Raw genomic sequence first — 105222 nt, 5'->3', positions numbered from 1 at the left:
ACCTATTTTTCCAGGGAACCCAAGCTGCCATTGTGTTATCTGACCGAGAGTCACAGCTGGGGCTTATGGAGGACAACCTGGCAATTACGCTGTGTTTCTAGATTCAACGTACATTCATAAATCCTCTGGGGCATGAAGTCTAAAACCTCGTGACTTGCTAAGGCAAAAACATTGTACGAGCCATAGTGGAATATGAAGCATACAATGTATTGAAGATACAATTCCACTTAAATACCTATTATAGACCCATCCTTACTTATTACTGAATTTACTCATGAGTTGAACATGATTATTTGTCAGTAACCTCCAAGTATTTAAATCATGACTTTCTCTCAGCAGCCAAATATTTCTACCCGGGGCTAGAGGGCTTATCTTTCAATCCTCTTAGATGCGCAGAACTGATCTTGGGAACAACAGACCAAGTTTGCTCCTCATGTGAATGAAATGTTCAGTGAGGCTCTGGACTGCTTTGTCTTTAAAGAAAAGGTAGAAAGCAAATCCTGCTTGTTCTCCAAATGTCAAAGGGCACGAAGAGTATGAACTCCCGGGAAGTCTTTGCCTCACTGGCACTTCCTTGGTTCGCATTCCAGGCCCTTCTCCCACTTCTCATTTCTGCTCTGCCTCTACTTAGGGTAATTATGGCATTTGTATGCTCAGGCTGAATTCCTCTGAAGTTGCTCAGAGGCTAGCTTTTGGCCTGAACCTTGAGGTTTTATGTGTATGGAAGGCTAATTTCTTTTACATATTTATTCCTTTAGTTGTACTTTCAATAATAAAAACATTAATTTTGGATGAAATATCATGCTTTCATTCATTAGCACTTAATACCTGTATCTTTCCCACAGTTACAGTTGAAATCGTATTATTTGGAAATGCAGTCCAGGGAAACAAAATGAGTAATAAATAGCAATAATATCTACCATTTATTGAGCACTTAATTCTGTGACAGCAATTGTGCTAATCAATTCGCAAACATAATTCAATTATTATTTTTTTACCTTTTATAGGTAAAGAAAACTAAGCTTTGTGAGTACCTTTCCTAAAGGTCACACTGCTAGAGAAAAGCAAAGCCAGAACGTACACCTGGGTCTTTCTGGCTTCAAAGACTGTGCATGTGGGGTGCCTGGGTGGCTCAGCCAGTTAAGCACCTGCCTTTGGCTCAGGTCATGATTTTAGGGTCCTGGGATCGAGCCCTGTGTCAAGCTCCCTACTCAGCAGGCAGTCTGCTTCTCCCTCTCCTCTGACACCCTGCCTCTCTACCCCTGCTCATGTTCTCTCTCTAATACACAAAATCTTTTTTTTAAAAAGGCATATCTTTAAAAAAAAAAAAAAAAAAAGGCTGTGCATGTAACTATTGAGCTATACAACAAATAGCAAGTCAGAGCAATGCCCACTCAGCCCCAAATATCAAGCATCTAAATTTTTACGTATGCTATGTCTTCCAGTCCACTCAGCCTAGTTTTAACTGCTTTTAGCTGGAAGTGGATTGAAAAACAAGTTTTTAAAACACTCGAATAAATGAAAATTCTCATTTACTCAGCAAGTATCTGCTGAGTTCCTATGAATGAGGCAATGTGCTTGGTGGGGAAATCTAAAGATACCAGCGTTTGCTTTTTGAGAAGGAGAGCCGCAGCGGCAGGGGCAGAATTGCAATTGTATTGCTGTCTGTGTTGGACCAGAGACTTGCAGGGAACGAATGGAAGTGAATGATTTCATCCCGGGTGGTCAGGGAGGGCACCTTTGAAAAGGCAACCTGTAGGGCGCCTGGCTGGCTCAGTCTGTGGAGCGTGTGACTCTTGATCATGGGGTCATGGGGTCGAGCCCCATGTTGGGTATGGAGATTGCTTAGGAATACATTTTTTTTTAAAGATTTTATTATTTCTTTGAAAGAGAGAGCGAGCGAGCACACAACCGGGGGGAAGCGGCAGAGGGAGAGGGAGAAGCAGGCTCCCCACTGAGCAGGGAGCCAGATGTGGGATCCCAGGACCCTGGGATCATGACCTGAGCCGAAGGCAGATGTTTAACCGACTGAGCCACCCAGACGCCCCAAGAGTAGACTCTTGTAAAAAAAAAAAAAAAAAAAAGCTGTCTTTGAAAAGGCAACCTGTGAGCAGGGCTGGAATGTTAGGAGGGCTGGGGACAGAGAGTTCCAGTCGGAGGGAATGGCAAGTACAAAAAGCCCTCAGGCGGGAGCTATTTTGCTTCTTCAAAGGAAGGCAAAGAGGCTACTAAGGCCTACGGCCAAAGGGCAATGAGTGAGAGCAACCCAAGGCAGGGGGGAGAGGTCCACCAGGAGGGGGTAGGGGTCCCATTACTACTGTCAAGGTTTGAGCTTTTAGGCTGATGAGTGCGATGGGAGGCCCTGGAAGGGTTGGAGAAGAGCCACCCGTGTAAACTCGCTTTTCAGTGAGCACTCTGGCCTACTATGCCAGGCCAGCAGGCGGGCCAGCAGGGAGGCCAATGTGGTCAGGAAGGGACGATGGCAGCTCGGGCCCGGGCAGGTGACCAAGGTAGTGGAAGTGATCGCGTGTTTCATCCGCTCTGACAAAATCCGCTGGAGGAATGGAATGTGAGGTGTGAGAGAAAGGAGGCGAGCCTAACTCTGAGGTCATCAGCCTGAGCACCTGCCGGGAGACGCAGGAGGGGAGCTGGCGGGTGGCACCGGAGCGGGGAGCTCGGTTTCGGACATATTCAGAGAGGCCTACTAGTCTTCCAGAGTGGAGATGTAGATGAGGCAGTTGAATATGCAGGTTAGGACAGATGAGAGGCTGGAAAGCAGAGGAAGACCAAAGAGAATCCACGAAAGCTTAAAAAAAGAGGGGGGAGGGGTTATAAAATGACCCTCTTGAAAAAGTTTCAAGGCATTTTAATTTCTATCACCACTGTTTTTAGATCCCTTATAAAGGTTTGTGAGGCCTATAAAAACGTGGCAACACCATGTTGTAAGAAGTGGCTATAGCTCCGTCATGGGTTTCTAGAGTGTGGGCCGTAGGCCGGCAAGCATCTACAGCACCTGCGAGCTTCTTAAGAGATGCAGATGATGGGCCCCACCCGACCCGGTGATCCTACAAACCGGGTAAGGCCCAGGAAACTTGGACAAATGCCCCAGGAGATTGTTATGCACAATGAAAGGTGACTGAGCTGCATAGGAAGTTTAGTATTTCAAGGTTTTAACCACTTAAAAAGAAAGGAACAACTTTTTTAAAGGTAAAATGTTTTTATTGTTTGAAGCTTAAGAGATGGTAAACAAAAATCAGTATGACATTTCATATCTTAGTCTTTTGAATGAGGTTATAAAAATACAATGCCACTTAGTCTTTACAAAACTTTTGAAAATGTCTACAAGTTCACACTTAGTATAATATAAAAAGGCACTTAAAACACACAATGAGGTGATTTTTAAAAAAAACCACCTTATAGATATGATTGAAATTGCTTGGGAAAAATTTATAAACACAGACTCCTACATAAATAGGACTTGACTTTTTCTTCTTTTTCAAAACATAGATAGCATTTTCCCCATGTTACCTACAGACAGCGTAAATACAGACTGCCCTCACCCACCTCTTGATTTAGGTTAACAGAAAAGCAAGCAAAAATTAATTTGTTTTTCTTCAATTTAATCTCATTTTTTTTTAGATAAAACAAAATTCTAATTTGTAACCAAATCACCCTGAGCATTTTTTGGAATGCCAGGCTCATTTTTATTTCGTTTTAAATCACATTCGTTAAAAAAAAAATAGGAAGACAATGATGTGAATATTATACATACTTATTACTCAGCCACCCAAATCACCCTAAGCGACAACTTTTCTGAAGCATGTGGACATACATGTGTGTGTGTATTTGTAAATGTCACTGTTGCGTCATTCAAGCATCAGAGCATACTGAAACCCCACTGGCGCCATCTTTGTACCCTGGGGTCATAGGTCTGGACACAACCCAAATCCTTCCGTGCGCCCATCAACGAGAGCAAAGACGTGCGCTTCATGCGTTTCTAGTTCTTCATTTTCTTTCAGGCTGGGCAAAGGATAAGCCATGTTCACCATAAATGAAGTAAAAACCCACTGCCCTGTGTCATGTATATAAGTGTATTCTTGCTGTGGAAATTCTGTGCTTTGGGAATTTTATAAGATCATCATTTCAGGACATTGTTAAGAAAGAATAAAAAAAATTTTTTTTTTTTTTGAGCTGACAGAAACAGGAGTCAGACCACTAATTCATTCTCCGCATACAGGATGCAGTTTTAGAGGTAACTGCATTACTTCACCCCAAGGGTGTTGTTCACGAAGGAAACACATCCATTGCTTTAAGGAATCACCTGAGTGTGATCAGTTGAAATGATTTAACAATGAAATTCGATGTGGTTACTCTCCTGGCAGGATTTGGACTATAAACGAAAACCGGCATTTACAATAATATGGGGGAAAATACAGAGCCACTTGAATACTTACCACTTTATTACTGCAATCATAAATGGTAATGATTTGAATTAGTCCTTGACATTGATTTGTGTGTTTAAATTAGTCATTATGCCTTTTCTGCCTTTTGTTCTGTTGTTCACCCTTTGAAGACATGCCATGATAGTGAGTACATGAGTGTGTTGTGTGAAGCATCTTGTACTACCCTCCTGAGCACATGTACACGTGGCCATTTATCAAGCCTCTGCTCATATTTTTCTATTTAACTTTTCTGCTGGATAACATTGAAAAGCCTTTGCTGATTTTCAAGGCAGTCTTTCAGCTTATCCTCTGTCAAGGTCAGTCTCTGCTCCAAGATTGAAACAGTCTGCAAAAGGAGGACAAAATAATCAATACCTAGTGACCTGGCGGTGAGGACAATGACGGTCATCTCTGCAACGGAGATCCTTTCAGGAACTGGAATGTCCACCCCTTTGCTGGGAAGGGGCTCCTAAATCAGCCCCAGAGTGTGTTCTGCTTCTGGGCCCTTCCACTGGCAAAAAGCATTATGAAGCAATTTGAGGAAAAGATAAAAACTGATGCCTTTGGTGAGAAAAGAGTAAAAGATGAGGCCTCTGTAGACCATTCTTGTCTGGCCTCCTGAAGCACCAAAGTCAGGGCGGAGGCCACAGGTGGCCTGTGTGCAGTCCCGCAGGCTACATGGCGGTGTGAGGGGGAAAGGACGGGGGGGCAGGGCACCGCAAGCCCAGCCCAGGGCCTACTTCTATGTCACCACTCGTCACTCTGTCATGACCAATCCATGATGGATCCTAACTATACCAGCTGGATCCTTCGTTTACTTTAAATTGTTAGAATAACCAGCATCAGTTCTCACACCTTGAAAATGACCGCGTCTCCCAGGGTTGTTAGGAAGACCGAATGAAGTAAGGCACATAAAATGCTTACACGGGTGCCTGGTACATAGGACTTGATGAATCTTAGCTCTTTTAACTCCTGTGGCTAATAAATGAGCAAATGACCTCCCCCCCACCCCCCCCCCACACACAAATGGCTACTTCTACATTTGGCAAATCTAATTTGATATTGACTACTTCATCTTCAATCTTTTAGATTTCTTTTAAACTTTTTATTATAAAATAAAATGGATTCAGGAAGCTACACAAAAAAAAACGTGTCCCTGAATGAATCCTCATGAGAAAAACACCCTGATAACGAGCACCCAGGTCCAGAACTCTTACTTTGCCAGCCACCCCAGCGTTCTTTCCATGGGCCTCTCAGAATCCCCACTCCTGCCCTCCCCCCGACAACAGCCACTCTCCTGACCATTATAGTCATTGCTTTCTTACATTCTTTATGGTTTTATCGTTCAGGTGTACATTCCTAGACACTGTAATTTTGTCTTACCCATTTTCAAAGTTTGAGATGCCATTTAAAGTTCCTTTGAATCTACAGCTTCTCATCCTCACCCCCCACTTTTTTTTTTTTTTTTTAAACAATTTGTCTGTTGACAGATTCTGGCCATTTAGAATAGAGTTTATCTGCAGAGCTTCCACCATTCTGAATTTTAAGGATAGTGTGCTAAGGGTGCAGGTCAGTCTGTTCTGTTCTCTATATTTTCTATAAATTGGCAGCTGGATTCAAAGGCTGGATTAGATTCAGATTAGATCTGCAAGACTATGGATCTAATAAGACCTATAGTTAAGACTATAGGTAGTGGTCTATTTCATTAGAAGGCATGTTAATAAGGTTTGATCATTTCTTTTCTCATAATGTTGGACCTGCTCAATGCCTAGATCTATTCATTCTTGAGCATTGTAAATGATATTCTAATTCCATCATTTAAAAAAACTATTAGCTGGGATAATTTATAAATAAGAAACACTTTCCTCATCTACTACTTGGTTATCCAGTGGTAGAGTTCATATAGGAAAGGCAGGATAAATGCTTGATTATTTTAGTCAACAAGTTTTAAGATAATGAACTGATTCCCTATCATCCTCCAAAAGTAAACATTTTAAAAATAACATTATTTAATAGTTTTTGCTTTCATATTCCATACTATAGATTATGGCTAATTAAAAGTGATGCTGATAGGGGTGACTGGGTGGCTCAGTCATTAAGCGTCTGCCTTCAGCTTGGGTCGTGATCCCAGGGCTCCCTGCTCAGTGGGAAGCCTGCTTCTACCTCTCCCACTCCCCCTGCTTGTGTTCCCTCTCTTGCTGTGTCTCGCTCTGTCAAATGAATAAAATCTTTAAAAAAATGATGCTGATAAAATTTTCTACCATTTCTTGAGTACCTATATGGGCCAAGCATTTTGCTATATACTTTACATATATTACCACAATTCCACATGCTAAAGCTGTTGATATGTATATTAGCAACACCTTTAACACTGGTTAATTCCATTTATCAGTGCAGATGAGATATAAACACTGTGAGTGAGTTAGGAGATGCTCAGTCATCTGTAATTAAAGTGAATCAGAACATGTTTATTTTACTTGCTACTTGCCCACAGATTCACTGTTTCTATTTTGCAAGTGTGTTGTGCTTGCTTTAACCTCCTTAACTATAAAAGAAAGCCAGCCTTTCAAAATTAAAAATCATAGAGACATTCAGTAAATCTTAAATGATTCATTTAACCTTGAATCAGGTAAGAAGGAAAGATGGGTCATGAGGCTGAAAGAATAGAGAATGGAAAGATTCCCTTGGGAGAGGCTCTAAGAAGGACCTGACATTGAATATGACAGTGTAGGTGAAGAAGTTGTGGCAATATGGGAAATAAGCCAACCAAAACTAAATCTGGCATGAGGCCGAAAGGGAAGCTGCCTTTAAAGGGAAGAAGTGTATGATAAATACAGAGAAGGTCACCTCCAGTACAATACTGCAAAGTGAAAGTTAGTGATTTTAATAGGATTTTCATTGAACAAATCTTGTGATGACTCCAAGTACTCACACGGCTCTTTCCCACAATCTGTCAGGACCCCAAATCCACATATATGGCTCTTGCTTCAAAAGGCCCTGAGATGTGATCTACAGGTTTTTAGTATTCATTTAATTAGTGGCTCTAAACCCTAGCTGTGAAACAGAATCGTATGGGGTACTTAAAAAGACAGATGTCAGGGCCTTACCCCAGCCCAGTCGCAATGGATTGTCTGGAGATGAGAACTGGCCGTCTGCATATGTATGCTTTATAACTGCCCAGGTGACTACAATGTACAGCCAGTGTTGAGAACAGAATGAGATGATTTCTATGCAAGAGCTATTTCAACTTGAAATATGTATTCTGGAAAAGTAATTGCCATCTCTCTAGCTCACATGATAGCCTCTCTTTCTGTATAACTTGTAGCAAGGTCTGCTCTGACAAATATTGGCAACCTCATTCTACAGATCAGAGCAACAATAAGACTTCTTCAGAGGAAACACTGAATCAGCAGGGCTGGAGGAGAAACCTTTGATGTATCCATTTCAACACACCACCTCCTTTTTTTTTTTTTTTTTTTAAAGATTTTATTTATTTATTTGACAGAGAGAGAGAGACAGCTAGTAGGGAACACAAGCAGGGGGAGTGGGAGAGAGAGAAGCAGACTCCTGGCTGAGCAGAGAGCCTGATGCGGGACTAGATCCCAGGACCCTGGGATCATGACCTGAGCTGAAGGCAGACGCTTAACGACTGAGCCACCCAGGCGCCCCAACACACCACCTCCTTTAAATGACACCTCTGTCTTCTGACCAAGAGTTGGAAGACCTTTGGTACATAAAGATCCACAGTATACCTTCTTTGCAAAGGTAAAAAGGCATCAAAGGACGAGGTAATATTCTAAAACAGGTATGCAAAACCCATCCCCTCCAGAAGCACACAGCATCAACGTAATTAGCTTTGGAATGAGGAAAGTTATATCTTGGACAATGAGAAGTTCTTCACAGTGAAGAACTATAAACATTGTCAAAATTTCATTCTAACCAGAAATTGTTAATCATTTCTCTCATGGCCCCAAATATTTCTTTGATAATGTCCTAATCTGAACACAATACATCAAAAATCTTCAGGTAAAACCTTACTGAGCAGAATCATATACATTTATAGCATGGGGCACCACGCTATTCTTCCCGGTCTCCACTGTTCCTTCTGGCCTCCAGATGACAGACAGAGCACAAGGGCAGCTGTGCGTGTGTGTGCGTGCGTGCGTGTGTGTAAATGCACACATGCATGTGTACACGTGGGCTCTGATCTTACCTCTAAAAGATCTTACTATAGCAGCTCAGCAGAGCATGCCTTGCTATATTGCTTGCCACCTTGAGCTAGCCTTTCTTTTCTTTTTTTTTTTTTTGTTTTGAGCTAGGCTTTCTAGGAAATTTCCCCACGGCTTTGCTAGGTCTGCAACCTGCTGTAACCAGCATTGTTTTGTATAACCTAAGTACAAAGCATGCTAGCCCACCTGGGTCAGAACATTGAGTTGTTCCATAATATGCTCTAAAGCGTCAGTCACAGCGAGTGGTATGCTTCTTTGGCTCTCAGAAGGGAGGTCACTCATGTCTTCTGTCCTCGTTTTCAAGGATGTTGGTGAACATTCCGATGGCAATAAAGAAGGGTTCAAGAAATATCCGCTGATCTCTTCGCTCTTGTCTGCTAAGCTTCTAACAGTGGTGGTATTTGTCTTTGACATCACAGAAAAGAGGAAGAGTTACCTTTTCCAAATCTCAACATGATATACATGTAAGTTTTTAATATTCTCCCTCTAAATACCCAGCTTATGTTTAATTGTTTATCCTCAACTACAGTTTATAAAAATTACAACTGCAGGGAGAAAATAAAGCTAACAACGAATAGATCAAATTCACAATTTTCCTGGATTTTTTACATGAAATACACTTTGTATGTATCTGTCTGCTAGATGAGGTGTTCTACCACTAAAAGGACTGTTTAGATGCAGTCTAATTCTTAAGCAAAAAACAAACACCACATCAAGATGACTATTATTTTTTTAAAAAATGGAAAACAACAAGAGTGGGTGAGGACGTGGAGGAACTGGAGCCCTGATGCGCTGCTGGGGGGCTACCAAATGGTGCAGCTGCTATAGCAAACTCCACAAGAAGTTAAACCCAGAATAAACCATATGACATAGCAATTCCACTCCTAGGTAGATGTCCAAACGAATTTAGAGCAGAGACTTGAACAGATACTTGTACACCGTTGTTCGCAGCAGCTTTACTCACAATAGTCAAAAGGTGGAAACAACACAAATACCTACCAACAGATAACCGTGGAAACAAAATGTGGTACGTAGATACAGTAGAGGACTTAGCAGGAACTTGGATACTTTTGAATATGTTAACCACCTGTATACAGATTTTATTACTGTTCTCACAGATAGAAACCAAACGCTCCAGATAACCAAGACAGTCTTTTTCACACGGGTCACGACATACCTCCGTATGTACATGCAAATATCACTAGTGATGCTGTAGAATGGTTCCGGCCATCCATGGGAAAAGGCCTCAAGCTAATTAAACAACCATCTTTGAACTCCAGGGCTTTGCAGTCAGGGTAGTTAGTGAAGAAAGGGTAACAGGAAATGGACAAAGGAAAGATTTAAGACCCTTAGTCTAAGCCATAAAAGATCTCAATACAGCCTTAATAATGGTCTTCTTGTTTGGGACCAGCAACAAACAAATGACTATCATATGACATGTGGAGGTGAATGAAAAACAGCCCAGGGTATGGGCAGAGAGAGGGGAAAAGTACGAGGTCTCCATCCCACATCCCACAACATTAGCCAACTGACGTTGGCTCTTCCTGTTTCTCAGAAGTATTGGAATCTAGAAATTAGCAGATTCTTTCCCACCAACCAACTCTGAGTTTGCATCCTGCTTGTATAGGAAAAGGGAGAGCTGCATGGCTTGGGGAAGCTTCAACGCACTCATTTATGAAATTTAAAAAAAAGTTGAGAAGGGAAAAAATACGTTTAAGATTCTGGGCTATCGGAAGTCCAGCAAGTGAGGCTGCCATCCACACCGCTCCCAGTGCACCCGGGCCCTCTCCTACCTCCAAGCTGCTACTGCTCTCCCTGGTAAATGCCTACCAAACACCAACAACACACCAAGCATCTACCGATGTTAAATATGAGCATGGGGCAAGGCCTGCTCTCGAAGATTCTGCAGTGGCCAGAGAATTAAGACAGAGCAAGGCCCAGAACCGCCGCGGTGCTCGGCTCGTCACTGGCAGTGCAGAACGCAAGAGAACCAGGAGCACACCCAGGACTGTAAGACTGCAAAACAGCGATGCTTTGGTGCTCCATAAAAGGAAGCAATCACACCACGTTCCCTTAGCTCCTACTTGACTTGCCGACACTTGAAGTACAGTGAGGTAAGAATAATTCATTCATTCACTGATTTAGCAAACGAAGGCCTCCTATGCTGGGCATGAAAGCTACAGCAAAGAGCAAGAGGAAGTGGTAACTTCCTTTGTGGAGCTTATAGTTCTCTGAGAAACCACTTCATCCAGAAGGATGGTAGGGCAATCGCCACCCCTAAGTTTTCCTTGGCTAGGCCCCTGGTTGGCCATCTCAAAGATGGGAAATGCAGCCTCACCAAGGGCATGAATAAATCTGAGTGGCTGAGAAACCCTATGTCTACAGCTACAGGTTAAAAGGCTTGACTCTCCCTTTGAACATACAAAATAAAATAAGAGATAAAGAGTTGACTGATGCCAACAACTTTGATAGTCCTGAGAGCTAGATATAAAACCTCTGACATTCTGGGGACAATGGACTCTTTTTTTTTTTTTAAGATTTTTTTTTTAAATTTTTTTGACAGAGAGAGAGACAAAGAGAACACAAGCAGGGGGAGAGGCAGAGGGAGAAGCAGGCTTCCCACTGAGCAGGGAGCCTGATGTGGGACTCAATCCCAGGATCGTGGGATCATGACCTGAGCTGAAGGCAGACGCTTAACCGACTGAGCCACCCAGGCGCACCAGGACAACTGACTCTTAACAGATTGTTTAGATGCCATGGAAAAATTAATGCGTAATTTTTCATTTGTCACTTACATTAGAGAATGAATTTCTTCGATTTTTTAAAAGATTTTACCTATTCATTTGACAGAGAGAGAGAGAGAGAGCGAGCATGCATGAGCAGGGGCAGAGGGAGAGGGAGAAGCAGACTCCCCGCTGAGGAGGGAGCCTGACACGGGGCTCAATCCCAGGACCCCGAGATCACAACCTGAGCAAAGGCAGACGCTCAACTGACTGAGCCACCCAGGTGCCCTGAGAATGAATTTTTTAAATACATTAATAGAAAGTGAAAATCGTGGCATTTGCAAGCAAATTTTTATCAGGAAATTAACCATTCAACAATGCAATCAAGGTCCACACATTTAAACTATTACTATTTATATAATTAACAATGGAACATTCAAGATACTGTGCTGCTCTATTACCCATAGAAGTTCATGCATTATCTTTATTCCCTTCCTTCCTCTCCCCTTCTTTCCTGCTCCTCCTCCCCTCCCACCCACTCCCTGTCTGGGCCAGCAAGCCAGAACTAATCACCGGTGCCCCTCTGTGCTCGTCAGCCATCATGCTTGCCAACAGTAGAGCACTGTCATTTCCTGTTATATTTGTGTTTACATGTCTATATTCCCAACTAGTTTGTGAGAGAGTCTCCTGAGGGCAGGAGCCATCACTTTACCATCTTTTTTCCTCAGGCGTCCAGCACAGTGCATGAGACACTGATAGGGCTCACCAGTTATTGAGCTGAGTTCACGGATTCTAATTCACTGAATTCACTGTCCTGTATCAGTTGAGCCATCAACAAAATGGAAATATTAATAATTTGACAGTATTTGGAGACAAGTTAAAGCCCAAAGTTAAGCCAATACCATTCTCTACTAAAAATTACTGTCTGAAGTCCCTCCTATGAGAGAGCAATGGAAGCATTTACCACATAACTGCAAATCTGCAGATCACTTCTTGATTTTTATTCACCATTCCCCCTCCAGCATATTTGATGGTTTCTGATGGCCGAGCATAAAGACTTTCTGCAATAGTAGGCATTTCACATGTAAAGATAATCAAAGACTTGGACTTCAGATGTATCTTTAATAAATGGGTTAAAATAAGTCAGTTTTGGCTTATAACTAATGTTTTTAGTCTTGGTTTAATTCTGTAAGTAGAGAACAAAACAGGCAAAAGTCAGAAAAATCTATCCAAAAGTGGTTTTGACCCCTCCAGCTAAAGTGAGTTTCCCATCACTGAAAATTCTAAAATAGACATGGGATGGTCACTTGTTGGGGATATTATGAAAAATATACAAACATCAGGTCAGGAAATTCAACTGAATGCCCTTCAAAGTCCTTTCCATTCCGGATATTCTGAGATTTTCAAATCACTACACACACACACACACACACACACTTATGAAATGCCTCCTTGAAATAGACTAGGATAACAAAGAATATCTTTTGCCTGGATAAAAATAAAGGTAAATATTTTTCAAATAAAGAATGGATTATTTATTTTCAATAACATTTAGAATATGAATTTGAAACTTCAATAATCTCTATATGGAATCTAAAATAATGAAGACATAACACTCATTCAAACGACTTCTTTTAGTTTAGCACCTACATGTCAGAAAAATTCCAAACATCAGAGATACAGAACTGTATTCGTTTCCTACTGCTGCCATAACAAATTACAAGTTTAGTTGCTTAAAACAACACACACTTATGAACTTAAAGCTCGGGAGGTCAGAAGTCCAAGACAGGTTTTACAGAGCTAAAACCACAGCCAGCAGAGCTGTGTTCCTCCTGGAGATTCTCAGGGAGAGTGTGTTCCTTGCCTTTTCCAGCTTCTAGAAGCCCCCGCCTTCCTTGGCTCATGACCCCATCACTTTAATCTCTGCTTCCATTGTCATACGCCTTCTCTAATTCCCGGGGCCTGCCTCCTTCCCTTACAGGGACCCTAGTGATTCTACTGCATCCACCCCGATAATCCAGGATAATCTCCCCAACACAAGATCCTTAACTTTATCACATTTGCAAAGTCCCTTTTGCCATGCAAGAAAACATGTTCACACATTCTGGGAATGGGGACATGGACATCTTTAAAGGACCATTAGGCTGCCTACTACAAGGAATGAATAAATAAGAGAGATCCTGTGGACACGGCGTTATACTCAAGTGGGTGAAACAGGAAAATAAATATACAGATATGTGATGTAATGTCAGGTAATGACGAGTTATGAAGAAAAATAAAGCTGGGTAACATGTTATATTATGATATAGCTTCGTTGATGATGTATTTTTTTTTTAAATGGGGAAGGTAGAAAATAAATTTTAAGCACGTTAAGTTTGAGATACCCATTAGACTTCCAAAGGGAAATGTCATGAATGCCATTGGAAGTATATGACTCTAGACTTCTGTAGAGAAGTTGTGGAGAGTTATCTGAATATATATATATATATATATATATATATATATATATATATATATATATATTCACCAGTTTTTATAAAGGATACAAATGAACAGCCAGATGAAGAGATACATAGAACAAGGTCTGGAAAAGTCCCAAATACAGGAACTTCTGTTGCCTTGCAGTTGGGGAGCTTGGCATGTAAATATTACAGCCATGGGCCTATGATCACTTGGGGGGAGTCAAACAAGAAAAGAGTTGCAAAGACTTCAAAATGCAGGGCACAGCTGTAATAATGGACCACAGAATCTAAGGTAGAAGAGAGGGACACAGACACAGGAGGTGGGCAGTGAAAAGGCAGGCGGCTCAATGGATTGGTGACCCTTCTGGGGTTGATGAATTATCAAAATTGGAGGACTGGAGGAAGTGGTGGCCAAAGGGCAGGAGGCTTTACACTGAGTTTACCATCAGCACAAAGGATTCAGTCACTGAGTTCATCTGAGAATCCTGCTAGAGAGACTATGGCTGTCTTTCAGAAGTGACTCAGTGTGGCTCTATCTTTAGCTCTCTCCTTGAGGCCAAAATCCTGTGTTAACCAAGGAGTGGATGAACCAATCAGGAAAACAGAGAAAGGAGCTATAGACTCACCCGTGTGGGACTGTCAGAGGACCACATCACAAGATTCATTCCCAATTTCTATAATCTTTAGGAAGAAAATCCTGAAGAAGAAAACCACAAGTCTTCTATTTCATCTATCTGCATAGTGTACTGTGTATCCTTGTAAAAACATACCCACCTGCTCAAGTCTTATTGATTTAAAAGGATCTCTGGGATAAAATCAGAGAATGTCATGTGAAATTTGTGTCTCTCACACTACATTGGCTGAGTTGAAAAAGACTTCTGTTTGTCCCTTGGGAGAAATCATACATCTTTTTCTCAAAGAAAGAGCCTTCAGGCTTTAGGGATAAGGTTTTACAGAGGGCTTTGATTTTTCTTCTTCAAACCAAATTGGAAATTTCATTTTTGTCAGAAGACTTGAAAAACACACCCCTATGTAGCTATCAACTATAACATCTGAATGCTTAATCCAGTCCCCTTGGACAAGGCAGATGCCACAACAAATCAACTGTCTTTGTCTTTAATCTTTATTCTCATCTCTAGAGAAGCTTATTAATTTTGAAGCCATGAACAGGTAGGATACAAGTAGGACAAATAAAATCTGTACAAAAATTTCCTTCTGTGTTTCACTTCTTACACGATTAGGCAAAAACAAACTATGACGCTTCACTCTTTGTTCAAAAAAGGTGCACGCATGTATGTATCTAAATTTTGAGGCTTATATTATACAATGATGTATTTCTGAAAGATATTTTATATTCAAGTAAGTATTACATCTTGGAAAAAATGGAAGTTTGACGTGGAAAGCCATATTTGGTTTAGTTTCACCCACATGTCTCAAAAGAGCCATCTGTTCACCTTTCAGAAAGCTGCCCCCTTCTGTGGGCACAACAGCATCACGGGAAATTAATACATGAGTGAATAAGAAATGCAACCTCACTGCAATACTAACGTTTTTGAATGAATCAGGAATCCCTCTCTTTTTATCTAGTAACTTTTTTTAATAAGTTCCAACTATGCTTTAAAACTTTCAATTAAAAGGTATAAGGAATAATAATGCAGCCCTCTCCGCTACCTTAAGAAATAAAGTGTATCCTTTTTTTTTTTTTTAAAGATTTTTTGTTTATTTATTTGGCAGAGAAAGATACACAGCGAGAGAGAGAATCCAAGCAGGGGGAGTGGGAGAGGGAGAAGCAGGCTTCCCGCAGAGCAGGGAGCCCGATGTGGGGCTCGATCCCAGGACCCTGGGATCATGACCTGAGCCAAAGGCAGACGCTTAACGACTGAGCCACCCAGGCGCCACCAAGTGTATCTTTTTCTGATCTATCTTCTTTCCTTTGCCTCTTAAAGAACACCATCATTTTGAATGTGGTATCTATCATCCCAATTCACATCCCTTTGCTTTTATCACATCTGTAGATATCCCTAAACAACAGTATTGTTTTTGTGTGTATTAGAACTGCACATAAAATCGTCTTGTAGTATATCCTTGTAGAACTTTTTGTTAATCATCATTTTTAGATTTGTCTATGAGGATGCAGCTATGTCTAGTTCACTTATTTTCACAGCCAAATAGTACTCCATTGATTGACTATTCTACAATTTATATATTCTCTCTACTGTTAACTTGCATTAAATGCTACAATGAGCAGTCTTATAAATGTCTCCTGCATAGAAGTGTGAGAGTTTCTCTAGAATGGAAAAGTTAAGTCAAAGTTTTACCAGATATTGTCCAAAATATTGTCCAGACGTTGTCCAAACTTACTCTTATATGAGCAGAAGGCAATTTCCCCTTTTTCTACAAAATCAGTAATATTTCATTGTGCATTTCAATGATTACTGCTAACTTGGGCATATTTTATGTGTATATTATCATTCTTCTGTAGATTGCCTGTTCAAATCCTTTGTCCACTTTTTAATTGGTCTACCTCTTTTTTCTAATTTATATTTAAGAGTTCTTTATATATTCTAGATACCAGTACTTTGTTGTTTGTCTTCATTTCTATTTTATGGGATTTTCTTTATTCATACAAGTTTTTGTCATAAATGTAGTCAAATTGATCAAACCTTCTTTTGTAATTTATGCATTTCGCATCTTGTTTAAGCAATTCTTGCCTACCAGGAGTGTATAAATATATTCTTCTGTTTTCTTTTAGAGGTTCTGAAGTATTTTCACATTTAAGCCTTTAACTCCCCTGGTATTGATTTTGTTTGTGGCTAAAAGTAAGAAAATAATTATATATTTTTTCCAATTAGCCGGTTGCCCCAGCAACATTTATTGCACAGTCTATTCAGTGACTAATCCATCTTCGTGGGACTGCAAAGCCAGGACTTTCATATACCAGTCATCTATATCTGTGTGGGTCTATGTGCTCCCCACTGTGGACTCTGTCTCTCCCTGTAACAGCACCACATTTAGAGTTTAATGAAACTCCAACCTTCATATTTCTTTAAAATTGTCCTGTTAAGGGGTGCCTGGGTGGCTCAGTCGTTAAGCATCTGCCTTCGGCTCAGGTCATGGTCTCAGGGTCCTGGGATCGAGCCCCACATCGGGCTCCTTGCTCTGTGGGAAGCGTGCTTCTCCCTCTCCCACTCCCCCTGCTTGTGTTCCTGCTCTCGCTCTCTCTCTCTGTCAAATAAATAAATAAAAATCTATAAAAAATATATAAAAAAATAAATAAATAAAATTGCCCTGTTTCTAAAACTGTCTATTTTTGGCCCTTTGCTTTTCCACATGAGCTTTAAAATCAACTTTTTTGGTTTCACTAAAAATCGTACTGGGATGTTTACTGGAATTGCCTTGAATTTATAGATTTATTCAGGAGAACTAACATCTTTATGACATTGAACCACCCTATCTACAAACATGGCATTCTAAAAAACATGGAATATTGTCTAAATTTCATGTTATCCTTACATGAAGGCCTTACCCTCTGTACTTTCTGTATCATTTCAATTTTAGTCAATTGCTTCAAAAGCAAACACATTGCCACCATGTTAGCATTATAATAGTTATGCAGAGCCCAACTTACCCTGATGTTTCAAATTACAATTTTTTCAACTTTATCATGGTGCAAAAGCAATACACATTCAGTAGAAATCATACTTCAAATTTTAAATTCTGATCTTTTCCTGAGCTAGCAATATGCATGGGGTAGGATACTGTCTGGTGACGCTGGGCAGCTCCCAGTCGGCCACACGACCTCAAGGGGAAATCCAATCGATACCCTTTCAACCATGCTGCTTCTCACTTTCAGTATTCAGTAACTCACATGAGATATTCAACAGTTTATTACAAAATAGGCTTTGTGTGGGATGATTTTTGCCTGAATGTAGGCTAATGTGCCCTTAGCACACTTAAGGTAGACAAGGCTAAGCTATGATGTTTGGTAGGTTAGGTGTATTAAATGCAGTATATTGGGATGTAACCTCATTGTAAGTTGTACACAGATAGCCAACCAAATCAACAAGTCAAAGTATATCCTCAAATAACTATCTTCAGTATTTTTGTGAAACACAAAGTTATCATAGAATCAGGGACATTATTTAGAATATATTTTTGGAAAAATTATTTCCTGAGCTTGCTTATTCTCTCAGATAAATAATGCCATTTCTTGGCCTTTCCTACAGGCCCTATTTTCTGTTCCTCGAAACTCTTCAAGTGCCAGATTCAAAAGAAGTGAACTGTGTGTTAAAAATCATGAGATAATTCTTTTAAATTGTACACACAAAGTACATCATGCTTTACTCAACTGAATAAGACTTTAGCTCCCTTGCTGTATTTGTTTTAGTGCTATGAAGAGGCAATTTTAAGACAAGAATTTATCCAATCATTTAACAAAAGCTACATTCAGAAAACTGGCAAGCTTTACAGAACATCTTTCGGAGAGCAAATATTGTATTTATTTATTGTTCTATTCATCATGTAGCATAATGTGAATATTATAGTACAATTAATAATAACTGTGATTGTAACAGTAATATATGTATATATTCACAGCTGGGTTTGAGAACCACCCTTCTATTTATTATTCATTAAATCATTCAAAAAACAGAGAATGAAAGCTTTCTATGAGAATTCAATATACCCAGTGTACATTGTATTAGTTGACTTGAATTTGCATTTGCTAAATAATGAAGTCTTTCCTTATCTTCCCCAAACAGATGAAATTTGCCCCTCATCTAAATCTCTACAAAAATTCAATTTTGCTTAAGGCAATTATCAATTTTTCCTTGCATTTCTGCTATTTGTGACACCATATAATTTTTCTATCCTCTCATATAATATGGTGGCTATATGAATGGGACGTCAAGTCACACAGACCTTTAACCCTGTATCTTTTATGCATTAACTATGTGTCCATGGACAAATTACTTGACCTGTCTAGGCCTTAGAGACGATGGACTCTGAAAAGCAAACTGAGGATTCTAGAGGGGAGGGGGGTGGGAGGATGGGTTAGCCTGGGTGATGGGTATTAAAGAGGGCACGTTATGCAGGGAGCACTGGGTGTTATGCACAAACAATGAATCATGGAACACTACATCAAAAACTAATGATGTAATGTATGGTGATTAACAATAAAAATTAAAAAGAAAAGAACATCAAGCTACATTATAAGGTTGTTGTGAGAATGTACGTAAAGAGTTTAATGTATAGTTTGTATTTACTCACCTATCATCATCAGTATCATCATATTATATCCTCCCCCCAATTCCTCTAAAATCTAATTTGCAAGTTTCTAGAAGAGCAGAAGCCACAGCTTACCTTCCTTCACACAGTTGACAACTTGATGAGTAACTCCTATGCATAAGGCACACAAAGTAATTAATAAAATTTGTTGAATTAAAGATATTTCTCTATGCAGTATACTCCAAGTTTTGGTGTTGTTTTTTTTTTTAAATTCTCCTCTTTATATGTCTGGTTTCTCAAATTAGATAATAAACCATATAAGGGCAGGTGGCAGTTCAGCAAATAAATGAATGAACCTTAATAAATAAATGCTAATAGTAAATGAGTAAGTAAATACTGAATATACGTTTAAAATAAAAATCACTGACAAATCCAAAATAAAATATTAAGACATTTTCAGATGTAATTAAAAAAAACACACAAAAAACAAGGTTTCCATTTTCAGGCAGCTGCCTGAAAAATGTATATACTTTTAAAAGACATTTAGTAGACAAAGATCCAACATCTATTAAAAAATTTTGGTCTTGTCATTTTCATAGATAAAAAATGGTTTCCTAATAATAATACAGGAAGCCAATCTAACATCAAGCATTTAAATCTATGAATCCTATGTAAAATATTTAACCCCTTGATGAAGATTATATAACTAGACATAGTTGAAAATTATGGCATAAAGCCTCCAGGAAGAATAGCTTATGAGTAGAATTTCAGTAACAGATATTTCATTATAAATAACTGAAAATATGATGCTATGATAACAGTATACTGTTTGATAGAGATACTATATTTTCCTTTCCAACATTTCTGTGTGTAGAAAGGTGTGTTTCTCCCTTTCTTATTCTGCTGGTGGAAGAAACCCAGAAACCAAAGACAATAAAAATAATGACTGCATTTATAAAGAAAGATTTTTTCTTTTTAACCAATTACCATGGGGAAAAATGGTCCAGGAGAAATAACTTACAAATACTGCCACAAAACTCACTTTCTACCCACTGATGTCACTGAGTAAGCATTATTAAGGTCTCCCCTCCTGCCACCATCATGTCTAAGTCAGTCTCCAGAGCCCCAACAGCTGTGGAAGCTCTTCATTGGAGGTTTGAGCTTTGAAACAAAAGATGAGAGTCTGAGGAGCCATTCTGAGCAATGGGGAACACTTATGGACTGTATGGTCATGATAAATCCAAACACCAAGCACTCCAGAGGCTTTGGGTTTGTCACATTATGTCACTGTGGAGGAAGTGGATGCAGCCATGAATGCAAGGCCATACAAGGTGGATGGAAGAGTTGTGGAACCAAAGACGGCTGTCTCAAGAGAAGATTCTCAAAAACATGGTGCCCACTTAACTGTGAAGAAGATTTTTGTCGGTGGCATGAAAGAAGACACTGAAGAACATCATCTAAGAGATTAATTTTTAACAGTATGGGAAAATTGAAGTGACTGACTGTGGCAGTGCAAGAAGAGAGGCTTTGCTTTTGTAACCTTTGATGACCATGACTCTGTAGACAACACTGTCATTCAGAAAGTCCTACTGTGAATGAATGGTCAAAACTGTGAAGTAAGAAAAGCCCTATCTAAGGGAGAGATGGCTAGTGTTTCACCCAGCCAAAGAGGTCGAAGTGGTTTTAGAAACATTGGTGGTGGGGCGCCTGGGTGGCTCAGTCGTTAAGCGTCTGCCTTCGGCTCGGGTCATGATCCCACGATCCTGGGATCGAGCCCCGCATCAGGCTCCCCGCTCAGCGGGAGGCCTGCTTCCCTCTCTCCCACTCCCCCCTGCTTGTGTTCCCTCTCTCACTGTCTCTCTCTCTCTGTCAAATAAATAAATAAAATCTTTAAAAAAAAAAAAAAAGAAACATTGGTGGTGATCACGGAGGTGGTTTTGGTGGGAATGACAACTTTGGTCATGGAGGAAACTTCAGTAGGTGAGGGGGCTTTGGGGGCAGTCAAGGTGATGGTGGTGGTTATGGTGGCAGGGGGGATGGCTTTAATGCATTTGATAATGATGGAAGCAGTTTTGGAGGTGGCACGAGCTACAGTGATTTGGGCATCTACAACAATCAATCTTTAAAATCTGGACCCATGAAAGGAAGATATTTTGGAGGCTGAAGCTCTGGCCCCTATGGTGGTGGAGGCCAATACTTTGCCAAACCATGAAACCAAGGTGGCTACGGTGGTTCCAGCAGCAACAGTAGCTACGGCAGTGGCAGAAAGTTTTAATTACTTCCAGGAAACAAGGCTTAGCAGGAGAGGAGAGCCAGAGAAGTGACAGGGAAGCTACAGGCTACAACAGATTTGTGACCTCAGCCAAGCACAGTGGTGGCAGGGCCTAGCTACTACAAAGAAATGTTTTAGACAATACTCATGTGTATGGGCAAAACACTCATGATTTAATTGTATAACAGGTTATTTTAGTTTCTGTTCTGTGGAAGATGTAAAGCATTCCAAGAAAGGTTTTAATGTAGATTTTCTTTTCTTTTTCTTTTTTTTTTTTTTTGGCACCCATGCTGCCAATTGCTAAATGTAATAGTCTGATCATGGCACTGAATAAATGCGTCTTTTTTAAAATGTGCTGTGTAAAGTTAGTCTACTCTGAAGCTATCTTGGTAAACTACCTTAACAGTGTGAAGTTAGAAATCCTTCAAGGTGATACCAGGTTCCATGTGAAATGTATTTGCAACTTGCTTGGGCACTGAAGCCACAGTCTCCAGAAACCTTGGTATAGTTGAACTGACAGTTAATGTGTTGTGACCTGGAGTTCATGGTTAAAAGAACTTTATTTGGTATTTGGTTATTAATATGATTGCTGGCACATCCTATGCAATATATCTAAACTGAATTACAGTATCAGATAAAATTATAGATGGCACTGAAGCTTGTGCATCATCCATTATCATGTGTAATTAATAAACGATTTAATATCCTCTTGGAAAAAAACAAATACTACATAAAATTCAAACATACTTTTCACAGATGCCATGAGTCAAAGAGAATATGAACTAGATTCTCTAATTCTGTAAAAGAGTGGTTAGCAATCATGATAACTTGCGTGCACACACGCGTGAACACACACACGTGCACACACAAAGGAAGAGGCAGGCAGTTCTTAAAGAGGAAGCCGTGCCACCACTAAAACATGTCTGATATTTCCTGCCATCACACATAACCAATTTTATCTGCTTCATATTTCAGTCATAGTATTTACCAGATAACCAGCATTTCTCAAATAAACAGCCTTCTAATGATCCCTCCTGATGAATGGGATGAGATTAATGCTGATCATTGGTTCACCATAATCGCTACAGTATTTACTACGGAGCACAGTTTGGGATCATCCTGTGCAACCTTATGGCTTGGTCAATCAATTAAAGATTCTCAAGTCTCTATGTGGACTGGATGCTCTATCCCAGACTCTATGTCCTATCTTGGGAAACTCTGTACTCAGTAGTTCCAAATTCAAGATCAGTCACCTCCTCTCCATACCCTATGTTACTGCTCTCCATCAAGCACTCCCAGCTTTGTATCTGGATTACTATTGCAAGTGCCCCCTACTTTTCTATGCCTCCAGTCTCACCTCCCTCACCCGTCCTTTATCATATTTTCAGAGTACCTATCTGAAATTCAAATTTGCTTGTCACTCTCCTGCTTAAAATCCTTCACTGGTCGGGGCGCCTGGGTGGCTCAGTTGGTTAAGCAACTGCCTTTAGCTCAGGTCATGATCCCAGGGTCCTGGGATCGAGTCCTGCATCGGGCTCCCTGCTCTGCGGGGAGCCTGCTTCTCCCTCTCCCACTCCCCCTGCTTGTGTTCCCTCTCTCGCTGTGTCTCTCTCTGTCAAATAAATAAATAAAATCTTTAAAAAAAAAAAAAATCCTTCACTGGTCCTCCTGAAATTCTCACGGTGAATTCAAACACCTTCAAATGGCATTCAAGGTCATGCATGATCCAGTTTCATCTCTTCTCTCCTGACTCATCTCTTGCTATCCCTCAACCCTCCCCCCGCCCCCGCAAATGCTGCAGCCAATCAAGAATGCCCACAGTATTCTGAATTCACCATGCCCTCTTAAGCCTTCTTGACTATGCAGAAACTGAACTCTGTCCTTGCTTCCCATATAATCAGGCAAATTCTTGAAGAATCTGCTCAGGTATCAACCCGTCTGGGAGGTTATTTCTGATTAACTTTCTGTTCCCCACCGTATTTTTCTAGTCTGCACACGTGTATGTGTACACACACATGCACATTCCTTATTTAGCCACTCTGCTCCTGTCCTCCCATAGCAACTTAGGCATATATCCCTATTTCTGGACTTAGTCCCTCATCTGTACATTCTCACCGCTTGCTATATAACAACATTTGGCAAATATATTGAATAAAAGAAAGAATGGTCTATTCTAGCTGTATCTTTTGCTCACCCTTTCCCCCTATACTCACTGTTCAACTCATTTCAAACTGGCTTGCACCTGTATTACTCCATCAAAAAAAGCCCTCAAAATGGTAACCAAAAATCTCTGCCAAATTCATCAAACATTTTTCAGTCCTTCTCTCGGCTTTCAGCCATGTTGCTATACACATGCCCTTGAAACACTCCTCTCTTGGCTGCCAGGACGCGACGTGCTCCTATCCATCCCTGGCCTCCAGCCCTCTTTTTCAGTGCCTAGGGCACCCCAACTCCCCTGCAAGATGGTCTTTGCATACAATGTTCTTTCTGTCTAGCACACTCCAGTACTCCTAACTCTCTCATCTCAACTACTGCTGAAGCTTAGGTCACATTTCTCAAACTTCAATGTACATGTAAACCACTGTGGATCTTATTAAAATGCAGAGTCTAATTCAGTAGGTCTAGGATGGGACTGGAGAATCCGCATTTCTAATAAGGTCCCAGATGATGCTCAAGCAAACTATTCATGGACCACATTTTGAAAAGTAAGGTTTTATTTTTTTATTTTGTGAAGAATTTATTTATTTATTTGAGAGAGAGAGAGAGTCTGAGAGACCACAAGCAGGGGGAGTGGCAGAGGGAGAGGGAGAAGCAGGCTCCCTGCTGAGCAGGGGGCCCACTGCGGGTCTCAATCCCAGGGCCTCGGGCTCACGACCTGAGCTGAAGGCAGATGCTTAACCCACTGAGCCACCCAGGTGACCCTGAATAGCAAGGGGTTTTTATGTTTTTTGGTTTTTTTATTATGTTAATCACCATACATTACATCATTAGTTTTCAATGTAGTGTTCCATGATTCATTGTTTGCGTATAACACCCAGTGCTCCATTCAGTATGTGCCCTCTTTAATACCCATCACCAGGCTAATCCATCCCCCCACCCGCCTCCCCTCTGCTGAGTGAAATAAGTCAATCAGAGAAAGACATGTATCATATGATCTCACTGATATGACAAATTCTTAATCTCAGGAAACAAACTGAGGGTTGCTGAATAGCAAGGTTTTATGTGCCAGTTCAAATGTCCTTCCAGGAGAACTTTCTCTGATTCTACCTTACCCACACACCTAATGAAGTCAAATGTCCCCAATTCTTACTCTCACTGTACCATGTAACTCTCCATGATAGCTTTTGCTTAGATTTATAATCTACGTTCATCCTTCTCCCCAGCCCCCAGTTCCCACCTAAGACCTGGCACATTCCTTTCTGAGAAATGAATGAACAGTGTCCATTGAGCCTTCTCCTAACAGGCCAAATCACACTAACACAACAAGGTTCACCACCCCGAGCTCAGCTCCTACAAAAATCCAGCTGTCTGTGGTTAGTTCTCAGAGGGATGTTCTATTCCTTCCCAAGATTTGCTCATCTGGGGTCTGCTGAGCTATGGACAGAGAGTAAATGATTCCACATGCACTGGCCTTTTTGTTCATTATAACAAGCGTGGTTGGACATAGTCTCCATGTACCATCTACTAGGTACTCCAGATTCTCTTGGGCCGGGTATATAAGAAACAGAGTTTAGGGCGCCTGGGTGGCTCAGTTGGTTGAGCGACTGCCTTCGGTTCAGGTCATGATCCTGGAGTCCCGGGATCGAGTCCCACATCGGGCTCCCTGCTCAGCAGGGAGTCTGCTTCTCCCTCTGACCCTCCCCCCTCTCATGTGCTCTCTCTCTCTCTCTCATTCTCTCTCTCAAATAAATAAATAAAATCTTTAAAAAAAAAAAAAAAGAAACAGAGTTTAACAAGTAAATTCTACTTATTGTGGCCAGATCCAAATCTTCTACCCCGGTGTGAGAAATATTTTGGCACCAGGAGGGAATGAGGCAAGAGGAAAAGACAAGGGCGCCTGGGTGGCTCAGTTGGTTAAGCAACTGCCTTCGGCTCAGGTCATGATCCTGGAGTCCCGGGATCGAGTCCCGCATCGGGCTCCCTGCTCAGCAGGGAGTCTGCTTCTCCCTCTGACCCTCCTCCCTCTCATGCTCTCTGTCTCTCATTCTCTCTCTCGCAAATAAATAAAATCTTAAAAAAAAAAAAAAAAAAAGAGGAAAAGACAAAAACTTTTAGTACACTCTGATTTTTTTCCATTTAAAATTCATTGCCTAGATTCTCATAAAATCTATTCTTTCTTGTGTTTAGGGAAAAAATTGACTAAAAATACTATAGGAAAAATTATATAAGTTAATGGCTGGATACAACAGCTAGAACATTTACATGATGGGGAATATAATGGAAGAGCTTAATTGTGTAAGACCCACGACAGGCAGAAGCAACACCTCTGTTGCCAAGAGAGCTGCCTGGCAGGAGGGCCGAAGTGAACACTAAAAATAAACAAAACATAGTTTGAGATATGAACTCCATGAATGTCATTTCCCTTGACTGATAAATACATAAAAAATAGTCATAAGCACATAGCACAAATAAAAAGATATTAACACTTGATTAAAATACTAACATATCTTTGAGAAAATTGTTGCTCTCTGAATACAAGTTTTAAGTGTGCTTAAGGGAAGAGATCATTTATTTCGAAATTAAAACAATTTTTTCCCCTCAATTCTGTTTGGTAAACCTCATAGTATACTCAACTTGAAAAATGGTGATGTATTTTTTTTAATAATAATCTTATTTGTGTGCAATTGTTGATGTCATTTAGTTGTATACCAGAAAGTAACTGTTTTTCCCAGAGGTGAGAGAAAAGGATGTGACCCTCTGATACATTACTGCTCAAAATGTAAACAGCCATAGTTTTATGCATTCATAATTCACAGAACACTTATGTATATAAATGATTTCTTGAAAAAGAAAGAGCCTTTAAAATAGCACTAACATCTTGAATTTTTTTCAGAAATTTTACTGTGTACAGAATTATACAGAAAGTACACAGAATTTTCTAAAAGTACAAATCTGGGAGAGTACAGTGCTTAGTCAAATTTTTCAAATTTTCAACTGATTTTCCAAAGCATACAATTGTCTTCACTTTATCTTAATAATGATTTTCCAGTTTTGTTTAAGATAAGAAATTATTTTAGTTATTTATCATCCCCAAATTTCATTGTTATTCTTGTCCTCAAAATGCATATTTCAGAATTTGGAATAACATTCCTCAGCATGGTAATTTGCCTGATGCTAGATGTCATTTAGAATTAATTCATTTTACATAGTATTAATTTTGTAGAGAATGGACAAAGTAGGGCACAGATCCATTTTACTGAACCTGCAGTTTCAAACAGAAGTTGTCCAAGTGAACTAGGAAATGTCTTTGAAAGTTCCCACCTATGGGGACAAGGTATAACGTGGAAACACAGCTGTTACATAATGGCTCCCAAAGAGGCGATACCAGCAGAGCCTGAGGAGCAATGAACATGGAAGGACCGGGTCCCTGGGAACTGTAAGTACTCAGAATCTGAGGAATAATAACAGCAATAGAAAAGAAAGGTTGGAGGAGACCACCTGGATTCTGCAAATGGGTATATAGCCTCAAATCAAGAGAAACAAACAAAATATGAGTTTGGGTACACATTCCAGCCTTGTCCACAAGATTTCTAGCCCAGCAAACAGGATATTTACGAAGAAAACATATTTCTGTTTAAAAATAAAAGTCAGTGGATAATAGGATTCACTTTATAAAAATCGCACATAACCAAATCTGATGGAAACTGGTTATCACCTATTCTACAAAGGAAATAAAACCTGCACACACCAGAACTGATAGCAATAACAGCACCAAAGAAACTTTACGCACTCACAATTCTTGCCACAAAGAACATCCTTTCTTCAAAAGCAATGAACAAACAAAAAATGAAAATCCGTAGTAGGATGAGGTTGGGGACCTTGGGGGAGCAGTAAAAGAAAAGTAACCAAAAAGCCCTATCAAGGAGGTAGAGCCATTCTATTATTGTGAAAGAGATTTAAAGATATAATAGCTCAATAACTAGTCTTACCAGGAAGCTATACCCACACAATTAGGCTTGAACAACCTATGATGGGCACACTATATGGCATGCTTCCTGAATAATCAATAAGAGACAGTGTGTCTTAAACACAATTCTTTTTGGTGAGGATTCTAATACTAAGTTAAGGATTTGTGCTTGTTAAAGTCTGGTATATGCCGAGGATTTAAGTACTTGGCAAGTAGGAATGGGTAATGTATAAAATCCCAAAGTAGGCTCCACAACCAATTACTTATAAGCACTGACATTAGGGCCTATTTCTCCATATGCTCCCAACCAAGTATTGAGGTCCTCAAAACTTGTCCCCCCATTTCTCCCCAAATGAATATTCATCAGGCTTTTTTGGCTACTATGTTATACTACAGTGAAGAAATATTTACTTAGGATAAGCCCTATTGATAATAAGGAAGCTAAAATTAGGATTCAGAATGACAAGTCATGTGGTGTGGGTAGCTTAACTATTTCGGGAGTGATAGAGTGCAGGGGGGTCAGAGTTTGGGCTCTGAACTTAGTCCCATCTGGGCCCTAGCTCGCCTCAATCACTTCACAGTTGGTGTGACTTTGGGCAAGTTACCTTAACCTCTTTTTTTTTTAAGAATTATTTATTTGAGGTGTGCCTGGGTGGCTCAGTCGTTAAGCGTCTGCCTTCAGCTCAGGTCATGATCCCAGGGTCCTGGGATCGAGCCCCCCATCGGGCTGCCCCCTCAGCAGGAGCCTGCTTCTCCCTCTCCCACTCCCCCTGCTTGTGTTCCCTCTCTCGCTGTGTCTCTCTCTATCAAATAAATAAATAAAATCTTTAAAAAAAAAAAGAATTATTTATTTGAAAGAGTGAGAGAGCACGTGTGCACGCAGGAGCTTGTGAGCAGGGGGAGGGCAGAGGGAGAGGGAGAGAGAGAAAATCTCACGCAGACTCCCTGCTGAGCATAGAACCTGACTTAGGGCTTGATCTGAAGACCCTAAAGTCATGAACTGAACCAAAATCAAGAGTCAGATGCTTGGGCGCCTGGGTGGCTCAGTTGGTTAAGCGACTGCCTTTGGCTCAGGTCATGATCCTGGAGTCCCTGGATCGAGTCCCGCATCGGGCTCCCTGCTCAGCGGGGAGTCTGCTTCTCCCTCTGACCCTTCCCCCTCTCATGTGCTCTCTCTCTCTCATTCTCTCTGTCTCAAATAAATAAATAAAATCTTTAAAAAAAAAAAAAAAAAAAGAGTCAGATGCTTAACTGACTGAGCCACCCAGGCGCCCCTGGGCAAGCTACCTTAACCTCTTTAGAGCTAAATTTGTGGAGAGAGTCTATGTGCATCCCTAGTAAGGAGACAAAATGCTTAGTTGTACATAAAAAATGGTGACTATTTTTGTGGAAACCACAGACATGTAAGGAGAATGCTCCTAAACGTGATTCAGTGAAACTTTAAAATACATGTCTATAATACTATATTCCCAGATGAGCAAATACAAGATGGTAAAGTTGGCAATCCTCCTCAAATTATTTTATAAATAAAATGCAACTCCCATCAACATTCCAAAGGAAAGTTTTTGGAGAACTAACAAAATAATTCTAAAGTTCATATGGATATCCAAGAAACATTTGAAGGGAAAATTTGTGCACTATATTTTAATGAAATATTCTGAAGTTACAGTAATTAAAAAGGTATGAAAATAGATCAAGAACAAATAGATCAATAAGACAGAAGATCAAGTCCCCAAACAGATAAAATACATAAGGATTTAGTTTTAAGAAGGTTCAAATCAGTGAGGAAAGAAACAATACAAATGGAGGATAACTTTGTTAACTATAAATATGTAACTTATAACCAAAATTAATTCATCTAGAATTTCAGGTTTAATTGTCAAAAATAAAATTTAAGGGGTGCCTGGGTGGCTCAATCGGTTCAGCATCTGACTCTTGGTTTCAGCTCAGGTCATGATCTCAGGGTCCTGGGATAGAGCCCAGTGCATCAGGCTCCATGCTCAGTGGGGAGTCTGCTTACCTCCCTCCCTCTGCCCTTCCCCCTCCCCCCCAGCTCCTGCATACACTTTCTCTTTCTCCCTCTGCTTCTCCCCACTTCTCTCTCACATAAATAAATTAAAAAAAAAAAAAAAAAAACTTAAGAAGAGTAGCTAGAGATATATTTGGGGAGTAGGGAAGGACTTTCTTTGCATAAACTCCAAAGAAATCATAAAATTAAAATAATGATACTTTTCAAGAAGTTAATGCAACTAAACCTATCAAAAATCAGAAAGAGAATTCAAGGGGAAATAGCAAAGAAAACTTTGCAGCACATGGCAAAGACCATCATCAACCTTATTAATTAAAATGACTTAAGGATCAATTTTAAAAGGAACAAAATAGAAAAAAATGGGCAAAACACACAAATAGGCAATTTTGAGAAATACAAATGAGCAGAAATTATGAAAACAGTTCAAAGCGCACAACCCCCCCACACACACACCACACACACACACACACACACACAAGGTAACTATGGGCGATAATAGATATGTTAATTATTTCAACTGTGGTACTCATTTCACAATGTATTCATATATCAAAACATCACACTGTACACCTTATATACGATGTATCCAATTTTCATTTGTCAAAAATAAACATTTTTAAAGAGCTCACAAGTCACTAAAAAATAAAAACACCTCTTGCTTATTACATTTTGAAAGGCTTTCTAAATTAAACATAATAATTAAATAAGTGTAACACCTGACATATGTTTTAAAATATAGGAAATGGGCACTCTAATTTAGCACTAGTGGGAATCCAAATTCACACGTTATAGACTGAATTTGCCTTACAGTTTTTGGGTTTTTTTTTTTTTAAAGTTCCTATCCTTTAATTCGGTGATTCCTCTTATAGAATGTTTCTTGGTTCCAAATCCACCCTTCAAAACTCTGTTCTGTGATGCTGAGATCGGGCCTCTGCAAACTATAGCTTTCTCTTGCCAGTGGGTTCCCTTACAGGTTCTGCCAAAAGGAGCCACGATGGGGAGGCCAGAGGTCAGAAGCGACAGAAGAGACTCCTCCCCCTGTTTGATGGCTGCTCTGGTCAGCCTCTTCCCAGCAACAGCCTTGACCCCACAGACACACTAGCACCAGGTGACCAGTGCCCCTTCTCCAAGCCCCTAGCATCTAACAGCAGCAACCTCTTCCTGGAAGACTATATTTTAAATGTTAACAACAGTTGCCTCCTGGTAATTTTTTTTTCGTGTGTTTTCTCTCCTTATTTTTCTTTCTTCATATAATTAGGAAAGTTGCTGCTTTAAAAACATACACACATTCACACTATACAGTGGTTAAAAGCACGCTCTCTAAAGCTAGATAGAGTTCAAAATCCAGCTTTGTTACTTACTGGCTGGATGACCTTGGGTAAATTTCAAGTGCCCAGGTTAGTATCCAATACATACAAGATGCTCAGAAAGAATTCCACTGAATGGATACACATATTTGTTTCCCTTGATAAAATTAGAAATGTATTGCTTACGATATCCTTTTTTTTCACTTAATAAAAAGATAAACAAAAACTGTATTTAAAAAATAAAAATCATACTTCCCTATGAAGATCTGTAAGTGATTTTTAACTTTCACTTTAAAATAATTTCAAGCCTGTAGAAAAGTTGCAAGAATAATGAAAAGGACTCTCATACACCCTTCATGCAGATTCATGTATTGACATTTTGCCACAACTTCTCTATCATTATCTATTTATCTAATTTTTTTCTGAATCTTTTGAGAGAAGCTATAGACATTATGCCCCTTTACCTCAATTACTATCGTGGGTATTTACTAAGGACAAGACCATTCTCCCATATAACCACAGTATCATTATCAAAATAAGGAAATTCATCATTGATACTACCATCTAATATTCAGCCCATATTACATTTTTGCCAATTGTCTTAATCGTGTCCTGTATAGCAATTTTCCCACTGACCCAGGATCAAATCTGGAATCACACACACTGTACTTAGTTGTTGTTAAATATGGTATGGCTACATAAAATTCCATCCATGGATATACTATACTTCTATTTAACCAATACTCTCGTATAGGACATTTGATTTGTGTCCACCTTTTATTTTAAATCATGCTGGAATAAACATACTTGAATAGAAGTCTTTGTCAGTACATCTTATTATTTTTTTAAGATGACTTAGACTCTTTAGAATGATGATTCAGGATCCAACAGGAAAACAGAAACCACAACAGTTATTTTAACAGAGAGAATCTAATATAGGGAGCTGGTGAAACAGATTTGGAAGTCTGTAAAGGCTGAAAGGGAGCACGGAGGTAAGAAGAAATAGTAAATGCATGAAACAACTACCTCAGTAGCACTGGAGGACCAAAGGAAGTATGTTGGATTACTGGACACCAGGCACTTAGAGGCCCCTAGCTGACTTGAGATGGTTTGTTCAGAGGAGAGAAGAGGAATGTTCATTAAAAAGACATTCTGAAAAGGAAGAGGAAATGCCTGGCATTCCTTCTCCATCCCCCCTTCAACTTAGAACAAACAAGTTAACTTGTATGTGCTTTAGTAAAATAATCCAAACAAACAGGCGAAAAGTAAAAGAATTTTGCCACCATAAGCACTGAAACCCAGCAAAATTCTGTAATGATTTGGAAAGCAATTTGAAATGTATTTGTAATATAAAAACCGGGCTTTGTAGTGGCCATAATTATCTCATGCAAAGAGAAAACGCTATAGGAATTAGTTTTTTAAAAAGTCAAGTTACACCAAAACATTCTTCAACTGTAAAAATCCATTTGAAATGTAAATAATAGGAGTTGGTTGGTTGGTTCAAAGCAACAGAGTTTTATCTACGTTTGAGAATGTATGATTGTGCACACAGTATGGTACCTTCTACTGATGCCTACTTCAGAAAGCAAAAGAAAGGAAACGGAAAGACACAGTAGGAACTAGACAAGGACCAGCACTGGCCTTAATAGCCAGGTCACTGATTATAGGGGTTTTGATCTCTCTGAAGCCCTAACATATTTTACAAATCCTGATTTCATGAAGTGCAAAGAAATGACTGAAAATTCCTATTAGCAGGTTGTTGACTACTTCCACCAAATAATTAACTGTCACGTGGCTAAAGAGAGGAGCAAAGCCAACTAGCTTTACCGTGTATGCAGCACCAAATAACTCAAAACCAGACGGGTAGAGACAGACAGAACAGCTGAAAGCTGAGTTCCCGGTTTTCCACGAAACTGACAGACCCACATGCGGTGTTTAGCTCCACAGTGAACCACTCTCTGGGTCAGCAGCAGGAAGCTCATTCCCGACTGACAGTCCAAGAGATAGGCACTTTTCAGAGTGCTACTGGAGTAATTTCCTGTGTGAAAAGCTCACTGCTGTTCTTGCATTCCTCAGGGTGCATTTCTTCTCATCTCGGAGGATGTTGCTCTTCCACAGGAAGAGGAAGGAACCAGTTGTTACTGGATGTGTGGGCGGAGAGAGTGGTGGGGCATTTTCGGCATGCCTCAAGCTCAGCTGTGGGAACCCGGGGTGCAGCTGAGATTCCCAGGCCTGGGACCCTGGGTAGTACTGCAGCAGTTAGGGGTCACGGCTTATAAAGACAGTATCTCAGGAAGCTGGAAGGCAGAAATAATACCTGGAACTCCAACACCTCCAGTTCCCAGAAATGTGCTAATTTTCTAAAGGAAATTCTAAAAAAGTACTCTGTTGGGCTCCCAAATAGCGTATTTTATAAAATCTTTTTGTAAAGAGTCTCCTTTTTTTTTTCTTTTGTACATTTCATAAAGAAGAGTTTAAGTCCTAAATCATTTTTGTTGAAATGTCATTTGTATAACATTTTTTGGTAAAAGGAAACACTCATTTACGTAAGCTTTTTTTCTCTGTGACCTTGAAACTGCGAATGAAACTCAAATTAGTACATTTTTCAGTATAGCTAAGTCAAACACTTGGAATTTATGATCATTATTTTTATTAAAAAGTACATTTTATTTGAAGGAAAAAAAGAAAGCCTCTGACCCACACTATTAATCTTTTTCTAGTTGTACTATCTTAGTAAATTTTACAGATTACCAGAACTGTGTCTTCTAAAAAAAAAAAAAGGAAGACAGATAGAAAGAAAGAGAGAAAGAAAGAAAGATAGGAAAAGAAAGAAAGAAAGAAAGAAAGAAAGAAAGAAAGAAAGAAAGAAAGAAAGAAAGAAAAAAAGAAAGAAAGAAAGAAAGAAAGAAAGTCATGTTCCTTTAACAGACTAAAAAGTTTTAGTTGGATTTTTTTTCTTTTTACAATCCAAAAACACATTTTTTAAAAGGTGAGCTCCATATTCACAACTGTTGGTAGTTTTTATAACATATGGGTCACAATATACTTCAAAAGCAAAGATACAACTAATTTGGAAATAGTCTCTTTCCATCTCTAATATTTTCTCTCCGATCTCTAGAATAACTTGTATCTGAAAAAAATGTGCTGTTTGCTTCTAAATGGTAAAAGATCTGTGAAAACATTTTTCTTCATTAGTTCTGTTGATTATCATGTATATCTTCTTTTTAAAATGTCTCTGACAATTTAATTACTTCATTTCTTACAATTTCAAAGGACAGTGTTTTAAAATTATTTCTCAACCCAAATGAGAATTCCTCTTTTATTCCTACTAAGCATCTCAGAGTTACATTTAACTTTTTGAGTTCTGGATAAAAAAAATTACTGTATCCTACTTGACATGATCATTATTGTTTGAAATGAAGACTAAAAGTCTTTTAATAAAAGGTGGACAAATTGTGGATGGTACCAGCCAGTGAGTCTGGATACAGATTCTACAAACATCTATGTTCATTTCCTTTCAAACGCTTAGAGCAAGGGTCAGGAGAAAGATACCACAGGGCCATTGAACCAATGTCTAAAGATACCGTTAAATTGTCTGTTTCCTAAAGCTTAGTAAGCAGCAACAAAGTTACAAACATACCTAGTTTCAGAAATCATATGGACTAAACTTACAAACTAAATGCCACCTTATACAATACTGCAAAGTTTAAAAACTTAAAAAAGAATCTCCCCTACCTCCAAATTTGGAGGTGGTTTATATATGTAAATCCAGCAATGTTAGCTTACAGGGAAATAGTGAAAGCGGAGGATTGTGCAACCTGATTTATGCTTATTTTCCTGGAAAAGTAAATGGGGAACCTGAGGACAATAAATTACGTATTACCATTTTACACTTTTAAAGTTATAAATTTTAGTTTTGAGACATTTAGGTTTGCATACACCATGTTCTTTTGAGTAAGTCTTTCCAAATCTTTGCTTACATAAGCAGTTAGGAACTGGAATAACTCTGAACTAGTTATGCAATGTTGTTTAGTAACCAGGACAAACTGTTGCCACAACATCCATGGAAATAGTTTCTCTGTATCTGCAAGTTTCCTCTTTGTAGGTCCATATATTTTATCAATGCATTAATATTTTTCAGACAGCATATACCATATGACCATCTCCATGAAAGCATGTAACACTTTTCTTCCTAAAAATACGCTGAGACAAAAGAGTGTGCTTTGCTGAAAACACCAATCTCCATGACATCTAGGAGGGAGAAGTGTGTTTTACCACTGTGCTTCCCTAAGTCACAGCAACAGCAGAGTATCTCCTGCACTAATTCAACTGATCTGATCGCTTTCCTGAGCCTAAAAAGGACGTGGTAAAACCACAGCTCTTTTTCTCTCAGCAATCCCTCTGGCCAAGTGATGCAGAGCCAGGAGATAATCTCAGCTATCCTGAGGTTCCTCAAGGCTACACTTTACTGTCCCTGGGGAAAGGAGAGAGGGAATCCCACAGCTGATTGGCTCTGCCTTCAAAACACATCCAGAATCGGATCACTTACCCACCTCTTCTACCACTGTGGGTCAAGGCACTCTTGACTATTCATTAGCTTCCTAATTAGCCAGTCGGCTTGCTTCTCTCCACCACCACCCCGGGGCCGATTCTCAACACAGGCATAGCCACAGTGAACCTATTAAAACCTAAGTCAAACAAGCTCCACCTCTGAAGGAAACCCTCCGGTGGCCCCTATCTCACTCTCAATCTGCCCTTCTGGCACTGCTCCCACTTGCCTGGAGCGCCTGTCCAGATATCCTCACGGCTTGTTCACTTCATTCCTCACATGCCCCCTCCCGCATGACTTGTCCTGGCCATACTACCTAACGCACACCCTTGCTCCTGCCTGCCTTCAGTGCTTTCTACGCCTTTGCATTTTGGCGGGGGTCTATATACGCTATGCTCTACCATACTACACAGTCTACCCTTTTAATCTGTGAATTGCCTGTCTTCCCCACTAGAAAGTAGAAAGCAGGCTTCTCCGGGACAGGTATTTTTGTTTTGTTCACTTTTTCTAAAGTCAAGAACAGTGAAGGACACAGAATAGTTACCTAAAATACAAGTATGGATTAAGAGACATATATGTTGTGAGTAGGCATGTTGCTGGCATTCTACCACATCTGGTACCCACTGAGTCAAGCAACTTAAAGATACCAAACTAGACCGATGAACTTTTATTATTGGGGTATATATTTTCAATTATTTCTGAGACATCTACTTATACCTTGCTTTCCTCAACTGTAATGTCCTACTCAAAATCCTACCCAACTCTGGTCAGGTCAGGAACCGCTCAAAAGTTTCCTTCTAGAGAAATTCTCTAGTTTTCTCCACCCCATTAATGATCTTTTCTGAGTACTTCCATCAATAAGCTTTCATGACAGTCACATACACTTGGCATCTAGTATGCTGAAATTGCCACTTATTTCTTAAACTCTTATTTCTATTGGGCTAGGTTGTAAGTTTCTTGAAGTCAGCTCACTGAGCATCTCATGTAATGTCTTCGTGTACTATAATTTTAAATATTTTGACTGATGGAGCAACAAAAGACTGTAAACCCTTGATTTTTTTCTATAATATAATTGCAAATTCTCATTTATTGTAAAGAATTAATTTGACCTGAAATACTGTCCCCAATTCTAAATAAAGGTACCCACATTAAGCTCGTATTCTACACAGTTGCCAGAATGAAGATGAGAACACTGTTTTGTTTCTCAGTGAAGAGTCCAGTGTTTTGATAATCAGTCAGAGGAACACTAGCAAGATTATCAATTTCATTTTGTTCATTTGTAGGACAAATAACAGTAAAATTAGGACATCAAAACTTAGGAATATAGTTGACCTAGAATAAAATATTTTAATAATCCTAGAATATTTTAAATAAATTTTGTTTACAGTCAATATTGCTTTTAAGAAAGACTTTATGTTAGGATACAGAAGAGAAATTCCTATCTTGCCACCTTTTACAGGAGAGAGGTGAGAGTAGGGGAGGGTCTGGAACATCCCATATAGCCACATCCCATGTCAGGGCTAATGCTAAATGATGCTGTACAATGGTGATGACAGAATCTTGGTCTAGTTCTAACTGAATAAATGAAAATATTAAAAAGACTCAATGGAATCTTGGAAAACCCTCAGAAAATCAGTACATAATAAGTAACAATGTAATCAGAATAAAGATTTAGGAATTTGAGATCAACATTTTAAAATTGTATCTATTTGACAGCCAGTATATCCCTTTACAAACTGCCCCCCCATTCTGTTTTTATTTGTTTGTTTGTTTGTTTGTTTGTTTTTAACAGCAATGGTTTAAAAATGCAGATTGGTGGGATGCCTGGGTGGCTCAGTCGGTTCAGGGTCTACCTTCGGCTCAGGTCATGATCCCAGGGTCCTGGGATTGAGCCCCGCATCGGGCTCCTTGCTCAGTGGGGAGCCTGCTTCTCCCTCTGCCTCTGCTCTGCCCCCTATGCTCCTGCTCTTCTACTTTCTCTCTCTCAAATAAATCTTAAAAAAAAACTGCATTTTGGTAACAGCTTATCTTGATCCCGAAATACTGTATCAGCTGTCCTGCCTGCCATCGAGGCACAAGCACAAGCCACAGAGATAGCAGCCGTTACACTGTATGCATGACTTGTGCTAAGAAAGCATCAGAGCCCAGGTATCAGCACTCGCAGATCTCCAGGTCAGTCCGAATGTAATACTAAATCAAGTCAAAGCAGAGCTAGAAGCCAACTGTTTCTTATATCATAACAAACCTGGCTTTTATCCTACTAGGAAATTTGACAAATTCAGGCTTAAAGAGTAATCTTTTTTTTTTTTTTGAAGATTTTATTTATTTATTTGACAGAGAGACAGAGCAAGAGAGGGAACACAAGCAGGGGGAGTGGGAGAGGGAGAAACAGGCTTCCCGCCGAGCAGGGAGCCCGATGTGGGGCTTGATCCCAGGACCCTGGGACCATGACCTGAGCGGAAGGCAGACGCTTAACGACTGAGCCACCCAGGCGCCCCTATGTCCCATTCTTGATAGAATGAATTCTAAGGAAAATTTCTTCCAGTCTTCTATGAAAACCAGATAAATCCCCCAGATAAGGAGTAACCACCACAACAAAAATCAAATCCACCTTTAAGTACTGTTTTTTGGCTTCTAGTATTTCTCTGGATTTTAGAATTATAATCACATGCAAAGTTCACATCACAAATACTTAATGCAGTTGTGCTTCATGCCAGAGCAGAAATGAATCTCCTTTACAATTATGCCTGATCTGATATGCAGAAGCAAGAGAAAAGCAGCCAGTGTTCAGGGACTACAGATTAAGAATTACTTACCAGTAGATTAATGAGAAGATGGACATTTAAAGTGATTTCACTTTAGTTTTCTACCCAATTATCTATCAGTGAGCTAAAAGGAAGATATAGATATAGATACAGATATAGATATAGATATAGATATTGAAAATTTAAAGGGAGAAGTTTTAGAGACACTATTTATAAAAAAGATGCCTTATGAGCATATATTTATGTCTTCAGAGAATGTCCTAGTAAAATAAATAAAATCAGGAGTCTTTATACCTTGCCTGGAGGCAACCAGCTATCTTCCAGATTATAAAAAAATGTACCTGGGGCGTCTGGGTGGCTCAGTTGGTTAAACTACTGCCTTCGGCTCAGGTCATGATCCTGGAGTCCCGGGATCGAGTCCCGCATCGGGCTCCCTGCTCAGCAGGGAGTCTGCTTCTCCCTCTGACCCTCCCCCCTCTTGTGCTCTCTCTCTCTCTCTCTCTCATTCTCTCTCTCAAATAAATAAATAAAATCTTAAAAAAAAAAAAAATCTACCTGGACAGGACTTCATTAGCTTAATCCTAAACTGATTTATAGCATGTAGGTTTCTGTTTTCCTGTGTTTTCTTCTCTGTTTTATTTTTATGAAGCATCAAGCACACAACTCTAAGTAACAGTAGAGAGTCTTCTTTGTAATACTTCTATACTGGGTTGAACCATGGGAAATCACTGACATTAGACCATTTTTGCCTATAAAATAGCAATTTCATATAATCCAACCCAGTATTATCCTTATGTGGACAATATCTGTACTCTTCAGTCTTATTAAAGGTTTTATGGGCATAGCTGCAAACTTGTCATGTGTTTATCATACAGAATTGTCCTCTTAAAGTCCCACATACATTGTAGTCCCTGAGTCAGGGTCCTATAACATGGACTAGCTGACTTGGGCACCTTTGGATCACCATCCAGGGATAGATACCCTGCTAGCACTTGCTAGGTGGTAATTATGCCACTTGCATAGCATACTGTAAAAAAAACATCTGGGTTCTTCAGGTCATGAGGCTTTGCAAAACTGCAAAGTTACCAGCAGGGAGAGTGAGTCTCAAAATGTAGACCAAAGACTTTTGATGATCTGTGATAACTTCTAAGCCAGGAATACCCAAATTCCATAGACTAACAGCTTCATAAGAAGGCATCACATCTCAAAAACCACCTCTCTTTTGCTCTTCTTACTACAGGGGCAATAACCCATCTTATTGGAATTTATGCTTGTTGAGTAAGTCATTGAACATAAATGTATTAAGTACCTATTATAAGCCACCAATCAATGTGGCAAGAATTAGATGTCCAGTTAATTTTTAATGTCATAAGTAAGTTATTAATGCAGAAGTGCTAAGAGGGATATTTTATAAACATGAATACTATAAGAGACAGGACCACAGACCTGCTTGAGGTTCTGCGACAATTCTGCATGACAATCAGCCTGTTGGTTACCGCCCCTCCCCCCAACCCAGGGTGATTTCTTGTCGCTGGAACTTCTCATGAGTGATCTATGAGTCTTCTCTGCCTGGGATTAGCAGTGAAAGAACCCTTAATAAGTACAGTTCTTTCTAGTACAGGATAGATTCAACATGGAGTAGTCCCTCTACAGAATTCCTCTACCAAAAATACCATTCTTGAGATCTGCTGGAAAGGGTGTAATGTCATAATGTCAAGTGTTTTTATTTGTTTTCTTTCTTGGCCACACATTAATAATTCTCCAAAATATTTAACTACACTGACACCATCACAGTAGTGTGACCAAAGACCATGCATGCCGTTCTTCCTACTCATTCTTATGACTAGTTTTGCCCTGACTAGCAGGAATTGATGACAGCGATGAGCTGCCTTGCAAAGGCTAACAGACTCAGATTGAAAGGCTGAAACTCTCAATCTCTGACTTTACACTGAGTAAATAAATTATATGTATATAGTTTTTATAAATAAAATTGCAAATACTAGAAATACTTAATCTCTGGATAATCCATCAAGAGGGATGAACGAAGAGAAATGACTGCTTTTTTTTACAGCTTCTCAGGAGAAAACTAGAAGTGAGTTTAGCATCTCTGAAAGGTAATTAACAGAGAAGAAAATCTGTTCTGTGACAACAAAGTGAAATGTCACTTGGATGGCACCTTAATAGGGAATGAGACAGTGAGGACGGGTTAGACTGAGTTTAAGGTCATCAAAGTAAAAGCTTTTCTGAAAATTGGTGCTGCTCCCCCTTGTGGCTATTTAGACACATTGTAAATATGACTTTTTATACAAGTTTTCTTAATGATAAAATGTTAGGCTATTTAGCCCACTTTTTATCTCCTCTCCCACACACTTTTTAAGGAAAATGGATTTTGCCAAATAATTAAATGCCACTTAAATGTCAAAGAAAACTTACTGTGGTAGAATCAAAAGAAAGGACGTCCACAACAGGGGGAGAAGAAGTCTGCAAATCAATTACCTCAAGCTTTGGATTAATCTGTGTGTATACATAAGAAAAGTGAACATTAGTTTTTTTCTACCATAAGAAACTGGATGCTATTTGTAACAACCTAGAGGGTATTTCCTAATACATTCTAAAATTAAAATATATTGCTATATTTATAAACATGGATGCAAAAATTTTAAACATAATATTAGCCTATCAAATCTATCAATGTATAAGAAAAGATCATTATGACCAAGCTGAATTTATCCCAGGAATAAAAAGTTGATTTTACATTAGAAAATCAATATAATTCACCTTTATAAAGGGATTTTTAAAATAAAATAAAATAATAAAATAAAATGACCCACCTCAAAAGATGCAGAAAAAAGTCCTAGCCAGTTCATTAAAACAAGAAAAGGAAATAAAAGGTGTAAGATGTAAGAATTGGAACAGAAGAAATAAAACTGTCATTCATATGTAATTATCTATGGAGAAATTCCAAGAGAATCTATTGCTAAGTCATTAGAACTAATAAGAGGATTCATGAGATCCAAAATCCATACACAAAATCAAATGCATGTCTGTACTTCAACACACAGAAAATGTAAATTTTAAAAAGACATCATTTATAGGGCGCCTTGCTGGCTCAGTCAGTAGAGTATGCGACTCTTGATCTCGGGGTGGTGAGTTCAAGCCCCATGTTGGGCGTAGAGCTTACATTGAAAACAATAATAAAAAATTTTTTTAAAAGAATAAAAAGACATCATTTACAATACCATAAAAAATTTAAATACATCACAATAAAAATACAAAGATGTATAAGATCTCATGGGAAAAATAATAAAACTAATGTAAAAGATATTTAAAAAGACTTAACTAAATAGAAAGCTATACCATAAAGAGCTCAGAAACAGCGCCCTACATACATGGAAAATAAATACAAAAGAAAAATAGCACCACAAATCAATAGAGGAAGGATGATTATAGTTGAGAAAATTGGCTCACTATATGACATACAAAAGTGGACAGTAGATAGGCTATAAAACCTAAATGTTACGTTAAAACTAGGAAGTTACAGGGGCGCCTGGGTGGTTCAGTCAGTTAAGCATCTGCCTTCACTGGAGGTCATGATCCCAGGATCCTGGGATCGATGCCCACATTGGGCTCCTTGCTCTGTGGAGAGCCTGCTTCTCCCTCTCCTCCCTGCTTGTACTCTCTCACTGTCTCTCCTTCTCTCTCTCTCAAATAAAAAAATAAAATCTTAAAAAAAAAAAAACTAGGAAGTTATAAACTATAAGGTAAATGTAAAGAATATCTTTGTCACATGGGGTCAAAAAGGACATCTTAACAAGAGCCACAAAAGCAAACCCTAAGGCAAAAAATAACAACACCACCGAATTTTTAAAAACCTGATGCATCTGATGACATCAAAATTAAGAATCTCTGTTTAACAATGGACACCACAAAGTTAACAATCAGATCATGGAAAAGGAGATAGATTATGTCTAAAACTGGAAAAGTAGGTTTTTCTTACACATCTACAAATTAATGTGAAAGACAGTGATCCCAAGAAAAAAAATTATGGAAGAGAAAACCTAACAGTTGATCAGCATGTGGAGAGATTTACAGAAACATTAGTAATTAGAGCAGATTAAAGCAAAATGTCACTTGACACCTATTAGATTCTGAAAATGAAAAAACTCAATGATGCCAGCCTTGTTTATAGCGGTACTGTTTATAATGGTGGGGGAAAAAAGCCACAACCCAAAATCCCCTAATGTATATCAACAGTAAAAAAGACACATAAGACACATAAGTCGTGGTAATTACTACTGTGGTACATTCACTGAATCCTATACAGCAGTGAAAATATATGAAATACAACTATGTACAAGATATGATTGTACAAATTTAGAATCTAAATGTATGACTCTCAGGATTTAAAATTTTTTTTAATGATTTTATTTATTTGAGAGAGAGAGAAAGCACACATGAGCAGGGGGAGGGGCAGAGGGAGAGAGAGAATCTCAAGTGGACTCCCTGCTTAGTGAAGAGCCTGATGTGGGGCTCAGTCCCAGGACCCTGAGATCATGACCTGAGCAAAAGGCAGACGCTTAACCGACTAAGCCACCCAGGCGCCCCACAGGATTTTAATTTTAAGTGAAAAAGCAGTTTATAAAGAAATAGACACAGTATGATTTCATTTGTATAAAGCTTAAAACCACCTAAAACTAAATAACATCTAATTATAGATTAAAATATATTACAGTAAATGAAAAAAGGAAAGCAAGGGAATAATTAACTAGATTGGTGATTACTTCTGAAGGAGGTTACTTCAGAATTCAAGACCAAAGAAAAAAAATTAAAAAAAAATCCACATCATCATCAAATACTTACTGAAGACTGTGAATACAAATTAGTTAACAAAGGGCAACAAAGATAGGAGAACTTTGTATCAAATGAATGGTACCAGCAAAGAGTATACAAGAATCTCAAAAAAGAAACTGCTGACTGGGCACTTAGAGAGAAAAACTTTTCCACGGAGGAAACACAGGAAGGGCTTAGATGGATCCTTGAAAAAAAGGTTTAGAAAACAAAACCAGACAGAGATGAAGTAAAGAGCATTCCTGAGCACAGAAGCAGAATGCTGACATGATACTTTTGTACAGGGTAGTAATAAGACAGGTTGGCAAGGGGCAAGCTGGGAAGGGTGAAGGAATTTGGGAAGGCACAGAAAAGTTGGAGCCTGCAATGTGCTTTAGCAAGGTGAATCTGACAGAGGCCTGCGGAGTACCCAGAAAAACGGCGAGTAACAGTGAGAACACTGCAACAGTCCAGGACTGTGCTGATAAGGGCTGAGCCCGTGGGAAGAGGAGCAGAATGATTTTAAAAACACTTATCATGTTTGATAGGCATAGCTAGAGTTCTGGAAACGTTAAGAGGCTTTTATAATTACCCAGCCACTTGTGTTAGAGGTGTGTGCCCCGGAATGCCCATGCCCCAGAAAAGGGGTTAGCGCGGTACAGGATGAGGATGAGGGCCTATCCGCGCAGCCTGTCAGCACCTCTGTTTCTTTCTGGCTCCAGACAGCAGAAAACACAGCCTCCTCCTATCAGCTCTGAGTCCGCATGGGAGGCCAAGATAAGAAACCTGAGCATGAATCACTTTCCTTCCATCTTAGCCTAGCCAGCCAAAGAGATTGCTTGCAGACATTTTATTCTCTTTTATCTACTGCCACCTAGTGTAGATATGAAATCATTTACCTATGAAAAATAGAATCTGGTTTTACCATCTGAAATGTGAACTGCTCAAAAATCTAAATCCCATGGAAACAGCATCTCTCACAGAGAAATCCGTAAACTTCTCAAAGTTGGAAAACTCTTGACGTAACTAACAAGTTGCTGCCACATACATTAAATGGAGCAGGGCATTCTTACTAAGGAAAACCTTACAGTCTTCTCCAAAAGAAAATATGTGGAGGGGGTGATGCTTCCAGTGAGGCTCTTTGCTAGCTAACCTCCAGGAATATTAACAGTCCCTCCTAGCTCTCTGTCCTTATTAAAGGGAAGAACCATGTCATAACTACACTCACCTGGAAATGGAGTGGGCTGTCTTTTGAGGGGCGGAGTTCTCTCTATCACTGAACCGGGGCATATCATTGAGGGGTTTGTGCAGGAGAGAAACCTCATGTGCACCACCCCATTCTGAGGCCCTGTGTACCCACCACACTGAGGAGTCCATGAGCACAAGGACTGCTACTAACAAATTCGGAAGGGCAAGGAATCTGCCTATCTTGTTCTTTGTTACATACTCTAAAGCTAGTACAATGCCCAACACGTAGAGACTTACTATCTGTTACCAGAGTACCATTTAATTTTGATTATTTTGAAGCATTACATCAAAATGGTTAAAAGCACAAAATGGAACCAGAGAACCTGGGTTGAAATTCTAGCACTGCTACTTACTAACTTTAAGTTTTAACTTACATGTGCCTCAATTTCTCAAGGAATAAAAATAGTACTTCACAGAGCTTTAAAGGAAGATTTAATGACAAATTATGTAAGCCAATTAGAATAACTTTGTATGTATTTAATACTGTTATTATTACTAATATTATTATTATGAAATCTCTGGAGAACATTTATTGAGGCCCAAATAATATAAACATATGCCATGGCTAGAAATAAAATACAAGATTTGTAGAGTAGCGGCCATTTTTTATCCAAAATTATGTTTCCAACCTTAAGAAAAGATTGAGATAAAAACCCAATCTCACTGGGGCGCCTGGGTGGCTCAGTTGGTTAAGCGACTGCCTTCGGCTCAGGTCATGATCCTGGAGTCCCGGGATCGAGTCCCGCATCGGGCTCCCTGCTTGGCGGGGAGTCTGCTTCTCCCTCTGACCCTCCTCCCTCTCATGCTCTCTGTCTCTCATTCTCTCTCTCTCAAATAAATAAATAAAATCTTTAAAAAAAAAAAACAAACTCAGACCTGAAGACTTAAACTGATCATTTTTCAACAATGAATCATGGCCAGACTGTCACAGATTATTATTATATAGATATCTGGTTAAGTTAAAGGGATTTTTCCTTCCTGTTAAGTATCACACAGAATTTCCTGTGCAATATTAAGAACTTATAGATTAAGTTCATCTCAAATGGCTATTATAAGATTAAAAGCCACCAGAACAATTATTTAATAAATTCTTTTTAACTAACCATAATCCCTTCCTACAATATTCTGCAATTCTCCTAGAATAACTGTTTTGGTGCTTGTCACCCTTAGGATGGCTTTATTGTCTTCCCATTAAAATATGCAAAAGAGGAAGGTACTGCACACACATTAAGTTCCCCTTCAAGAACTGGAGGCAGAACTGTGCAGTTCAGCTCATGTCAATCTGAAGAAGATAAAGACAGCATGAATTAATGATGTCCCATAGCAAAATGTGGTCTGAGTTAAGATACCTTGTTTTAGGGGTGCCTGGGTGGCTCATATGGTTAAGTGTCTGCCTTCAGCTCAGGTCCTGATCCCAGGATCCTAGAATTGAGCCCCGTGTCAGGCTTCCAGCTCAGTGGGGAGTCGGCTTCTCCCTCTGCCACTCCCCCTACTCGTGCTCTCTCTCTTTCTTTCAAATAAATAAATAAAATCTTAAAAAAAAAAAGATACCTTGTTTTAAAATTGGGCTTCTTTCCCACTAAAAAAAGAAAGAAGCTGTTCTCTGTTTTTAATCAAGATGGAGTGCCTCGGGGGCACCTGGCTGGCTTAGTCAGTAGAGCGTGCAACTCCTGATCTCGGGGTTGTAGGTTCAAGCCCCACGTTGGATGTAGAGATTATTTAAAATTTAAAAATACATATTTAAAAAAAAAAAAAAAGATGGCATGCGCAGACCAGAAGTGCTTACAACAAAGGATCCTGCAGTTTGATCAGTGGAAAGGACACAGCTCACGCCGCTGGTGCTGGGACTGTATGTTGCGTGCCTTCTTTCATGTGGCCTTCTTTCATTTATTCTAAAAGCAAGCTGCTATCGCCCTCTCTATCCATGTAAGAATTAGTAATTTACTTATTTCCTCAGTTGGAACCCAAGGTCTAAGACTCCACCTTCAAACAAGCAAAGCACCTAAGCTGGCAAATAGGTGGCTTTCACAAAAGGCCAAACGATTTCACCCAGAAGACTGAGATTATGCCACTCAAATGAGCCTCACAGAAAATACACAAAAATGTAAACCAAAGGAATACTAGCTTGCTTCAAACTCAGAAATGGAATACTCATGGTTACTACAAAAAGAGCAACTTAGGGAAATTAACTAGATCATTTGGGAGCCATTTTTTTCTACATCTTTTAATAATACTTTTTATACTGTTAATCATGAATTCTGATCTCAAAAAAAAAGTTTTTTTCTAATTTTCAAATATTTTCCAAGTATGTATAAACTGACCTTGCCTAAACCTTTGAAAAAAAAAAAATGAACCCACCAAATTTAGTAGTTCAAAGTAAAATGTACTGATCATAAACGGACATAGTAGTGATTCATCCTCTTCCATTCTAGTTGATATTTTCAAACTAATAGTCTTTTGGTTCTACGAGGGGTCCTTGGACATTAACTTGAAGCCTTTAAAAAAATTTGATACTTAACATTTATTTGTAATATTAAAGCTGTCCTCTGTCCAGAAAACTTAACACCCTTGTTTTAGTATAAGAGTTTTCTAGGGGAAAAAAAAAAAGCAAACAGTTGATTGTTCATATGCAGCATCCTGTCACTTCTCTGGCATTTTATATCACATGATCTGAAGATGTTTTACAAATATATGTTATACTGCGTACTTAATTGAAGCAACCGTGAGTGCTTTACAGATAATTTAAACTACGGGTACACAGAGGCTGCCATTCTTAAGGCCACAAACATAATTCAGTCACAATGCTCAACATTCTGTATAGGATAACAGAACTCTAATTCCAGGATGAAAGGTTGGTTTTTAATAGATTTTTCAAGTGTACATGTGAAAATTATGGTTGAGAGTGACTTTGGATGGCCTGGGTCATCTCGACCCAGCCAAGCAAAGCAACCCAGCTGCTTTTATTGCTTTCTGGCTGTTCTGTCAGAGCCAAGCTTCTCAGACAACTTGTTGACATTTTCAAGAAAGTCCAGCACTCTTAAGTGGGCTGGGGCTGACAGCAAATCACAGAGAAAATGGATTGGGAGTCTAATGCAGGGGTAGTGTGGTATCATGGAAATATCACTGAATTAGGAGCCAGGAGACCTGGCTCAGCCTGCAGCTCTACCCCCCATCACTCTGGAAAGGTGACTGAGTGGGTGACAGGGCAGCAGCAACACTGAGGGTCAAGCCCACCCAAGCCCCAGAAATGCTAGAATAAAAAACACCACGAGTTAATAAAACCAGCTGGGGTAAAACAAGAAAACAGAACTTAAATTAAAATATATTTCATATATACATTATGTGAACACATGTGATCACAGGGAATCCACAAATGCATCTATCATTGTAGGAACTGAAACAAAAATGTGATGAACCACAAATTACATTACATTATTTCTTTCAAAGAAATAAAAAAAAGATACAATAATCATGATGATACAATAACAGCACAAAGAAATAGTAAAGTACATGGTAAATACTTTGTTTAGAAGAACTAGAAAGATGGTCAGAAGATGGGCAGGATAAAAATTATAACAACTGAAAATAAATACCACCAAGAAAAAACTAGGACAGAAATCCCCAAACGAGGCTAAACAAAATCTAGAAAATAATCCAAAAAACTTAAAAAAGTTTTAAAACCTTAAATGTGTACACACACACACACACACACACACACGTACGCACACACACACACTGTGACTAACAGAAACCAAAATCAAAGAACAGATTGCGGTGGAGACACAGGGACCGTGGAAGGGAATGTGGATCCACCACATAAACAGTGCGTGGGGTGACTGAGCTGCCACTCAGGAGTGTTAAGGACTCAAAATAGCTACTCTAAAGGCAAAGCAAGGCTCTATTGATGACGAAAAAACAATTCAGATAAATAGGTAATAGTGATTTCCGGTATCAGCTCTTGGAAGAGAAAGGGGCTTAAGAAGAATCACGCAAAATGGAAAGAAACAGACAAACACCAGCCAAGTATCCAGCAAAGATGAATTTTGCCTTTGCAAAGAGTAGAACATTTAAATCTATAGGACCTAGGGGAACCTGTCAACAAAAACCTACAGCTAAACAGATAATTATATATTTGAAAATATATGTAGGCAAAGTAGGCAAATAGTAAAATGGTCTCAATGATTAGGTTTAATGCCTAAATTTCTTCTTTGTACTGTCCACAGATATATATTTTTTTGGTCATAAAAAGGCTTTAAGATACCTATTCCAGGAACTGTTATAAAAACTCTTGCCTTTCAGCCCTGTTCTCATGATAGCCATCACAGATGCTCCCCAAACACATCAAGAATATGAAGTAATTCAGGCTTCACGGTCACCCGGAGGTCTTAGGTTTGATTTCTCATTTCCTATTATCATTGACACAATTTTTAAGCTTTATTTCCAGGCCTTCAAGCAGCAAATCTGAGAAGCTTCAACAGAATTATACACTACCATTATTTATAGTGTTATTATATTAGTGAAAATAATTGTTTCTCAAAGTACTGCGGTTTTAAGACATAACTAGGTTTTATATAATAAAGTATGATTTCAAGCATCTAGTTGACCAATCGCCCCAAAACATACACTTGCAAACAGGAGGATGACTAGGCGCAAAGTACTCACTTCAACAGTCTCAATTTTCCCTTCATGGGGATGTGGTGTCCTCGGGTATATATCGACAAGATGTGGTGATGCATCAAAATGTAACCTTTTGAGATTTCTTTTAATCATGTCTTTACAATTCAAGTCATCAAAATTAGTCCTCCATAATAAGACCTATAAAAAATTAATATGTTGGCACTTAAAACTGACTTGCACGTAAAAGCAACAGAACTGATTTAAAAAAAAAAAAACAGTTTACATAATTGTGCCTCAAAATAGTCAGGAAGGCTAGATGTATACTTCAACAGTGCTACTACTTCCCAATACTACTTTTTTAAGGGTGGGAGGGAGAGATTTAGCACTTTGAATGGCCTTCATGTCCAATTTAAAATTCATACTAAGAAAATAACTTATTACTTTAAAATCCTCTCTGATGTTTTCAAAGTTCAAAGCATGTTCTTGGCTTGATGGTCCACCTCATTCAATACATTTGCCTATGAATGACTTTTGGTCATTTCCCCAAAAATGCAGATTTGCTAAATGAACAATTTATATTTACCATCCTCAAGGAGCTTAACATTTGAAAAACATGACCTAGAGATAAAAGGTGAGGCAAGAGTTCAGGTGGAAGCGCCACACCAGCACTAGGAAGTCAGTAAATTCCAAGTATAATTAAGCGTCGAGATGAGCACAAGAAATAAGTGGAGTTTGAGTTCCAGAAAGTGTCAGAACTGGCACTATTTCAGCTATGAGACAGCAGACTTCCTGGCATGAAAGTAAAATATAAACTCACTGATAATCATCTTAACAACTACAAACGAGCTGGTTGTAAGAATCTTAGCCTTTACCCTCACCAAATCAAAGGAGCTGAAAGATTTACAAACCTGCGCATCTGCACCTCCTGAGCTAAACAGCTCTCCACCTTTTGAAAATGAAACGGTAAAGACAGGTCCCTAAGAAATAAACAGAGATTTAAAAAAAAAAAAAAAAAAAAGCACTTTGTATTGTTTTCTCATGGCCAGAAAGACTGTATGAATTTTTCATCCTAATCTACATAGACAATTTATGCAATAAGTCTGATGGAACGTACCCAGTTGCTGCCAACTAATGTAAGCAGAGTAAAGATAATTAAGGAACCAACCCATGATATTAAAACACATATAAATGATACTAGATAAAAAAAGCAATACTAATAAAAATATGAAAATAACACTTTCTTCCCATTTAAAGAAAAGCTTGTACATGCGAAGTGAATAAGAATGTCTATTAAGATTTTCTGGTTTTGGACTCTTTATTCAACAAATCACTAGCAGAAACTGAATGACAAGTCTGTAAGGTGATATGAACAAAGGCCATTTCCTGACCACAATGGGCTTTACCGAGCTCTCCCTTCATGTGGGCAATAGTGAGTCACTGAGAGTTTTGCCAGCAGGACACAGCAGGTGGAGAGTTGGGATTGTGGAACACTGGGATCACGACTGTAAGAATGATGAATGGGAGCAAGAATTAATGGTTGGAGCCAGTTAAGAAATTACTGCAATTATCGAGGTGAGAGGTAGTGAGAACCTGAAATTAAGCAATGACTGTGGAGTTGGGACAAATCACAGATGCATAGCCTCTAGGTCAATTTTTCAGTCAAGATAAGAATAATTCTTTCTCATCTCAAAAATATTAGTATATTGTTTGTTCTTAATGTCCTTGATCAGTATAAGAAAACTTTGGGGGGGAAACCATTTTGTATTTTTTAAGTAGATCATCACACAGACTTAGGTTATTATAGCCCCTTAAACATCTTTACTCTAGACCATGAAAAATTCCATCTTTGTGTACACTGTTTTTCTCCTAAAATATTATATTTTTTCTATTATTCTGTATTATTATTATTATTATTCTATATTATTCCATGGATTTTTTAATCCTTGACCACTTTTATTGGTTGTTTATTCAGCCTAAATCCATGGATACACATATATCTGAGCTGGTTAGTGTCTATTTCTGCTTTGCTCTAACACAGCTGCAGAACAAATGATAAAGCAAAGCAGGAAGCCAGGCAGGATATATGAAGGCAGACAAAACCCCTTCTCAAAGCCTATTCTATTTCTGGAGATAAACAGCTCACACTTGGTTAAAAGGAAGCACCTAGTACATCTTTAAAAAAAAAAAAAAAAAAAAAAGAGGATGCAGGATGCATTCTAAAAAATTTAGAGAAGTTTGAATATTTACCCAGAAAGGAGGAATAGTTTATACACTTAAAAACAGTTTTTATTTAGTGCATCATATGCTGGTGTGTGTGTGTGTGTGATTGAACAGGCTCAATAAAGAGAAAGCCTCTTCCTCATTGGGTTCTAAATCAAAAATTAACGCATAGGAATGTCATCTTTCTTACTGATAAAGGCTTGTAAAGAGAAAATGTGGCTTTATCTGTGCGCAAATGGGCTGAAGAACTGAATCCCAGAATGAGTCACATTTGAGTACCCTGTCACAGGCCAGACCGGACAAGGGCAGGCATGTCCACAAGAAATATCAGAGAAAAACACTGAGGACAGGCTCCTAACAGAAGGCACTGGGCTCTCCTTGTTGACTTTCTCCTTCTAAACTCACCAACCAGATTAATGAAAAGCAGTGCATGAGAGGGTGAGAGGCGGAGTGTCAGAGCTATGGGACACAGCCTCCACAGGAGGGGAAAGATCAGAAGTAAGGAAAACGCTTACCTGTCGGCATCTGACCAGTCAAACCTACACTACATACTGAGGAGGACAGCAGTGGAGGATTAATTTAATGGCCACTGAAAGATGCACAGTGATTTTGATAAGAATTACAATAAGTAGTATTTCTAAGAGTTGCTTCCAGAGGATAAAAACAAAGCCCTGAAAGCAAACATATTTTGTGTGTGCGATAGATGTGTGTTACACCTGGAAAGATAATAAAGATATATAATAAAATGGATCAACACTTTAAAATATATATTATTTAAAAAGCACAAATCTTAGTGTTAATACCGTATGTCCTTGAAGTGTATATATGAGCCTTCCTTCTAAGAGATCCAGAATCTTAAGTGTGCCATCTGAAGAAGCAGTGAGGAGGTAGTTGCCCGAAGGATGGAAGGATACACAATTAACTCCACCACTGTGAACTGATTCATAGAAAATAAAAGCAAAAAGTTCAGAGAACAAATTTTAATTCTAAAGATGTCTCTTTGCCCCTATTACCAATATTAGGTTGGAAACAACAATCAGTTAAAGACAAGGTCTCCACAACACCAAAATTCCATATAGCTCACTAAAACAAGTAAGCAGCTTGCCATCATTCAGCTTCAACTTCCAGCTCATGAGACCGCATAGCTTTAAGAGTGGAAGCGTGTCATGGAAAGATGAGCTCGCTAACCACATAACTGTGAACTCTTCAGGTACCTTATCAATATAATACAACCAGTAGTGGATTGCTACCGGCTCACATACAACCTAGCCTTAAACGAAATTTCATAACCCACTAGTGGTTTGAGGCTCGGGGGTGAAGAGTGTGGAGGTCTATCTGCAGAAGTGCATAGTCTTGCTAGCTTGTCTAAGAATGTATTCCTGGACACCATCTTTCCAACAGGAGGCAGCACGACACAGCCATCAGACGGCTGTTCTTCCACGTCCTTTGTAAACAGAAAACCCTAAGCTAGTTCTATCAATTATTTTAGCAAGTTACTTGCTCTCCTTAAGCCTCAATTTCCTTCTCTTTAAAATGAGAGCAATAATAATAATAATAATACTTCCCAGGGTTGTTGTAAGGATTTAGCAGTGTCTGCTCCATGGTAAGTTTTATACTTAGTTTAAAAGGGAAATGTGAATTTAATATAAATCCAGTAAAAACCAAGAAATCAATTCATTTCTAGTTTCAATACACAGGCCCGGTCGGATGTTGTTTTCCACCAGTTGTAACACCTACTTGTGCTCACAGAACTCCTTCTGATTTCAAATTCAGGGTCCATTTCTATCCCAGACCTCTCACAATATGCAGAGAGCCAACCTGTGAACAGCTCACAGCAACTTATTTTTTCACAGCCCTGCATCATTTTTAAGGTCCCCCCACCTCCCTCTGCACGCTGACACTTCTCAGACCATGCTGTTGATGGAACTAACTGTTCTCTAGTCAGTTCAAAGGCAGCCCCCTGACTCTTTAAGAGGGCCAAACCACACTGAGAAGCATGGGCTGCCAGCTTAAGAGTTTCCTGGAAGAGGCCTAGCATCAGCTGGATTTTGTCGTCATGGAAATTGTTACCTTGATAATGCTGAAGCAACTTGTTTACTCTTACATCCCAGATTTTCACGGTGTGATCAGAACCTGCCGATGCTATGCATGTACCATTAGGGTTAAAATCCACAAAATTTGCAAACCTAGGAGGAAAGAATAAGATAGCCTAATATTCTGGTTTCTTTCCCTTCAATTATTTATTTGAATTTTTTTTTTAAGTTTTTTTTTTTTTTATTTGACAGAGAGAGACACAGCGAGAGAGGGAACACAAGCAGGGGGAGTGGGAGAGGGAGAAGCAGACTTCCCGCGGAGCAGGGAGCCCGATGCGGGGCTCGATCCCAGGACCCTGGGATCATGACCTTAGCCCAAGGCAGACGCTTAACGACTGAGCAACCCAGGTGCCCCTCTTTATTTGAATTTTAATAACGAAATGTCTCCTTAGCGAACTAACCCATATAAATGCACGAAGAGAATGGACTTACCCTACGGAATCTGAGAAGTTATTAACACACTGCTTATTGGTGGTATCCCAAATTTTAATAGTTTTATCTTCACTACATGACACAATTAGCCTTCCATCAGGTGAAAATCTAGAAAGCACAAGAAAGAAAACTGTCTCTGTGAAAGCCTCCTGACAATCACCCACACCCCCTACACACACACACACACACACACTCACAGCGCACGCATCAAGCTGTACATATTAAATACCAGAGACCATAGTTACACCACGCAGCAAAGTCATATTCTACAACCACCTTTCTAACTAAAAATAAGCATGACAAATGACAATGACAGACCATATCAAAATATACTATATAGACCAACCAATTTTCTTTTTTCCTTTTATCACTTGATTTAAATGATTTAATTTTATGGCACTTGTTCTAGGTCTTCGATTCAACTCTGCACTCCCCCAAGCCAAGTACCTTGTTTTTGTTTTTTTTTTTTTAAGTATTCTTTATCTCTTTCTTCTCTTTTTGTCATTTTCTGGTATTATCCCTATGACCTATGAGAGCCTTTACTATTCATCCCACTAACCCTGTACTGAAGCTTTCTGGAAGAAATGGATTGGCATGAGAATTTAAATTAAATGATACCACCAACAAAAGAATCAACTCCCTAAGACTGTAACTTCCTGGACTTCCGGAGGCTGGAAATCTCCAGTGGATAGCTCATTTATACAGAACTTAAGGTCCTGATTCATGGACACACCTATCATCCACATGACCCATTTAAAAAACAAATGAGACAATTCTTAGACATCTCATCTACTGCTTTTTTTTTTTTTTAAGATTTTATTTATTTATTTGAGAGAGAGAATGAGATAGAGAGAGAGAGCATGAGAGGGGGAAGGTCAGAGAGAGAAGCAGACTCCCCGCGGAGCAGGGAGCCCAATGCGGGACTCGATCCCGGGACTCCAGGATCATGACCTGAGCCGAAGGCAGTCGCTTAACCAACTGAGCCACCCAGGCGCCCCTCATCTACTGCTTTTATACACTCTCTTCCTTTAAGAACCTTTCTGAGGTTCATTCTTTTTCCCCTAAGTGGTAAGGGAAAAACAGAAGAACAGAAGACCAAGAAAAAAAAACAAAAAATTTTAGATTACTAGGAAACTATGAATAGTATTTTTATTATTACTACTTTAGCAATAAAAAAACCAAAAAGACAGACTTAGGTCATAGTCTGATTATGTTTCAATTTTCTTTGTACTTTCCCTCTATGCCCAGATGACTATAAAGGTCATCAATTAAGGGTGTGGATTATAATTGAAGGGGTTTTTTTATTGTTGTTGTTCTCTCTCACTCACTCCTCTTCTCCCTCTCTGTTCTTAAGGCTGACCTAAAAATAATTCTTCCTGACAGAAACTTTGAATCTGTCATTTGTGGACTTACCATATAAACAAAAGGGACGTAGAAGGGTAAATCAGTTCTACGTGAAATAATCTTTTAAATTCTGGAAAGTGGGACACCTGGGCGGCTCAGTCGGTTAAGCGTCTGCCTTTGGCTCGGGTCATGACCCCAGGGTCCTGGGATCGAGCCCCGCATCAAGCTCCTTGCTCAGTGTGGAGCCTGCTTCTCCCTCTGCTCATGCTCTCTCTCTCTGACAAATAAATAAATAAAATCTTAAAAAAATAAAATCAAAACAAAATAAAATAAAATAAAAGCTGAACTACCCAGCATGGAAGGCATTTCCTTGCAAGGTTATTTTCCAGAATTTTATTTAATTTTATTTTTTAAAGATTTTATTATTTACTTGAAAGAGAGAGAGAGAGTGAGAGCACAGAGGGAGAAGGAGAAGCACACTCCCCACTGAGCAGGGAGCCTGATGTGAGGCTCAATCCCAGGACCCTGAGCCAAAGGCAGATGCTTAACCAACTGGGTCACCCAGGCACCACTTGATTTTATCATAACATAATATTTTTTAATCTTTTCCTCCAGAAAATACGTGAGGAAGATTCACATATGAAGGGCAGTATTATAGAAATGCTTCAAATAGATGATATGTATTTTACACAGATCCTGGGGAAGGAACACCTACTCAGTATCCTCATGGAAATAAACTTTGCATAATAATGCAACTAATATAAGGAATCAAATTATGTTTCTTAATAAGTTATCTTTTAAAAATCACTTACTGTGAATATTTTAAAAAGTATTTCTAGGGGCGCCTGGGTGGCTCAGTTGGTTAAGCGACTGCCTTCGGCTCAGGTCATGATCCTGGAGTCCCGGGATCGAGTCCCGCATCGGGCTCCCTGCTCGGCAGGGAGTCTGCTTCTCCCTCTGACCCTCCTCCCTCTCATGCTCTCTGTCTCTCATTCTTTCTCTCTCTCAAATAAATAAATAAATAAAATCTTTAAAAAAAAAAAAGTATTTCTAAGAGATTACTTGGTTCTTACATTTTCAGAAAGCAATGATGTAAGAATGGTTAATAAAATGGAATGACCAGATTAAAAACAAAGCCTAAAAATACTCACCCTTTGACATTACTGGCCAAACACCACCACCTCCATTATCGTCGTTATCCTGCCTGCATTTATTGAGCAAATATGTCTTAGAATGGTTCCTAACCCATTACCTATAGCAACTCATTTCATCCTCAAAATAACCCTACAAAACAGGTGTTACTGGTAGCCTCAATTTACAGGTGAATATACCCAGCCCCATACAGGATCAGGAAACTGCCAGAGTCACACAGCCAGGAAGATCTGACCGGGCAGTCTGGCTCCACAGCCAAACCTCTCAGCCACTCTGCTTAAGTCTCTGACAGAGAGGAAACTTTCTTCAGCTGGCGAAATGATTTAGAGCTCAGTTCAGTGTGGCTTCTGGGTAACCACACGAAGTTCTAGAGTGAAGGGAAACCATGAGGCAGTGCTCTGAGGAGGCTATGTGACTGGGTTCTGAGTGGCAGGCTAGCAGCCAGACTATCCTTTAATAAAAACCGGTCTCTGCTGCCATACACTGTCAGTGTCCTTGGGGACTTTATGGGGAAGATATTCATTCCTTCATTCAAATATTTACTGTGCACCTGCCAAAACCAGGCCCCGGGCATTGTCCTGGGTAATGGGGATAAAGTGGTGAATGTGACTGGTAAGATCCCAGCCCTCATGAGGTTTTCATTCTAGGAAGGGCACACAAGTAATATCATTTTAAATAGTGCTAAGAAAAGAGTTTATAACAAAAAGGTGCCAATTTGTCAGGAGAAGTTCCATTGGAGCAACAAGATTTTAAAGAAACTTGTGAATAAGGAAAAGGAGGGATCTTGGCTGGCTAGAAATTCATCCTGAGCAGGAAGAGCTAGAGCCTGGGAGAATTTCCAGGTGCTAAAGAAATGAAGGGGACGAGAATGTCAGATAAGCAGAGAGTGAAAGAGGTGGCTGGGAAGAGGAGACGCCTAGTAGGCAGTTGTATTTATGGGTGTGGGGCGGTTGGGTGGGGGTTCTACCCCCAGCTCCGCACGACCAAAGGGGGACTCAGGGTTAAGGCTGTCCCCCTCCTCTGGACACCACATTATAATCCCTGCATATGTTCTCTCTGTATGTTGTTGTTGTTGTTTGCCTTGGCAGGGGTTAAAAGTGAGGATGGTGGTTTGTATCTTCCCTTCTCCCCTTTCATTTTAAATTAGATACATCAAAAATAGGTTAGCACCAATAAAACAGGCTTCTCTTTGCCCTGACTTTGGGGCAAAGGATCGTCCTTTCCTTTGTCCCCCTGCTCTCTGTCTCAAATAAATGAAATCTTTAAATAAAAATTAAAAAATTAAAAAAATAAAACCTCTAGAGAGTGTGTCACTGACATGGACATTATATTAGTCAATAGTGACTAATGGATTAGCACACATGAACCGTCTGTAAGGTATCTGGGAAATTAACTGAACTACTATTCAATCTCTTAAACACAGTGATACTCATTTGGGAGAATCAGGAAATTACTGAACTTCTTTCTAGAAAAACTGGTTCACAGGTCCTTGAAAATAGCCCAAATACATGACAGGAGTTCTTTAACTTGGAATCTATGGAGTTCCTGAAACTGTATGTAAAATTGTGTTACTATATACACAGCCATAGGGTTATCCACTCATTAGAGAGCCAAAGGGGTTCATGAACCATGAGAAGTTTCAAAGTGTTCATAAGAAATCAAAATTTTCCTTTGGAATTTCTTATCATTGGAATAAATACTCTATAAAAAGACAATTCCAGCCCTCAGGGCTCTGACACCAAACAGAGTAGGCACTGTTCTACGTCCTTAAGAAACAAATAATTAGTATTTGGTACTCTGAAGACAGCAGCTATTCAATAAGAGGGGGAAGCAGTAAAAAGTAGTGGAAATAAGACTGCCCAGTCAGTACATGGTCCTGAATTCTAGGGCCAATTCTGCAACTGCCCAGCTATGTAACCTTGTGAAATTCAAAACCACACTGGCCACAGTTTTCTATTTGTATAATGAGGGAGTTTGGATTGCATTCAGACCTAAACTTTCATAGACTCATTGAAAAAATATATTGGCAGTCTCAGAGTTTGCTTTGGTGAGATTCTGTGTTTTCATATTAAAGGTGAAGTTCAAGGCAATAAGCAAAACATTTTTTTTTTTCCTAAGTGTTGGTCAGCATCAGAAGAGAACCCATCTGTTAATGACAGGAACAGGATTCAGCTACTGAGAGACAAAAAGCAGATCAAAGAGATATAAAAAGATTTAACTATGCCATAAAACATGCTAATTATTTGTTGGGTCATTTACTGTTTATACACCCAGACTTCTCTCCTGGGATCTCCACCCATAAATACAACTGCCTACTAGGCGTCTCCTCTTGGATATCCTGCAGGCACTTCCAACTCTGAACTTGTCCAAATCTGAACTCATCATCCACCTCCCCAAACTGCTCCTTCTCCAGTGTTCCTTTTTTCGTAAATACTTTCTCAGGCCAGAAACCTGGGAGTCATGTTTTGAGCCTCTTTCTCCTCCATACCCCCATACTCCAATCCATTATCAGGCCCTGTCTCTTCAAACCATAAAGGGAACTAATGTCTTCCATTCTCCACAGGCAATAAAAGTGATCTTTAAACATTAAATCAAATTTCTCTGATTAAAATGCTTTGATAATTTTGCATTTCCCTTGGGAAAAAGCCTGGCATCCTTCCTACTGCTTATCAGGTCCTCCAGAGTCAGCCCTCCTGTCTCTTCATCATCCTACTTACTCTTCCTGACACACATGCCTCTCCCCTCAGGTCCCTGCTCCTGTCTCAGGAAGTTTCCTCATGGGCTATTCCCTGTGCCTCAAATGCTGTCCCCTACTTTTATGTAGTTTCAAATACCTAAGAGGATTTTACTCCTCCGGCAAGCCTCCGCTCAGAGTCACTTCCTCAGGAAGTCTTCCAGACACCCCTCCACCACCAGGTTAGTTCCTCACTATGTGTTCTTAGAGTAGCTCATAGTCACACTTAGGTCACATTTGTAACCAAGCATTCTGTCGGCTTCCCCAACAAATGTAAGCTCCAAGAAGACAGAAACCACATCTGTCTCATTCATTGTTGCACTTCCAGACACAGTATATGGCACTGAGTAGGTCTTTAGTAAATATTAAGGCACTTAAAAGAGAATTGTTTAAGAGAATTGGGTCCAACTTAATATTATAGCCAATGAAAGCTGATGTTTAAAATCTTTGCAATTTGTTGCACAGCATGAATACACCTAATGACACTGAACTGCATACTTTAAAATGGTTAAAATGGTAAGCTCTACAATATATATATCTTAGCACTATAAAGAAAAATCTCTTCAATTAGTGGTCAAAGATCACCTGTAACACTACCAACAACTGAAAATTAAAGGTAAAGTTTTCCCCCTAAAAATTAATGCTGGAAAAGCAATAATGTTGGAAAAGTTGTCTCAATAGGCTGTACTTATTTTTGATGGAGGATACCATAAAAAAAGCATACATTATCCTAAACATTTTTTTTAAAGATTTTATTTATTTACTTGACAGACAGAAACACAGCGAGAGAGGGAACACAAGCAGGGGGAGTGGGAGAGGGAGAAGCAGGCTTCCCGCCGAGCAGGGAGTCCGATGTGGGACTCAATCCCAGGACCCCGGGATCATGACCTGAGCCAAAGGCAGACACTTAATGACTGAGCCACCCAGGCACCCCGAGTACACATTATTTTTAAGAATACTGGGCTATAATAATTTTACCTACAAGAAAAATTCTTTGCCACTGGAAAGAGAAAATATTTCTCAACTATATATGTTTCTGTTTTCTTCATTACTCATTAAAGAAAAATTGAATGTTAAAAAAATGGGAAATACAGTAAGTAAAAAAAGTCCATAGTCCCATCTCTCAAAATCACACTTAACATTGTGTGTATGATAGCTACTTTATCTTTTGTACTATAATGAGTTCTGAATTTTGCTCTCCCTCCCTCACATAAACATTTTCGTGTCATTACTTGTATATAGTCCCCTTTTAATGGCTACACAATAGTCTAAATTTATTTAACTAGCTTTCTTTATTTGGAAAAATTGGTTCTTTCCAATTTCTCGCCATTATAAATTATACTGAAAGCAGTACCTTTGAATACAAAGCTTTTTCTTTTGCATACAAAAGAGTATTTACTTAGAATATATTTCCAATTGCAAAGTCACTGCAACAAACACACCTGATATATTCTGCAAATTGATTTCTCAAAAGACTATACTAATTTATATTAGAAGCATGAATATATTTCCCAATATAGAGCATATCTTAAAAATATTTCTGTGAATTAAAATGTATGATCATAAGTAACAGTTACTCCAAAGAACATAGCTAGCTATTCTTCACTGCTTACATGAATAGGCATCATCTCTATGCCACACAGAGTAAGTCTAGGCTCCAAGAACAAATGTATGGTAAGTACCCAGCACAGACAGACACAGAATTTTAATTCCTTAAGTCTATGTCATACATTTAAAATTCAAATACTACAGGGAAAAACAATTGCTCTGCTGACCCTCTATATTCATTTAAATATACTGTCTATATATTAGGAGGAAGAGCAGTATCATTTGGACAATTTTTTTTTTTAATGTTTTATTTATTTATTCATGAGAGTCAGAGAGAGAGAGAGAGAGGCAGAGGCAGAAGGGGAAGCAGGCTCCCCGCCTAGCAGGGAGCCCAATGCGGGACTCGATCCCAGGACCCTGGGATCATGACCTGAGCCGAAGGCAGACGCTTAACCATCTGAGCCACCCAGGTGCCCCTCATTTGGACAATTTTTAATGTTTAGTTGTTTAATTCATCTACCAATTTGTAAATGTATGGTATGCAATAAAGATCCCACTTTACATTCTCCCACACAGAAATCCAATTATATTAACTATATATTAAACAGTCCATCCACTTCCCCACTGATTGGAAACACCATCTATCATAAAACATACATGCATCTACTTCTAGACTTTCTATAACTTATTTTCCTAATAGTAACCATTATCACCATATATATAAAATGACACAAATTAATTCAAAAGTAGACAGTGATTATATTAAGGATATAGACTGTAATCTCTAGAGGTTGCTTCTAAACAAAATCCAAGACAAAGAGCAAAGCTAAAAAGCCCAAACAGGAGATAAAATGGGATACTAAGAAATAATCAACCTGAAAGGAGGAAAAAGAAATAAACAGGGGCGCCTGGGTGGCTCAGTAGGTTAAATGTCTGCCTTCGATCAGGTCGTGATCCTGGGGTCCTGGGATCGAGTCCCCCATTGGGCTCCCTGCTTGGCGGGGAGTCTGCTTCTCCCTCTCCCCCCCCACCCCCGCTCGTGCTCTATCTCTCTCTGTCTCAAATAAATAAAAATCTAAAAAAAAAGGAAAAAAAAGAAATAAACAAATGGGACAAATAGAAAACACAGAGTAAGATGGGACACTTAAACCTAATCATAGGAAGAGTTACATAAATATAAATGGATTACGCTCTCCAATTAAAAGGCAGAGATTTTCAGACCCAAGTACTTGGAAATAAAGTTATCCTCTAATAGTTAAATACGTAAAGTACATTCAATGGATGATAGCAGTTACCTGTAGTAGCAACCCCAAACACTGTGTGCAAATGCATGAAATGACTGTGAACACAACCTAATGGAGACTCCAGGATAATCCACAGGGGAAAAAACTGGAACATGAGGGCAGTTGATAGCTGACATTTGATATTTTATGTTCATTCACTTGTTTAATTTTCACAAAGACTCTATGAGGAAGGTACCCCTTGATACCCATTTTATAGGGGAACAGACCAAGGCCCAGAGAGATTGAACCATGTTCACAGGATCACACGCCAGTGAGTCCATGCTCTTAACCACCCTGCATGGGCTCTCTGCAGAATCTATCTAATTAATCTGTGCAATTGTACCCCTGCACCTGAAAGGCACCATGTCACCAGAGAGGAGGTGCTGAGCAACAGCAGGAGGCAAGAGTAGTCAGTACGTCTCCTGCCTGGCCCGGGTGAGGGAGGACCTGACCACTGATCATGCAGTTTCCTGGGCAGGTGTGTGCCTGTGGCAGAGATGGCCCCATCACACGATACGAACCTGAGAAAACTATTCATCAAGATACTTTTTTCAACAAACGTTCTTGCTTTAGTTCCAGGACCCATCAAGCCCTTATTCTGACTTTGTCAGCAAAGGAGGAAGGCCCCGACCGAAGCAGGCAAATATTCTAGTCCCTTTGAAAGTTAGCATTGTCATTGTAAATAAGTAAATTGGCATCTGCCTTGTGTTTCAGACTCTCCTAAGTTTATTAAAGCATGACTCAGTGCCTCAGAGTGTTCTCACCTCTGAGTAAAAAGTGAAAATAGGACTTCTGATCCTTCAGACCTTTGGAAGAAAGTTCTGGACTGGGCTGACCCTGGCAAGGCTAAGTTCTCACAGGAAGCTGCACAAACACTGGACAGGCTGGGCTCGAGGGGTCAGTTGGGCCCTCTCAGTGCTCCTGTTGTCTAACTACAAGAGCACGAGCCAAGAAAAAAGATGATAATAAATGCATAAGAAAGAATCTCTAAGCATGCCGTACAGCATATACATGGAAAGTTGCCTAAAAGATGAGATCCTTATTCATTAGATTTAACCAAATTATTTATCAAAGAACATTCCTCCAGAGAGTCCTCTGCAGAGTTTCACATGAATCACTCATGCCAAACAGTTAGAAAACTGATTAAAAAAAAAAAGAAAGAAATCTACCTCAGAACCACAAGGTACCAGCAAGATAAAGGCATTCCATTAAGACCAGGTAAGCTCAGTACAAAATTATCAACCTGAACAGGGATTGGCCAAAATGGAAAAAAAAAATAGTGAAGGCCCATAAACATTCTCCATCACAACCTGCATGTACAGTCCTTTTATATTTGATATTAAAAATCCACAGAAATGATTCTTCCTTGAAGAAGCCCATGAAAACTCCCACCTAAGCTACCTGCCCACCCCTCACTGATTCATTCAACCCACATTTTTGCACAAGTCCTCTGAGCCTTCCCCACCCCATACTAACACTGCAGTGCTTCTCACACTGTATATGACTCCATCTCCAACACTCGCCCCTGGTACCTGACTCACTGGCTCCCTCCCTTCAGTCAAAGTCACCTGAGCAGAAATGCCTTTCCTGAGCCATATGTAAAAGAGCACCTTCCAACCCCAGCTTTCTCTATCTTGTTACCCTACAGTATTTTTCTGCAGAGCACATATCACTAACATATTTTTTTTATTGTCTACTTGCCTTGGTAGCAGGAACTCTACAAGACTGGGAATTTTGTTTTGCTTTCTATGGTATCTACAGAATTTAGAATAGTGCCTGTCAAGAGAATACAATATGAATAAAATACTTGTGGGCGCCTGGGTGGCTCAGTTGGTTAAGCGACTGCCTTCGGCTCAGGTCATGATCCTGGAGTCCCTGGATCGAGTCCCGCATCGGGTTCCCTGCTCGGCAGGGAGTCTGCTTCTCCCTCTGACCCTCCCCCCTCTCATGTGCCCGCTCTCTCTCATTCTCTGTCTCTCAAATAAATAAATAAATAAAATCTTCAAAAAAATAAAAAAATAAAACAAAATACTTGTAATTCAAAGTCTGACAGGGAAGAGAGGCCGAAGCAGACAGATCTCGTAAACAGGACAATGCAGTGGCATAGAGGACTTATGATAAGCTGGGCCTGGGAGAGTCAGAAACATTTCCTGGAGGGAGAGATGTAGAGCACTGTGAGGGAGGGTGGATTCACGGGGCTTTCCAGGCAGGGCCGGCAGCATGTGGAAAAGGCACAGGACATAACAGAACATTGCACACAGGACTGTATAGCTGCAAGAAGGGGATGGTGACAGGGACAAAAGACAAGGCTGTAATAGGAAGGCAGAGCAGACATGCCAGGTAGTTTTTAACCTGAGGAGCAGTAGGACCAGATCTGCATTTCACAAGGTCTTGGTGGAGGCAGGAGAGCAGTGGTGGGTGGGGGGTCGGGAATGAAGGCAAGTCTGTAGAGAGGAACACTTAGGTGTCTTGAGTGCATATCACTGGATTCAGCAATATCTCCCACTTTTCCAAAACACTGTTCCACAATCACATCTTACAGAAAGTGCCTTTAAAAAAAGTGAGAATTTTCAAGGCCCATTTCTTAAACACACATACATGCACACACACAAACACATGTTAATAAAACCAGGTATGACTGTATCCAGAAACCACACCATGTAATTAGATAGCAATTCTTTCTTTCTCCGGCTTACAGCTCTGCTGCCCCCTGAGTCAGCATCACTGTCAGGTCAGCTCTTTGCCCATGGTGTCCCTCAGCAGCCACAGGTTTAGATAAGCCTAAGGGGCTCTTGGCTGGCTCCGTCAGAACAGTATGTGACTCTTGATCTCAGGGTCATGAGGTCAAGCCCCACGTGGGGTGTAGAGATTACTAAAATAAGTAAATAAACTTGAAAGAAAGGAAGAAGGAAGGAAGGAAGGAAGGATGGAAGAAAAAGGAAATAAGCCTAACACAGAAATCCCAAGGGAAAGCCTGCCATTCTAACAAGACTCACTAACTCCTGTAGGCAGGAGGTGCCCTGTTCCAGATGGCAAGCCTGAGCTCAATGCCCTCTGCTGGGACTGGAGATCAGGCCATGCCAGCATACACATAACATAAAGAGGGACTGTGGGGGAGCGCTGGTTCCTCAGGGAAAACTTGGGCACTGTCACCAGAAAACAGAACAGATGTGAGGCAGACAGAAAAGCAGGGTTCCACCATCGACTCCTCCTCTCTAGCTGGTGGGGGAGAACATTTTTAGGGGCTCGTCCCCAATTCCTAAGTTTCTCCCTAACTGATGCTGCCCAGACGGAGGAATGGCAGGCTTCTGGCATCACTCAGTTCTGAACAGTCTTTCTCATCCTCACCACAGTCCATTTGAGAAGCCTCATTACCCTCACCTCCCACTGAGGCTGAGAGCCGTAGACTAACTTGCCCAAGGGTAATGATGTGGCACAGGGAGGCATAGGAGTCTTAGCCTAGCTCACGCCAACCCTCTAAAGCAGTCATGCTGTGGGATGTAAGACCAATTAGTAGAGAGCTCGGGAATGATCATGCTTCTTCCCCATTCCAAGCCCTACGGTGTCTCCGTGTCACCTGGAGGATGAAATCCTAAGTCTTTTCATGACATCCATGACACTGAGCCTTCCCCTCTCCCTCCCCACTCCACCTCGCATCCCACTTTACTTCCTGTGCCTGGCAACAGCTGAATAATTCATGTTCCCAGAGCACCAAACAGTTTCCCAGGCCATAGTGCCTACTCCCGCTGATTCCCACTGTGAACGGCTTGCCACCCCTCCCCATCTGACAAGACGCACGCTGCCTGTTCTCCTGCCTGTCCCTGGGTGCTGGGCCCGATATGTCTGCCTTGGCTTTTCCTCACGCAGGTCTAGTTCAGTGCCCCACTGCATACTCCCTTATCGCCTTGTGCATCATCTTCCCATAGGACACATTAGTTTATAATTATTTTGTATCCATTTTTTTCCATTGAACTATAAAATATAAAAGCTCCTTGAGGCTCAGACTGTGGTTTTCATCTCTACCTACCTAACACGCAGCATAGGTATGTGGTACATAGCAGGGCTATGCTCATTAAAGGAATATTCTGAAGACCAAAACTTTACATTACTGGCGACCTTTTCAACATTCCATAAGTTCTTCTGTCTTACACTAGCAATACCTTTTCTTTTGCATGTATATTATACATAGATGATTCAGTACAAGGGCAGGAAATAAAATACCTCCTAGAATTTACTACAGGAAAAATTTTGTCTTATGTGAACAACTTGATAGGATTCCTTTTTGTTGTTAGAACATGAAAATACGTCAGCCACCGTCATCCCATTAATACCTTGGCTGCAGGAAACTCAGGTTAAACCTGCCAGATTTATACTAACCGAGGTTACATGGTTCTAGATAGAATTGTCTCTTCATTCCCTCCAATTGTGTTACAGTTATTACAAACCACCTTAAATGATTTTAGGAAGGAAACAGAGACACGTAGGACACACTAGATAAATAACGGCTATCATTCAATGTTTTTGCTTCTGATGAGCTCCCTGATGAAGGTAACAGAAACCAGTGTCTTTGCCAAACTTATCCAGAGTCAGTCCTAGTGGGAGCTGAATAATGACTCCCAGTACCCAGCCTAATCTCCTGTGCCTCTGTCTATTCTCCGGGTCTGATCTGCTGGACGATAGATCTCTGTTCACAACATCATTTAATAAATAAATACAAATGATTTGACCAGCCTCTTGGGACCACCACACATGTCACCTCCTTAGGTGGGAAAAAACTATCAACTCAAACTCCACAATATCTTTAAAAATGAAACAAGATGGTGATGTCCAATGATGATGAGAAGAAGGATGGCTAAGATTTATCTAGTGATTACTCTGTGGGAGGCATGATTCTAAATGTTCCATGTATATTTATTCATTTAAATACCATGACAACCTGTGCAGCAGGTTATTATTATCCTAATTTTACAGGTAAGAAAATGAAGGCACTGAAAAGTTAGATAACTTTCCAAAAGGTCACATAGCCAGTAAGTGGTGGGGCTGGAATTTTAGCCTATATATTTAGGTCCCAGGCCCATGTTCTTGACCACACAGCTCTGTGGCATATTAAATAAGACTGAGATGGCCAAAGCCAAAAGTAGCTGAGAACTTTAGAAGAAAAAAAAAAAAAATTAACTAAAAGTATGACCTGCTGTCTTTTTTATTTTCCTTAGACTCATTACCCTAGATTATAATCAACACCTGACCAATAATGTCCCACTGAGAGCATGATAACAGGCGCGTGGGCTGTAAGGCGAGACAGACAGAGCTGGGCTCCCCCTCCCTCTCCCCCTCCACCACATCCTGGCTGGGGTTGCCCAGCATGTTGCTTCATCCAGCATGCACAAAGTCGGCTGGCTGCAGGCTTCACAGATCTTCCCCTAGTGCCCATGACGATGCTAGTTCTCTTCTTCTGAAAGGGAACTAACATCCCCCTGTCCACCACCAGAACGCATGGTTGGTATGTACTCTCACCCCCCAGCTGGCCCGAGTAACTGGTCTGTCAGGGGCCTGGCTGGCCTGACACAACCACAGGGTCTCGCTGCCCGGAGAAGGGATGGACACAGGAGCCAGGCTGAGAGCTGCCCCCGGCATTTTTCTAACTGGCGGTAGGACACGCTTTTCCTGTCCAGTCAGAGCTGTGAGGGCTTCTGCCCACAGCTGGCAATGACCTCAGCAGCAGGGTGTTTGAGAGAATAGAGGCGGTGTGGAGGGAGGCCCAGAGAGACACTGCGGGCACTGGAGGCCCTGGTCCTAGTGTCCCCCTTCTTCACTCCAAGGTCACCAAACATCAGCCAATTAACCACCTTGAGAGGAGAAAAAGAATTTCTTTGGGTTTCTATCACTTTCAACTAGACGAGTTCTAACTTTAACTCTGAAACTCAGTTCCCTTATCTGCAAAACTGGGAAAATAAAACAAGAACCCTATCCTCCCAGGGCAGTTGGGGAAATATTTTAAGTACTTCAGCAGTGTGTCTTAAGAACAGAAAGGGACGCCTACAGTAGCACTCGTCCCAGAAGACCGTGGGGTCATTCTCAGTTCCTCTCTCTGTCACAGCCCACATGACAGCAAGAGGTGTTGGGCGCACCTCCAAGCTACGTCTAGAACCCAGCCACTCCTCGAAATCTCCACTGCCACCACCCCAGTCCAAGCCATGATGTGAACTACTACACACAACCTCCTAACGCCCCCTGCCTCTGCTCTGAGCTTGACAGTCCATTCTCCACACGGCAGTCCGAGCAATCCCACTAAAACAGTGGTCAGAGAGAGGAACACACTCCAGAGGCACCTCACCCCACTCAGCGTGCACGTCAGCTGTCCCCGACCTGGCTGCAACCTCCCTCGGTGCCTCTCCTGTTCCTTCCCCACACTCTGCTCCACACCAGCCTTCTCGCTGGTCCTCGACAGCCTCCAGGCTCACAACCCAGCGCTTCTGTACTGGTTTCCACTATCCAGGACATTCCTTTCCCAAATATATTCAAGCCTTGCCCCTCCCCCTCTGTTAGGTCTCAGCTCAAAGGCCACCCTCTCTGTGAGGCAGTCTCTGTTTAACACTGCAGCCCCCACCCCTTCCAATCCATTTTCCTACCTGTTTATCGTCTCTCTCCCCTTTCTAGAATGTAAGCTTCCTGACAGCGAGGGGTTCTGACGGTTTTGTTTCCTATTCTTCCCAGCACACAGCAGGTACACAATAAATATTTGCTGAATGAACGAATGAATGAGTTTGTCCTCATCCCCTTTTCTGGGGGTAGGGCGGGGGGCGGTAAATATGGACTACAGCAGGAAAAAATGTGGAACTCTTACAACAAAACTTCACACTTACTTGGCACAGCGTACCCAGTGTGTATGTCGGTACAAGGAGTATAAGAAACGCTGGCGATACATGTTCCAGACTTTGATGGATTTGTCTTCAGAGGCTGTAGCTAGAAACTGGCCATCAGCTGAAAAGTCTACACTTCGAACTGGAGCTGTATGAGCTTTAAATTCAGAGGATTTCCCTCTCCTGGAAATAAACAGTTTAATATTTATAACACTGGATTTCACTATAATCAATATGTAATCAGCATACAGACTTTGAAACATATAAAACAGTTTAACACCTATAAAAAATTAACAAAAGTATGAAAAGTTTCTTCATCAACACTCTTTAAAGCTGGTTTTATTAATTAAAGTCATAACTGATACTTAACAGGAAAGATCCTGGTGGTCCCACCCAGAAATGCACTTGCTGTTTTTGTTTTAATTGGAAGCTAGAGAATATTTTGAACAAATCTTGACCATGAATTTTAAGTTCCTGTTGTTCCTCTAGAAAGAGCAATAAATAGTTTAAAGAACCTGAAACCTAGAAAAGCTAAGACAGATGAAATGAAGAGCTCCAAGGAAGTATTTTCACACTGGGGCCATGTGGAACTTGTGTGGACCAGCAGTCTAGGTTGGGAGGGAAGAGATGCCCTTATTCCATTTTCCCCTCTACAGAACATAGCTCTAGGTGAGCTGACTTTCCTGTTTCCACTTGTGTTTTCACCCACCAGCAATGAGAACTGAGACCCTCGGGGTATATCTAAGGCCTTGCTTAGGCCAGGCCCAATCTTATACTCCTAAGCAAAACAAAGGACACATGGTAATAACATACTCTAGTTCTCAACACTTTGAAATTTCAGATGCTGCTTCTTTTTCTTGACTAGGGTAAGAAAAATAGAACAGGAAAAGAAAAGATGGGGAAAATAATGTGTGGCATTTAAGGAGAAGCACCAGAAAAAAAAAAAAAAAAAAGTTAAAATAGTTACGGGCAGGCTAGCAGAGAGCACTGGAGTTCAAAGGTAGCATTTGGAAAGTACTACTTTGTGTCAGCATTCAAAGTTCCCAAGACACTTCAGAAAGTGTCTTTCCATTCAGAAAGTCGTATTTATGTATAACTGTTTGAAAAACATCGGGCAACAGAATGTGCAGAGTGAGAAGTGATACTCAACTGTTCCCCTTCTCTTCCCACATTCAGTAGGTCAAAAAACAGATTCAGTGATAGTGATATTGCTATCACTTCCCAAATATCCTTTCAACACCTCTTCTTTCTATCCCAGCTATGCTCACATTAAGGTAGATACACCCTCCATATCCTTCACCGAGATTATCGCAAAAGCGTCTTAACTGGTTTCCCTGCTCTAATCTTTTATCCCCCTCCAGTCACCTACATACCGTGCTTGCTACCTCCCTAAAAGTGTCATTCTAAGCATGTATATCTCAGCATAAATTTGTCACTGGCTGCCCTCCAAGAAAAGGTACAATGCCCAAGCTCTTCAGCAAGGCATCCTGCCGTTACACTGAACTTTGGACTCAGAACAGTCCCCGAACTTCAAACACACCTCTGTCTTTGCTAGATTAGCCTAGATTACTTCCTCCACCCCAACCCCCCTTGACCGACCCAAACAGGCTTAATTGCTCCCTATCTGCTACATCCATTTTGCTTATTACATTATACAGTACTTAAAAAAAAATAGACCTGTTTCTCTTCTATTAAGCCGTGAGTTTTTTGTGTTTTTTTGTTTTTTAGGACAGGAATGATGATTTGTTCATCCCTATAAGACCAGCATCTAGCACAATATCAGGCATATAAAAATAGCTCAATACATTTTGTTGAATTCCACTGGGAAGAGTCACTACTTAAGGTTCTTAGATCCATCCCGGCTTATCCCTCCAGTGGTCTGTAGAAGGTAAAAGTGACTTTGTCAAAAATTTCCATCACCTGATACAATATTATACCATGCAAAACCTAAAATTGATAATTTTTTTTTAAAAATAGGAAGGAGCATTCAGGGTCTAGTCCAGTGAAGTTTCAAGGGAAAGTTCCCATGAGTGGCAGTTAGGAGTATAGCCTAGAGAAAACAAAGACAAGACTGGCATCTGCTATGAGCAGGAAGCCAGGAGACGGTCCAAATCATCGGAATCTGCCCTGCTCTTTAGGTCTACACTCCACACTCCAGCAGGCTATCCGGCTGGACTTCTTTCTAAAGGGCCCGCCTCTCGGCTATACTCTGGTGCCACCCCTGGACCCGGGCTCAACAGGAAGACGCAAGAAACCACAATAGCAGTGCCTTGGGCTTGCTGTGCTGTGGCTTAACTGCTTTGTAGCTCCTCACCTCGCCTTGACATTGGCTCTCTGCCCACATTCTCTTGACTGCCCACTGTGATGAACTCCGGGCCGGAACTGCTTCCATGCTTGTTCCTACTATTCTCCCCTAGCCTGCCAGTCACCAGGTGTGGTGTTGGCGAGTACGACCGCCTACTCCCTCTCATCCCTATATGCACATGCCGCTCCTCCCCACATGAGGGGGAATCTACCGATTTCTCCTCCCTCTGAATCTGGGCTGGTTGTGACTTACTTTGACCCACAGAATGAGGCAGAAGTGACACTAGAAGTGTCAGACCTAGCCCTTCAAAGGACCAGCAGCTTTCATTTTTACTGTCCTAGAACCCAGCTGCCAGGACAAGGAAGTCCTTATCCGGGTGCAGAGAGGGCAAATGGAGGACCAGGTGCCCCGGCCAACAGCCAGCACCAGGCCGCAGGCGTGAGTGAGGTGCTGGGCCTGCCAGCTTAGAGAAGCTGAGTAACAGCCAACATCAAATGGGGCAGAAGAACCATCCAGATAACCCACAGAATTATGGGAAATGACAGTTACTGTATTAAGTTAAATTTTGAGGATGGTTACACAGCAATAACTGATATATCAGTCTCCATCCCACTGCTATGACCCACGATTGCCCTGGCCCCACGATGCTACGATTTAGAAAGAGGAACCAGAGACATCTACTCAAGCCCAACTGTGGCACTTAGATTAGCCCATACAAATTAATGATTGTATGCTTTTAGCGTTTCTACCCTTGTATATAGTTTAGTCCCTTAGAGTTCCTTGAATTAGTAAGGGCAGACGGAAGCTTGTTGTGCTGAAGACATAGAACCACTAGCCCTAAATCCTCAAAGTTAAGGATTTTAGAAAACACTTTCCCTTTTGGACCCCAAACCAGTCTCCCTCCCTCGCAGCTCCCCTGTACGTTGCCACCCGGAGTGTCATGAGAACATGTCGCCTCTCTTCAGTAGTTTTCACTACCGTCAGGGTGATGTTCAGATTTCTCAGCCTGGAGTTTCCTTTGGGTGGTGGCAGAAAACAGAAGTGCCTCCTGGCAGGAAAATGCCCTGTGAACGTCCATAGGTGCCACAGGTGGGGGTGCCTGAGACTGTTCAGTTACGTACCACGAATCAAGTCCTGCCACAGTAGAGCCAAGGCAAATGCTCAAATTCCTATTCTCTGAGGTGTTTGTGGGGGGAAATAATATGATGTGTGGGAGTTGTTCTAAAAATACTCTAGCTTAAAAAAAAAAGAGGAAGGGCATGGATGGAGCCACTGATAACTGTTATAAAGATAGCTGCTGGAGGTGGTGGAGAGTATGGGGGAGAAGTCGTTGTGCTATTCATTCTGTTTTCATGTGTGTTTGAAAACACATAATTACGAGTTCAAAAAAAAAGAGTTCAAGAGCTTTTTAAAAAATCATGGCTCAATAATTGCTTAAAATACATAAGCTATCAGCTAGGATTTAAAAAGCCTCTTATAGAGAGATTTGTTACAACAGGATAGGAATGCAATGATTTATACATTTGTCAGAAACTTTCTTTAGCCAGAAAATTCCGGAGCCCAATAATGAATGATATGCACCAAAGAATAGTTCTGGCTCAGGGATTAATAGATATCCAAAGGCCCCCAAAAGATCCACAGATGGGCGATAGTAGGTTAATAAATTATAAAATTTCAGTTATACATGTCAATGTGTATCTCTCTGGGGAGACAATCTGAAGTTTACAATAGATTTATAAAGGGACTGATAACCATCCCGCTGCCAAAAAAAAAAAAAAAAAAAACCTTAAGCATATTTCCATGGCTAGAAATAGGTTTCAAATAGAAGAGATAATTATGAGTTAAAGATGAGGAAAAAAGGGTATGAAATCGTTTGCTAACTTCATGACAAGGGCAACACGTCTTGCATGTGACTCGGACTAAGGGCAGTGCAGGTAACCAGGAGTTCAGGCATTCCCGAGAAGTACAGAAGGAACAGCCAGGCTCATTTTCTTTCACATTCCTATATCCAGAGCATATCAGGTATTTCTTTGTTTCTCTTACTTATCAGGAATCCAGAGTCTAACAGTTCTGTCCCGTGAAGCAGATGCCAACAAGTTTCCAAGTGGGGAAAACTGCACGCTGGTTACAACATCCTTGTGACCCACATATCTGAAAGCCCTGGCTTGTGGCTTGCAGTTCCACAGCATGAGAAACGTGTCCCAAGAAGCAGTAGCTATCAGGAAAGAGAAAAACAAACCACTGAGTGTTAAAATGCAAATATAGGCATGTCTAATTACAATGGGCAGCCTATCTAGTAACAAGAAGTCCAGGTAACAGAGGGGCTGGATGTTGTAAGGCTGACCAGGTAATGGAAAAAAATATTTTAAAAAGCAACCCAAAGCTCCATCATTAATGTGCAAGCTTGGCTGCGTCCTATGCAACCGCAAGTCAGGATTACTGGCTCCTGCATCTGGCTGGAGCTCGATGACAGTTTACTAGAAGGTGGCAGCACAGCATAACACAGTCCACAGGGCTAGAAGAAGTTTTGTCTCTAACTCTCAGGGTGACTGGGAAAGTTACTTAACCTCTGGGTCACAAAGACCGAACGCTTTTCCTGAGAGGGCTGTATGAGATGATTTTTTAAAACTGTTTAAGTGGAGAGAATTTCACATTTAAGAGGAAACATAAGAATAGTATAAAGAAGATTAATATACCCTTTGCCAGATCTACCTGATGTTAATGTTGTGCCCCATTTGGTTTGTAATTGACTCTTACGCTCACTTGTGCTCACTCTTTCTCTCCATATGCAAGCGAGCTCGCTCGCTCTTTCCCTCTCTCTCTCTCTCTCACACACACATTTTTCTTTCCCTGAACCATTTGGAAGTAAATACACCATCATAGCATCTTTATTCCTAAATACTTCATTGTGGTTTTTTTTTTTAAAGATTTTATTTATTTATTTGAGAGAGAGAGTGAGAGAGAGCATGAGAGGGTAGAGGGTCAGAGGGAGAAGCAGACTCCCTGCTGAGCTGGAAGCCTGATGTGGGACTCAATCCTGGGACTCCAGGATCATGACCTGAGCCGAAGGCAGTCGCTTAACCAACTGAGCCACCCAGGCGCCCTTCATTGTGTTTTTCTAAGAATAAGGATACTCTCCTATGTGCCCATAGTACCATCAACTTCAGGAAGTTGATTATTGACAATACTTTAATCTACCAACAGTTTTCCAGTTCTGTTAACTGACCCAGTGATGTCTTTTATAGCTGGATAAGGTGATCTTGAAAGTCTCTTTCTGCTCTGACATTCTACAATTAATAAAAGAATTGTGTATGTCAAACAATAGCTTAAGGCTTTAAGGCAATAAAAACAAATGCAACCAATAGTGGACATAAATGCTTCCAACAAAGAATGAACAAATAAACAAATGAAAGATGAATCTAACTCTTGCCCCCAAATCAAATTTTATATATGCATGCAGCCCCCAAGTTACCCCAATAATAGGAACCAGGTCAATAAGAATCACCGTCTAGATTGCAGAATTCTTAGAAAAAAATGCAACTTTATAAACTTGAAATACAATTAGTATTACTGTTAGAAGAGAATATAAAGTCACTGAACCTTCTAATTTCTTTAGCCATAGATAAAATTCACGTGGACTTAGGCATGCATTGTTTCCATGTAAAATAGCTAAAGTGAATTTTAAAGTTTCAGGCTATAATGCTGTATACTACCCCCTTTTTAAAAAATACAAAAAGTTGATGTTCCACCACAATGCATAAGATTATTAAATATTTATATTAGAGTCTGAATTATCTGGAGCTAATGTAGACAAAATAGGGAAAACAATGAATTATCACATGTGTTATACTTAGGACCCTATTCGAGATCTAAAGTATTATGCTGCAAATAAGATCTACAAAAAGAAGACACAATCCCTTGCCTCAAGGAATCACAACATCATAGAGGAGACAGTTCATTAATATCATACACATTCAGAGGACTTATACAAATTATTCATTCTATTTTCTGTACCTCCCACTCCTCTTTATCGACTGTGCCCACTCCCCCCTGTTAAGCACACTATGTTCTTTGTATTTATCAGTCTGTTTCTTTTTTTGTTCATTCATTTGTTTTGTTTTTAGATTCCATATATAAGTGAAATCATATGGTATTTGTCTTTATCTGACTTATTTCACTTAGCATAATACCTTTGAGGTCCATCCATGTTGTCACAAATGGCAAGATTTCATTCTTTTTATATGGCTTAGTAATATTCCAGTGTGTGTGTGTGTGTGTGTGTGTGTGTGTGTGTGTGTACATACCACATCTTTATCTGCTCATTCATCAATGGACACTTGGGTTGTTTCCATATCTTGGCAATTGTAAATAATGCTACAGTACACATAGGGGTGTATATATCATTTTAAATTAGTATTTTTATTTTCTTTGGGTAAATACCTAGTAATGGAATTACTGGATCATATATTTCTAATTTTTTGAAGAATCTCCATACTGTTTTTCATAATAGCTGCAAAATTTATGATCCCATCAAGAGTGCATGAGGTTCTTCTTTACATCCTCGCCAACACTTATTTCTTGTCTTCTTGATTCTAGCCATTCTGAGAGGTTTAAGGGGATATCTTGCTGTGGTTTTTATTTGTATTTCCCTCGTAATTAGTGATATTGAGCATCTTTCCATATGTCCGTTGGCCATCTGTATGTTTTCTTTGGAAAAAATGTCTATTCAGCTCCTCCTCCCATCTTTTAATCAGATTATTTGTTTTTGGGGTGTTGAATTGCCTAAGTTTTTTTCTATATTTTGGATATTAATCCCTTATCAGATATATCATTTGCAAATATCTTCTCCCATTCACTAGGTTGCCTTTTTGTTTTGTTAGTGGTTTCCTTCACTGTGCAAGAGCTTTTTATTTTGGTGTAGTCCCAATAGTTTATTTTTGCTTTTGTTTTCCTTGCCTGAGGAGACAGATTCTAGAAAAATGTTGCTAAAGTTGATGTCAAAGAGATTACTGCTGATGTTTTCTTTTAAGAGTTTTATGATTTTAGGTCTCACATTTAGGTCTTTAGCCCATTTTTTTCACTGAAATTGAATTTTTATTCCAAATGACTGTAATGGCTAGAAAGACAACAGAAAAAACTGAAAATGATTTGTTTAACTGGAAATTAGAAGTAGTTGATTTCAGGAGAGCAAGCAATGACAGCCTGGCACTCTGATAACAGTCATAACTAAGAAAGCATAAAAATAATCCATGTCCCTCTGACACACAATCTGGATGTGCAGCACGTACAGCAAATAACATCAAAAGAAAGAAAGGAGGAAAGAAAAGAAAAATAGGGGACAAATCCACAAAATTCCAAACCTCAGAAATTAACATTCATTTAAGCACAGAGTAGTGAAGGTTTTTGGTAGCAAAGCTTTTTCATAGTTCTTAAAAGGGAAGTCTTCAAAAGTACTTCTTCAAATTCAAAAGCTAAAAACAATGAAGAGAGAACAGTTACACTGGCTTAAAAGAGCTGCTGCCTGTCACAAAGATGACGATCAGTCCTACTTCCAAACATAGTGAGATCTGATGAACCCGACAACAGAACGGAGAGGCCGCCTAGTAGGCAATGACGTCACTGTGAAACAGTTCATTAATAAATATCATACGTGTTCAGAGGATTTTTCATATATTCTTCATTCTTAGTATTATGTGGGGTGGCTAGTGATCCTTCCTGAGGAAAGGGCTTTTTTTTTAAAAAAAATATTTTATTTATTTATATGGGAGAGAGAGTACGCATGAGTGGGGAAGGGCAGAGGGAAAGGGAGAAAAAATCCAAAGCAGACTCCACACTGAGATCACAACACGAGCTGAAACCAAGAGTCCGACGCTTAACCAACTGAGCCACCCAGGTGCCCCTGGAAAGGGCATTTGCACATAGACTTGGTGCAGTGAGGATTGATTCAGGCTGACTTGTGGAGGAAGAATGCTCTCTGGGCAGAACAAACACCACGCATGACTGCCCAAGTCAATGTATTTGAAAGACTGAGGAACAGCAAGGAGACCAGCATGTCCACAGTGGAGAGCAGAAAATGAGAACAGTGGGGTGAAAGCTAAGAAGAAAGCAGATTCCAGGCAAAGAGCCATGGTAAGACATGTCTATTTCATGCTAAGTGCAGTGGGAAATCTTTGAAGGATTTTGAGCAAGGGGGATCTCATGATCTGAGTTAAGAAAATTACCACTCTTACAGTAAGAAAGGACGGTCTTTACAAAAAAATGATGCTGGGTCACCTGGATATTCCTAAGGGGGAAGAATGTATCTTGACTTTTACATTTTATACTAAACAGAAAAATAATTCCATATAGAGTATAGATCTAAAAATGTGATAGGTAAAACAACACATTAAGACTAGAATGTAGGAGAATACCTTCATGACCAATGGGTAGGCAATAAACAGGACATGAAAATGATTAAATTACTAAAATTACTAAAGGAAAAGCAATAATTTGTACTACACCAAAATTAAGAAACTGTGTTCATTGAAAGATACTACCAAGTGAGTGAAAAGGCAAGCCAGAGTGGAAGAAGATATTTACAATACATCTATCCCACATTGAACCCAGAATCTGTAAAGAACCCTACAAATCAATAAGAAAGGGCAAGAAAATAGGCAAAAGGCCTAAATAGGTACTTCATAAAGGAAGATATACAAATGGTCAACAAACGTATGAAATGGTCAATTCAATGAGTCTCTCAGCAAATGCAAATGCAATGAATGAGACAGCACTACACACTCGTCAGAATGTCTACAATGAAAAAGATATATAATACCAAACCTGGATGAGGATGTGGAACACCTGGACCTCTCATATAATGCTGAGGGTCATAACCATTTTGGAAAACCGTTTTGACATATCTGCTAATGCCGAATATACACTTACCGTCTGACTCAGCAGTTCCACTCCTAGGTATATCCCTGACAGAAACTCTTATGTATGTTTAGCAAAAGGCAGATAATAATAATGTCTGTGGCAATATGATCCAAAATGGACCAAAACTAGAAACCCAACTATCCATCAAAGATGGATACATAAACTGTTGTGTCTTCATACTGTGTACCTCCTGGGTAATGAAGTTTCATTTATATGAAGTTCAAGGAGTAGTAAAACTCATCAACGGAGTTAGAAATCAGTATACAGATTATTGGGGGGCAAGAAGGGAGGACAGTGGCTGCAGGGGAGCACAAGGGGGACTGCTGGGGGTACTGGTTCTGGGTGTTGGTTAAATGGGCATGTCACATTATGAAAATTTATCAAGTTGTCCAATTTGGTTACATATCTTATATTTCAATAAAACTTAGAAAAAAATTTAAAATATCACTCTGCTCTGTGCAGAATATACAGGGGGCACGGAGACAGAATTGAAGAAAGTGGTGGTTTAGACTAAACTGGAGGCCATGGAAATGGGAGGAGTCAAAATTAAGATATATTTAAAGGTAGGGGCACCCGGGTGGCTCAGTCGGTTAAGGGTTCAACTTGTGATTTCGGCTCAGGTCATAACTTTAGGGTTGTGAGACTGATCCCTTTATTGGGCTCTGCTCTGGGTGTGGAGCCTGCTTCAGATTCTCTCTCTCCTCTCCCTCAGCCCTCCCCCACCCCAAAAGATACATTTAAAGATGGAGCCTGTGCAGCCTGCAACTGGATTCAATGTAAGGAAGAGAAAAAGCAGCGGCAAAGGTGCCAGGCTTTTGGACTGGACACCCAGATGAATCTTAGAGCCATCTAATAAAATCAGAAAAACCAGAAGAAAAGGAGGTTGGTGGTGTGGGAACCAAGACTTCATCTTTAGGACACAGTAAGTTGGAGATGCCCATTAGACATCCAAGTGGAAATGTCAAGTAGTGGGAGGGGTATACTCACCTAGAGCTCAGGGAGAGATTTTAGCTGTACATTGTGATGGTTAAAAGAGCAAACTATAGAATTAGACTCCCTGAGTCTATCACTTACCAGCTATGTGTCCTTGGGCAAGTTACTGAGCCGGGACACTCCAACTGCAAATGAGGTGTTTAAAATAGTAAGAGAAATGATACTTGTAATTCATGGCTGGCACACAAAAAACACTCAAAGGTACCTCTTATTACTACTGTTTTTGGTACTGTTGGCCACAGCAGCAGTCTAGTGCAAGGACTAGACACTGGATAGGATCACCCGGGAAGTGAGACTAGATGAAGAACAGCGTGAAGGCACCTAACCTTGAAAAGGAAGAGCAAAGGAAGGAGCCATAAATGAAATAGGAGGGGACAAGCAGATTTTGCTGTCCAGGAACTCAAAAAGTATTCCAAGAGGGTGACGAGCTGTATCCAATGCTTTAAAGAGATTTAGTAATATTAGGCCTGAAAAGGACCAGCTACATAATTTGTGGGGCCCAATGTAAAATGTAAACGTGGAGGCCCTTGTAGAAAAACTGTTAAGAATTTTAAGACAGCGAGGGGCGCCTGGGTGGCTCAGTCGTTAAGCGTCTGCCTTCGGCTCAGGTCATGATCCCAGGGTCCTGGGATGGAGGCCCGCATCGGGCTCCCTGCTCCGCGGAGAGCCTTTTTCTCCCTCTCCCACTCCCCCTGCTTGTGTTCCCTCTCTCACTGTGTCTCTCTCTGTCAAATAAATAAAATCTTAAAAAAAAAAAAAAAAATTTTAAGACAGCGATAGCAGGACATTAAACCAGGTATGAGACCTAAATGACTATATAGGTCATATGCCCTCAAAACTGGTCCTGGGCCCGAGGACCAACTATTGGTTTGGCAATAAGAACTGTGTCCGTAGGGCGCCTGGGTGGCTCAGTCGTTAAGCGTCTGCCTTCGGCTCAGGTCATGATCCCAGGGTCCTGGGATCGAGTCCCATATCGGGCTCCCTGCTCCGCAGGAGGCCTGCTTCTCCCTCTCCTACTCCCCCTGCTTGTGTTCCTGCTCTCACTATGTCTCTCTCTGTCAAATAAATAAATAAAATCTTTAAAAAAAAAAAAAAAAAAAAAGAACTGTGTCAGTAAAGTGGTGGGATCAGAGCTGGAGTGGTGTGGGTTGACGAGAAAATGTGAGGGAGGCGGCACAAAGAGTTAATATATACAATTGATTCTTTTTTTTTTTTTTAAGATTTTATTTATTTGTATGACAGAAAGAGAGAGAGAGCACAAGCAGGGGAAGCGGCAGGCAGAGGGAGAGGGAGAAGCAGGCTCCCCGCTGAGCAGGGGGTCCAACACAGGGCTCGATCCCAGTACCCTGGGATCATGACCTGAGCCAAAGGCAGATGCTTAACCGACTGAGCCACCCAGGTGCCCCTGCAATTGATTCCTTAATTCACTGAAGGTTTACAGGGTCCCTAACACTCAATATGTATGCTAAGGGGACCAGGAAAAGATGGTATTACAGGATGATCATGGTGATACAACAATTAATGGGGTGAGGGGAGGTCAGAGGGATAAGAATAAGAAGCTTAACTGAGAAGGAGACACAGGGCAGGGCTTGAGCCTTCACATATTTTGTCAGAAAAGGAAAAGAACATCTTAACCAGAGTGGATGCTCAAAAATTATAAAATTAGAGTCGATGGCTACATGCCCACATTAAAGCAATGCTTGCTGTTCTCATGTGAGGCCCAGTGAAGAGAAGTGAGAGAGCAGAATGAAAAAGTGGTACATAGGTCAAGGACAACCCAACCTCTGGGCAAGATGGCATTTCAGAGGCCTATTAATTATGAAATACCAGAAGCAGAGATGTCCCAGGTAACATTGTGTGGCTCAGGGTACACTCTATTTCTCCCAAATTCTTCGTCCCTACTTCCTTAACCTGATCCCACCAAACTCTCAAACCATGATAATAAAAGGTATTTGACTATCAATATCAACGTTGTATAGTGTCAACGTGGGATTTGCTTTCATACATTTCTACGGAGCCACACCTTATATAAACATTACCACATAAAAGCTTGTGGCATTCATCATCTGAATGGTCTATTTTGCGATAAAATGTCAAAGGCAGGAAGTTTAGAGAAAAGGTTAACTAGTAAATCGACTCATTTAAAAAACTATTTATATTCTATAACAATAATTCACCGTTTCAAGAAATCCTCATTAGGACAAAAGAAAAAACAAAGTCAGTGCTCACCTAAGCCAGTGCTGAGTCTCTGCAGGTAACAAGGAACATACTAATGGAGAACATGTTTGCTTTCCATAATGCCCAAAAGTTACTGTGTCACCCGAAGTAGTAATAACTTCAGTCAACCCAAGATCTCTCACTCCTTGATTTACCCCAAACTGAAGTTATTTAGAGGTTTGCTCTGTCAAGAATACTATATCCTAGAAAGAAATGGTATTGCCTCCAATTTTCAAGTTTGTTGTTGAATTATCTTATCTTTTCTATTGGTAATATATGTACATGATATTGGTATTTACCAAAATCTCCTTCCAGACCTTGGCCACCCAGTTCCCCTTCCTAGAGGCAACCAATGTCAGCCACTGCCTGAATACCCTCCTATACGCTTAAACAAATACATGTCTATTCACAGGTCTTTTTTATACAAATGGTAAAATGTTATTCCTGCCATTCTGCATTTTGCTCCTGCATCTTCTTCTCCACTAGCCCACTTAGGATAATATATTGGAGGTCATGTTTTTTCAGCACACAGAACTGTCTTATTCTTTTCCTCCCTAGTTTTGATAAAACTTTATTTTGATAATTTCAAGCTTACAGAACAGTTACAAAGGTAGTACAAGAAACTCCCTTATATCTTCTACCTTAGATTTTTGTCTTTGTTGACATTCTATTTGCTTTATATTCTCTCTCCAAACACTCTTACATATGCATATTTTGTCTTAACTATTTGAAAGAAAGTTAGAAATATAATGTCTCTTTACTATCAAATACTTCAGTACATATTTCCTAAGAACAAGGATATTCCATTGACATAAATCATAGTATAGTTAACAAAGTCAGGAAATTAAATGCTATTTAATATATTCTTAATACTTATCCACAATCTATATATATAGGCCTTGTCAATTATAGCTATTTTCCCCAGTCCATGGTATAATCCAAGGATAGGTACTGCATTAAGTGCCAAATGTCTTTGGTTTCCTATAAACTGGGAAGATTTCCTAAGTCACTTTTTCTCTTTATTGACCTTGATATTCTTAAAGACTACAGATCTGTTATTTTTGTGGGATGTTCAATTTTTTTCCTGATGCTCCTCAGGATTAGATTCAGGATATGTATTTTTGATAGCAGATCCACAAGTTTTTTTATACCATTTTCATATTAGGGTGTATGTGATGTCTGTCTGTCCCAGACACTTCGTTTAGGTGGTTTTTGCCTGGTAAATTTAGTATTGTTCCCTTCTGTAATCAGTAAGTTGTTTGTGGGGAGATACTTTAGGACTATATAAATACCCTATTCCTCAATAAACTATCACAACTAATTTTAGCATCCTTAATGCTTTTCTAACCCATCATTCTTTCCATAATTTTAATTATCATTCTTTTCCATAATTATAATTAATTATAAATTATGTTAATTAATAATTTAACTAATGAACTAATATATAATTTGTTAATTTATTATTGCAAGGAAGAACTTCCCCTTTTCCTCTATTTCTCTATTTATTCATTAGCTTATTTTATCAATATGGACTCAGATTATAATCCATAGCTATCATTATTTATTTTGACTCTCATGCTATTCCAAATCTGGCTAGGGAGAGACCCTTAAACTGGCCTCTGTGACCTTCTCTAATATGTGTCCATCATTCTTGGAGTACTCCCTTCCAGAATCACTTCTAGAACTCTGATCGCCGCCGCCTCCACTCAGCTAGGATGTCACTGCTTTGGCTCTACCTGACCATGGGCTCACCTTGTGTGTTTCCCTCCTTGCAGGGGTCATCACAGCTTTGCACTCCCTGTTGTTTAATGCCTGAATACAGTTGCCTCATATATTTTGTCTCATTTTACAGTTGTTTTCAGGCAGGTGGGCAATTTTGGTTACCAATTACCCTGTCCTGACTGGAGATGGAAGGATGCCTTCTTCTTTCTAAAAGCCACATAGTATTCTATTGTGTAGCTACACCTTAATCTATTTAACCAGCCTACCCTATTTAGGTTGTGTACAGTCTTGCCCTTTCACAAATGATGCCATACTGTACATGTGTCATTTATGATGTGTGCAAGTACATCACTGGGATCAATTCCTTAAAGAATTATGAATGGGTCAAAGAGTACATGTTTTTAAACTTACAAAAAGGTCTGTGATCACAATATAGTATCTTTCACAACTTTATACATTTGGATTATATCCCTCTTGGGCTTTTCCATCCCATATTCAAGAAAGTCCCAATAATTCAGGTCACCTTCATATAGAAATTCTTGAATCTTTCAACTATTTCAGAGGTCCTTCTAGATATTTTGGATGCTGATTATGTCCCACTTGTACTTTACTACCAGAAGTAAACTCAGATTTCTAGTTTGAGGGCACCATGATTTTGTTCTTCCTGTTGCATTTCCAGGTTCGTGCTTGTCTTTGGATCACAAAAGAAACTCCAGGCTGCCTTCTTCAAGGAAAAATAAACAAGGACATCTTCTAAGGAAATCTATAAGAAGGAGTTTTCTATAACTATTTTTAAGAAAAGAAAAAAAAAATAATTCCCAAGCATACACATCTATAAACTTAGATAAAAGAGAGAAGGCTGCCCAATAAAAAGATAATATTCTAATCTTCACTAGATAAACTTTAATACCTATCTAATACTTTCAGAATTAGTTTGTGATCTCCAAGCACTGTGTAATAATATAAATAAATGATGGCACTAACTGAACATTCCTCTGCCCTGAATGAGGGACTATTTAATCATGTCTTCCTTCTTGCTGACACTAAGTAATTATCTTACTAGTGTAAACATAGTCTAAAAGGAGCTGTGGGTGCTTTAAAAATAATCTTTAGTAATGACAATCTGGGGAAACTTAATTTAACTTATTCAAATTCCATATCTCTATGAGGATGGACAATTATAACAACATGCACAGTTACTGAGTTGTTACTATGGGCCAAGCACTTTTAAAGACTTCATAAGCATTATTTTATTTAATCCTCACAACGAGGCAGGTAAATATAATTAACCTTCTTGTACAGATGAGGAAAGAAATAAAGCTTAGCAAGGTTAGGTAATTTGCCCAAGGTCACAGAGGCAGAAAGTAATGGAGTCCATTTTTAACCCAATTCTATCAGACTCCAAAGCCTGAGCATTTAACCAATAACCCAGTGCTTTGAGAAGCACCGGGAATTTATGGACTATCTCCATTAGAATTACTGGGAACCTTGTTTAAAATGTGTAATTCCAGGAGCACCTGGGTGACTCAGTCAGTAAGCGTCCAACTCTTGGTTTCGGCTCGGGTCATGATCTCAGGGTTGTGAGATGGAGCCCAAAGTGGGCTCTGTGCTCAGTGCAGTCTACTTGAGGTTCCCTCCATCTCTCGTGTGCACTCTCCCTCTCTTTAAAATAAATAAATAAATATTTGTTTAAATGTGTATTTCCAGCCAATTAAGCATTCTTTGGGGTGAGACCAAGGAAGTCTGATGTACATCAAACCTAGAGAAATATGGCACTCTGCTACTGTCTCTCAGTGCATATACCAAATCACTTTAGCACTAAGGAGTAATTTTTTGAACTAGAACAGTAGGAGAAACTTTAACAAAGCTACTACACAGGTTGCCATCAAGAACCATAATAGAAAAAGAATTTCTGGCAAACTTTTACTATGGTTTCACCATGAGGAAAACAACTTAAAAATTCCAAATTTCATTCTGCTCCTATTAGAAAGAAAGAAGAAAGAAAGAAAGAAAGAAAGAAAGAAAGAAAGAAAGAAAGAAAGAAAGAAAGAAAGAAAGAAAGAAAGAAAAACTTGTTCTTTATCATCATTTATTCTACAAACAGCCCAAAGGCTAAATAGGGATTGAGTCAATGACGGGATAACCTTGAAGGAAAAAAAGGGGGGGAAGTGACTTCAATGTTAAAATTATATAAATTTAAATCAAAACCTCTAAAATGCAGCTCCGATTCCACAAACCACGTGACAGTACTTTTAAACTCTCCTGATGGTTAAATAAACTTGAGCGCTGCCCTCTGAGAAGGCAGCCTAATGGAAAAAATGTGGCTCCAGAATCAGACGGCAAACCAGGCCCAGCCAGGCTACAGAGCTTCAGCAAAGTCACCGAACCATCAAAAGGGATGGAAACACTTCACCGGTTACTGTTTCTTCCCACTCCCCTGTCCTCTGATCCTTCCCAACCCACCCTGTGAAACCCAAGAGCCCACCACCTTCTAAAAGGTTATCAAGTATAAATCTGCCACACTTTATGCTCTATTTCCTCCAGTCATGACCAGACCAGAAGTTGGAGCCTTGAGCCCCTCTGGTCATCAATCACATGTACTCACTCCCATAATGCTCTGAATGTCCCCTTAGCTGACCCTAACACCTGTGCCTTCTCTCTTTCCAAAAGTTACCACTCGGCCAGAGGAACACCCACTAGATGATCTCCCTTATACCTACCTCCTGCTCCCTGAAAGTCCCTTCTTCTCAACCACTTATGTTTGATTTTGCTTGGGAACCCCAAGTTTCCTGAAACCCTTTCAAGGGACAATCATTTTCTCTTTCCCATTTCACCTACCCCAGGTCACAGTTTTCCTCTCCAACTCCTGATATTATTAGTTCATTCAAAAGATATCTCACCCCTACAACACGTAAGGCATTGTGGCAAGGGCAGGGAAAGTCCTAAGTAACAAAATAGGCAAAATCTCTAAATGGGGAGCTTACTTACATTCAGATGAAGAGGAGGAAAACAAGTCAACAACAGGCAAACATATCATTTTCAATTGTGCTAACAGACATGAAAGATAAGTCAGGGAGTCATAATAAGAATTCTGTGTGAGGGTAGAATACTTAATTCAGATGGAGTTATCAGTAGCATTTTAAGTAGAGGCATCAAGGACAAGAAGGAGCCAGCCAAGCAGAGTGAAAACTGAAGAGCCTTTCAGACCAAGGGAATAACCAAGACTCTCCAAAGCCCTCTAGTTCCACGCTTCCTCAGCGACTCATTCAGAGGCCACATCCTGCATCTTGTCATCAGCAGAACCTGAACACTTCCCAGATCATGAATCAAAAGCCATCATCCTCTGACAACCTGCAGAGGGCTCTCTTCATTTCTCCCTCCAAATTCTAATCTTCATTTCTCTCCTTATCCAATTGATAATCCCTCTCTTCCACATATATTCAACCCCTTAACCCTCCCTCCTTCCTTTAAATTTCCTCAGCCAAGTCCCAATCAGTCTGTCTTTTCTGGGACTATATCTGTACCAGTGAAAAGGGCTAGACACACCCCCAAACAGATTGGAAACACTGTAAATTCAGAACCACTAATTTCACAAGGATCTTCCATACTGTCCAGCAGTGCTTAATTCTGCTATAGTCCCCTCCCCACTCTCCTAATGACGCGGAGCCTGATGTGCGGCTCGATCTCATGACCCTGAGAGCATGACCTGAGCCAAAATCAAGAGTCAGACACTTGATCGACTGAGCTACCCAGGTGCCCCTGCTAATAACTGTAGTATCTTCTCCTCTCAATTCAACATTTCTACCCCACCCTGGACCTTGGCTTTCATGACACCCTACTTTCATGGTTTTTCTCCTATCTTTCTGATTATCCCTTCTTAGATTCTTTTGCCATTTCTTCTTCTGGTCTAGAGGTTGGAGATCTTTAGGACTCAGTCTTGGGCCATTTGCCCTCATTGTTCTATGTTCTTCCCAGGTGACCTCAAATATTCCCATGACTTTGCTAAAATCAAAAACAAATGGAGACCAGCCTTGAAAATTCCCTGAGCACACAAAACCTATTTAGTCATACAAAGATTAATTTAGCTTATTTTGTAAAACTAACTTGACCTGGGTCATTTCTTGCTTATGTCCCTGGAAATCATAAGAAAACTTGAACTGTTTCCCAAGGTAACTGCTGACCAACACCCTATCATTTAAGACAATTCTAATATTACAAGCAATCAGTGTGAAGAATAAAGTCACTGCTTTCTTACAGTAAAAGCTGCTTTATAACATATCTCTGAGCCTCATTCCATGTTTTGAGTTACTCCCAGTTTGCAAACTGTCTTTATGGCATGCACACAATAAACTTTTACTAATTACTATTTCAGGGACTGCTTGGTGTTACTTCTGTTATTTCTGAATTTTTGACAACTTTAAATACCATCTTTATGCTAAGAACCACATTTCTCTCTTTCCCAGATCACCACGTTGGTTTGAAGACCACCATCATCTCCTGCTGTTATTACTAATATAGCTTCTAATTGATTTCTCTACTAATAGTTCAGTCTCCACATAGTAGCCACAATGATCTTTTTGAGGTATAAATCATATCATGCCATTCCCTTACTTAAAACCTCTCAACAACTTTTCACAACTCTCAGAACAAAATCCTAAAACATGGCCTCTGTCTTAGTTTTCTGTGGCTGCCATAACAAATTGCCACAAACTTAGAGGCTTAAAACAAAGGAAATTTTCTGGTATAGTTCTGAAGGCCAGAAGTACAAAATCAAGGTGTTGGCAGGAATCCCTCTGAAGTTCTAAAGAGGATTCCATTCCTTGCCTCTTCCAATGTCTGAGGCCCCCAGAAGCTCTTTGGTTCATGGCTGCATGACTCCAATCCCTGCCTCTGGCTTCACATGGCCTTCTCCTCTTATTTCTTCTGTGTCTCTCATAAGAACACCTGTCATAGGATTCAAGGCTCACCAAGATAATCCAGGATGATCTCTTTTAGAGATCCTTAACTTAATTACATCTGGAAAGAACTTTTTTTTTTTTCCAAATAAGGTTTCATTTACAGGTTTCAGGGACATGTTTGAAGTGCCACCATTTGACCCACTCTAGCCTCCAAGACCTTACCTAAACTGCCTCTGCCTTCCCCTGCAAACTCATCTCCCAAAACTCTCTCTCTTCATTTACAGGCTCTAGCCCTTCTGGTCTTCTTTTTTTTTAAGTAAATTTTTTTTAGGTTTGTTTGTATATGTATGTATGTATGTACGTATGTAAGTATGTATGTAATCTCTACACCCAATGCCAGGCTTGAACTCACAACCCTGAGATCAAGAGTCATATGCTCTTCCAAATGAGCCAGCCAGGCACCTCTGGCCTTCTTCTATTTCCTTGATCAAGGACAAGTTCTTTCCCACCCTTGGTTTTTGCATACGCTATTCTCTCTCCAGTCTTTGCTTAGCTAACTCCTCCTTCAGGTCTTGAGTTAAATCTAACTTCTACAAAGGAGTGTCTCTTAACCCCATAAACTTACGTCGCCACTGTTCTTCCTTTTCTTCATACCATGCACTTCTTTTCCTGTTTCAGGTTGTACTTGCACATGATTTATGTGTTTCCTAGTTAAAATCTGTCTCTATCATTGGACTGTGAATTCTTCATACCCCCTGAAAAAGCATACACATGTGTTTTGTTCACCTCTGTATGTATACCCAGAGCATAAGCCAGCATCTGGCACACAGTAGCATTAACTAAATAAAGGAGCACTAAATAGAGTACCTCCCATTTCCCTCTTTGAACAAGATTAGATACATGCAAATAAGAGGGTTAGAATAGTGACCAGACAGCCAAGGACACCCCTGGCCTGCAGTAGACAACTCTCCCAGGCCAGCTTGAGAAAATGATTGAGCTTGGCACAAAAGGAAAAGTAGTGTCTGATTAACAGCAAGTTGTAAGGACCTGTCTACTCTTCAGTTCTGCCATGGACAACTATTCAATTCAGGAACTCATTTCACCTTTTATAATAATCCCTACTTCCTGTTCAAAAAAATTGATTGAGGTTTCTCTGAAATCTTAGGAAAAAATTCCAATACAAACTGATTTCTACTCACAGCCTAATTCACATATATATCTAGCTTTCTTAATTCTGATGAATTACAAAATGACTCAAGTATTAATAAATCCTGCTGGCCTGTTTTAAAGTCTAATGGGCACAGAGGGACATAGAAATCTTTTCCGGGATACATGAAATTCTCCAGCCTCTTCTTTTCCCCTAAAGTTTTCTTTATTTAAAAAATAATTGAGATGTAATTCAAATACCATAAATTCACCCTTTTATAGTGTATAATTCAGTGTTTTACCCAAAGTTGTACAACCATTGTCACTATGTAATTCCAGAACATTCTCATCACATCCCTGCCCGCAAAAAAAAAAAAAAAACCACCATCCCCATTAGCAATGATTCTCTACTCCTCGCCCCCACCAACCCCTGGCAAACCCTATGTACTGTCTCTATGATTTTCCCAGTCTTTTTTCACTTTCATGAAATTGAAACAGAGATAAAATGATTTGCACAGGGTTGCCATCACTTAGTAAGACAGCAAGATTATAACATACATATTTATAGTAACACTTTAAACTCTATGTAAAAAAAAAAAAAACCAAAAGGTCAGTATAAAAATACGTTTATCTCAACTATACATATCCTAAATGTGGCTATAAGACATCTGATGTCTTAGAATAGTGAATCCCCACTATTCACTTAGAATAGTGATTCCCAGGCAGTGTCTCAGGCTGGGGAGAGGCAGGGGTGTAGGGCATTAGGCAGAATCACTAAGGAGGAAGAGAGATATGATTGGTGGACAGGAAATGTACTTAGGATGGGGTGATGCAGAGAGAAGGTTAAGGGAAATGTGAGGCTATGTGGTTTACAGAATAGACCTATTTCTTTTTAGCCTAGCGTTTTGAAATTGGTGTTAAGGTGCCCAGACGCTCACCTGCTTCCTTTTATAGTGCCCCCAATGGGTCCCAGAACTCCAGGATCATTTCCTGTTTGTTTACAAGTAGTTAACGCATGTATTAATAGTGCTAACACCACTTCAGAATGCTTGTTGGTTAATGACACCTTGCAAAATAATGCAGGAACTTTGACTTTTTAATATTCTGTCTGTATTTCAAACAAGCAAAATAATTACAAGCTTAACTCACCTCTGTTACCATCAACAAATGTGTACACAGAAACAATGATCCCATAGACTAAAATTATTAGAATCCATTTGCAAAAATAATTAGCCACACATTTTATTTTATATCTTAATCAATATTGCAAAAACCATTAACAAAAGGAAAAAAAAGGATGGAAACTGCTCATCACAAAGGAAAAAAATTCATTGTTCAAAAGATTAATCTGAACCTCAACATTCTTTGTGCTCATTTAAAAATATTATTAACACAGCAATTTAAAGGGACAAACAAGTCAAAACTAAATATTTTATTAATTAAAATTGAGATCCTAAAACCACTAAGACTCTACAACTTAAAAATAACCTCTTGTATTCAACCTAGAAAAGTTTGATTTGCCAACATACAATGAATATGCAGGAGCCTACCCCTGGGGGAGTAAACAGATTTTCTTACACAAACAAGTTATTCTGAGTTACAGAGATCCTGCAGATGACTAGGTTATCAATTTTTTAAAAGACGACTGCTAGAAATGCCTATTTAGACAATCTACTCAAAGAACTGGACACTAAATGACAGTGACCATTTAAAATGGAAACCTCTTGTCTACCAAATATTTTACTGAAACTGTTACTAGTATGTAAAGTAACTTAAAAGGTCAACTCTTCATGGTCTACAGCAGAAGAGAGCTTTGGTACCAATAAATTGGAATTAGGGAATCAAAATAAATTTTGTTTGTAATTTTACAGTATGTTTTTGAAATTAAATTGGAAATGCCTAAAGATGAAAATATGAAAGTCTCATTCTTCTGTTACATACACTGTCCAGAGGAATGAACAACTGGACACTTTCAAGTTATTGGTATAAATAAAGCACTATCCCAAAATTCCTTCCAAAAAGATGAATGGGTCACAGCCTGAAGTTTAGGCAATAGGTAAACAATTAAGTACTCTGCTTTTCAGTACCCCCCCCCCCTTCACCTTTTGACAAGAGCAGCAAGATACTGGAATAAAAGTAATTCCAATAAGTACTTCCAGAATACATCAATTTTAGTTTTTCCATTTGATAGGGAGCTAACAAGAACAAAAAAAAAAAAAAAGAGAGAGAGAGAAAGGATAATTTAAATTAAAAAGTAGACCGGGCAAGAGGAGAGGGTGGGTTTAGAACAACTGCTATCAAACAACGATTTTTGCAAAATTCAGAGTATTCTTATAAATCCTTCTTAAATTACACCCATGGCCATGTACATTGCACATGAAATTTGGACAATTCTTTGATAAACTTTAAGGTTGGTAATTAATGAAAGTTATTAACACATTTTCATTTTAAGAAGCAAAAGAGAAATAAAATATTCAAGATACATAGCACTTTTACTTTTTAAAATGGTTATCCTAAAAGCTTTCCTTAAATTCACATTCTGCAAAGTCCCTTCTGTCCCATCATTATGTACGCACTGAAAACAACTTTACTTATGAGTACTGTCATCTAATTCTCTATGGAGTACGCATTTTTCATAAATTTAGACCAAAGTGAACTAATTGAGATTTAATTCTAAATTCAGCCTATGATTTCTGGATATAGCATTGAAATAAAACTAGTAAACATACTTTTTTCTTAAAAAAAAAAAAGTATGCTTTTACTCAGGTAATTAGTTTTGGTAAATATTTATATTCTTAGCCCAAAAGATTACTTTTAGAGTTTGAAGAGTAAAGCTAAAAACAAAAATTGGTTCAATAATTGTCAAAATAAAATGAATACAAACATTGACCACAACAATTTTCCACTCAATCCAAACTAAACCACTTCAGTTGGGCTCAGCTCACTTAATTATTTTTTAGGGATTTATTTATTTATTTATTTATTTATTTATTTGAGAAAGAGTGGAGGGAGGGGCAGAGGGAGAATCTCAAGCAGACTCCCCACTTAGTGCAGAGGCCAACGTGGGGCTCGATCCCATGACCCCCGAGATCATGACCTGAGCTGAAACCAAGAGTCGGACACTTAACCGACTGAGCCCCCCAGGCGACCCTCACTTAATTTAAAACTGTCCCTCTTTTCCAGCTTCATAACTGAACTGAATGTTGTTCAACCACATTATCTGTGTTAAAAGTGAAGACATAAAAAGTATTATAAAGACTGCAAGAGTGATTGTAATGTGTGATCAAAACATTTCAGAGCTGGAAGGAATCTCTGAGATCTAATCCAGCACCCATATTTACAGATGAGAAAACTGAGGCCCAAACAGTCTGTTGGTCAAAGGACAGGACCAAAATCACATTCCATGGCTGAGCCTTTCATTCATTCATCATCCATCCATCCATCCATTCACCCACTTAATGAAAGCTGCCTGAGTACCAGGCTGATGCTAGGTGCTGAAAACAGGCTGCAAGGTGGCATTCACCAGTGCCCAGACAGTCTTTTTCCTTGTTTTAAGATAAATCCTTAAATGTCCTAATCAGGAAGACTCCTACAAGAATCCCACAGCCTTTGTAGCACGCGGCCCACTTTCAGTTTCACACATTTCAGTAAACGCAGTTGGGTTTAACTTCAGAGAGCCAACAACTATGTTTACTTTAAACGATTAAGCATTAACAAAGGGAAGCACAGTATTGTGAATGAGTCCCTCTCCAGTACATTCATAACTTAAGGAAGTGCAATCAGAAAATGCCCCCCACACACAAAAAAAGAGTTCACAGAGAGGACAGCTTACAAAATCAGAGCAATATGAGGTATCAATACAAATCAGTGAAGTCTAATAGCTCAAGTTCACCAAGTATGGAATGTAAATCTCTCCCCATTTCATCAGACGTGGGTATGCTTTTCTGAGATGTCTCCATGTTAAAAAGACCTCCAAATTCATATTCAAACTAATGACCTCTTCCAATGAAACATACATCTAAACCAGGCCTTTTCCCTTCAAATCAACTTTCTTTGATTTCTAGCTGATTAAAGGAAAATCAAAATTAAAAAAAAAAAAACACCTAAAATTTAATGTGCTGGCTAAAAGAAATTCAAATCCTATATACAATCAAAACAGCAATAGCTCCAACCGCACATTTATGAGTTCTGTTTTTAAAGGGATGGGTAGTGAACTTACCCATCAACATAACTCATCCCTCATTATGCTTGGACTTTTACATTCTGTAATACTAAGTCTGGCACTTAAACATTTTGTGTATCTCAATTCACAGTCAACTTCTTTAAGGAGAAGAAACCATATTGACAAAGCTCTTAAATAAGACAACCCATCAGTAAGGCACTTTGAGAGATTAAAGAGCAGCTCTCTATGCACCCACTTTCAGTGTTCTACACCAAAATGGAACACAGCTTTCACAGAGCTCTCGCAGATGACCAGTGGGTGATTTCTGATAAAATAAAATCTTCACTGACGTTCTTTACCGGCTCTTTGACTTTCTTGGAACTCTTGTCAGCTCAGGAAGAAAGTGCCGTTGTGCTCTTCTATTTCTCAAACTTCCAGATTTGATTTTTATCTAGAGCATCACAAGTTCTCATTTGAACATCAGGTCGACCCTCAGGTGTCCGGAAAGCACTAAGACACAGCCCCGAGTGTGGATGAAAAATGGTTCCATCTTCTTTAAAATGCCAAATAATGTTTGCTGGGATAGGGAACCCATCTTTTGGACAATTTTGCATTCCTACATAATTTTTTTGCTCAGGAACCTCTGCACATAATTCTGTCACAGAGTTAAACCTTATTTCTTTGCTTGAGGTATATTCAAAGAATTGATTGCCTCCTTGACCATGGCATCCAAACAGGGAAAGGTTAGCACCTGTGGGGTTGTTGTCAGGAGAATTATAATCTAAACATTCAGAAGAGATTCCCATACTGCGAACAGCTCCATGCCAACCTGGCCTATCCTCTGGAACGTGTAAATTAGAAAACACATTTTTCAAATACCAGTCAAAACTCTGGCACTTCAGCCGTTCTCGTAGTAATTTTCTTTCAGAAATATCACCATAAGCTTCTTTCCTTGCTGGAGGGTTTCGATTGTAGAAATGCTCTTTGTACTCGTCCATCCACACTTCCGCTGCCCGAGCAGTATTCTGTAGGAAATTGGGTCTAGCATATGGCGCCCGCTTGGGGAATACATGGCCCACATGGGAACACGGGTGGATCTCCAATTTACCACCACACTGCCACACCCTAAAAGACAGCTCAAGGTTTTCACCTCCCCACACTTCCATTCCAGTGTCATATGTTCCAAGGTACTGAAAATATTTCTTGCTGACAGCAAACAGTCCTCCAGCCATGGTGGGTGATCTGATTGGGTCAATTCTCGATTTCCGTCTGTCCCTTTCATGTTTGGGGACAGAATGCCACTGGAAGGTTAAGCGCCAGTCAAATCCACCAATCATGGGCTCCCCGGTCTGCATATAGAATTCAAAAGTATTCCAATCAATGGTGTCTATAACAGGACAAACAATTGCCGTCTCATCGTTACCAATTCTTTCCAAAAGTGGTTCTAACCAACCAGAATTACACTCACAGTGACAATCCAGGAAAGTGAGGACATCCCCAGTGGCAAAAGTGGCCCCAATCAGGCGGGCTCTAACCAGCCCTTCCCGCTTATTTGTTCTAATCAAGCGCACTCTATTAAGAGTGCTGATATAAGTTTCAAGCTGTGTCTTCAAATAAACTCTGTCACTCAAGTCATCCACTAAGATGATTTCCTTCAAAAGGACCGCAGGAGAAGTTTCTAAAACACTGTGGATGGTGCGGAGCAAAGTCGACCAGGCTTCATTATAGAAAGCAATGATAACAGAGGTGGTGGGAAGTCTCCTATAATTAAACTTCTTGGATTTACATTCATACATTCTCTTATCTTCTATGTGGCGATGCAGGGAAATCCTGTCACTGAGATAAATATTAATGGCATATCTCTCAATAAGTTCCTCTTGCTGCTGCAATTCACCCTCGCTGAGCTGGAGTTTGCTGGCTTTTCCCCACTCCCCAAGTGCATGGGAGTCGGCTGGGGGCTTCTTGTAGAGCGGACGAGACAAATCCTCTGCCTTTTCCCAGGGGTCTGAAAGCTGTTTTGGCCCCCGCTCCCTGGCAAGGTCGGCTGCTGGAGAGGCATGCAAAGTGGAGACCGAGAGTTCCACTAAGATATAGGCCACTGTTAAAAGCGCCAGCAACAGGCAGCTTTTGCCTGCCCAGGTCCACCTCACGGCCATCCGGATCCTCATGGCCAGGGCGCAAACGCGGCCACCAGAGTCACCACGCAGGAGAAGGGCTGCGGACCCGCAGATTTGAGTTCCCGGCTCAGGTAGGAGCGAACTTCCGAGCGGGTCCCGTCTTTGACGCAGACGCTCGGCTCCTTTCCAGCCACGGGGGCTTCCAGGGGTGACCTGAGACCCCTCAGTCCTTGGCCTCCGGCACAGCCCCAACTCCTCTCTCCCCGCTTCCTCCTGCTCTTCTCACAACTTTTCACAAACTCTCTCGCCAGCACCCCACCCTCCCTGGGCCGAGGACAAACCCCTCCCCTTCCCACTCACTCCTCCTGGTGGTTAGTTAGCGAAAGTCGTCGGCCTGGCCCAGGCCTGTAGGCGACTCTGCGGGGCTGGGATGGGGGCGCCGGGGCCGACACGACCAAGGTGCCCGAGTCTCCCGCCGCTCTCAACCTCCACCCCGGTCCTCAGTGGTTCTCCCGCGGCCCCGTGTGGACGGGAGGCAAGGTTTCCGACCTCATCACAAAAAGAGAGAACAACACTTACCAAGTTGTTTGCCGTTGGGACTAAAGTCCACGGAGGTGATCGCAGCTTTGTGGCCCTTAAAATATCGCTCCAGAGCGGGGTCCTCCTGGGAAGGAAAGTTGTCAAGTGTTGCAAGCAGGTGCAGCCCTCGGACGCGGGAGTCCCGGGATCAGCACGGTCTCCTCCCCCGGAGCCGGGCCTGGGAACCGCCACACTGGCGGCGAGCCTGCGGGGCAGGGCGCCCCGCGCGAGCACACGCCCGGACCCCTGCCGGGGGATGCCAGGCGCCGGCTTCCCGCGCAGAACCCGCAAAACCCGCCATGGGCGCTTCCCAGAACCAGGCGCGCCCGCGGGGCCCCCTGGGCAACTTATTCGAATGCACGTTCCCGGGCCCCGGCCGCTGGCTCGGAGTCACAGGTGCGAGTGGGGCCCGGCTTCGGTACTTTTTAAAAACCTGCCAGGTGATTCTGACGCAGGCGCTCCACGCAAACCCTCAGCGAATTCTGGGGGCCATAGGGCTGCCCCGGCTCGGTCCGGGGCTCCGGGACGCGGGGAGAAGCGCCCGGGATCTGGCCAGAAGTCGGCCCCAGTAGCAGAGAGTGAGACGTGGACGCCCCGGGGCGAGGGGCGAGGGGCGAGGGGCGAGGGGCTCGCGGCTCAGGACCCGGCTGCGGACACCGGCCTCCATCTCCCGCCAGGTGCGAGCGCGGCCCCGACCTGGCTCCGCAGCCCTTGGCACAGCTCCGGGGAGGCGCCCCCCAGCCCCTCCTTACCAGGGCGGAGGCCATGGGAGGCGCGGTTGGCGCCGGGCTCCAGCCGGCGGGGGGAACCGGGGGAAGGGAGAGGACGGGGGGGGGTGGGGGGGGGGACCGTGCGACGCCCGGAACCGTCTGCCCAGAGCGGCGGCGCCTCCCGGTCACTACAACAACGGCGGCCCAGTCAAACGCCGCGCTCCAGGCGTGGCCAGTCGAGCCCCGAGGCGTCGCCGGCGCCGGAGGGATCCGGGCCGCAGCCGGCAGGCAGGCGGGACGCCCCGGGGTCAGGTGTGACCCGAAAGCCAACGTTTAGCTCTCCCCGCGGCTTGAAACTGTGAAGTAGGGCAGTCACCGGGATGGAAATGAGACCGACGGGAGGAAGGGTAAAGGGTCTATGATCGATGCAATCGAAGTTCTATTACACGTTAAAGAGACAGCGCCCACAAATTTGAAGAGGGTCCCCAACCGCTTAATGACGGGGGAAGGGAGTTTTGATCTGAAGTTGGGCAGCTTGATAGTTATTAATATACGCACAGGAACTAAACCTCTGGAGGACACATTTTAATTTATTTAATCACTGATTTTCACACAATACGCTTCGTGATGTGAATACAGATGCTGGATTAACCGAATGAACGAATGAATGTTGTGCATCCGCTTAATGTTTTTCTGTTATGTGTTTCTATTCTCTGCTCATTAGCGTTTGCTTTAGAGCCGCAGACTTACGCGGCAGCATATTTAAAGTCTGTAGGAAGCCTCGGAAAGAAACTTTTTGTTTTTGTTTAAATTATTAGGCCACATAGTAACTATAGCCCCTTGTACAGCAGGCTTTGTTACACATAATATCTCTGCGCTTCGGCAACACTATGAAGTTGATAGAGTGACAAAATGTTACCAACGTTTACAAATTATAAACTTGATTCCTAGATATTTTACATATAATTGTCAACGATCCCAGAGTCACATCTTCCAATTCTAAGTCCGTATCCTTTTTTACCCTACCTCAAAGCATGAAGGACTCAGCTGAAAATTACATATAAGATGAACGTTATTGGCAGCAAAAGATGACACTAATGGGCCACACCTGGTAAGATACATGTTCGCTGTAGATGAAAGGTATACTGCACACCTTAATTACAGGTGTTCTAGTTGTCTAGTGATAGAATTTAGTTTCAGTAAATACTGTACATAGCAATTAAGCAGATAGGAAATACCTTTAGATTTCAGTGTTAGTTCAATCCAAGTATAAGTTTGTTGACTGTCTCCTGTTTGGCTCTGTGGGGTACAAAGGTGGCAGATATTCTCACTGCCCTCAAGAACTCAACAGCCTACGTTTCTGAGTTTCATATTTTAGCATGCATAATGATAATTTAGGGGACCCCATTCCCAGAGATGCTGATTCAACATGTATAGGATGGGATCAGGGCCCTACAGATGTAATAAGGGAGTCTTAAGCTGTGTACATTGTGAAACATTGCTCTAGTCTAGGAGGTCATGTGTCAAGAGTGTTAATACCAGCAACTTATCAACAAACTGTGGCAAACATCTAAGCTTTGCTACTTATTCCCAGTCTAGGTTTGACTTCAAAAAAAGAGAGAGAGAGAGAGATCCTTAAAAATAGTGCTGGATGCTGGTTTGAATGTAAAATGTTGTAGCTCTGTGGAAAACAAGTTCCACAATGGGCAGTTCCTCAATAAGTTAACTCCTAGGTTTATACAGAAAAGTATTGAAAGCAGGGACTAGAACAGATAATTGTGCACCAGGGTTCATAGCAGTATTATTCACAACAGTCAAAAAGTGGAAACAACTCACATGTTTAACAGATGAATCTACAAATGAAATGTGATAGGTACATACAATGACTGTTATGTGGTCATAAAAAGGAATGAAATTCTGATACATACTCTGATACGAGTGAAACTTGAAAGCAATATGCTAAGTGAATAAGCCGGACACAAAGGTGCATATATTGCATGATCCCGTGTATATGAGGTACCTCAAATAGTTGGATTCATAGAGACAGAACGTAGAATGGAGGTTACCAGAGGTGGTAGAGGACAATGGAGAACGGAGAATTATTGTTTAATGAGTGCAGAGTTTCTGTTTGAGATGATGACATTCTGGAAATAGGTACTAGTGATGGTTGAAAACATTGTGAACATAGTTCATGCCAGTAACTTGTACACTTAGGAATAGTTAAAGTGGTAAATTTGATGTCATATATATTTGAGTACAATCAAAAATAATAATTCTGGAAACTCTGAGGAATGACCAAGACCTCAGGATTTCTCACAGCCAGGATATGTCTGATCTTGGGTATAGCAGATTAAGAGAAAAAGAAAAAGGTAGGGATGTAGAAACTAGTTCAAAAGAAAAGAGAAGGTTTTAAGTACAGATTTTTCTCTAAGTCCTTTAGTAAAAAATTTTAAACTTTTTTTCTAGTTATCAAAAAATACATGGTGTGCTCACTACATGCTAAGTACTCCTCTAAGTAACTTACAAAATTTGACACTTAATCCTCACAAGAATGCTATTATCACCATGTACATTTCTAAATGAGGAAATTGATATGCAGAGACATGAAGTTACTTGCCCCAAGTACACAGGAAGTGGCAGAGCTTTAGATTTTAGTGGGTACCTCCAGATTCCACTCAATCACTAAATCATGATGCCTTTTGCATGATTGCAAGCACATTGTAAGCATGTAAAATTCTGTATTCTAGCCTAACAGTAACGTTTACAAAAAGAAAAAGAAAAAGGAACATCTTTGTTTCCATTTCACTGCTCTTAGTAGTCCAAACTGCTCCTCCCGTGGTTCTTTTCCATGTTTGATTTGACTTTGTTTTGTTTGTTATTCCTCACCTTTGCAAACAGCAAAAGCTCAGAGAGATTTGGAAACATGGCCAAAGTTGGGGATATTTTTTTTCTAACCTCAAGCCTGCTTGAATTCATGCAATTCCACTTGCTACAGTAACATTTGCAGTAACCAAACTGCAAATGTATTAATCTGGAAGAAAGCCGCAAGTATTTCACATTATGGAAACCTCCAAGATATCATTGGAGGCCAGGTACTACCTAAGACAAACTGATCCTTTAATTAGCTCCCCTTTTACAGATTCCCCTCAAATCAGAAATCGAATTTATCCATTTGAGCACCATAAAATTTGTTTTTATGTTAACAGGAGTCATTCTTAGGTTAGTTCCCTTCGAAGGTTGAAAATTTAGGGATAGCACAAAAGTGCCATCTACTGTTCACATTCTTGTGTGGCACTAGAGAGTGAAACCACTTTGTAGCCTGTTTCCAGGCAATGTTAAGTCCTCTGGATCCAGTTGCTCCACAGTACAGGAGAGTCCACAGAAAGGAAGTACCAGGTCTGTTTGACTCATCAAAGCATCAGTTTTTATTTTGTTTTGTAGACCATCAATGATTTCTTTCAATGGACATTCAGATTCCAAATCCTATCAACTATATCCTCACAATAAGGTTCATCTTCCCATCTTTTTGTCCTTGGGGTTCCTGCCCCTTGACAGGCCCTCTTCCTCCTCTGCCTCCTAAAAACTCTCCTAACAAAAGCAAAAATTCATAAGTGAGACTACGTCAAACTAAAAAGCTTCTGCACAGCAAAAGAAACAAAATGAAAAGGCAATCTATGGAATGGGAGAAAATATTTGCAAACCATATATTTGATAAGGGGTCAATATTCAAAATACATAAAAACTCAAGCATCTCAGTAGCAAAAACATAAATCTGATTTTAAAAAAATGAGCAGAGGAACTGCATAGACATTTTTTCCCAAAGAAGACAGGGCAATGTTACAGAAAAAAGTGCTCAACATCACTAAGCATCCAAGAAACGCAAATCAGAACCACTGTGAACTATCACCTCATGCCTGTTAGAATGGCTCCAAGCAAGAAGACAAGAGCTAACGTGTGTTGGTGAGGATGGGAAGGAAATGTGTGCTGTTGGTGACACCACAGCTGGGGCAGCCACTCTGGGAAACAGTACCAAGCTTCCTCAAAACATTGAAGATAGAAACACCATATGATCCAGCAATCCTACTTCTGGGTATATACTCAAAGGAAATGAAAACAGGATACCGATAACGTATCTGCACGCTCGTGTTCGTTACAGCATTATTTACAATAGCCAAGACATGGAAACTTAAATGTCCATCAAAAGATGAATGGATGAAGATGGGGTATATGTAATTATACATATATAATGGAATAGTATTCAGCCATGAAAACAAGACGGAAATCTCGCCATGTGCAACAACATGAATGGACTTTGAGGGCTTTACGCTAAGTGAAAAAGGTCAAAGAAAGACAAATACTACATGATCTCTCATGTATAGAATTTAAAAACATCAAACTCATGGAAACAGAGTAGATGGGCGGGGAAAATGAGGAGATGTTGGTCAAAGGGTACAGACTTTCAGTTATAAGATGAATACTATCCAGGGATCTAATGCACAGCATGGTGACTATAGTTAACGATACTGTATTGGATCCTTCAAAGTTGCTATGAGAGTAGAGCTTTAACATTCTTACCAGAACAGTAACAACAACAAAATGGTAACGATGTGTTGTAAAGGATGTGTTCACTAACCTTATTGTGGTAAACATTTTGCAATATACCTGAATAGAAATCATCACATTGTACACTGACCAGTGGGCTAGACCTGGGCACTTGGAGGCTTCTCCCCCCCTCCCCTGTCCTTGGAATGGAGGTTCTGCTTTCCCGCTTTCCCGCTCCCAGAGGCTTCTCCAAGGACAGAGCCTTGAGATGGTGATGTGATGTTGAAAACACCTGCACGGTGCAGGTAAACAAACCCAGTCCTAACTGGGTAAGCTTTTAAGATTTGGAGGGTGTATACAGGGATCCATTTACCTTACTGCCACCCAAGACAAGCCTCTTATGTAAGTTCCTTTTGCTGTTATTAAAATTGCCACCTACCACCTACCTGCTGCTTTCTTCATTCTCTCCCTGCCCTCTGCATATGGGAGCCAGTTTCAGTGTTCACCAGGATAGCTCCCAAGAGGGTTTTAAACCTACATATGCCATACAAGATCTCAGACAGTAGCCTGAAATTTTTCATTCATTTCATTTAAATAAATGAGAGTCATCCATTTTAGAATTTAGTAACGCAGAGGTAATATAAGGTGTTACCATCTGCTGCCTGGCAGATAGCAAGGGCTTGATAGGAGTTAGATTCTTAGCCCTCTGTCTCCTGACCCTTTCAAAGTTTGAGTACATACCTGTCATCAGAGAAGGGAGGCAGAACAGACAACAGCACTGTGATATCTCAGCTTCCCCAGCCCCGCAGACTCAGTCTGAGTCTCTTGGCAGGGGGGCGGGTTACAGGAAGAAGTAGAAGAAACTGTTATGGTGGAGTCGCCTGAGACACTTGACACAGGCTGCACTCCTTGGTAGCCTGGAGGCTAAGTGGAAACCAGAGTGACAAAGGAGGAGGCTCCCACCAGGTCTGCATAGACCGCAGGGTGACCTTGGCACAGTGAAGACTGCAGAGACCTTACTTTGCTGGGTTATTGTAAACTATTTAACTCAATTGGATAATTTAAATCAGTAGTTCTTAACTATGACAGCCCCCCCACCATCCCACAATGTTTGGCCATGTCTAGAGACACAGTTATCACAACAGGGGGTACAGTGCTCCTGGCATCTGGTAGGTAGAGATCAGGGATGCTGCTAAACATCCTACCAGGTACAGGACAGCCTCCACAATGATCCAGCCCCAAATGTCAATCGTGCTTAGGTTGAGAAACTTAGCACATACATGCTCAATAAATGTTGATCGACCCTTCCGGCCTTATCTCCTGCTGTTCATAAGGTTTCAGGTAATTAGCGATCTCCTAAACTTACCACCAAATATACCAAAGTTTCTTCATTATAAGACATACCTTTTTCAAAAAACAAAACAAAACACTGGTTTAGCATAGTAACTACTGTTGTGGTGAGCAGAGCATAATGTATAGAGAGGTTGAATCGCTGTGTTGTACACTTGAGGATAATGTAACATGGTGTGTCAACTATACTCAAATTAAAAAAAATTAATCACTGTTTTAGTTTTTTGAATTGGCATCAGATGTGATAATTTATATATTTTTCCCTCTAAGTAGCTGTTATCAAATCATGGTGGGTGTTAGTTAATGACATCTTAAACTCTAAAATAAGTAGTATACTGTATACATGTCTAAGGTTCTAGGCTTCTATTTCCTGTGTGAGATCAGAAGTTCTTGAAATAGTGCCTAAGGACACAAAAAAGTAGCCCATTCATATGTCTGCTGATTTATTATCACCAATTACATAGTCATTAACTGACTTTTCTCCTTGTGCTGCTGACAAATACTGATGTCAAATTTCGCCCATGCTGATCTTTTTTTCTATGATGAATATGCAAAATAAGGGAGAAATCATAAACGTTCCCTTTGGCAGATGTCCTGGGGAGCAAGTTGATCAATTCCTTCCATGAAGAGATCGGAAACCAGGACTCCAGGAAGGCTCATTGACATGACCAACTCCGTTCAGCTAGCCAGTGACCCAGTCAAGCCTAAAAGTCGATGGTCCAGAATTCTGGTTCAGCGCTGCCCCTAGAATCACCGGAAATGTGGAGTCTTTATCCAAGATGAGTTCATCTTGGAACTTGCTTTTTATTCCTCTTCTGAGACTTAGTGACATTCTCTGTGGGACAGAATTTTGGTCCCCAGACTATATTCCGCAAACGTGGTGAGCACACGACCAGGAGCCAGGCAGTATATTAAGTATTAAACATATAAAGATAAGCAAAAATGGGTATAAGAGTAGGAAACACTTACCTTCTAAACCCAAGCAGATAACAAGAAGGAGGGAAGGAGGTTAGATTGTAGGGTTGCTAGACACAGAATGAGGTACCTACCCTAAACGAATTGCATGAATTACATGGGACATACTTACCCTAATAACAATACAATAAAATCAATGTTTATCTCAACTTCAACTTTAAACTAGACATCTTGTATTTGTATTTGCTAAATCTAGCAACTCTAGCTAGCTGGGAATTGGGGAGAATGGGAAAGTTCAGGCTTCAGCTAAAGGGGGAGCCACTACATAGTATCTCAGGAATTGTTTCCATGAGGAATGCCACCCCTACCAAATCACTGAAATTATGATAAGCTGGAAATCTAGAATTTTAGTTCAAATCTACCTGATTTTAAAAGTTGTATGCTGATTTGGAAATTTTTAAAGACTGATGTGGGCCAAAAAAAAAAAAAAAAAAAAATCATTGCTACAGCTTGTGATGGTGTTTAAGTGAGCCCCGAATAAGACCTCTCTTTCCCACCAAAATGGAGAAGCCACTGAGTCCTATAGGTGTCAGACAGATGGAAGTCAAAATGTCAGCTGTAATACTGATGATATAACAATGAAGGATTTGGCTGAAATATACAACCAAACAGTCCTGCTAGCAGGATCCTGAATTGATCTAACCCTCCTCTTCCCCAGCTCAGCTTTCTACCCCAACAAAGCAGTTTACCCTACCGCCAAGAGAGCAAACCAGGATATTCCCACTTTGCAGACAGAAGGATGTGAAGAGAGGGGAGGGTGGCAGAGGCTGAGTTGTGTGGGCCCCCCTTTCTTCTCAATTCTCCAGGAAACTCCACCCCCACCCTTCTCAGCCCCCCTCAAACCCACCCCCATCCCAGGATAGGGAAAGCAAAAGGGGAGAGGCCAGAAGTGTTCCTCTAGGGAGGTCCCTCCTTGTATGGAAACATGAGCTGGAGAGGAAGGTCCCCAGGCCCCTCAGCCAGCTGGATTTAGTCCACGAATCTCCAGTTCTGTTCACCTGACTCGATCACTGAATTTCAAAGTTTATAGCTCAGTAGAAGAATTGATGTAATCAAGTACATTGGTGGACTACCAGCACCTTAGCGAACATCTGTACAGCATCTGTCTCTACAGCAGTGAATTCTAGAATTCTACCTGGGGTAAGGTGCGTATAAAGGTTAGGATGTTACAGAGGGATTCTCCCCACCCTTTTTGTCTCCATTTCTGCTGAGGCCTCAAGACAATAGGTGGTAAGCACCCCACATTCTAATGGGATGGGCTGGACTTGCAAAGAGGATGCAGTTAACCAGTTGTGTGACTTTCAACAAACATCCGTCTCCAGGTTGAGTTCGGAAATAAGAGGATTCTTGTGGAGAGAATATCAGTGTGTTTGTTCCCCAGTTCCCCTTCCCATACCTGTGGGGGAAGGGTAGGGGATATCTCTTCCTACCCTCAAACCTGCCGCGAGGAGATTAGGCCGTCTTCCAGATTTGTAACTCTTGGGGACTGCTGAGCACAGTGATGCGATGTGACACATGCCTGTAAAATCAAAAAGCAAGAGGCTGTGGTTGGCTGGCTGCTCTGAGGGCAGAGACCAGGCTGCCCTGAGCAGACTATTCCCCCTGGGAGCAAGGATACAAGAGTATCTTTCCAGGACCAGATGTGACCCATGTGGGGGAGGGGGGCAGGGGGTGGGGTGGGCAGTACTACAGCCCAAGAAAGCCCAGGAGTCCCAGGAGCTGGGGAGGACCCGAAAGTGACATACAGAGAAAATGCATTGCTCACATCACAGGGAGTCCAGCCCAATGTGCCAGTGAGGTCCTCAGAGAACCCGCAGAAGTGCCCATGAGGATAGCTCTGCCTGGGCTCAAACCCAGGGAAAATTAGTTTTAAACATCTGAAGAGCAGGAACCATCACCATACTACTTTGGAGTGTCCATACAGGTGAGATCTTCCTCGTTGCACCCCTCGCCTCTCCCCCGTGCTACAACCCAGGAGCCAGAAACCTCTTAGCAAATGAGAAGGAAGGGGAAATAGAGAATAAGATCCACCATTCCTGTTGGATGGGGGAAATAGAAACATTCCCTTTCTTCATCTGGCACCCACTGCAGCTTCTAGGGGT

At 40.4% G+C, this 105222-nt stretch overlaps 2 protein-coding genes across 6 annotated transcripts; both read right to left on the bottom strand.

Moving 5' to 3' along the window:
- Positions 1-3194: 3194 nt before the first annotated feature.
- On the bottom strand, positions 3195-96618 carry POC1B (POC1 centriolar protein B). Of its 5 annotated transcripts, none has more exons than XM_045872877.3 (12): positions 96296-96615; positions 95544-95628; positions 72838-73009; positions 68493-68672; positions 53569-53676; positions 53114-53229; positions 51847-51980; positions 49732-49800; positions 48869-49021; positions 40565-40645; positions 8858-9076; positions 3196-4788 (listed from the first exon to the last, which is right to left on the bottom strand). In XM_045872877.3, exons 1-12 carry the CDS (start codon positions 96308-96310, stop codon positions 4684-4686), a joined length of 1437 nt encoding a protein of 478 aa, XP_045728833.1. In that variant the 5' UTR covers positions 96311-96615; the 3' UTR covers positions 3196-4683. The 5 variants fall into 5 exon arrangements, with proteins under 5 accessions (XP_054362865.1, XP_045728833.1, XP_064446873.1 ...); XM_064590803.1 differs by lacking the exon at positions 96296-96615 and adding an exon at positions 95966-96266; XM_054506890.2 differs by lacking the exon at positions 40565-40645 and having other exon boundaries at positions 3195-4788; positions 96296-96618.
- GALNT4 (polypeptide N-acetylgalactosaminyltransferase 4) lies at positions 89912-95266 on the bottom strand. The gene has a single exon (XM_045872876.3). The coding sequence runs from the start codon at positions 95013-95015 to the stop codon at positions 93267-93269; it is 1749 nt and encodes a 582-aa protein (XP_045728832.1). The 5' UTR covers positions 95016-95266; the 3' UTR covers positions 89912-93266.
- Positions 96619-105222: the final 8604 nt, after the last annotated feature.

The sequence above is a fragment of the Mirounga angustirostris genome, unplaced genomic scaffold (genome assembly GCF_029215605.1).
Source record: "Mirounga angustirostris isolate CCGP_5_RB_7025 unplaced genomic scaffold, mMirAng1.0.hap1 SCAF_5, whole genome shotgun sequence".
NCBI lineage: Eukaryota > Metazoa > Chordata > Mammalia > Carnivora > Phocidae > Mirounga > Mirounga angustirostris.
The sequence above is the reverse complement of the archived record's forward strand: the minus strand, read 5'-3'. Positions and strand labels throughout refer to the sequence as shown.

Excerpts from the sequence above, each read along its gene's own strand:
- GALNT4 (XM_045872876.3), bottom strand. The coding sequence starts at position 95,015 with ATGAGGATCCGGATGGCCGTGAGGTGGACCTGGGCAGGCAAAAGCTGC.
- POC1B (XM_045872877.3), bottom strand. Across the intron at positions 49,801-51,846 it reads ATACACTTCAAGGACATACG|GGACCTGTCTTTACCGTTTC; the intron begins GTATTAACACTA and ends TTTATTTCTTAG. Across the intron at positions 40,646-48,868 it reads GGAAAATTGAGACTGTTGAA|ATTAATCCAAAGCTTGAGGT; the intron begins GTGAGTACTTTG and ends GTATACACACAG.